This window comes from Malaclemys terrapin, chromosome 2, assembly GCF_027887155.1.
Source record: "Malaclemys terrapin pileata isolate rMalTer1 chromosome 2, rMalTer1.hap1, whole genome shotgun sequence".
Taxonomy (NCBI): Eukaryota; Metazoa; Chordata; order Testudines; family Emydidae; genus Malaclemys; species Malaclemys terrapin.
The window spans coordinates 224,799,362-224,942,061 of NC_071506.1; the positions used below are offsets into that span (position 1 = coordinate 224,799,362).

Genomic DNA, 142,700 nt, shown 5'->3' on the forward strand with positions numbered 1-142,700 from the left:
AGATTATTGTGTTCCAAGTCAACTACTTTTGCTGGCCTAAGGCCATTTAAATTTGTGACTCATCCTTCACCCGCTGAACTCAATGGGAGTTTTGCATTCGATTTAGTGGGCGCGGGATCGGGCCTACTGTGAGTTTGCGCGCGCCTTTATGTTTAGCACTCTGTACAGTGTAAGTATATTAACACAGAATGCAATATAATGCATTGTTATTTAATTATATGGTGATAACATTAAAAGGCCCCATCTGGGTGAGTCCCAAAGTGTGCAAGGACATAAGTAGACAAGGTCCCTCCCGCAAAGTGCATACAAACTAAGTTCAGACAAGTCAGGCCGTAAGAGGAAGAAACAAAATAGAAGTTGCCTTATATTATAATTTGCTTGTTAATTCAGTGCCGACTGTTATTCAGTTTGTTGACAAACACCTGGGAGTTTCAAATGCAGAAGCTAATTCCATACACCCTCTACAAAATACAGATTAAATAACCTCTCACAAGTACTATAAACGGTTATATATTTATAGCAATTTTTTTCATTTAATAGCCACCAAGAGAGATATGTAATGTCTCATCTAATAAAGGAGACGTAAAAGACAATAAGCTATGGAAAAATAAAATTTAAAAGAGATTAAAGTATTCATTCAGAAATGCATGCTATTCAACACTATGAACTTGTTTTGTCTTATATTATGTTCACAGTAAATATATATTTCAACTTTAGGACCTTTATTTAATATCTTATTATACTATGAACATAAAGACATTAGTGCCTGCATTTAAACTGAACAAAGCTATGCTGCTTGGCACATAATGTATTAACTCCACGTGTAAAATACCTTATAATACATTTATTTAGGGCCTTTTCTTGCTCTATTAGTTATATACTGATCACGTATAATAAAATTTAGTTAATATGTCTAGATGGTGAAATATAAAACTAATTCTAATGTATGGATTAATATCTTGGTCTAATTTAATTTTATTCTGGGAAATGGTTGATGTATAATTAATCATTTGAAGCATTCCTAACAATAAACGAGGATACTCAAAATATCTGTAAGAAGATACCAACATATTTTCTGTAATCTATTTGTCTTGATAATGACAATAAATGTGCAGATAAGGTAACAGCACTTTTGAAACCATCTCCTCTCATTATTTTTATAGGATCATGTTCAAGTGCAGCGTAATATTACACCAGCAGCGCACAGATTAGAAATGTATCGTTAGTGAAACTATTTAAATTCTCATTACAGAAGTGTCTCCTTATGTAGATCCTCTTAAATTTGCTCATTAAACAGCAGACTTGAATAACGTCTCCTTGTTGAAAAATAAATGTGTTTAATGAGTCAAAATGAAAATATCAGGAGAAAAGGACCTGTAGTAAAGAACAACTGACCGTGAGGTTATAAGTAACACATTTACCGTCAACTGGATATTAAATATCCTCTTTTGGGGAGGGGAGCTCGTATTGTCAATGCCCATTTTGTACTCTGTGTGTACTTTCAAAACTCATACAATTAATAATATTAAAGCTCTGTGCCTGTTGCTATTGGATGCCAGTTCTTACTTAATACCAATACAATCTAATATCAGAGGTTTTTATTGCAACAGTGTTAGGTTTTCATTCGACCTGGCTGCTCAGGAAACTCTACATACTGGACAAAGGGGAAAGGGCGGTCCATACAGTCAACAGCAAATCGCAGAACTTGAAAGAGTCCTTGAAGACCGGTTTCTGACACCTGAAGTAAGACAAAATAACCCTGTTAAACTTGGACTCACCAAGCGATAGGTAATAGATACGGGTGCGCAGAAAACTCAGTGCACCTTATTACGGTACAGGTGTATTTACGAGCAATTCTCATTGCTGAAATACAGTAGCACTGAGGGTATTCGTAGGGATAAGCTACCACACAGAAATGTAAAGAATAACTGGTATATAGCAGCCAGCAATAATTGGCCCAGCTCTGCCCTCAGATCTGCAAACACGGCTCCCTTTGGGCCAAGTCCTGCAACCCGTGATTTCAATAGAAGCTTTGGCAGCATAATAAATTACGGATTTTAGCCCACTGATTTCAATCAGTGTTGAACCAAGTGCATTTGAGAGCACAATGGGCCCTGTGGGCCCTGCTCCAGCTACCACTGAAATAAATAGCAAAATCCCCATTGACTTAAACGGGAGAAAGATCGTAGACAATTTGGTGCTTATTTCACTAGGAGGGTGGTGAAACACTGGAATGCGTTACCTAGGGAGGTGGTGGAGTCTCCTTCCTTGGAGGTTTTTAAGGCCCGGCTTGACAAACTGGCTGGGATGATTTAGCTGGGAATTGGTCCTGCTTTGAGCAGGGGGTTGGATTAGATGACCTCTTGAGGTCCCTTCCAATTCTGATATTCTATGATTCTATGATTCAATCACATTAAATTCAGGAGCTATTCACTATAAATAAGTATTATCAGCTCTATATTAATAGAAATTGTGACAATACAATGCGTTGTTTATGAGAACCACAAATTAAGCATCAGCCAGACTGGGAAATGAATTGCACACAGCACCCATGTTCACCATATCAAAGGTTAAATATAAACTCTGATTGTTTGAGGGCACATTTACATGATGGGATTATTACTCAATCATATACTTCTCTCACCACAAAACATAAGGGCTGTGACTCTCTTGCCAGATCAGAGCCTTGAGTAAAATTTACAGGTTTAACGGGATTCATCGTGTTTATAGCAACATAAGACATCGACTACTGTATCAGGTAGCTTGTATCTGTAGCTTTGTGGGAGGACTTAGACAACTTTCACTCCGTTCACTTTAGTGATCCATATTTCTTTGAGGATACGGTTTAAAAATGCCGTGAGATTATCACAACCCATGTGCACTATAATCTAGCCAGAGTTCAAGAAAGGAAAGAAAAGGAGTTCAGTTGAGCAGTACAGCAATGATAGGTAAACTCTATTCCTTTGCTCAACATTTTGACCCCTAAAATCACCTCTGAAGAGGGAATAAAAAAGTACAATAGGATAATGTGTTCAAAGAGCTGGCTCGCAAAAATGTCCAATATTTCATGTATGATTTTTCTCTTTTCCCCCTCTAGATGTTGTATACAACCCTTTTGCCTCCAATTATCTCAATGTTTTCATAGGTGAAGATTTGGTTTCAGAATTAGCTCCAATAAGTAAAGAAACTGCTTCTCTTTCAGGCAGGAGGAAAGTCCACCCCGGTTACTGACCAATGCTAATAGGACGTTATATAAATGGCACGCTATTAAAGGAATGTTATAGCGATAAAAGTTTTGTGATAAATATTTATCCTGCATTCTTAAAGTCTTTATATTCAAACTCCTCTTCTCGTTCTTTTAAAATGGAAATAAATGGCACAACGGGCCTGCAACTAGGGAAGAACTCCTTAGGAGAAAGGTTGAGGGATACATTTAATTGTAATCAGCTACAATGTAGTATGTAATCATGTGATAGCAATTAATACAGTACAAGCTCCCAGCAGAAGTGGAAAGTATAAGCAACTGGAGCTCAGTACACTCTGGTTTTATTTAGTTTGCCAAAACTGTGACCAGCTAGTAGATAAGATATAAAGTGATTTACACCCCAAATGTTAGATTATGAACGCCAATGGCTATCAGAACAATTATAGAAGAGATTAGCACTTGATTAGCATATAGCTATCTACTGCTAATACTTGTTCATGGTGGATCTTTTTAACAGAAAGATGTAATTGGCCAGATAAATCTACTTTCCACTTTCACACTATACAGTCTGGCATCTTTATCATGATTTACTTTAAAAAAAAGTTCATTGTTTTCCTTGTGGAAACGGGCTGAACAGGTTATGGAGGAATCTGTCTTAGTTTACATGGCAAGGCAAAATTAATTGAAACTGTAGGTGGGACTTATCATTGCATACCATCAGTCCGAACTACTGCTTATGGAAAGCTTTCAAACGTATGTTTCTGTTTATCAATGTATTTTACACTACAGATTAATAAAATGTTTTCCATTACTATCAAAAGATTTCTGTGGGTGTAATCCACCAAATATAAACAAAAAATAATCCGGATCTCTCTGGAGCTACGGTGCATGAAAAAATTACAGAAAAATGAGAAAGTGACAATAAGGAACATGGCATTCACACGAACAAAAACTGCTGGGTCCCCCTAGCCTCTCTTTGAATAATATTTCCAGCATATTTTCTAATATTCCTTCAGAGAAATCAGCGAGAGTATGATTCTGATCACTTACGTTAATAAATATTAGACATGAAACAATGTCCAACATTGTGTATGAAAGAAAACTGTTCCCTAGTTTTGAATGCACCTTATTTATCTGAGACGGTAGTTTTAAGCATGAATGGATTGATAGATATATACAAATATGTAATGCATTCCGAGGGAGTTTTATCATATTCATATTGAAGAGAAATGTACCTATATTTGTTAATGCCTTAACAGTTTTTTCAGGAAGTTTTATTCCTCCCCTTTGCATGTTCTTTTTACAATTCTTCTTATTTTGCAATTATCTCAGAACCCCCAGCACGCAGTGGGAGGGAGAGAGTTAAGATGTCCTGCAAATGCTGCTCGTAAAGCTGCTTAGTTACATTAGAAACACATGAATATCCTGAAATACAAAGTGTCTTTAAAACTAACTGAGCAATGTTTATCTTAATACTGAATGCGAAGAAATTATGGAAGCAGCCAGCGTTGACAGCCCTCCTCCAAATTAATGTTATGGCAGGTAAATTTCATTTGCTCATGAAAATCAAATTCGATTAAAGATCTGCTCCTACTATCATTTTACCCTTGTGTCTTCCAAGACTTCTGGTCTCTTAAAGACTGAGACAATTATTAGTTACTAACATCATCCTATACCCACAAAGTTCTTTTAGCTTGTTTAGAAGGATTTAACAGTGACTAACCGATATTTTTGGGTTAACACCCACACGTTTTCCCTTAAGATTATTAATTAGCTCTATTAAAAGGGTGGGAAATAATATTGGATTTCCGTTTAATGCGTATAGTTTCAGATTGTTTGTGGAGCGATTCTCTGGATTTTATTATGTAATAAGAAATAAAAGTATTTGTAAGTGGCCGTACCTGCGGCACTGTTGATGTCTATGTGCTACCACACAAAGGAACTCTTCTAAGGAAGCTCTTTTCCATTTGGTTTCTAGGAATTCTGTGCCTATAAATTCCCTGTTTGCAAAACATGACCTTTAGTTGAAGGTACTGTGTGTGACTTCAAGAGAAGCTGTGAGAATTTTTTAAAAGTTACCATATTTCCATTTTAGTAGCATATTTACAGTTTATTAATAATTTTTGGTGTAAGGCCAAAATCCTGCAGTCTTTACTCAGGCAAAACTCATTGGCTTCAGTGAAAGTCTTGCCTGTATGAGCAATATAGGATGTGGCCCTGGCTAGTGACAAGGGGCAAATTCCGCTTTAATTTACATCTGCGAGTTGGTGGCGTCAATCCCGATTTACCCCGGTGTAACCGAGAGAAGACTAGATCTTCAATGAGTATTCGGCATAGCTGAAATAGAATACTGTTGCCTATAGAGATGAGGCAATGCATCTGTTCACTAGATGGATACAATTTCTGATCAATAAAAACTGTATGGGATTGAAAAAGTTCAGTGCATTATAAAATGCTATTCGTGACTATAGTGCTCACCCTTGTGCCCCCCGTAGAATTAATACTCATTTCAGAGGAAACTTCTTAGCAGATTTATTTATTTCCAAAATTATAAAACACTGTGGAGGTTCGCCATCAAATTTCAGGAGAATACTGATACTTTACCTCTTGTTAGTATATTTTTGACTTTGCCTGATGTTAAAGGGACAATAGTTAGTAGAAGCTTTTGATTAGTCCTTCCGTTGAATATATAGGTGCATGTAAATGACCATATTACGTTTCCAATGATTGTTGTACAGGATGGTCAAATCAAATCAACTGATTAAGGTAATAATTTAATAATTTTTGGTGGAATCAGTTGATACATCCAAATATGTTGTTTTGGGACACCAAAAGGTATTCAGTTAGCATTAGAGAATAGTTTATATATAAGCCTGGAAATAAATGTAAACATATTATTATACCCAGTGTTCATTACAAAGTCCACTATTTTCGAATACCATTTGTTCTGCTCGATATCTCACAGCCTTCAGACTGAACAATTTATAGTTTTACTGTTTAGTTGCAGGTACTCATTAAAACATAAATGAATTCTATTCATATAGGATGAGAATGCAAATTCTTTAAAATATAGCTGGAAATTGCTGACATCGTCCTCCTTTCTCAATGTCAATACCCCGATAAACCTGAGTGTTAGCAAAACAATTAGGTAACCAGAACAAACAGGAAAGTTCCTTTTTAGCCCGTGAATATTTTTTGATTGAGCATATACAATTGAGATGCTATTTTGAGGATTTTGAGAAGAAAAGGGGAGGGTATTATTAAATATGACTTTCAGCCGTGTCATTGCAAATAAAAGATGGGTGCAATTATTTCATTGGGCTTATCAGCCATGATATGCATGCCCACATTTCCAGCCTACAATTTGTGTGTGTGTGTGATCATTTTAATTTAATCTCCCTTCTCCCCTTTGCACAGAGAGTTGGAACAACGCCAAGTGGGTAAACAAAAACAGCATACCGGATGCCCCCACCCTTCTTGTACAGTTTGCATCATGTCTCAAAGCTACAATTTCAAATGGCTTCTCTATAACTGTAGAAAGAGACTTGAAAACCAGAGGCAGATAGGCGGGAAAAGCTTTAAAATTGAGCGAAAGAAGAAGACGGGGGGAAGTGAGACGCTAGCTAGGGAGATTAGTGTTCTCATGGCTGCTCCTTTTTAACAAATCAGACAGGGTCTTCAAGCTTTGAATGACAGTTCTCACATTGGCTAGACTACAACTTTCAACTTGACCTTGGCCTCTAGCCGTGTCTAACCCGTATGTAAAACAGTACCGTGTTTTATTATTTTTTCCTCTCGTTGCAATGCGTTTTTAAGAATGAGATAAAGAAATCAGGGGAAACAAATCTACACAAATAATGTCAGCTAAGCAATTTTTTGGGACTCCACAGGTTTCAAAGCTGTAGCCTGAATGAAAGGAAAAAATGCTGGGGAATAAATATTTGCATTTGGTCATCAAAAGGAATGCGGAAAAGATCTTACGGAATAAAATGGGAACTATTTATTGGCTACAATTGATAGAAATCGCTTAAATATTGTTAAATAACCAGACAAACGACAACAGTCCCATTCCATGCACCCAATACATACCACTCTGTGTCGGCCTTTGAAAATAGATAATCACCAAAGTGATAGTTAAACTAGCTAGCAGATCTGTTCTTTGCATTGTTCAAGGAAAAAGCAGCCCCAAAACAATGCATATTTTATAACGCTATGCTTGTAGCAAAGCATTGAAAACAATGCTGCAACGTCAATGGTTAGCACAATAGCTAATAATAGATCGCGCTATCAGGCATGCAACAATGAAACATGCAGCTAAAAATTTAGTTTTCAATCTATGAGCATCTTTGTTATTTTTGTCCATATACGTAAATTCGAAACATATTATTTTGATATTGCGGCATTGTATTTAATTCAACTGTATATTTATAGTTCATTCACTCACTGAATAACAGTCCGACTAAGGGTTTATATATTAATATTTACTGTATAGCTATGTGCAGACACAGTACAAAATTTTGTTAGAAAATAAAGTGTTTTTCATTAAAAAGAAAGCGCAATTCATTTTCTAAGCATTACTTACTTTTAACATTGGCACGACAAAAACAAGCTTTAGCATAGCAACTTTTTTCCAACAAAAAGAGGATTGTGGCCAGTGATGCACAATCTATAATCCTCGGTAATATCTTGCAGTCAGAGAAGATTCAGTTAGAATGGTAGGCCCCAGGTTTTATCATTAGAATACGAAATAATATACTCAGGTTAATACTAAGATTTGGTTAACCCTTTCTCTCTCAAAAGCCATGATGCAGATCTGTATTTCTTGATCTATTTATTCTAATCCTACTTCTGATGTTTTTCTCCCCCGAAAAGAAAATCGAAATTAATTATAAACAACAACAACAACAACAACAGTGTAATCGAGTTTAAACGGGCAGGAAGAAAATGTGTGACATCAGACTTGTCTTCAAATATTGTATCTATTCTGATGCTATTGAAAAGGAGAGTGTGGCCCTTAAAACATTTTCTTTTAAAGATTTAGAAACCAATATTATGTCACCGTCAGGTTAGACCACACCTGTATGCATTTAAGATGTGGAACTGAAAGATTAAAAACAAAAACCCACCAGCGGACTGATCGGCAAATAGTTGAAATTCAGAGGGCTTTGAATTTCAGTGATATTGCAAATAGCATGGAGATCATACTGAAATTATTTCACAGAATGGACTAGGGGAAAATCACGCCTGGGGGGTGGGAGGATACCTGTTCTTCTTTGCAAGCCTTTTATTCCCCCCTGATCATGCACACTTGTGAGTGGAAAGGGGCAGCCCCGGATCTGTGCCGCCCGCTGCTGGAATTCCAGCCCCTGCACGATTATTACATTATTTAATTATCTTCATTTTATTCCTCAGATGTTTATCAGCTGCTTTGCATATCACGTGGGGCCGGTCGGGCCAATGGGCTCTCGCCTGGCGCGACACTGGCGCGTCAGCTCTGGTCAAGTCTCCGAGATTTAGTATCTCTTTTTTCAGTCTTTGGGGCTTTTAAAAAAGAGCCACTAGTCTCAATGCTGATCGGGCTATGACAGCCTCCGTGCTCCTCCATCCCCGCTGGATCGAGCCCGTCATGTTCCTCTACGACAACAGCCTGGAGGAGATCAATAAGAACATGGAAGGTTTTCATGCAGGCAGCAACTTTGCGGCAGCGGCGGCGGCCAACCAGTGCCGGAATCTGATGGCTCATCCCGCATCCCTGGCCGCCCCCAGCACGGCTGCCTACACGTCGAGCGAAGCGCCAGCCTCTGGCATGGCTGAGCCAGCTGTCAAACAGTGCAGCCCCTGCTCGGCGGCCGTGCAGAGCTCCTCCGGGGCCGCCCTGCCCTATGGCTACTTTGGCAGCGGCTACTACCCCTGCCGCATGACCCATCACAACGGCATCAAGTCCTGCGCGCAGCCCGGCTCCACTTTTGCGGACAAATATATGGACACCTCGGTCTCGGGCGAAGAGTTCACTTCCCGGGCTAAGGAACTGGCTTTCTACCAGGGCTATGCCGCTGGCCCCTACCAACCCGTGCCGAGTTACTTGGATATGCCTGTGGTGCCCACAATTGGAGGTCCTGGAGAGCCCAGGCATGAGCCCTTACTCCCCATGGAGAGTTATCAGCCTTGGGCAATCACCAGTGGGTGGAATGGGCAAATGTACTGCCCCAAAGATCAAACCCAGCCACCCCACCTCTGGAAATCCACTCTCCCGGGTAATGCACCTGCATGGCTTGTGTCCTCCTGCAATCTTTTTACTGTCGCCACTATTAACCTTAGAACTAGTTAGTAGTAGTATTGTGCGCTTGCTGTTGTTTTTGCTGCTGCTGCTGCTGCTTTGTGTTTGGTGCTATAGTTTTTTAAACATTCAAGCTAACCCCTCCTCCCCCATCCCCTCACACACATATACTTATACGAGTTCTGGTGGTATTAATATGATCAGGAGTGACTTTGCTCCAGAATTCAAGATATGCCTGCTTGAATTACTAATGGCATTAAAAGGGGAAATAGCTGGAAAAGTCTGCTAAAAAAGGTATTATGCATTCACGCTTAACAAGAATGTTCCGTAAATAGTGCAGCTTGCACACTTCATAAATTATTGAAACAGTGTATAATTTTTCCTAAAGTCCCTTCAGGACATGTGTGTGTGTGTGTGTGTGTGTGTGTATGTATGTATGTGTGTGTGTGTGAGAGAGAGAGAGAGAATCAAGACTTTTGCAGTTAAATGCTGTTTACTATAGAAAAAAAATTCATATCATTAACGGTCGCTTAGTGGCCCAGCCTGTTGAGCATGGTAGAGTTAAAGTTCGCTGTAGATTTAACCTCTGTGCAATTTGAAGATGTCCTAATCATTAATAATTTTATAATGCCTACATACATGGTTTTTCTGTTCCAGACGTCGTTTCGCATCCCTCAGATGCGAGCTCGTACAGACGTGGGAGAAAGAAACGAGTGCCTTATACAAAGGTTCAATTAAAAGAACTCGAAAGGGAATATGCTACAAATAAATTCATTACCAAGGACAAACGAAGACGGATATCGGCAACTACAAATCTGTCAGAGAGACAGGTCACAATCTGGTTCCAAAACAGGAGGGTCAAAGAGAAAAAAGTTATCAACAAATTGAAGACTACCAGTTAATGGATTAAAATGGAGAAGCAGCAGTTCACAGGTTTCAGAACTATTTTTGTCCAGATTAAAATAAATAATAATAATTAAAAAAGACAATGAACCTCTTATTTCATAACAAGAGATCTGTATCTTTGGAATTATAGCATTTTAAAAAAATATTACTGTAGGAAATGGTTAAGACTGACTGTTCCCCCGAAATCCAGACCAGACAGTTTAAATGATAAACTATAGAGCCCAAATGCCCACCTCTCAAATGCTCAGTTTCAATTAAGATACACGTTTTACTGAGAATCTTGTAAGTATTTCTGTGACCTTAGTATTCTAGAACACTATTAATGGTTATAATCTGAAAGCTGGTTCAAATAAGAAGTTCGATGTAAACATATTTTTTCTTCCATTGCAATCCAAACTGCATGTTGAATTACTGCTCAGGTAAATCATAGTGAAAATATACAATTACTGTATGTTTAAGAAATGCATTTTATGTATGAAAAGAAGGTACTGAATAAGGATTTCAGAGGCATCAGTAATGACGGAAGCTCTGTGGAGCAAATTAAAAACAATGCAAACTATTGGGGATAGAAAGGCTAATACTTGTTTGGAAATAGCTTTCTTTGAGTTATTTTTCAATAGCTGGTTTTTTTAGCATTCGAGCTGTTTCCTGCAAACAGTCTGACAGATATTTTCTAAAAGAACTCTACACATATTACACCTCAAATGGTCTTCAAGAATTGTTAAATAGGTAAACCCCAGTAAATTGTAAAACGTTTAACTCTTGGGTGGATACAAATACGTGAATGTTGGCATTTTGTTATAATAAAAAAGTCCTTTCTGGGAAAAAAATATCAGCGAACTCCAAACTGAAAAATACATGTTGTGTTCCCAGAAATATTTTGATTTCTATGTTCTATATTTTGATCTATAAGTAATTAGTCATTTACCTTGTTTATTGTCTGTTCTGAGGCAACATTAAGAAGTTGAGGGATTCATTTTACAGCACCTTTTAAATCCAAACAGTTATTTCAACCAGCACATTATTTTTGTTTTTATTCACTATAAGATGCTATCTTGTAAATAATAATAAAAAAATCAGCGCACTGTGAAAATGTATTTGTGCACCCTTATTTTTTACATTTCTATTGAAAATGAAAATTCAAGACGTGTAGATAGATCTAGTAGTATTAATACTGTTAATAAAATAGTCACTGTAACAAAACCTGAAAGAAATACTCTTTATTTTTCCATATTTACGTGCATTCCGTGAAAAATAATGTATCTATCTTGTAAAAACGTTCTCTTCGATCACTTAAATAGTTCATATATTTTCCTGTAAATTATTTAGCTGGGGTGGGGACTCTTGATAACTAGCTTTACTAAACTATAAATGTTTCAGTCAGGTTAAAGAGTCAGGTATTTTGAATGGGGGTGGGGGGAGGAATGACATCAGTGTAGTGCCGGAGCCCCTGAATGAAAATGAAAAACAGTTGTTAGAAGACCCACAAATGCAGAGATGGCAGTATTTAAGGTTTATTGCTAGGACTGAATATGTCTACGCGGGAAGGTTTTGGTATTTGTTGAAGTGACAGGACTAGGAAGGCCTTAAACCTTGACCTTGACGAAAAAAGACAATTTGTGACCTTGACTTTTGACAGCTCATGAATAGTCGTCTCTAGGATTAGTAGATCAAGGGCGCCACCTCGCGTTTCCAACTCGTCTTTGTAGCGAGAGAGCTCCAGTGGAACGAAGGCTGGTCACCTGGCTCTTATTTTACATGCCTTACCTCTTTTTTGTCCAGATGGGACACACATATATAGATCATGCGTAAGAAAGAAAGTAGAACATATAATGTTGTATATGATATTTTACTTCATATCTATATTTATCGAGCTATATTATAGACTGAACCGTCGTGAAAATCAGTTTTCATCTAATCTGAGTCTAGAAGGCCATAATTTCTATTAAGAAGCTGCATACCAGCCTTTGATTCTTGTGTATGTCTTTGCCAGTTGACAAGACTTGTGATATTCAAAGAAATGGTCTTCAATAACTTTTTTTTCCTGTCTCCTAAGGTGGTCTGCTATCCTAATTAGAATTATTGGGAAACCTTTACGGCAAATAAAAGTATCCTATACCGTGCTAACTATAGACTTCTAGGATTACAGTTCAGAAATTCAAAGGAATCTACCTCTTTATAGGTCAAAATAGAGGCCTTTCTGGAGCTTAGCTCTACAAGTCTGATTTAACGCAAACCTTGGATAAGTATACAGGTCAGAAATGTCTTTTTTCCAGGAACTTCTTGTGTCTGAGAGATTTCACTTAATACGTTTTGATATTTCAGAATACCAGCTGACTTTCTAAGAACGCAAACTTGTGTAGAAAACGTGCAGGATTTTATTTTGGTTTTTCTCGCAGGTTCCTCTAGTGTGTTAGGGGAGTGAATTTTTGTATTTTTGAAATGGTTTAAGGTTAAATCACCCAACAATCCAGTAACAAAATTAGTATTTACTACGGTCACTTGTATCTCTTCAAAAGTCAGCCACTGTTACGTCACACTCAGTAAAAATATGTTAAACTACATTTCTCTGGACTGCTAAGAAAATCATTGAGAATAAAATCAATCAGTATTTCAATTACAATGTCTTATATTGACTTCTTCTTTTTTTTTTAAATAACTACATAAGAAATGAAGTGAAAGTGTTCTGTCGCTAAGGGTGGGGAGAACAGGCCGAAAAGAAGAACCTGTCATTACAAAGTATCAAAGAGGTTCACTTATAATTTGCTCAAGCGGAATTATTAAAGGTCTCGGACACTTATACTGCTGTTGTAATCCATTCGTTCGGAAGCACAGATTCGGATTGTGCAAAATTCTAATCATTTTCTGAGACGGGCTGTGGGCCCTTAACGCCGACTGGACTAAAAGGGAGTTAAGCGAGCTCAGCATCTTGTTGCATTGGGCTCTTAGGGAGATATTCTGCAGTCCTATTGATGTCCATGTGAGTTTTGCCTGAATAAGAACTGCAGGAGAGGGTGTCTATTGATGGGGGCCGGGGGTAGGAGAGAATAAACATCTACTGATGCATCAATCGAATGAAACTCTATACATTTTCCTAATAAACCGTGGAATGCTTATGCTTCTATACTGAAGAAAGAAAGAGAGTAATCAGAATGGCATACTATTGCATTTTGCAGGGGAACATCTGAAAGCCCAGTTCTGCTCAGTTACACCAGAGTATTTCCGGAGTAATGCCATTCACCTTCACAGGAGCTCTTCAGCTTTTCACTGGTGTAGCTGAGAGCAGAATCTCACTCGAAAGCTTAGTTGAGACATAGTTTTTAATTTGTTTTTGTAGCATTCTAAGATGTAGTGAAAGGAAATGTAATTCACTATATTCTGGAATTAGTTACAATTCTGAATTCGACAGTTTCAGTGTCTAACACTTTTGATCACCGAAAATATATATGAATGTAGTAAATAAACGGTAATTATATATCTATATCTATATCTATATCTAGTAAATTATATGTATATAAGTATGTTTGCATATATGTATATACACGCATTATGCACTATATATATAGTTAGCGTTTATTTACTACATTCATATATATTTTCGGTGATCAAAAGTGTTAGCTTAGATACTGAATTTGTCGAATCCAGAATATATGTATATTGGCATAGATGCAAAATGTGTCTGCACATTTTCTCGGTTTCGTTATTTATAATCGTTAGTTTGACTGAAGAAATACAGATACAAACACACGCATTTACACTCGTATGTACTCTGTATGTATATAACATACTTCAAATTACATATAATATACACGTAATTTATATTTGTATTGCACAATTCAAGTTGCATATAATTTGCACTTACATATATTATACTAACAAATAGCAAACTCTTCCAAAAGCAATAGCAGTTACATAATACTCAAGAGTAATTGTTTAAAAATGTGAATAGGTTTAATAAAATCACTTTAAAACCATTTCTAGTAACTCTTTATCAGAACTAATGAATGAAAATTTTGTTCAGATAGACTACCTATCAACTAAATCCCCGTGCTGAAACTGGGTTCCTGGATTTAAATTTCCACTGGTGTCTATATATTTTTACAGTGTACGTATTTTATAGTGTAAAAAGTGTGCAATTTCAATTGTGATGCTTACAAGGAGCAACAAAACATTTTGGACCTGACCTTGCTCTCATTGAAATGCATTGCAAGTTCCCATTGACTTCAAAGGAAATAGGATAAGGTCCTCTTTCCTAACAAATAAAGGTTCCTCTCCTGCTTCCGTTTAAGTATAGAAAAATCCCACTGACTTCAGCAGGAGTGGGATTAGGCCCAAGGCGCAGACGTATAACAATAATTCAAACCAGGGTCTAGCTCTCGTCTAGTCTTATTCAGTTAATGGGAATACACCAACACCTAAAAATGGAAGGTTCGGGCCTTATTAAGAATTGTTATCACAGTAAGCATATTTAGCAATATTTAGTATCATCTGAAGAGATGAGGTTTTTTACCCACGAAAGCTTATGCCCAAATAAATCTGTTAGTCTTTACGGTGCCACCGGACTCCTTGTTCTTTTTTAAGGCACATTACGTCCCCCATTAACTGTCCGGCAAACCACCTCCTGATTTAGGCTTCGACTGTACAAAACATACATGGGAAAGTTAATAGCTTTAGTCAGGTGAGTTCTATTGATCTTGCTGGGATTATTCACTCGAGTAAAATTATTTATTTACGTAGGGGGATGCAGAATTGGGCCAATAACTGACCTCACGTACGGATTTAGCTTCATCTGTTGGTAATTGTTTTACTTATCAATGCGTCAACTGATTTAATAACAAATTAAGAATTAGCTGTGCTTACTGATTTATTAATTGAAGAATTCTTTAAAATTGACAGCGCTATGAAATGTAGGGAGAGGGAAATTCGCTGTACTTTACTTAATATCGAATAATCTGTCAGCAAACATGAAGAGGAATAGGTTAATGGCATGATTTTAAGACACTTCACTGATTAAGTTTTCTTCTTTTTAATTGCGAAACATATGGCCGCTTTAATTTCGAATATCTATCTATCTATCTATCTATCTATCTATCTATCTATCTATCTAGTCTTCTTGTGTACACATAAACACACCTATATATGCATGTGCGTGGGTGTATGTTATTTATTACCTTAATTTACCATCCAAAAGCTGTTGGCATATACATTTTCAAATACAAATTGCTGTTGTATTAGATATTCCCGTCTCAGCAATCTGACGCCAACGTTCTAAAATATGTCCGTAATATGTGTTTTATAGGTAAATACATCACCAACGAAAATAATTAACAAACGCGATACACTACTTCACAAAGTACTCCCATGCACATTGGTCTGAGAAAAACATTATTTATATTCTCAACACTACCAGGAATATATTCAAATGAGGGGGGGAGTTATTGTATCTGTAATGTTTGATAGTGTTATGCACTTTCAGCATTTTATTTGCATACATTTAAAATAACCCAAAATAGCCTGAGAGGGTTGTTGTTGTTATTAATGTATTGTTTATTATTTATTATTATTATTTTAAAATCAGAGCAAATAAAAGACACCTAGAGGTTCTAACTTTTCCCCCCAGATCCCTGGAAAATGCTGTATATAGAAAAAAATGAAGGCAAGCTAATGCTTTATATTTAGAGCATTTATGGCAACAGTAATGTCAAGGTAATATTTCTGTCTCAGTGCAAAATGAAAAACATAATTAAAGATAAAAAGATTAGCGCAGCCTCATATTTTGCAATTCTTGCAGGATTCAGCAACATAAACCTTAATTCCAAGTGTCTGAATATGTTGATTTATAATCTTCTAATGTCTGACGTCCTTAGAACATTGGATTTAGAATTCTCATAGACTAGAAATGTTTTATGATATTTGATGAGGACGGAAGAGTAAAACAAATGTTTTGTATTTTTTCCACAGCAAGAGAATAAGATGGCATTTAATCTATCTCCGCCTTTAACTCCTGGCAGCAACAAAGGTGGTTTGCAACGGGAAATAAAACTTGACAGCAGCATATTTCCTAAAAGGGATTAGTTTAACGGCAAAACTATGTCTCTTTCCTCTTTCTTAAAAATACTTCCGTTTAAAATTACTGGATTTCTAAGAAATCATTTCGAAAGAAACCAACTGTGGTGCTTAAAATTGTAATGAATGGGATATAGAATTATGTCACGCTTCTATGGAAATGACTTTATTTTTTTCATGTCTGAACAAACGGTAAGTATCTAGACCGCCAAACTATAAATTTAAGTTTACAAAATGTTGCTGTCTTAAGTAAAATACACATTTCAGTGCCTGTGTAGGCAGCGTTAGCAATGAAATAAAAACAGTGCTTAATACGAAAAAGATATGCTATAAAAAGGCGGTTTGTTGTCATTCGGAACTTTTAAATGAACTTAAAATGAACTTAAAATGATGATTTGAAGAGATGTCCTTAAAGATTTTCTTGTGGCTGAAGAGCAGAAAAAATATGAAGGATAGTCGTTTTCTTTCCCAAATTATACTTGTTCTCAAATAAACTACGGACCATGTTGACTGCTGACATTACAATTATTTTCTGACGGGACAGTTCCCGCAAAATGTGGGATTGGCTTGGGTGTTTTAGCCTATTGTTGCTTATTTTCTTGGAAGCCTCCTATTCTTTCCTTGCTAATTGCCCCTTTTGTAGGGATTTGGCTCATTAACTGCAGCTACGAAATGCAAATGTTCATTAACGCTCTGAGAAAACGCCCTAGTGAAAATATGGCGTGCTGAAATGCAATGGTCTTTGCCGCTCCTAGATCTGATTTCTGATTAAAGATCCCCTAAGAGAGCATCTTCCCTTCCCCCCTCTCCTCCTGCAGCGTGAAAGAAAGCGCCCTCCTCTACGTAGTAAAAGGTCAAGTCCTACAACGCACAATCCACGGTCATTACTGTACTGTGACCCACGGTGTATTGGAGAGGGAACGTCAGTGTGTCCAGTGATCAAAAACTCTTGGATTTTTCCTCTAGGGCGATGGGAATACACGGAATTATACTGCAGTTAGCCTACTGCAATTACCTTGTTGTATTAGAATTTCAGTCGGAAATTTTAGCAGGACTGAGAAAAGAAATGCTTAGCATGATGCATTTTCCAAGTAGGCTAGGCTGAAGTCTGTGAGAAAGCTTATGCACCTTAGCGGCTCAGTTTCTTTGCGTGCCTGGGTGCGATAAAAAACCTTTAGGTTCCAGAAGAAATACTTTTGTGGACCAGGTGTATTGTATGTATAGGAAAGCCACTACTGAGTGGGTGTCTGGAGTGCTATCAAGCGAGGCGCGGGATCCTAGCTATTAGTCTCCGGTTTTTGATGTTTGCACAAGGGAAGAAGATTTCGGACACTGGGGTAAGATTTAAATGTTTTTCCTCGATCTTGCTCAATGGTTTCCTTCTCCCTGCTGCTGATGTTGAATTCAAAACAGTGTGGGACCGGTGATTTGTAAAGCAATGTCATTTGGAAGGCCTTTGCGGCGGTTTTTCAGCCCACTCCTCCTCCTCTTCCCCTGCTTAACCTTCCAATCTAGCTCTCTCCCATGATATAAAAAAGAAGTACAGATTTTGCTTCAGAAGTTTGGGGGAATGAGTGCGGCTAATGGTGACGATCAAGCCATTTATAAAAGTATTAATTCTGATGCTCGCTTGGGGGCAAGGCTCCAACTTGCCAAAAGATGCTACCGTACGGAGCACAACATAGGTGGAAACAACAAAAGGGTTTTAGCATTAAAGAAAGATGAAAGGTGCTGGGAGTGTCAAACCCAAGATTAGAGGGTGCATGTAGTGACGGTGCTGGATAATTGGATTTGTATTTGTCTGTTTCTCTAAGAGTTTGCTCAACTGTAATTGAAAAGAATCGGTTGAGTTTCTTTCCGAGTAATTTTTTTCTCATTGTTTGCCTCTTTTTGTTATTATTTAATCTTGCAAGAGAATTAAGGAGACGGGAAAAACCTACAAGAATAAAGCCATCCATGGACGAATTTCCTTAATGCTCCCTTAGGATGGTTATTTAACCTGCCTGTTTTGGCCATATGTGGAATATCCGAAAACAAATTTCCACAGGATTTTAATCATTTAAATTTAAATGAATCCGAAGTTAATTTTAATCACCTTGATTCAAACTCCCCAAGCATAGTTTGATTTGTTTAGTATATCAGAAATTCGCCGCTCTACCCAGCCTCGGTTAAAAATAATCGGAAGGCACAGTATTTTAGGCCAGTCTGTTCTTAACCTTCGGGATGCCGCTGGGTAGACATAAAAATCAATAGTTCTTAATACAAAGAAGGCTTGGATTGCTTTCAGCCGTAGCTAATGGTTGGCATATGTCTAAATATAAACAGCTTTAACAAAATAAAAATACCACATTGAATAAACAGGAAAAACAGGAAAAAGGGAACGACTAGAGATCCACATCTCAGCTCTGCTTGTTTTGTTGGAATTTGAGAAGTTTACATACGTGCATGGTATAAAATGTATTGTTGTGTTGCTAAATAGTTTCATTTATGTCTACATTGATGTTTGAACCATTGCTAGACATGGGCCAGGAAAAGGAAATTGACAATATGATGGACATATTAGGATTTGTGGGGAAAATATTTATATAAGCACCCTTGTATTTTATTTGCATAGCTAAAATACAGTACACAAAAGAAAGAAGACCTTACAGAACAATATAAAACGTGTGTGGTAAAGCTATTACATTTTACAATCCACAACTTGTGTTTTACAAATATAAGATTTAAAAAGTTACATAAGTACAGGTTACCTTTATTATAATATAGTTCTTAGAGTCCATCAGAATATGTTAATGTTCGAAGTCGTTGGTTTGACAGGCTCAGTATAATGATACTTCCTGTACCCGCCCCCTGAAACAATCCTTGATGAAGAAATGTCTTTAGGTCGGTGTGTTTCACAATTCTTGAGTAGGGCTCTCCTATACAGTTAGCAGGGTGGCATAGTAGAATCTAATTTTTTTTATTATTTTTTTTTTTTGGTGAGTGGACAAAATATTTTTTAAAAACCCCTTATCTATCGCTGTTAAAATTCAACATGCATTAGCGAAAACACTGAGTATTACACAATCGGATTTAGCTGAGAATCCAAGTGATCGACTTTTTTTTTAGGATGCGCAGTGAAATGCGGATCTCAGCCCCCAGGAATAACCAAAATAAAAAGAGTTTGTCTCGCCTTAGCGACATTTTATTGCCTATAACTTCAAAATCTTAACACTAAGAGCATATTATATATACCACAGGAATTGAACTTCGTTGTTGTAACCCTGAATTTCAATATAACAAAATAACCTTCTGTAGGAAGCAATATAATCAGATTTTTCTCCCAGCATGTATTTCATTGATTAACATACCTAAGGTCAAGTTCAAGGCATCACCTGTAGCAATACTTCTAAATATATGTGGGCATTGGAATGTTCTGGCGGGGTTGTTTCTGTTGTTCAGATAAACAGCATCGGAGTTCCCAGACGGCGCATCAATTGTGTAAGCAAATGGTTGTGGGTCAAATCTCTGTGGACTTTGCACCAGGAGATCACGAGTCTGTACATTTTATGTAAGGATAGAGGTATAGTCTTATTGTTTTATAACTAGGTTTCTTGAAATAAATCTTGGAGATTAATGATTAATTCCACATAAAATACATCTGCATGAAAGGTGATTGGAACCTGTTTACTACAGGTGACGTTAATTATCCTAGTCATCTGTGGAGATGAATATGGGTGGAACTCAGTTAAAAGTGTCTGGCTTTCTATATCAAAGGATAACAAGCGAAGAATTTTGCTTTCGCAGACACTTTAGAGCAACTGGTTTAGACACCCATCCCCTGCAGCCCACATTTGTCAGAAGTCTCTTGCACCTGTATGTGGATACATGGAAATAAATTAGTTATTGTATGTTTTCATGTATTGGAAAAATATAGCTGCACAATCAAGTAGAGAAAGGAAGATATTTATGGTACCCTCGACAGTCAAACAATTTCAGAAACACCTAGACGTCCAATATAACACCTCCTTATGCCCACCTTATTTTTGACCCTGCCTCGATTCTCTTACAGATGGTACACAAAAATACCATGACATTGTAGGCAAATATATACTCTGGGTCTCGACGCTTTCCAGAAAAACACGTTTTCGGAAACAGAATAATGAGAGAAAGACTCAGCACTTAAAACGGTGCTTGTGGTATGTTATAAATAATATCTAATATTTTGGTTAAAAAGAACAGGAAAATAACATTTGAAAGAGATTATTCTATTTAGCAGAATAAATTCCTTGTTAAAAAGAGAAACACCTCTGTGTTTATATTTGTTACAATTATCGGAATGTTGCCTTACTTTCAGTAACAGCTATTCGATATCGAGCATCATTCTAAGTGAATATGAGATATTCTTGTTAAATGCTAAAATCGTGTAGCTTTATTAATATCGTCATAAGTCTTATTTAAGTATTAAAAGAGACCACGATAAAGGAAAATCATTATTCCAAACATTGTAACTTTAACATACAACATTTTCAATGCTAATAAAATCATGTACAATCTCCAATTTGGTAAGTAAAATTGTTTTAAAAAGCTTATTCGTCAGAATTAATTTAAGGCCGTTAAATATACCAAGACTTCAGTTGAACTGTGACTCAATTTTGCTTTCTCTTTATAGATAAATTTGCACCTCCATAATATGACTACAATTACGTAGCGCCTGGTTTTGAATAATAAAGAGACTATTCCATATCATAATTTTGGAAATGCATCTTGCTCTTTTGATAAATCCCTACTAGCTGTAATAGCAGAGGTATTAGTGTCTGAAATCCATTATCAAAATATTGTTACAATTTTTTTTCTTAAAATGTTAAAGAAATGTGTTTAGGTGAAAAATTATATTTTGGTTATTACCGTATAGCTCAGTAGTATAGTGGTCAAAAAGGAAAAGAGAAAAATAGCTGAGTAGAGAACTAGTAAGTCTTAAATAATGTTTAATCCAAACAATCGTCAGGAAATTTAAACAATTACATTTAAGACAATTTTTTTCAAAGTGTTGCGACCTTATAGGCAATTTTCATTAGAAAGAAACAAGTTATGAGGTTTTCGTTGGCCAAAATATGTTGTGTATTTCCTAATATTGCCCTACTATAATAACTGCATGTATATAGAAAGAAAAGCATAAAATACCCATATGCTGTAACAATTAATTAGTTCATAATTTTGGAGACATCAAAATTCTATCAAAAAGCATGCTTATTGAAAATATGCTAATTTTCAAAAATCAATAAAGGTGTAATATTTTAGTTAACTCGTTTTGCATATAAATTACACTTAGTATACACTTCTACTGTGAAACACAGGTATTCACCCTAATATTTAATATAAATTATAGTGCGATTTGTTTTTACGAAAACCCCCACAAATATAATACAAAATGGCAAGATTTTACACATTATAGAACTAGACCTTTTAAAGATACCCTATATTGTTTTTAAAAGTTCCTTCCGCACACCAGATATATACAAACTCTGGACGTGACATCCTAGCTTTGTTTATATCGCTCCAAAGTATGGATTAATTTTTCTTCGCTTTGTATAGGTAGAGATGGCCCAATCTGCTCATAAAGTGTATTCACCTATTAGAGATATTTGCGTCCATTGTAAAATGTATCTAGAATGTCATGCAGCGCAGTTGCAAAGCACATAACATGATTATACACATTGCCCTTCCTCAGCCAGACGAAATAGTTGTAAAAGAGGACTGAATGCATTTTGCTTCTCAAAATGAAATGCCTTCTTTTGTTTTTGCTGTTCTCACTGAGATTAGCAGGGGCAATGCACGGTGCTATTTGCTTTCTAAACGCGGAAGTCCCAATGACTGTATTAAAAGAGCAATTCAAAATTAGACAAAATAATAAACAGTATAATTTTGTTTAAAACAGCAACGTAAGAGCAGTCTTACTGCAATTACCCAGACATTCCGGGGCTTTAAGCGTACATTATGTCTGTTTCACTTAGCAGCAAATAAAGCAGAGAACTAACTCTGCCTTGGGTGTCTGCTTATTCTTACACTAGCTGCACCCTTACATCTTTTCAATAATCGTTTCTAATTGTTCTACAGATGTAATCATTTGTCAGGAGGCATTTTGTTTTCTCCTGTGTTAAAGCATGTTCTAACAGACTAAGTACCCTACTTCTCTGGGAAAATACATAGCAAACCATCAAAACTAAGCATGTATATTCCGCATAGGCTGTGCAGTGTCCTTTAATATAATGTTAGCTGGACTTGCATTATTAATTGCGTTCTTGCCTTCATCCCATCATGATTTCCCTTTGTTTCAAATAGGCATACATGAAAACAGCAAGTCAGAGCCTTTAACTGTACGACAGAAATGGAATGTAAATAGGAGCAGGAAATAGCCACATACAAACCTTTTTTCAGAACTGCAGCCCGTTCTATCCCCAAGGTTTGAGATTTATTTAATTAAGAGGGGACTGCAGCGATTCCAAGTAGGTGGTGTCTCCCGATTAACCGTTGGTCAGCTCTGTCATGTCTGTTCTCACACAAGCTGAAGTTGACTGCCAAAAGTGCAATAAAACCGCAGGTCAGTCTAGAACTGTTTTCGGTTCTCCTAGACGCGCCGTGTTCAATTATAGCCTTAAAAGCCCTAATACAAGTGCAAGAATTTGTTTGCCATCACACAGAGGCGGGGCGAACCTCTGCAATGGTGGCGCCTTTGTTATCTCAAAGTCGCTGAAATCCTTTATACATTCCTTTTGTCTGGAAGGGGGAAATAGATTTTAATATTGAGAATTGAAAGGGAGGGAGGAGGGAGATGAACTGTACTCAGAGAGCAAAAGAGTCTTAAAAAAAAAAAAAAAGCCTAAAGAGGAAACTAAATAAAGGCAAAAGTGTAGAATTAAGGAAGAAGTCTAAGCATGGATGCTGCAGAGTTCTTCTGCGGCTTAAAAACATTTTTACAATCCCCAAACGACAATGGAGTCTTCAGGTAGCACTTTGATGACATGCATATCTCTTACTTCCATCCACTTTCTGGCAAATATGTCAAGCTTGAAGATTAATTAATAATTTCAAGTTCAGCTCACAAACACTGAGGGAGCATAAAAGTTCTTGCAGCACACCAAAATAAAGAGTTCATTAAAGGGATATGTCCAGAGCATTTGATTTGTGATTCGTAACCCTTGTAAAATAAAAAAGGCATATAAACATTAATGCTAATAAATTAGTTTACTCCACTACAAAGTAATTACTTGATAATGTTGATATTTACAGCTTGAATTCAAATGTAATAGTTAACTATAATTTAGCGAAAATACATAATGGGAATATTTAGTCAGTGCACAACATGATAAGATTTGTTATTAAGTCAGTTACGATAAGCTAAGCAATAAATAAACAAATCGATGTTGACATTTAAATACCGAAGATCTCCAAAATTTACAATAGAACTTTCCCCTGATATATAAATACTTCCACTACATCGTGGACGTAGAAAAAATCAAAATGTTGTTATTTTAATATTTTTAGTTTTCCTTCCATTGCTCGCCCAGGTCTACAGGAACAGAGATGGTGAAATATTTCCAATTTCTTAATTACACCAACTTCACAATAGTCGTTTGTGGCCTTAGTGTAATTCTGTTTTACTGTTTTGATTAAAATGAGCCAGAACCTGAATATTTCTTTTCTGATATCGATAGGAAAAATGTTTTTTTTTTCAACAGCTTAAGGTTGTTCATGCCTCAAAAGGTGCTGGCTTATTTCTCTGTTTTCTTTGGCAAAGATCATTCGATGGGATGTGCATTTTTGTTGGCAGGGACATACTTTTTAGTCTCTGCCCTGTACAATCCGCTTTCCACATCATCCCTTTCATGCAACACTAGTAAAAGCTTCACTACGATTTTAAAATAGGTCTATCTAGATCTCAACGTCCAGCGATGGTCTGAAGAAAAAATAAAAGTATCTGGGTGCTGGAAGTTTGTTTCTACGGGGTAATAGGATATAAAAATATTTTTAACAAGGCTTCTGGCAATTAAACATAGAATATTTGTGAAATCGGAATAGCCCAACATCTTTTGGTTTCCCAGGTCTTTAGCAGCACTGTTTAGGCAAAGAGATCAGATGCCCTCTTTACGCAGTGGTCTGGAATTTAAAGGACTTCCTAACATTGCAAATAAAGAAGGCAACGCTTTGGAGAAAAAGCAAAAAGAGAACCTTCATGATGGGAATAAAATGTTATTAAATATCTCTAGCAAAACTTGGATAAAATCGGACAGGGTATTTGAGGTTAATATGTTAAAAAGGAAAGGAAGACACTAAGCGCTTCGGAAGTGAAAATGAATGCAAGTATGTAATCTATTCACCATGAAAATCAGTACAGACTTGACCCTGGCACATTCTTCCAAGCAAAACCCTGCAGGGCGACTATCTTCTGCACAAACCAAAATATACCGACCGATTGCTTTGGGAGCATTCGATGCTAGAAATCAGATCGCAGGAAAAAACAATAATTTAATTTCTCTTGATTTTTTTTGCAAATACTGTATACAAATAAAAAAAAATCTCACCTAACATGTGGGAATTGCTAATTCTTTCTATTCCACAGCGACCTGGTGCAATTGGTCAAACTGATAAGTAGGAAAAAGTGTCATGCGTCTTTTTGTCCTCTAAGGGTACACAAGGCAAGCATGAGTTATATTTTAGATTACGTGCTTTTGGTGAGAATACCAAAGTGACGATCTGTTGCTTCCCTTGAGATGGCTACAAAGAAAAAAGGGCCCATACTTGCAGCTTGTCAATTTCAACATTTGGTCACATGACCAGCACCTCCCTGCTAAGGATGGGGATAGATTTCCACGTCAGCTTACGTCTCCAAATTTCTTACTTCACGGATCTGCTTCAAAGAGGCAGCTGCATTAGAGAATCATGTTAAGCTCAGCTAATGCGGAGAACCCGAGGTAGCCTAATGATGGATTTTGATGAGCGTGTTCCTTGTTCCTCTAACATGTATTTGCCAAGTTGTACTTACTACGTCTCGGGTCCTGATTTCTCCAGCCTCCCTTCTTTTTTGCCCCAGACCCCGTCTTCTCGCCCTATGACATACTCCTACTCTTCCAACCTACCCCAGGTCCAACCTGTGAGAGAAGTTACCTTCAGGGAGTATGCCATTGACCCCTCCAGTAAATGGCACCCCAGGAACAATCTACCCCACTGCTACTCAGCAGAGGAGATCATGCACAGAGACTGCCTGCCTGCCACCAACACGGCTAGCATGGGCGAGATGTTCGGCAAAAACACAGCAAACGTCTACCACCCCACCACCAACGTCTCGTCCAATTTCTATAGCACGGTGGGGAGGAACGGGGTCCTGCCCCAGGCTTTCGACCAGTTTTTCGAGACGGCGTATGGCACCACGGAAAACCTGTCCTCAGCGGACTATTCGGGAGACAAGAATGGCGAGAAAATGCCTCCGACAGCTACTGCAACTTCAAGTTCGGAAGGCGGCTGCAGCAGAGAGGCGGCGGCAGCAGCAGCAGCAGAGGAGAAGGAGAGGCGGAGGAGGACAGAGAGCAGCAGCCCGGAGTCATCTTCCGGCAACAATGAGGAGAAATCCAGCAGCTCCAGTACGTATAAAGGCAGCGTCCAAGCGCTTTATGAAAGGGAGTTTGAAATCTAGCGCACCACCGCTGTTAAATTTTTATATGCTGTTTTATAAGCATATAAGGTTTATGAAGGGCCTTTAGATTTCCCCCAACAAAACTTTGTTATAAAAGGCAAGATCACGTGTTTAGTGCTGAAATTGGCCGTGAAATACCCACCGGCCAATGGATGCCTTTAAAAAAAATCGTTCTCCTTCCTTTTTTTTTTTTTTAAATAATAATAAAGGAGGGCTCTGTGGTCAAACTCTCGAAAATATAATAACGTTCGTTTGTGCCTGTAAAGTCACCAAAAAGGGATCCTGACTCCTTTGATATCAAGGTAATCCAGTGATTTTATAAAAGCCATGTGTTGCACCAGAAGTCTAGTTAGGGGCTGAATTCAAAGCCATCACCATTTTAACGATTGCACTAGCATAGTGTTTAGCAGATAAAGTAGCCGCCTGAACTGTAGCAATATATTAAAAGAAACAAATTAACCCAAAGCTGGCCTTTTTGTCTAAAGGAAGCCATTTTACTCAGGCATTATGGCAATTACGTATTGCCTTCTGTCCAACAGTCTGTTACTTACAATTGTTATTCAATCTGTCAAAGTCTGATTTTTATATGTGTTTTTTAAAAGGCAAAGCAAGTAAACAACTTTGAAAAATACCTCTACAGTGGCCTGTTCCAGAAAAGGAAGGTTTTTTTTTTTTTAAAAAAGAGATAAGACCAATATTTAATTTAAAGAGTTTTTGAACCTTGAAAAGCTTCCAAACAGAACTACTCTGTGTAGTGAACTTTAAGCCTATTGTGGCAAATTGAGAGACGGCATTGCTATTATAACTATATACCTGCATTTTAAAAAAACAGCGGAGTCAATCAGAATGCAATGATTTAATAGCAGCCTTAGACGCAGTGCCATTTCCACTGATTAAAAAGAAAGCGGGGGGAGGGGGAACACATTCATGGAAATGTAAAGCCGGTATCTGTGGACAGAATAAAAATCAATTGTAATGGTCTGGAGAAAGATTGGGGTTGCAAATGTGTTTACTAACCCTGATAACATAATGTCAGCTGAAGTGAACCAGGTGATTAAAACAGAAATGTCTATGTGCAGCTGTTTGTTTAGTCTGTCACACCACGGTACCAAGCATCGCATATAGCTTTTGAAAAGTGCAGGCACAAACAATGAGGCAGGTACTCTAATACTTGTTCTGTATTATGCCTGTCCACCTTGCCGAAGTGACACGTTGTTTGCCATCATTGCTTTTTCACATGAAGAAATGTGGGCTCTGCGTTTTCTGTACCCTTTCCCCATAGAAAGCTCGATAAGGTAAAGAGCTAGCCTGTAGAATAGGACCTAACCGTTATACCCATGGAGTAGGCAAAACACTTTATAGATTTGCCCCTTGACTGAGCTTTTCCCAGTACCGAGTTTCAAACACTTCTGCCTTTTTTCATTCCACAGGTGGACAACGTACCCGTAAAAAGAGATGTCCATACACCAAATATCAGATTAGAGAATTAGAAAGAGAATTCTTCTTCAGTGTCTATATAAACAAAGAGAAACGCCTCCAGCTTTCCCGAATGCTCAATTTGACCGACCGTCAAGTAAAAATATGGTTTCAAAACAGAAGAATGAAAGAAAAAAAAATTAACAGGGACCGATTACAATATTACTCAGCTAATCCACTACTTTAAAACTCATGGCATTTTTCAAAATGAGATTAAATTCAGATTTCGCCCTTGACAAGGTCAAGCCACAGGGTTACATTTAAGAAGGAGGTGTGTAACTGACGGGACTATGAGACCTATGATTTTACATACATGTAAATCAACTCTGGACTTTTAATTTTTTAATTTTTGATATTTACGTATCAACTGGAATTGATTTGATGCTGACCCACATGGCATCTAGCGCCAACAGGCCAGCCACAATCTTTGTTCTGAGTGCAAAATTCATACCTCTTACCTTTACAGACACTTCCGCTCGTTCTGTTCTGGTTTCAATAATTAAAAGTGGGAAGTGAACCTTTGCCTATTCACTGTTTAACTATTGTTGATCTTGTTCCCTTGTTTTACTGTGGAATGTGTGTGTCGAGTTTACGTGCTGAGGACCACTGCAAAACAAAGCTTCGCAAAATAATATTTTTTTCCTTCGGAAGAGAATGTCTCTGTTAGAGCAGAGCTCCATGACTAATTGATTTAATTAAAAATAAATACATATTCCTTTACAAGGTCAACCAAGAAAGTTATAGTACAGACGAAGCGATGGATATAATCGTGTTTTATTGGGTCCGGGGGGGGGGGGTGATATGAAAGACTTGATTATTTACTTTAAAAATATGTCAGGCATAAATTTGTCATATATCGTAAAGAAACAATCACTGAAAATAAAATGTTGAGCAGTTGTCATATTAGCTCTCGATTTATTTATAACAACTGTCTATACCTTGCCATCCTTTTACAAACTAATCATGATCCCACATTTAAACGTTTAAAAGATTGCAAAATGAATTCCAAAGTTTTAAAAGAAAAAAATAAATAGAAAACTAATCTTCTGGCTTCTGGCTCACAAACTTTCTTCAGGAAATACCTGTGGAGAACGAGAGTTTGGTAAATACCACACAACACTTAAATGTAACTTGGATTTGTACAATGCACTAACATTTGAATCACCAAACTAATTTAATCTTCTATTTCTTTAGAAGGTTGCTTGTAAGGAATTTATTCAGAAGCCGAACAATGTAAATATGGTAATTTTGTTTTCATATGTTGTTGTCTACTTTAAATGTCATGAGCTCTACTTCGTCCCTCAGGCGACATATACAAAGAACGGATAGTTGTTTGAAGTTATTTTAAACATATACATATATATATATATATATATAAATATATATATTGTCCTGCAGGAACCAAAGCGAGAAAAATGCAATTTAAAAAAATATTTAAAATTCTATATCAGTTTACAAAGGATACGATATTCTATCGTTAAGGTAATTTGCTGTTGAGAGTACGTGAATGTATATTTCATACAGGAACAGTGTTTTACAAGACTTGTAAATAAAAAAACATTACCTATTTTGTTTTAATACATTTTTTACATAATTTTTTCCTTTGGGGTGAGAGGGTGCCTTTTCTTCTCTACATGAGCAACAAATTGTTGATAATTATTTTTGAACAATCAGCTTACCAAATGGATGTAATTTCTTTTTACACAGTTCACAAAATGCAATATCTTTGTATTACATCACTGTTTTCAATATCTATCATCTATATGTATATACAGTTTTCTTTTAATACGCGAAAGTATTTGGTTGCATGTATACAATGAAACAGTGCACAAGGAAATAAAAAAATGGAAAATTTATATTTTTATTCTGGTGTTACATTACTGTGTATTGTTTTATCTAATCTAAATTTTACAATCAAAATCTACTGTGCAAGTTACTCGCCTATTTTTTCTAATCCTTCACTATCTTCCAAAGCACAATGTTCACACTGGTGAATAAACATTCAGACCAAAGCTCATTTAGATCTAAATTTCAATGGATTAAAAAGAGGAAAAATAATGCTTTTAGTAATTCACTGTAAATATCACACCTTTGTTCTCAGCTGTAAAATACACACAAGACGATAACTTGTTATGTTCTAGGAATTAAAAATATATTTTTTATTTCAGACCACACGTGTCTGGACGAACCATTTTAAAATTATTTTTAGTATCAGTTATGTTTGGGAATATTTTATCACCATAACCCTAAAGAGAATTTTAAAATGAGCTGACGTGTGTGTAAAGGAGTGAGAACATTGTTTTCTTCGAAAAGTCTTCCATGTGTGAGAGTGGTGGAACTGGGCTGTATGAAATTGTCCTTGATCTCGAAGAGGGGAAAAACAAAAGTTGGGAAAACAATGTCTAGATGAGACTGTGGTATGGAGAATGGCATTTTAATCTCAAATTCTTGTCCTAATCTTAATCAGGAAAAGGAAGTGCATACTGTTTTTGAATTGTTTACTGGCTTTGAACTTCTGTATTGCATTGGACATCACCCATAACCTTGAGGTGAAGGGCTAAATGGCTCTGGACCTGTGGTTGACAACCCCCACCCAGTCAGAAACGTCTCGTCAAAGGAAATGTTTTAAAAAATGAGAAAAGTAGTTTGCTTGTTTGTTTGTTTGTTTGTTTGTCTAGAATGCCACAATGGTATGCAAGTTTTAAAAGAGATGGATGGAAAGATACACACAGAGAGAGACAGAGAAATAGATGAATGGCAGTGAGTGTTTAGCAAGAAGCTTCCTTTCCTAGTTAAAAATTAACTGGTATTCATGGCTACTCCTGGAGGTAGTTGAGCCATGGCGTTTCTCTGGTTGGGATTTGATTTCCTAACCCAATAAAAACACATCCTCTGTGTTGCTGTGACAATGTGATTATAAAAAGTGTCCATGACTTGTTCATTTGCATATATGGAATGCCCTGCTATAAACTAAGCAGAGGGTCTACAGCAATTTCTTAGATATAGAAATTAGATCTGAATAACACTTGTCTGGTCACATTCTCTAGCATCCTTTTATGAGAATAGTGAATCTGAATTCGTTAGTCAGTCACTGTTCCTCAGGTGCTCGATTGCCACAAGATGGCGTGCTTCAGATCAATGTCAAAGCCGCAGCGGGAGAAGAGAACCCCTAGAAAAAAAATCTTGGCCTTTGTTCACTTTACATTCTAGCAGCAGCACGTTAAATTATTGCACTTTCTATGCTACGGTTGGCAAAAGTAGCTTCAGTGGATTGCTTACTTGACACATGAAGTTAAACATTTCGCAAGGCATTCCTGAAAAATTTAATCCCGATTGACTTTGGTTTAGAAAAAGCATGAAGGTAAGTGCTTAGATCTGCCATATGTACAGAAATTAAAATGGAATGGGTTGTTATCAAACTAGTTCTTGGAAAGTTTGCATGAGCTTTATTTGTTTTGTTTCAGTTAAGCATTTTGGAGGAGAATTATAGAGAGGGGAACTATTCCAAAAAGTTGGTTATTAAACTTAATACATGAAAGAATATTTAAGAGACTTTTTAAGTTTTAGTTGATTATTTTTCTTTTACTTAATAAAGTTTTGGCTAACAGTATGGAAAAATCCACGTTATGAGGATTTTTTTTTTCAGAAGAATACTGTAGATTTCTTCCAATTATACAAATCGTTGCACTGGAAATATGATGAAACTTGACATTTATGTGTAGAACGCTAAGGGTCTTCAGTCAAATAGAGCTATGATAACATACACTGAAAATGACAGGTAATTTTGATGTTCTTATTGGACTTGAACCGTAGTTTGCGTATTGGTCAAAATTTTAATGGAATGGCTAGGACAATATTTGTTTAAAAACGTCACTATTCTGAGGCAAACTTTACTCTTTTCTTAGTTGCAGCTGGAAATAGATGTTGGTAAACGTATAGTTAAAGTCACTTGCACAAGGAATAAAATATTTGATTGCGTATTAAGTGAGTGTTTGAATAAGACTAACTTTAAAATATTCATTATCTATCTATCGCAGATAGAACACTGTTGCAGACGGATATAGGTCAAATATACCCATTTTTTAAGGCGTGAGTTGGGATGTAGTTGCTAACGTATCTTCAACGTGTAATTTAGCAGCTACTGTACTTCTGGTTATTCCTCCTGTTTCTTCAGTTCCAGGCTTCATTATAAATTCTGCATTTGAAAAATGTGTGGATTTGTGAATTCACTAGTTTAGCCGCATATTTTAATACACAGGGTCCTATAGTCTGAGTACTTTGCTTTTAAATATCAGATTCAAATACAGTTAATTTAAACTTTGCTTCCTGATTGTAATACTATGCCATCGTCAAAAGAGACTAATGAAACTAGTATGCAATATTTTGCACGAAAAGATCATTTAAAACATGTTCAGAGAAATGTTGAGTGAATTGTTAAAAACCCACATGCAATCATTATGAAGTATATTTTAGATCATTATCAGAATCTATGTATTAAGAAAATATATTACATTAAAAGTACAAGAATGTTGATCTTTTTTCACTTCCGCGGATAGGCGTCAATACTTAAAAAGGCACCTCAAAATAAAGCGGGAGGAATACCGAAAGCCCTTTTAGTAAATTCTATTTTACACCAGTCAGATTAGGCTTAGCATATTTGATCAAATATTTTCCTTGTTGTTCCCTTCCCCCATCCAGTACTCAAATGAATAAATCAAAGAGACCCCAGCAGTAGTTAAAGCGCCCTCTGGTTACAAATTGTTTACTGATGGTCTTGGTCATAGGACAATATTAAAAAAAAACAAGCTTGCTTCTTACAATAACTGTTTATTATTTCACATGGTTTGGAATAGCGTGTTTTGGAGGAAAGAGTCTAAAAAAAATTCAGTATTTACTTTGCGTTAATTATTCATGGACACAATTCTATTTTGCGTGCTAATGATACCACTTCCTATACTAAGGGGAGGTTTTTCATAATGTTTTGTCACACCCTTTTCATCTAATGGTCTAAAATTGCAATTTGAGGCCAATATCTATCTAACCATCTAGCTAGCTCTCAAGCTGCCTCCACCTCGAAAAGGGATACTTATATTTTACATCAAAACTGTATTTAAAGAGAAGGTAGTCACAAAAAAGACAGTAGCTGTATAACTTGAAATGTTTAATATTACTGTCTGTCCTAAATCTACATTAAAAGACAGATCTCTACGTCTGTACCTTATTAAGGGCTACATAGACGTTAGAAAGCACTAGAAGCGGTCTCACAGAGGTTAGTGATTAGGTAAATCCTTAAAAATGGTTCTGGTGTATTTTTTTTATACTGTATAGTAATCATAGGGGTATATACTTCGGAAAGGGCTCATCAGAGTTATGTGCAAAATACATTGCTAATCAAAATTAGTAAAACGGCACACAAAATATAAAATATATTCAGAAGATAGAAAGGCCTTCAGACGGCTGGAATACAAATTAAATTGCAACCTCAATTTCAAAAAGGATAACCTGCTAAAACATCCCAAGGTTCATTTTGTCCCTTATAGCGTGAAACAATTTCTAGTAAAGATAAAAATTGGTGAGCTAGTCATTTATCACCTTTCTTGGCGTAGACACGGTTTCTAAGCCTCCTGATTGAAAGCCGCCTTCTTTGGATCAAATCCAGAAAGAAAAGTAAATCTGGCACACATACACGGTCCTGACAACTGACAGTTCTAATATTAAATAAGTATTCATTGACTGCATTAGTTTTTTGAGATTTATACAATGTAATCTACCTCTATATACTCATATAGGCGGCGTACACACGCCCATGACAAACTTCAGGAGGGTTTACATTTTAGTATATTGCAATTTGCCCACGTCAGAAACAAAAGCATATTTTAATTAGCATACAAAATAGCATCAGCCGATTAACAGTGTTGTACCTTTTGTTTTGTCTAGGAAATAAGGAAGAGATAAATCATTATTTAGCTTGATGCATTTTAAAATTTCGAACCAGAGTTTGCATGAGGGTGAGCTGTCCTTTTTAATTTATTTCTTTTCGTTTTTAATTTTTAGTCTAACCAATAAAAGAGTTTAACGACTCTATTAATACATCCATTACACTTTTCTTATATTGGTAAAGTTTTATTTTAATCTTGTTGTCTGTGTATGCCATTAATTTAGATTCTCCACCAAATAACACTTTTACTTGCTTAAATGCTTTTTAAACTGTACTTGCTCATTTGTATTTACCTCCAGATGGTGTTGCTTATATAAGCAGAATTTAGAAGAAACTCTTTCTCCTCCTTGGAATAGACAATATTATTCAAAATTTCTTTAAAGTCGGGGTTAATCTTCAAGAGACACATTGTTAAGTGTTTAAAATGTAGTAGCTACACACGCTGCATGCCAAATTAGTTTAGTTTATCCAAAATTGGCCATTATCTTTTATAGTTAAGAATCAAGTGAACATTATTAGTTTTACTTCACTGGGTTTGATGATGTTAGTTACTATTTGCCTTGGCCTTGTTAGCGATTAAAGAAAGCACAGATAATACACAGCCGAGTTGAGTTCATGATCTAGACTAAGTGCTTTGACCATCAAAGCAACACTGTTCATTACTATAAACAAAACAATAAAGGGCATAGATTTCTGTTTCCTGTTGCAAGTTATAGGTGAATACCTATCCTTTGGGTTAAAGTAATCAGCATTACTAATGCTAAAAATCAATCCCTCTGTGGCAGATCTTTTGCTACAAAGGATAAAAGAAAGTATTGAGTTAAAACCTGTTTTCTTTCTTTGATTAGTCTGTGTCCTGTATTTCATCTCCCTGATTTCTTTGCTTTAGCATTTTTTAAAAAGGCAAATCCAATTATTTTTATAAAATTTGCAATCGTTTTATTTAGGCTGACAAGGATTTTACATACTTTTTCTATGATCCTTTTTCACTTTAATACAAAATTAATTTTAATTTAAAAAACTAGCTGGTTATTTTAAAAAAACAGTTTTGGAAGGATTTCAAGCGTTACTCTTCTATTAGTGTAGTTTCTAGATTTGCAATCCATTTCTATATAATTTGGCAAATACAGAATAAACACGCCGCAAGAGCAGACTTCCCCGGTGTAAATTTTATACCTGATTTGGGTAGAGAAATGTATTTGGAACGTGGAACTAAGGGTCACATTTCATTTTATTTAGATCTGTATTTATAACGCTAAGCCTATTGATAATAACCTTCTTGTATACTAGCCAATAAACTGGTTCCTTATATGGTATTAATTTTGTTAGCAGTGATATGGCCCTCACAGGAATCTGATAAGGGTTTGTCTATCACACATTAACACATTGTGGGGTAAGTCGAGTTTGGGAAATACACACAATATTACAGCAGGAAAAGAAAAAAGTAGAGGGATTCCGATAGGCTGTTTGATGTCCCCAGATCACTGCATTCGACCATTACGTCCTACTTGGCAGTCGTATGTAAGCAATGGTATAATGCTCATTAGATAACATTTGAAAAATAAGCAGCATTTCCATAAAGATTTTATGGGCACTGCAAAGTTGTAACAACCTCTACCAGCTCACAGCGTTTCCAGCTGACAGGGAAAGAACCTTGGGAGGGCCCCTTCAGCTTAATTTGCCCATGGAAACTAACATTTGTGTCCCGCTGTTTTCTGTACGTTTCAAAATAACTTGTCTAGGGGAATGTCAAAATGTGGAAAGGAATTTCCTCGTTGTAGGCAAACACTAAAATATTAAACCACGTGAGGCTCGACAGATCAATAGATCGAGGGGAAATGTACAGAGTACAGTTGACACTGTTATTCTTGTAATATTCTCCTAGATGCTTTGAACGCCAAGGGTACGCGCTGCAGGAGTGTATGGCTGAACGCCTGCCTGTTCTGACTGACACAGTCAAGCGCGGTCAGAAAGGAAGCCAAATGACCACTTTAACTGTTTCCTTGGCATTCTTATTGGTTACGGCTGGCTTTATGGCAGAGCTGGGTGCCAGAATGAGGCGAGCATTAAGATTTAATGAGCAATATTTATTTTTCAAACGGTTATTTGTACTCATCGGGAAGCCAAAGACAACCGATCCTTTGCTTCTAGGATCTGAGGATCAGCTTTGTGTTTTAAACAGAAGACCCATATGCTAAGCGGGCATGTGTCACCGAATGCTTTAAAAATATTTAAAAATCCCACGCAGCTATAGACCCTGCACAAAAGACCATGTTTTCTCCAAGTCCGTTGTATGATTTTAAAATAGCATAAATGAGAGATGATATAAGTGAACCATCATCCAGCTATTTCATTACAAAGTCTATCCAACGCTCCGTCTGCATGCCTGTCTGTCTGCGCTCTGCCTAGGAGCTCCGCTACAATTACACATTGACTGTACAGCATTGTCTAATATCCCAGGATTAGTTGTTTTAGGATTTTACTGAGGAAATGGACGGTACATTTTAACAGATTCACAGTGAATGATTCAAATGAGAAAATGTAAAACATAAGTACCTATATATAAACACGTAGGGAGGGTGGTATCATGTGGGAATCCATTTTCACTGTTTAGATTTGGATTCTTTCTGTGACTTCTATCTTTTCATTTGAAATGTTAACCAGATTTAGGGACAAATCCAAGGTGAACCATAGTATTAGAAGATGCAATCACAATATTCTGCCACAATGGAATTAGTTATTAATTGATTCTTCAGTACTCTAGCCAACAACTATTCATCTCTAGTACATTTCAGACTAGTTTACAGTAATTCACATTTGGTGGTGATATTAGTCTGGGAATAGCTAATTTCTTAATAATTTAAGGCTACAGAAGCCAGAATCCTTTATAGCGTCAAATGGTGCGTGATAAATAATAACAATTTTTTAAAAAGTAGGCAATCAAATAAAATGTCACAGACCCCAGCCGTAAAAACAGAGGATTCCTGGCTTTATTAATATCATCACAAACACATGCTGTGCAACGAGTCGAGCACGCCTTACTTCCGGAAAGCACAACTGTAGGAAAAGAAGTGATAATAAAAGGTTTATTTATATCCCGCTTCATCCTAGGTAATAATAAACATCAGACTGCTCTGCTACTTTATAGCAGTGAATGTGATAATAGAAGAGTATAACGTATGCTAACACTAAAATAAGGTAGGAAATTGTTTTATACTTTTCAGCGTGCATCTGTATCTCCGCATACACGTATACCCTATATCTACCTATAGATATCGATATGGGTAGATTTAGCTGTGCGTCTATATGGAAATAGATATTACACATTAATATACATATATATTCTAAATACAGAGGTCGACCTGAGACCAGCTCTCTGTATACGAAACCAAACTGGGAGGGGTTGCTGGTAGGGCTTGGGTTTCCATTGGCTGTAAGCATTTGCCGTGGTGCGGGGGTATCTCTAATCATATTCAGCATGTTTTGCACAAGAAATGTCAGCCAGAAAGGGCTATCGGCTCCCTTCGCCAAATTATTCCACAACAATGTCATGCTCAGAGAGCCCGGCTGCAAACTCTTTTTTGGTAGACTCCTTGATCAGCTCAGGCAGAGGGGAAGGAGGAGGAGGAGGCGGAGGAGGAGGAGGCGGCGGCTACTATCCCAACAGTAGTGTCTTTTTGCCACAGGCATCCGATTTGTCGTATGGGTTGCAAAGCTGCGGACTTTTCCCAGTTTTGAGCAAACGCAATGAAGGTGCTGCTCAAAGCATGGTCCCCACTTCTCATCCCTACATGTCAGGGATGGAGGTCTGGCTAGAGCCCCCAAGATCCTGTCGCCTGGAAGAGCCTGAAACCCAGCAGGCTACCTCCTGCTCTTTTGCTCAAAACATTAAAGAGGAGAACTCTTACTGCCTCTATGATTCAGACAAATGTCCTAAAGGTGCAGCTGCCACAGATCTATCTACTTTTCCAAGGCTAAACGCTGAGGTCTGTCCCATGAACAACGCTAGTGGGGTTCCTGTCCCAGGCTACTTCCGCTTGTCTCAAGCTTATGGCACTTCCAAGAGCTACAATGCTGGGCAAGTTGTTGCTTCCCAGTTCACACCGCAGCCCCAAGTTCGTTTTGATGCGGCTCCATCTTTGCCTTCAGTCCCAACAGAAGCGGGGAGGACAGAGACCGAGGAGGCTTCCCCCAACACCTTGGCTTGCGTCTCCCAGAGGGAGGAAGACGCCCAGGCTTCGTCTTCGACCGCAGAAGAACTCTCCCCAGCTCCGTCAGAAAGCAGCAAACACTCTCCTGAGAAAGAACCCATAGGTAAGCAAATAAAAGCCGTGTGAGGATGATAGTTACATCACAAATGGAAAGGAGGATTCGAGCAGCCTGCAGAGCTGGCAAGAAGCGCCGCTCAGACTGACCTTCTGAACTTTTTAATATTTGGGCGTGGGGATGTAGTAAAAAATAATGTCCATCCTATAGTTTAAATGTTAAAGCCTCCGCTCTGGGCAAACCTTAACCTGCATGCGGTTTAAACATATAGAAAAACAGAGATCCATCTTCCCAGTTGATGTGAGGGTGCCTAAGAGATAACATAGATGTTTGTAAAGCATCCAAAATAAGCAATAGGCAGTGCCAATAAATAAACCCATTAACGGGGTAAGTTATATTTTACGATCCAGAATGCTTTTCAAAATAACTGGCGCGTTGAAATGTTCTTTCTATGAACTGCTATCAAATTAGACTGATGAATGCTCCACGAATATCCTTCAGTGTCTTCAATAGATAACAGGGCTGTTATTATTTATTATTGTGATCCCATAGGCAAAAATAAAACCCTAGTGGGCGATATTGTCAGACTTTTAAGTTGCTGATCATTTTACAATTGATTTTTTTAGATATAATACAGTTGCTCTATTAAACAAAAAAGGAAAACCAAAACCATCACCCACTCCACTAACAGACCAATATCTAAATAATAGCAACAAACACCTACAAAGGGACCTTAGTTTGTTTTTAAAACTGGGTAGAAGCTTCCTACTTAAGCGGGAAATAAGGCGAAATAGCTCATCTTGTCTTCCATCTGCAAAGCTCGCTTATAAAGTTTAAATCCGCAGTTTTTCCTGACGCAGTTTTGAAAAGAATAAACTGAACTGCAACACAAGGGTTGGGCGGGGGAGCCATTTAAAAAGCCACTTCCATTAAATTAACTGACCACTGACGTATCTCTATCACTGTAGGAGCCAACCATTCTTTTCATTAGGAAAATGGAAACACAGACGTTCAGTTTTAATGATCTCTCCGGGCTTTTGGGGGCTAGATTTTTAAAGGAAACGTCGACTACTCTAAACAAGAGGCTGAGGTGCCCGCAAGGACTCCCTAATTTAGAACTGTGACCAGGGGGCGCAACTTGAGGAACCCCTTTGCCTCTGTCATCTGGTAATGTCCCTTTTTTACTTTCTTAAAACTAGGCAATTCAAAAGGAGAAAATGCAGCAAACTGGCTAACCGCAAAAAGTGGCAGAAAGAAACGATGCCCCTATACCAAGCACCAAACTCTCGAGCTGGAAAAGGAGTTTCTATTCAATATGTACCTGACTCGTGAGCGTCGCCTAGAGATCAGCCGCACAGTCCACCTAACAGACAGACAAGTTAAAATCTGGTTTCAGAACCGCAGAATGAAACTGAAGAAAATGAACAGAGAGAATAGAATTCGGGAGCTCACAGCCAACTTTAATTTTTCTTGATAAACCTATAAGCACATTTTTTATGGTTTAAAGAGCCAGTATCATTTTCCTAGGCTTTAGTAATCTGCACCTGTATGGATTAAGGATTTTAGACATTCTCAGTATGTCCATAACTTCTTTATAGCTATTTCTGGGGGGGGGAAAGCCATAATGATGCATAAAATTCCGTGTGTGCCGCCCTTGTTCCATTACAATTCCCTTGATGTTATTTGCTTCTTTAACTTTGAAACAGAGACATATGATTTCAAGAGCTGCAAATATATTTTTTTCCTCTTGAAAAAGTAAGCAAACCCGGTTAAAGGCGCGTTACACTTTTAAACGATAAAAGGTATATGTGGACCGTGTGTAGCTTAATAATGAATAATTGAAGCCTTGCCATAGTTCTATGTAATGGGAGCTCAACTTTTCCCCCTCCAAATGGCAGGAGTTCCAATAATTAAATGCAGGCATGCTTTAAAAGAAGGGCTTCAGGGGAACTGGTGTTAGCCTCTGTTTTCTTTTCCTTTTCCTTTAACATAACAACCAATATCTGAAGCTTTAAAATTGGCCAGGAAAATGAAACCTTTTCTCTTTAAGGATATAAAAGATCTCGTGTTGCTTATGGACTAAATTATTACACTTACCTCTGAATTTCACCCACTCTGTCTGGTTGTAGATATTGACCATAATGTAGTTTTGCTTAAATATGTGGAATTAGTGGATTTTTGTCTATACATGACGTTACCGCTGGTAACGCATGACAAGCACACAACAATCCCCCCCGTCTTGAGAAAAAAATAGTCCCTTTTGCTAGCTAAGTTCATTGAACATCAGAAGGACTTGCTGAGCCAAAGAGCGAGGGAGAATGTGTCCGTCTATCCTTTATACTGTGAAGTTACATGCATAAAAAAGGTCAAACGTGTAGGTGCAAAAAGAAATAAAGAAGGGGAAAATATAAATACAGATATGTATAAATGTCTATTATTATAAAAATGACGATACTGGTTTAAGCAAATGCATTCTATCATTATTATAAATGTTAGTTCTAGCTCTATCTAGTACTTACCTTAAATCGGAATAAATTAATATTGTAATGCTGCTGTGCGTGAAAAGACGATGTTTATGTTCTCATAGAAGAATAAAAGACGTGGAATGAATCCTTTTAATTTTACCTCTTTTTGTGACTGTTTATCCTCAGGTTCTACTTTATGTCTTCAAGAACTTTTACAACAGGAATAGTTGCCTAAACACCCTGCAATTACTTTAGGAATCTATTTAAATATTACCTAGACGGTCGTAATTTGTCTGGGCCATATAGCAATGGTGCAGTAAGGTTTGTCGGCTTTTGTTCAGTTTTATGACTTGCTAGTATATCTGGATTGTTGCTGTCTTGGACGAGTGGTTTCAGTTGAGTGAGGAACTGCATAGACAGAGGAAGCAAATTACTATTTCTTGAGTGTAGCGTATTGATTTTTTGTTTGTTTGTTTGTTTTGGAAAAATAAAACACCTTGAAATATGCTGATGTTTTTGACTCCAAAGGATGGTGAAAAACCTAGCTTTAGCAGATGGCTCAGAAGAAAATCATAAAGGTGAGCACATGTAAATGAGGGTATTAAGGTCTTGTTCTCCTTATCAAACTGGTCCTAGCCACTTTTACACATCAGTATCCTCTGCCTTTCTACCTGTCTGCATGTTGTCAGGCTTATTTAATATGCTTTTTCTTTCCTTGCTGCATGTCTAAGTATTAAAGAGTTTTGCACTAGGGGGAAACAAAATATAGGGCCTGAATAACGGCTACAGCTAATTCTTTCTTTCGGGGGGAGGGGCGGCGGAGATAGACTTAACCCGGGCTTATGGCGAGTCTTTAGCTTTTTATGATGTACCATTACCGCGCACGGCTTTTCTTCACTTTTTCATGTGCATGGAGAATTAGAAGAAAAACTCACAAGAGAATACCCCCCCCCACACACACACACATTTTAAAAAATCCTAGTCAGATTGGAGTCGGTGAGCGGTGTAGGCTGTGGGGGAGCGAGGGGAGGTGGAATGTTTTGGTCACATTTCTGGTTTTATTTTTATAGCGGGATCCTTGCGTAAGGAACACGGCTATGGGGAGCGTAATAATTAGAGCGCTGAGAACTGTTCTGTAGTTTAGGTAGTTTCATGTTGTTGGGGCTCCACCTTTCTCTCTGCAGCACGAAACTGCCTTAATTACTTCAGTTGAAATCATCACCAGGTATGATAGTGCGAGTTGGTTTACTACCGAAGAAATCTTACAGCTGAAGCTATCTGTAGGCGTCAAGTCCCAATGCCATTGTTTCCTATCAGCAACGAAGGTTCATTCACTTCCCAATAAACGTTGCAGCCAAGGGGGAAATCTTGGGGAACTCTTCAAGGTTAGCTAGTTCTTGAGTAAGCCTGCTTGCTTATGGAATTTTTAAATATATCTTGTCGTCTCCATTCAAGGTCAGGTGCGCTTTACATTCTGCTCAGCAATTGTTCTGTTTTTGTTGTTGTTGTTTTTGCTGGATTTTTTAAATGCGTTACTATTCAATTGCGTGCCAATATTCATACACTCTGTCATCCTGAGTCCTTGCAATGTAGCGTCAATATAAGTAAGCAAAGGTAGCGACTGCAACCAGACCAGAGACGGAATCTCATTTTTTAAAAAGATATTTTATGTCATTGTGTCACCTTTTTTTTGCCTGCACACTGTTGTGTTATTTCGTGTCCATCTCAGCCTTGAGTGTACCTAAAATCTAAGTCTGCTTCTACATATGTCCAGGGATTAATCATATATTACACAAAAGGACTTTACCGGAGGTGAAGGGGTAACCAGAAGTGATTTAAAATCGGCCAAAACCCATTTCCCTATAGCTCACAAGGCCTCGGTTACGATCATTATTACAGTGTGTCCAGGCGCCGACATTCCATTGAGGCTGAATGAGCAACAGCGACCTCACTGGGCCTTGTGCAGGGGATCTAGGGCTGCCGGCTATTGTGTACATAGACCAAACAGAAATAGAAGCTGCAGCCCTTGTTTAGATCACAGGCACAACATTTATCCTTAACGTACATGATCAAGATTTCTTCTGGCTGCAAGGACTTGGGAAGTATTTTAAAATTGAATATAATTTTTGATCATTCGTTTTTAAACTTTTCAGGGCTCATATAGGCTACAGTGAATAACATAGTTTGGAAACGGGATTTTCACGGATTATGTAGATGTGTTATAATAAATTCTCATAGGAAGAGATGCATTTACAAAGAAAGAGTCAAACCTTTCAATTGCAGACATATGACTCTGAGTGTATATGTCTGTATACACACTGTATGTATGACGATGTATACTTATGTGTTTGTGTGTGTATATCTATCTATCTAAGTTATAGCGTGTGTACATAGGCTTGCCTCTGCTTTATTTAAAATTTTCAGTGTATAATTCTAATTTCATGAGCACTTATCTCAAGTTCTATACAAATTTCCATTTTAAAATTTCTGGAACTAGTTAGTTTTCAATGGAAATAAGTTCTTTAAGAGGCGATCCAGCAATTCCCATTCAATCAAGACTGAACATTCCTACAGACTATTTATCCAAATGCCAAAGCCTATATGCAAGCTCTATAGTGCATTAATAGATAAATTGCATTTACTATTTTCCTTCAGTTAAAAATAGCAATATCCTTTCTGTTACATTGGGTTTAAAAATCGAATCTAAATTTCAGCTTTAGAGTTCTGATTATACAGGTATGGAGGACAGAACCTTTTTTTAAATTACTACAGATGAACTGTTTCTCTTCTAAATACCCCGAGATACCATATAGACGGACCAATTTTATATTATTTTTTCCTGGTGGTGACTATCTAACTGTCTACGTGATTATGTTTCTTATAGTTTAAAATTATTTGTGATGCAAACTATATCAAATTAATAATTTCAATACCCTGATTATCAGAATTTAAAATTGATTTAAAAAAAACTCGCCATAAAAGGGGAAAAAAGAAAGGAGAACATATTGAGTGTGTTAGTCAGAAACCTGCCTGAAAATAACGTTATTTATTATGTATTATTATTTTAACTCTAGGTGTCTTTCAGTCTCCTAATGCTCCTTTAATCCTGCAGCAAGCAATTTTCGGAATACATAGGGTGTTTAAGAATCTGCCGTATTATTTTACATTCTGTCTATGTATATAAGTGTGAGCAATCAAAAATGAAACACGCTGCAGCTTCAGTACCCAAATTCTAACACAAACATCCAGGACTCCTGGAGTTAAGATTATTTTTCTTACTGGAAAAAGGAAGTTCTGCAATCACATTTCACCCCAGTTGATTCAATAATAAATACAAATGACGTGGAGTTCCGTCTTTCAGTAATAGACATAGACTTGTTTTTCTATTGCGGTATGTCAGTACATTCATGAAAAAAAAAGCTATAATGAGTACATAGAACGTTATTTGCATTAAAAATGTTGTAAAAGAACAGATTGCCATTCGCTTGGGCAATCTCTAGGGTTGTGTTTTTTTTTTTTTTTTTTTTTTTTAGGTTTTCTGACTAATGTATTAAATAATAGTTTCATATAGCTTTTGTGATTTCAAATCAGGATAGAAACTGTTGTTAAAAATTACATCTCTGTAAGCTTTCTGGTGTAGTTGTTGGGAAAAGTTGAAAAGAAACAAAAACAGAGCGCGCGAGAGAGACCAAATAGTGATGTAAAACTAATGAGAAACATATTTTTGCATGCAGAATATTCACACATGAATTTAATTATTACGCAGTTGCTCTGCCGTTTGCTGGTCTCTATGCTGAATAATATTTTTCAAATGCAGTTGACAGAGATGTTTTCCCCCTCCCATTGGTCTCTTTTTCCTTGCAACAACAGGAAATAAGCAGCACACACATAAACAGAAGAAGATAATTAAATCAATTGTCATACTTTCAAATGTTTCAGCCATTAGTTTAATTCATAACACTGGACTTGATCTGGGAGCCTTATCACTTTTTTTTGGTATAGGACTGTAACCCTCCGCTTAGTTTTGATGCTGTAGTCTGTGCACAGAAGTCAAAGAACGTGCCAGCAAATACCTAGATTTGCACATAAATTTGATTAATCAGAATGTGATACAACATAATGCAAGTGCCCTTTTTACAGTACAGCTGAGAAAAAGGGTGCCTTTCGGCGATGAGGAAGAGAATGTTTTTCCCCCTGCTGCTTTGGTGCATATTTAAGAATTAATCGTCTTGATAAACACTCCTCCCCCTCCTCCCCTTTCTCCTCTCTTCCTCTCTTGTTCTGGTTTAGCTCCGTTCTAGATATAATATTAGCTACATTTCAGAAAGGCAGGTCTAAAAAGCTCTTCTGTGCAAACAGACGTAAAAGTGGAAATAAATTCAAACAGCTGAAATACATTCAAACAATTTGGTGGAGAAATCAACCACTGTATTTGTTCTATTAAAGTCGATTTTACTTCACTCGCTTTAATTATACTTTTCCTGTGATAATTGTGTGTGTGTGTGTGTGTGTGTGTGTGTCTGAGGTGTTTTAATATAATGTAATTGGCAATGTTCCAGGAGTGCATATTCGTTCAAATTTCCTTTCACACCTTCTATTAAAAGATAGTTTCGAAATCCGGTAAATTTACAAGGAACACAGTGTTTATAGTATAATTCAAATGCATCGATTAATTCTTGTGTAGCTGGTTAAATGAATTTTTTGGAGATTCTTATTGTGGTTTTGAATCTGGTGCATTCGGGATTTCGAACTGGAGTTTGTTGTCTTTAAATGTGAAAAAACAGTTGTTCAGAAAAGTCCAAGATCCAAGACTAGTTAGTGGTGTCTATACAAATACAAATTTAAATATCGATTTAAAATATTTCTATATTCCTCCTCTGGTCTGTGTGGTAAGGAGCTACTCTGTAGATTAGTTTCGGTAAGAAACTGTGATGAATTTGACTTTTCATTGCCAGCTCCAGTTAGCTCGGAACTAAACGGAACAGTATTATTTACAGTTAGTTCCCAAACTAAACACAATAGTATAATTTAACCTTTCCAAGCTCTCGTAAATTTTTACTGCTGTGAAACACAGCGATGCAAATGAATATGCTCATAGTTACTGACTTAATAACATGCCTGTGGCTCCTGAAACAATAACTCCTTATGAAATATAATAAATATATATTTAAATACAGTATACCGCAACTGCTATTTTGCTTTTTTATTACTTCAATTACTGTATAATTTTATGTGAAGGTCTCCGATCACAAGGTTTTTGCTGGGAACACGAACCACTGATGGGATGATTAATTATGATATAAAATAGTCCGTTTAAAAAGGGTAATAATACAAAATCTGATCTTTTAATCTCAGTTGGCCACAATTAAAACAAACTTTATAGTATAACTCAAATATCCCTTTGCATAAAAACATATGGCTTTGCTATAAAAATTATGACTGGAAAACACTGACCCATTAATAGCCTGCGGAGTGATTTATACTTTATTGTTCTGCTACCCTGCCATGTGACTCCGGCAACCAATGGGCTGACAGGCAGCCTTCAACTTATTAGGTGACTGTACTTCTTGCAAGGACCAAGTTGTTACATGAAATCTGCAGTTTCATAATTTCAGCAGGTCCTGCTCTGTGTTTGTTGAATGGCAATGTCGACTTCAGGGACGCTCAGCAATTATTATGTGGACTCTTTCATAATTCACGAGAGTGAAGACCTGGTGCAGTCCAGATATGCCTCTGCTCCACTGGCACCGCCAACGAGACAGCCAGCCCTGAGCGAGCACCCTGAATTCACCCCATGCAGTTTTCAGTCGAAAACTTCAGTCTTTAGCACTTCCTGGAACCCCGTTCACCCTCCGAGCGCTAATAATGTGCCCACTGTGTACCATCCATATGTGCATCATCAGGCACCAATGGCAGCGCCTGACGGCAGGTACATGCGTTCGTGGCTCGAGCCTATGCCGGGCTCATTGTCTTTCCCTGGGTTACCTTCCAGCAGGCATTACGGCATTAAACCTGAACCGCTGTCGGCCAGAAGGGGTGACTGTACCACGTTTGACACGCACACGTTGTCTCTGTCTGATTATGCTTGTGGTTCTCCTCCAGCTGATAGGGATAAGCAACCCAGCGAAGGTGCGTTCTCTGAAAATAATGGAGAAAATGAGACAAACGGAGAAAAACCACAGATTGATCCAAGTAAGTGCAACTGCAAGGGTAATGGACTTCAGGTCTCTGAGCAGGCTGCAGGGAGGTTAGCATCTTGGGCTAACTAAATGACTAGCAGTTGCCGTTGCTCGGGTGTAGTTCGATCTTAAAGGAAACCGTGCATGTCTAAACTCTTAAAACGTGAATTAGAATGCCTTAACGTCCAGGCACAACTCGGCCAGGCGTGGTTTCCCCGTGTACGTACTTTTGGGAAATCCTTGGGAAGCATTGGCTTCTTTTGTCACGACTATCTTGCAAGAAACAGCCCAGGGTAGTTACTGTAAGGTTGAAAACAGAAACCTCTTCATTTACTTCATTTTCTTGCTGTAAATCTAACGGAACAATAGGCTCAATGTTAATGCACAAAATAATGCGTATGCAAATAAGGCGAATAAGCAACCGAGGCTTAATTGAGCCAGCTGTATAGTGACTCGCTATCTCCTTGAAACCTTACAGTGGTGACACGGGAGAAGATCAGAATTAAAAACTGAAACGTTTTCCCGGTGACATTCTAAGCCCAATAGTCCTCCCTGGGCGGTGAGGAGGAGGTGGGACAGTCTATTTTAAAATCACATTCTATAAACAATATCAAGGCGAGAGTAGGCGGGGGCTGGGCTTTTACCGCGTGCGATTCTATGTGACCTCTCCATGTGTCTGTATTTTGATTCCATTGTGCCTAACCATCCTGTATGTCTGCTGAAATGAAAGGAATGTCGTAAACCCTAATATCAGGCTACCTACGCTTTTAAAGTCAGGGCACCAAACTGTGGTGCGACGTGGCTTCCTCCCTCCCCTGAACTTCTCCTGCTCTTTTATTGTAGATAATCCAGCTGCAAATTGGCTGCACGCAAGATCCACTCGGAAAAAGCGCTGTCCGTACACCAAGCACCAAACGCTGGAACTGGAAAAGGAGTTTTTGTTCAATATGTATCTCACTAGGGACCGTAGATACGAAGTGGCGAGACTCCTTAATTTAACTGAGAGACAAGTGAAAATCTGGTTTCAGAACAGGAGGATGAAAATGAAGAAAATCAACAAAGACCGAGCAAAGGATGAATAATGAGGAAACACAGGTTACTTTTTTTTTTAAAGAAAATCCTCCCTCCCCCCGCTCCAACCCCACCACACAATGCAACTGTGCCCAGGCCTCGTTTTTTTGTCATGGCAAATTCTAATCGTTAATGTACCTTGTAACAGTAGCATTGAAATATCCGTTTGCCAGTGCTACTGCGGAGGTACCGTAATACTTTTAATTTTATAATAGGAAAGAAAAGGGGGGCATTAGCTCGGAGGCTGTTTATGGGCTTGTATAATTCTACCTGTTCTTCACTTACAAAGAAACAAAACAAAACAAAAAAAACTACCTTTTTGTAATGCACAACTATTTACGGACTGTAGAGTTTAGACTACGTAGTTAATTTAATTTGCCCTTTGCGCGGCAGAGAGAGGTCTGCTGTAATACTTGAACACTGTGTTTTATTGTGGTAATTATGTTTGTGACTCAACTTATGTGCTTGGGTGCTGTACCAGATGTGATTGTGAAAGCTAGAATTCAATTTGAACTCAGGTTGTTTATTATAAAAGTTGCATAGAGTATAGCTCTGTAGTGTAATAAGTCTTTTCTGTATAACTAGACAGTAAACCTTTGATTGTAATATCTATCTACCCCCAACCTATATATAGAGATATCTATATATATATACCAATTTAAACAAACAAAAATAATCATAAAAAAATCGCCGGGGTATCTAAGAATTATGGTTCTCAAACTATTACCAAGCAGGTCATTTTAGTATGAAAAGTTGATATATATAGTACTGTCTTTGTCAGCTGTATATATAATCTATATATTAAGGAAAAAGTAAATAATCAGACTAGCTTAAATATTGTTTTTGCACCAGTAAGCAGTTATCAGATTTCGGAGCTATACATATATGTGAAAAGGGTAACTACCTATGGTTTACGTTTTAATTTTAATCAAATAATTTGAAGCTTATTGTAATGAAGTTTAATTTTATTGATAATAAATTATACACTATAAAAAGCTACATTTGGTTATTGTAGATTTGTATCAAATATAAAAATCTGGGAAGTTATGTTTATGCAGAACATACACTGTATATTTTGCAATAGTTACCTCATGGCCTACTGACCAAATTGTTGTGTTGAAATGATATTTAACTTTTTGCCAAATAAAATATATTGATTCTTTTATGTTTTGTGATGTTTTAACATTATTAAGAAGGCGCTCATCTGTACAACCCAACATAAAAACCAGTAGAAACTGCATGGTTAGAACAATTGTGGTAGGAATAGAAATGTATTTGATCCAGGTTAAATGCACAGCTATATGAGTGCAAAACCTGAATAATAATATATACTAATTTTCTTTGTTTAACCTACAGAGTGCATAAAAACACCCAGATACAATTATGTAATCCAGTGTTTAGAAACATATTCAGGAAACCCTTTAAATACTATGGAGTGCATGCTTTGGAGTTAACGTGTTTGAATAATTTTTTTTTTAAAAGAACAAGACGGAAATAGTCAAAACTTTTTAGAGGGACAACAATGTAAATAGATTAGACATCTTAATTTTAGTTGGCACAGTAAATTACCCCATTATAAAATGGGCATAGCTAAACTGGCTGCAAAAGGTTTGAGAAACCCTCGCTTTGCCAATATATTAATTTTATCCCCTTCCATATATAATGTAATTTGCAAAATATGTCATTTAAAAGAAATTTGCAATCAGTTATTTTTCTTCTCCTTTATTTGCATCTGCAATTTTTCCTCTGAAGTGGCTTATGACACGTAAAATAAGCACATTGCGTTTTACTATCTCTAAGGGTAAAGGTTTACAGACAAGAAATGATATTATTATTTATGAAGTCTACTTTGGTCGCTGTTTTAGTCCAACTGAGAAAATGTGCCTCGCAACAAGCTAATGCAACGAAGCCAAATACATGAAAGAAGGTTTATTAAAGAAAGTTTATTTTGGGTGAAAGTTATTTTTTTTCCAGCTGAGCAACAAAACCAAATAGCAGAGATCGTGAGCCAGCTAAAGTTATCCCTGCTTTAGGCCGACATCTTACCGCCCAAAGAAGGAATCTTCCAAAATACGATCCAGAATACACGTCTGCTCAAGACCAAGCAAACCATATTTGTAAATAGGTAGAACAAATGCTTTGTGAGTGTATTATTTTTAAGACAAAAAGTAGCCAGAACATTTATAGTCACAATTCTTGGCAGAAGATGTTGCTAGGAAAATTCAGAGCTATACAATGCAATAAAAGAAAATGACTGCTGTAACCGTTTATGGGGTGTAAAACGCTGCAGGGTTAAACACAAAATTTAGGGCGCTCGCAAGAAGCTTACAGAGGTGCAAAAGTGCGGAAGGAAAATCTTTCAGCCTCACTTCTTCTTCTTCTTCTTTTTTTTTAAAGAAATCTCTGGTAAGTTTTGACGGGTTATAATTAGTAAACGGGAAATAGTTTTGTTGCACACTCACACACAAAAAAAGACCCTAATTGATCCCTGTTCCAGTGTTTTGGGATGTTCGGGACGCCCTCTGTTGTTGCAGACAGAGGAAACTTCAAAGAATCAGCATTAAGGGTGTGTAATAAATGACGGGTCTGCAAACTGTCTGGAATTCGGCTCTTAATGAGTTTACAACTGTCCAGCCACAATTAAGATTTTCTCCCAAAGCCTTTTCATTTGTTTTGTCTGGCTGTTTTAGATAAAGCGGGGGTGCGGAAATAACTACCTTTTATTAGCCTTCCTCTTCTGAAATCTAAGCTCGAAGGCGAACGTTTATCTTTAATGTATTTGTGACCGGAACATTTTGTATACTTGCTACTCTTTTGCCGAGCAGATTATTGAAGTATTCGCTGTCGGAGACGTAAACTGTTAGCAAACTGAAACGTTCTTGCATCATTTATTATTTGCAATGTCCCAAATAGAACAGCAGATGGCAGTATTATTCCATGAAAACATTCACAAACCCGCCATGAAGCATACTGCGAGAGCACTTGAAAGCTCCTAAAATGTCGACTTTCTAGGAGAATAACTGGATTTGAAACAACTGATCTGATGTTAACCAAGGCCAACAGTTCTTACTCTGGGCTTATTATGAATGGTGCTTCATTGAAAAATAATATAGTTAGTATTAGACTTGCTGTGTTGCTTATCTTAAACGCAGTAATTGAAAAGGTAAAGTTTCAGTCTCCGATTTTATCAGACGATTTATTTATTTTTAATTATTAAAGCATTAAGGCATTTCTAATTAGTTAACATAAACCGCTGACGCCTTTATACACTATTCAATTCCCTTTTCACCTTTCCTTTTTTCAAAAATATTAGCCATTTTATCATTAACCCATTAATGTACATGCAAACTATTCTGATTTCATTCAGGGCTCATGAGCGCTTTAATATTTCGGAGAAGCGGGGATTGAAAAAGTATTAACATAATGATTCGAATGTCATGTAGCGTTCTGTGGACGGCGGTGGTGTTTTTCATAATCAAGTCGATAACGCGATTTCACAATACGTGGGCTTTGTATGGGGAACGAACAAAGAGTCAAACTAACTCCCAAATTCCCAAATTGGGTCTGATGAAGTGGGCATTCACCCACGAAAGCTTATGCTCTAATACTTCTGTTAGTCTTAAAGGTGCCACAGGACTCTCTGTTGCTTTTTACAGATTCAGACTAACACGGCTACCCCTCTGATACTTAATTCCCAAATGGAACTCTTCTTACTGAACATACGACCTAACCGCGTTCATTGAAGAAACGGCAAGGTTGCAAACTTTAATTTGAAAATTATTTACTGGCAACTGAAATTCTTCAACAGCTGTCTTTGATACAGTTAAAACATTGCTTGGGTTCCTAGCAATTTCAGCTCTGTGGGACCCGTTTAATTATATCATACAGATGCTAACCGTCCGATGAGATGTCTCTACACATTCATTCTTAAATTCTCGTGCCTCTTATTTTTATTTCCCTCGTTAATGTTAGTATTTATCCGTTTTGGTTTTGTTGACTGCGTTGTTCTTCGCTAACTGCTTTCAGGGCGCAGTTTAGTGGAATTATGTTATCTTTTGTCAAATCAGTCGTGAAAACGAGAGAAAAACTCACCGAAAGAGAAATAAAGAAAGGAACCCTCTAAACATGGTCGAAGATATTAGTGTTATATCTTTCAAGTTAAAGAAAACAAAGAAAACGAACCGCGCCCTAGGAGTCATCTTACTTAATTATTTTGATATATCTGATTAATATTTCTTTAAATTAAAGGCAATTTCTTGAAACCAATTCTCAGAATGAGCAAGGGATGTGGGGATTATGTTATTTTTTCCACATCACTTTAAGTATGTTAGTATTTTTAGGGTAAAATATAATTGAAATAGGACCATCGCTTTCTCAGGTTTCTAATAAGCCTATTCATATCGAATGTCTGCATATATTCGTATTTTAAAATAATTATTTGATTAATTATTTTTCTTGAGCAGTAAAATTATACTGAAATGAACACGTGCTTATGTATTTCAAAGTAAGTAATAATTTGGCACGTATGTCCTATTATCATATTGGATAAATTATAGTGGTAACATATTTTGAAACAACGGAGTAGTATCCAGGGTCACAGTTACATCAAAATATTGCTTAACACACAACTGATAATCAGGCAGTGTTCCCAGGTTGCGTATAATTTCTGCGCACCATTTTATCACTACCTTTTCCATTCTGGGGAAAGCTCAGAAGGCAATAAGACATAGTCCGGGTCTTTATTAGTAAAAAGGAAATAAATTCTAAGTTTGTTTTAAAACATAGGAGGCTATTGTGATAGCTGAAAGCTTGCGATTTACTTGTCCACTATGTTTTTCTTGAATGTAATCATTCACTAAAATGTAAAAGTTGCAATTTCAGAAATATGCTAAAGCACTATCCAGTGTAGTATAGAATGCAGAAGATTGACATGTTTTAGAGTCTATTCCAGAGGTAGTATTTTAAGGAGGCTTTTGTCGAATAGGTGCGGGGAAAACACTTTCCTGGGACTCCTGATGTGTCTTATTCAGTGCGAACTTGGTGTGAAATATTAATATTGTTTACAAGGGGTGACATTGGAAAGATGAAAGGAAAACAATCAAAGGTGGCGGTATCCATGTTTAATATCCTGATTACTTTTAAATATGTTTTAAGAAGCGAGACACCCTTAAATGTTCTTTTTAAGGCTCCTCTATAAACTCCTGTCTTGCATTATCAATACCCAAGTCTAGACATTGGTTATGTTTGCTGTTTCTTTCTTCTTGCATCTTGGTATGTTGTCACCAGAGGAGCAATTTATTGGTCTAATGCCGTCTAATTCAGTCTCTTTGATCTTCTTAGTAGTCTTCTTGGTTGCTTCGCATTCGTTTAACTTCATGGGCCTTTATTTCTTTCCAGAAAGTCAGTTGGGATTGTGATCCTTCGTTTTTTGTAACTAACTGTAATGCTGGGTAATATTTCTGAAACAAAATAAAGAGGAAGCTGTTTATTCAGATGCTGGCTTTAGATTGCGAATAATAACCTGGTTTGTACATGTTTAGCTGTTGACAAATATCTAGATGTAGTCACAACGTTTGCATATTCTTAACCACAAATATCTAGATGACTTCGCTTTAGTCAATTTCACTTGTTTTTCTCCGTACCCTACATGGGATTGTTGCAATATTCGCATATAAATAGTCCTCAAGCGTTCTTTTTTCCTTAGGTTTCCAAAATGTGAACTCTAGGGTCCGTGCGAAATATCGCCAAGAACAATTTTAACTGGTGAGAAGTTCTTTGTACACAGGGCATTAAACTCTATAATTTAAAGGAGAATTTCCGGGGCAATTCCATTGTGCTTCTTCCAGTTTATGATGTGCAATAAGGCAGGGCAGTAAAAGCTGTCTTTACCAGGACTCCCTGTCTGAGAGAAGGAAACCCATTTTATGATCCGTTTAAAGGAAGGGTACGGTGCAGCATCCTCAATGGAAAGTCATTCTTATTGTTGGAAAGCGGAGTGTTTAGAAAATGAGGAACGTTACCCGTGATCTAAATGTAATGTTGCTGTCTCCGTCTTCGAATAGTAAGGTATGTACATTAAAAGGCAAAGAAGGCATCAAACAATTAGTTAAGATCTGAAGCCCTACATGTGTGACTCCAGGACTTATCGTTTTTTAAAAGGTGTTCAGACGAGAGGTATCCTCTTTTTGCTTCAAGGGAACGGGGAAAAGCGGAATTATTCTGCTATTAGACGTAATGAATCCGTCAGAAATACAGTCGTAACAATACAGATTTAGCAACTGAGTATTATAAATAAAAAACGTGATCGATATATTAATTCACCTTTTAAATCGGAAGAGATGGACTAAGTTTCACACGCAAGGTTCGGTAATGTATGCGAGCCAAGGAGTATTAATATTCTTTCAGAACGGTTAGCTTCGTCCTTTGAGACATACTGGTTTGCAAAAGAGTTAAAAGCGGATTTCTGGAGCAACCCCATCCTGATCCATCTAGCCGAAAGCGATTAGCAGAATGTAATATAGCAATATCGTAATACATCTGTTAGCAAAATAGGGAACGCAATATATACTTATTTCACTACTGCAGAAAAATAATGCATGCGTGAGTAACAGAATTATTTAAACTTGTGTGTATGTGTGTGTGAGAGAGACACATGGTTTCAGTTTACTGCGGAGGTTTTTAATGTGCAAGATGTGCTTTCCCCCCAAACACTAACTATTGATCAGCTGAGCACTGTAGCTTTTATTAAATAGAAAACCCTCCTATTCATATTATAATATAGTCCAATGCTATGCGATCTCCACTTGGATAAAAAAAAACATAAAAGAAGAAAAAAAGACAGAAAATGAGGAGTAAACTGAGAGGCAGGAGCAATATGTGCGCAGCCATACCTTGTTTTTCTAAACCAATACAGCTCTAGAATAGAGAGATCTGCGTCGCACAACGTGCGGTTTAAGTTTCATAATACAACCAAATAAATCTCTGTTTATTTTACTTACTATACTTTATAGGGATCTTACAAAAGATCATCTACCATGTGGCACCCTTAACCAAAAGCCCCCTTGTCTTTAATTTGTTAGACATATATTTGATCCTCTTCCCCTTCCATTATAGGATATTGTGAGACACCCTGATCCATACCACCTGTGATGCAGGAGGAGATTGGAGGATGGGGTCATATGACTGGTCACGTGCTGGAGGCAGCTCAGTCCAAAAGAAAATGGGGTTTGGTGTAAATCTGGGGGTGTAATGTTATCATATATCACGCTACCTCGTAAAACCGACACTGAAGCCTACCGGACAACAAATCACAAGTCAAAATTATGAGTTCTTCGTATTATGTGAACGCTCTTTTTAGCAAATATACGACGGGGGCTTCTCTTTTCCAAAATGCAGAGCCTACTTCTTGCTCCTTTGCAACCAACTCTCAGAGAAGCGGCTATGGACCAGGGGCTAGTGCTTTCACCTCCTCCATGCCTGGCTTGTACAATGTGAACAGTACCATATATCAAAACCCGTTCTCTTCCGGATACAGCCTGGGCTCAGATGCCTACAACCTGCATTGTTCCTCTTTTGATCAGAACATTCCCGTCCTCTGCAATGATCTAACCAAATCCAGCTGTGAGAAAGCGGAGGAAAGCAACCTGCACAGCCAGGCTGAGGCTAATTTCCGGATATACCCCTGGATGAGGTCTTCAGGTATGGGGAATGGAGAGGGCAAAGCTATGGCAGCCAGGCAAATGTGTAGCCGAAATTACTGTCAGCACAGCCTTTATGGTTTTAATTATAGCAGAGGCGCCATTGCGTAGAAAGCCCGTGGCATTGTATGTAAATGAGTATCATAAAACTTTTTATTGCTCAATTAATGGGTTCTATCCTCGTAAATTTATTTAAGTCAATTTGCTATGGAATTTTAGTATTACGTTTATTTGTGCGGGTTGATGTAGAAATATGGAGAGCTGGCTATGTACTCTGGGAGCCCACACGGGTAAGTGTTCCCCACCCCCACCCTCACCCCAACAAAATGTACAAAAATCATATGTGGCGGAAAACGCAGAGGAAAGAGAAAAAGAGGGGCTCTAAAAAAGGGAGGAGAGACTGTTTCAGAGGGGCAGGGGTGCTCTAGCTCACTGTTAATGTGAAATGTGTCATCTGCCTTTTCTGGGGATCAGGGTCTGTATACGTGCGTAAAAAGGAAAGAGATCTGGAAAATGTGAGCTCCGTTCTTGAGTCTAATGCTAGTATGTGTCTATAATCTGATTAAAAAAGACCCTGGGATAAATAAATAAATAAACCGAAGTTTCAGACCCTGCTTTTCTTTTCCTTTGTGAAACACAAAAGTCTGGAGGACGCTGGAGAAACAGAGCCGATTGTAAGGTTCATCCTTTAGGAAGTAAAATGTTTTTGTCTTTAATGTTTTCTCTCCACTTTGGTATATTTCAGAGAACTTAATTTGCCATGTTTGAGCTGGGCATGCTGTCTGAGAGAAATACCTTTGTTAGGGGCGGGGGAATAAAGGAAGAGGATTTACTCCAGTTGCTTGGATGGCTGTTTGTAAATACCAACTTTCCATCGAACTGATTATCTTCAGGTTTCTGGCTAACTTCTGTGCCTGTTTGCCTGCTTTCAGGTCCAGATAGGAAGCGGGGTCGGCAGACGTACACCCGCTACCAGACCCTGGAGCTGGAGAAAGAATTCCACTTTAACCGCTATCTGACTCGCAGGCGGAGAATAGAGATCGCCCATGCTCTGTGCCTAACTGAAAGGCAGATCAAAATCTGGTTCCAAAACAGGAGGATGAAATGGAAGAAAGAGCATAAAGAAGAGAGCTCCAGCACTCCAGCGGCCAACGAGAACACGTCAGCAACAGCGTCTGTGGAGAAAGTGGAAGAAGAGGAGGAAGAAGACGAGTAAAGCTCCCATTTGACGAAGCAATCTCTAGTATTATGTATGCACGTGACAGTTGTAAAAGCTCTCTTTAAAAAAAGACTTACTGTTTTATTTTAAAAATTCTGTTCCCTTTACTGAACATCTTGAAACCGAGCATTTTCAAACATTAAAAGATCCCCTGATTTGTCTTCCAGTCCCCACCTCCCCAAACCTCGCACATTTCCTGTCCAACTTATTTGGAATCTCTCATAAGATCATCCTAATCATTTTATTTTCGTTTGCCCAAATCTTGGTGTGTTTTGTATGGTTACATTTGCGTGAGAGAACTGCTACTTGCACATGCAGAAAAACGTTAACGTCCAGCATAACTACCTGACTCAATTAGTCCCAATCAGTTGTTAAGGGGTAAGTGCATTAGGGTCACATAAAAAAACTACCTAATTTTGAATAAATAGTTCTGCACTTCCTGTTTCCTTTTGTTTCAAAGGATCACAACAAACAGGCAACATTAAACAGCAAGTGAAAAAAATCCTGTAAAAATAATGAAACAGAAACCACTACATCCTACAACAATTATTTGTACTACCTATTTTCCAGACTACCTATTTCTCGCTCCGCCTACCTATCTTCTAAACTATACTGTATTTTATTAATCAAAAGAAGATAACATACTAATGTGAATTGCAGAATGCTTTTAGAAACTTAAGTGTAGTCCTTTGAAAAGCAGGCATCAATAGCTTTGGTATATAATTTGGTACCGAAAATGCTGAATATATTTAAATTGAAAAAATAATATATTTATTCCAACGCAATTATAAATGAAAACCATATGCTGCAATATATCTTTCTTCTCAATCCTTTACTATTCCGAGTGAAGACGAAAACACATACTAATATTGTACAAAGCGCTTTAATATCTTCTGTTGGCTTCTACCTTTTGAAGTACATTGTTATAGGCCGTTTTGTTTTCTAAGCTCATCCTACTTAATATAGCGGAAAATGTTCTTTAAAAAGTGAATTAAGACGACTAGGTTAGCGCCTCTCAAAAATCTTTTTGTCCTGATTTCAGAATGTGTTAATATGTAATACCGTGAATTTTCCTACAATAGAAAATACTGTATATTTAAACGAAATTTTGTCATTTATATTGTCTTGAAATCATTTGTAAGATCACGTCATAAACTGGGAAGTCTGTAATTAAATTGGTAACTTTGTAGCATGGTGTATTGTTAAGAACTCTGTATAAATCCTTCATGAAGGTTTGGCTAAAGTTTATTCATAAATTGTATGTTACAATGTGTCTCGATGTGTTCATTGTGAACATTTGGATATGCCGTGTAAGTATTGGCAGTTGAGAAAAAATGTAAGTGAGCTCTCTTTGGAAGTGATACCGTGTTCAAATATCTCCCACGATAAATGTTTTATGTTACACAGGAAATAAATATGCTTGTTGACAATTAATTGTGTTTCTTTATTAGGGAACAGTTCAAAAGAAGCATAAAATTTACAAGGCCAAATAAAGAATTTAGATCAAATATATCATTTTTATCCGCAATCAAAAAAAATTAATAGGTGATGAATTGTTAGGAATCAGTCAATTTCTCTATCTAGATTTTTCACCTGAGTTGATTAATTAAGCAGAGATCATTCCTTAAACAAGAAGCTCCTAGGTGCTTCAGTGAAATTTTTAAAATCACAGTAGACATAAAACCTGCCTATACCCAGGCGGAAATCCGCGTTAGCGGAATAATATTTGATTATAGACGCAAACTGCAGTGCGAAAGTTCAAAATGATGAAGATCAAGTCAGGTGTGTGTCTGCGTGTCAATCATATTAGGGCAATAGGAAATATGTAAAATCAAGACAAATAACCTAACCGAACCGTCTATATTTAAAAATATTCTCCCTGCCCATTATTACAACACCTAAAGCAGATCCCGTATTTTAATATGGAATTTAAAAAGATCATGCATTAAATTGTCTTCAGAGGGCAAGAAAAATATAGATATAATGATACCATCATCTGCAGAGTAGTTCCCTAGCTCTGCTGTGTTCAGTTACTGGTAAATGCACTAATTGCAATTTTAATAAAATTAGAACAAACTCTAGGTCTTTTAAAACTCCAGGGCTGCCTCACTGGTAAGATGGCGCCTCTCTAAGACCTGCCTCTTCTTAGTGATGAGGAAAAGGCCATAAATCCGTTGTTGTTTATGAAAATTTACAACTTTGCAATACAACTTTATGAGTTGCTCGGTTTTTCCATTGGTCGCTGTCGGTCATGTGGATGGTAACCGTGAACATGAACTTTTTTATAATTTCCCTTGCGAGAATAGAGCTGCATTCTTTTGCTCAGCTCTGTCCTGCTTCGGATCTCTCTGGCTTTCAATCCCCCATTTCATTTGTTCTTTGTAAGGCAATAGTGAACAAAGTGTATGGAGGTTCAGCATAAGCAGCCGCCTAGAACACAGATCCTGGATGGCAATTTCCAATTCCTCCGCTGGAAGGTGTGGCATATTGGATTCAAAGCACTGGAGTGGCAGATTTTCAACTTGCAACCTGGCTAATTTCCTGCTTCTTCTGGCACCAAAAGGAGGGCGATTCGTCTCCTGTGCAGCCAAAGCGACAGCTGTCAAAGTAGCAGGGGCTCCTGCGAGCCAGAACCTAAAGGTGAGAAACGTATATAACACTACCATAAGCAGGGTAACATTATTTTAATACCCATATATACCTATATGGGACCCATCTATATATAATAGATATAGTAGACATGAATTTATACCAATTGAAGGATTATCAGTCGAATATTTAGCTTATTTATATTTAATCAGTGCATGCAAAAATACAAGCATTTGTTATGAGCAAGGCTGAGGCGTAATTTTAATAAAGGTATTTTAAAAAGATTTACTATCACATTCAGATTTGTATTATTATTATATTAGAATTCAAATTTACAAAATAATTTCGAGTTTCTTTGCCCAAGAAAATGCATTATTTTTGTTTCCCAGCATTAGCAAATTAATTTGTGTTAATTGCAATTTAGAATTTAAAAAAAAAATACACTTACAATTTCAGAAAGAGACCAATCGGCATAATATCTTCTCATTCCGTAAAATTTCCAGGAGAGAGAAAGGATATTTCTGTAACAGCAGAATAGAGGAAATATGTGCATAGGTTGCTTTATCAAATGAATACTTGTATACAGTATAACTGTGTCACGTCATGTGTTGATCGGAGCTTGAACAATATTACAGACATTTTTCTAAATACGTAGTTTATGGATGAATATCCAAGGCTCGATTTTAAGCAATCAGTCCTACATCAGATTCTGAAATGAAGCTTTTTCGATGTCAATTGAAGAAAATACGAGGTACTGTGTCAATTTAATTATGATTTTGAAAAAATGGAACACGGGTTGTGTGTGGGGGGGGGACGGGACGGAAATAGATCTGGACATGGATTATTTTAGTAAGGTATTGGCATCATAACGTGTCTTTCACCGAGCTGGCGTTGCTTCCTATGTTTGTGTTCTGGAAACCGCGGCATTGGTTCAGGGTTCTGCTTCTGTAATATCTTTATATTCATTACAGTAATTAAGAATGAGCTGTGAGTGCTTTAGATGTTAACACCGGTGTTGTTTGTGTTCTCCGGGCTGATAAAGAATTACATTTGCATTGCATTGCAGTATCTGCTTGACTGCAACTGCAGTGAGTGTCGGATTATTTATGGCGGTGCGATAGACTCTCAGTGCTGCCACTGTGTGGCGGAAACCAGGCGATCCAAAGGCAGCAGCAAGTAAAAGGCTAATTGTCTGCAATCCTCTTGGAGAAATCCTAAAAATTCGGCCTACCTAGGGAAACCATTCAAACGCCACCACGCATGGGCTATTTCTACAGGGCTGGGTTTTTTATATATGTATTTTTAAAACTTTGATGTTTGTCGAATGTAAAATGTCCCTGTGCGAATTGGTTTGATGGGATAAGATTGAGGCTGCCCGGTGAGGTTACTAATACGAGTTCAATCTAAACAATGGTTTGGATTGCAAGAACTGTTTGGATTATAGGCTATTAGTTAAAGGTTGCTTTCTATTGCGCCTTTGAACATGAGAAGGATTTATAAGTGGATTTAGATAGTATGTGAAGGAGGGAGGGTTAAGCTCAAGAGGGTAACTGCCCCTGCACCTGTACTCTAGCGTTGTTTGAGTTATGGAGTCTGTTGACTGAAAGAATGAAAGAAAAAATAACCCGCGTCTTGTTAAAGTGCTAATCACGGTTTTTTCAACTGTGTGCTGACATCTTTTCATAATTTAAAAAAAATGGGAGGAGCAGGACTACTTACTTTATTACAGTTGCAGAAGTGCAGTGGGGAGCTTTTCAATATTCACTTTTCGAAGATAGGTTTAATTGCAGCTTTATATAAACACTTATCTGGCTGGGAACGCTCACGGTAAAAGCTTTATGGTGGCAGGTTTTTTTATTTTTGTTTTTTTGAATAATGAATGTAACTGAAATCACGATTGCCATGCAAATTGTTTAGCTGTTACTACAAATGCTGTAACCATAACAAATGTGTACTTTCATTTATTCTGAGGTTTAGTCCCGCGGAAGCAACTGAGAAATGTTTTCATTTGTTATGCTGAGACATTAGAGATTTTGACTTTGGCTAAAACAAGAACCGCAAATTAAGACTCCTGGGCAAATCATTTCCCTCCCAATCCCTTAAACAAAGATAATATCAATCTGAAACGGACATAATAAAACTTAAATATGTATAAACCTCTCATTTTTTTCGCGATGAATCCAGTGCGTCTTCAAAGAAAAAACCTTCTGACCACAACTTTTTTAAAAGAAGTATGGACGTTGGATTTTTGTATTCACCGAATCTTAATTTTCATGGCACGTTTCCGGTCTAGCCTCTGCTGAAAAATTTCACATTTTTAAAAACCTCATTTGTATTCATCATTTCCCCCCACACATAGTACAAATTCTTCAGGACAGGGATTCTTTTGAGTAGCTACACATAATGTTTAGCTGTTATCTCAATGCATATAATTTTTAGTCTAACAGATGTGTATATAGATTAGAGTCGGAGAAGAGAATAGGGGTAAAAATAAAAATGGAAGGTAATCAACATCTCAGTGTGAAAGTCCAACGGAGAACGCTAACAATACCAACTATTGTGGAGAGATGTTTTAACTCACTACTGTTTTATAGGTACCGTAATCATCCTCCGGAAATGAGACACGGAACCTTCCAACAACAACAAAACTCACGTTTCCAAAGCTCGTTTAGGTGCTATAGGAAACAGAGTTAGTACAAACTCCAGCACGTTTAAAAATCGGCTGTTCAGTCTGTGGTCATAGTCACGTATTATGAGTAAACACAGTTTGGAAGGAATAATCTCCTTGTTATTTTTAGGAACTGCTGGAGTAGGCTGAATTAAAAGCCATTCTGTGCATTTCATCAGCACTGCTACTGCTTCTGCCCTGGGCCAAGAATTGTATGACCGTTCTGGGGTAACTGCCAAGTAGAACAGTACACGTTAAGACGTTTGTTAAAACATCAGTGAACACAAACGATTAGAAACAACAGCGAAACCATTTTGCCTCTGCACACACGTTACCGTGGCTATTTTCATTAGGTATAATTCTACCGCTACAAATTTAAAATCGTCGTTTCAGATACAGCAAAATGAACTTTTTGGATGTAAAGAAAACAAACATGTGTAACTTTCTCTGAACACATCTTTTCCGGGAGCTCTGGAAACCTGTTCCAACCTCTGCCAGTGACTCCCTTTGAAAGACACATCTAAATAAATAAATAAATAAATAAACAAACAAACAAACCTAGGAGGCCACCATTTCCTGTCCGAGCCATAATCTCCACTTTCATTATCTGAGTGTTCATTAATGCACGCGATTCCCTTCAATAAACAACGGAGAATATGGCTCAATCCGAACACAAAGGCTGGATTCTGAACTGGGGCGAAGAAGATGCTTGGTGCTCAAGCTCGGGAGGGAAATATTCTTTGGGGGCTTTCAGTATATTTAGTTGAATAAAATTATTTTCTTTGCACGGTTAAGAAAACAGATATTTGTTTACAAAGTCGGCCAGCTCAGATGCCATCGCTGATTCATTCCCCTTCCACAGATTTTAATTGCTCCAAAGTTTTCAGTTCTAACATCAATCATTCTCTACCTTTCATATAGGAATATAGAAAGGACTGGGGTAGTCCAACCCCCCGGGGTGGGGAGCGAGGGGGAGGGGAGTTCGCTGTGTGATGATTTGCATATCTTCCAGAGTGGAGATCCTAACTTTGGAGAGCTGCCCCTTTTTTTCCAGCTGCCACGGGGCACTGCCCCGGGGGCGCTCGCGGCCGCCGCTTGCCGCACTCTTTTACGCTTTGCAGTTTATTTTTTTACAGTAACACCCTCTCGTCCTTCCCCTCCTCCCAACATGTCCCACCTCCCACGTTCCCTCAGCCACGTTAAAGGTGGTGTGTGTGTGCGTGTTGCCATCCATCTGTCGGGTGTGCAGGCTCGGGGTTGTTTGTAACTTTGCTGGCTCGGTCGCTGCGGGTCCCAGGGGAGCGGGCTCCACGTTGCTCTCCCATTGGCCGCCGAGCCGTCAGCTGGTGCTATTTGCTGCTGTCGCTTTTGGCGCTCGGCCATCCAGAAACAAACCAGTTCGATGACTACTAATAGTTATAGCCAGATGTACTAATACACAACAAATCACAGTCCTGGAGAGGGGAGAGCAAATGAGTTCCTATTTTGTGAATCCCACTTTCCCTGGGAGCCTGCCTAATGGCCAGGACTCTTTCCTCGGGCAAATCCCCCTTTATCCAGCTGGCTATGATGCTCTGAGGCATTTCCCAGCTTCTTATGGGGCAACAAGCCTGCAGGACAAGACCTACACCTCACCTTGTTTTTACCAACAGTCCAACACGGTCATTACTTGCAATCGGGCATCCTATGAGTATGGAGCCTCGTGTTTTTATTCTGACAAGGACATAAGTAGCGCCTCTCCCTCCGGCAGTGGCAAGCAGAGGGGACACGGGGACTATCTGCACTTTTCTCCTGATCAACCATACAAATCCGACAGTGTGCAAAGCAAAATTTTAAATGAGGAAGGCAGCGACCGGAAGTACACGAGCCCTGTTTATCCCTGGATGCAGCGGATGAACTCCTGCGCTGGTAAGTCATTTGAATGCAATAAAGAGAGAGAGAGAGAGAGAGAGAGAGAAGTTTCTTTGAGAAAGACTTTCAGAAAGGGCGTCCAAACTGTCGGAGAGGAATGACTCCTGCGAGGTAATGTGTAACACGAAACCTTTCCAGGTTATTCCAGCCCTGGCACATTGGCAGCTTTAAAGCAGTTTAGGAACAATCTGCTCCAAACTTGGCTGACTTGGTGCAGTTCCTTAGTAATAACTGAAAAATAGGCATTCACAAATTGCTAATAACCATCCCTCCTCGAAGAAACCTCTTCGCTCCTTCAGTGTCAAAGACTGATGTAAGGAACATGCTCCCTGTACTGTCTACCCCCATTTATTTGTAGGACCCTCCCAAGCCCATTAGTATACAAATATTGGTTATCGAAAGCACGTTTTCGGACAATGTGTGCACATTTACAAATCACCTCGAATTTTGTCTCACTTAAAGTGAAGTTTACACAACAGGACTGTTTGGGATGGGAGCAAATGGCACTTGTTTGAATAAGCACACTGCCTTGTTTACTTCAACTGTTCCAAAAAATAAAATCTCCCCTTACCTTCCCCCGGGTTATCTCTTGAAAGGTAGGATTATGACTTATATTTATTTGAAAAGTTTAACTTTGAAAGACATTTCTTATTTTGAAGAGCCCTTTTGCATTTGAATGCACCATATCCAGGAGCAAATGCCAGGGGCTGTTCTAGGAACTTTAGTTGCTTCTCTGAGCTTTAATTATGATCATACTTAATTATAGTTCTGCTATAGTTATAGTAACTATTATAGTTGTATACATACGCACACATATTTGTATATCTCACACACAAGTATGTATATATAAAAGTTTTAAATATTTCTCGTTCATTGGGTAAATGCTTTTCCCAATACATATCTGTGTATCAGAATTATACCTTCAAATCTGATAATGATGCTCTTCATCATTTAGAAATGTTTAATCAAGAAAACTTCTGAATATCAGAGTAGACACCCCTTATGTGATTGCCTCTGCAAGAGGAGGCGCAATGCAACTGACCACTATTTCTTAAGTTGAAATCATTGGGCCTTGTTCAATGCGACAATTTTGTCTTTACTTTTACAGGTACAGTGTATGGAACACATGGGAGACGGGGGAGGCAAACTTACACCAGATACCAAACGCTAGAGTTAGAAAAGGAATTTCATTTTAACAGATACTTAACCAGAAGACGACGGATTGAGATTGCAAACGCTCTCTGCCTTACTGAACGACAAATTAAAATATGGTTTCAAAACAGGCGAATGAAATGGAAAAAGGAAAACAAACTCATACATTCCACACAGCCCAGCGGCGAAGAAACAGAGGAAAAGTCAGGGGAGTAGAATAATGCTTAATAAAAGTTTCCAGGCCTTTTCCTTTTTAGCATTTTTTTCTTGTGTTCCTTCTGCTACTAAAATCCTATAGGTTTTTCACAGTCTGTTGACTCCCAAAGGCTTGATTAAAATATATACATTTTCAATCAACTGTGAATTTATTTAAAAATAGAAATATTTGATTTAGAGCTATGTAGTGTATCTGGTCACCTTTTCAAAGCCTAGATAGCCTTGCTTAAAGTAATTCAGAAAAAAACCTAGATTATAATTATAAATATTTTAAATTGAGCATCTATGTCTGTATGAATGTCTCTGATACGACCGTATGGCTGTAGGCAACAGATAAGTGAGTAGATTTTTGTAATTGGAAACGTTCATATTGTGGAGTGACGCCTGATTTAGAAAATCCTGGTTTGATGTCTTTACTAATCCCGGGCGTCTTGTTCTACTGTGTTTGGGATTTTAGGGTCTCTAGAAAAAAAGTTTTACACGTGTATAAGAGATTTAATTAGCACAGAGAAGGTAACGGCATTTTTAAAAAATCGATTTACAAATCCTGACTATTAACTTCCATTAAAATCGAAGATGAATCGCAGGGAGATTTTAAAATGCCCAGAGCTGATTCCACTAAATTGAACAAAATCTGCGCCAGTATTAAAGAAAAAACTATGCGTTAAACTTTACAACGGGGAAAGAAAAGGTTCTGAGGCGGGCAGATTTCTGCGGCTCCTGATGTGGCGCTGATAGTAAAGAAAGCTTTCCTTGAGCAACGAGGGGGTTTTAATCATGCAGTACGATTGTGCTAGTTTCAAAAAATTAAAACTCAGTGGTCTGTAATGTTAAATCGTGGCTCTTCTTTCTATCTTTATTTACTTTCGAAATTCCTAGCACAGAAGACTAAATAGATAATAGATAGAAACTAGCTTCTAAATTGATTCCAAATAGAGTTCTCTTTCACTGAGTAAAATACATGCAGTCAAAATATTTACTAATAGATACGTATATGTGTGTGTGAATGTGCGTACAGTACACACAAAGACCCCTTTATTCGGAAGGAGAAGCAATTTGGGCTACCGCTCTGAATAGTCCCAAATCGCGAAAATATTAATGTCAAATGACCGCCACAACATTATATTTATCTGAGAAAAAGACGCCCACCATAAAATTATATAGAATTTGACCCCAGTTGGAAAACTACTATACAATATTTATTTTTAATAGGTACCTGCCTTTTAAAATCGGCAGTACAGCTTTTCTTAAGCGCCTGCAAAACAGGACTATAATTGTTGCCAGTGTGTGAGGATTTATATTTTTCAATAGGTTTAAATAAGCATCACTTTAAAAAGAGATCGAAGTTATTTCTGTATTTAAAAATCTATAGCAGAACAGAAGAGGAAGGAATTAAAGAATAAAAGAAAGCTATTGAAAATAAAAGCAAATGTTTTCCCCAAACTCCTGCATTATTGCTGGTTTTGTGATTTGCAGCAGATAGCCCGTTACAATTGGTACATACTAATGGAACTGTGAGAGAAATGCAATAATTTTGCTATAATGGGCTGTAACCTCGAGTCGACCCCAGCCCTGCAGACCCTGGCTGGAAGCGTGAAGATCTAACTAGTCTCCAGAGGGTGGCGCAAGAGTCCGACTGACAATCAGGAGCTGGAAGCGGGAGCGCGCCTTGGGCGCGCGCACCAACCCTCCAGCATCCACCCAACTCCCCCATTAGTGCACGAGTTTACCTCTAGAGGTCATCAGGCAGGATTTACGACTGGACAACAAAAGCACGTGATTTGAAGTCGTACCCCATATTTGGGTGCCTACGTAGGAGGGAACCAAGTACATGTCCCAGTCATTTCCATAATTCATCATAAATTGTGCAAGGGTGCTATAGACGCACAAAACGACCAAGAGCCACAAATCAAGCACACATATCAAAAAACAAATGAGCTCTTATTTTGTAAACTCATTTTGCGGTCGCTATCCAAATGGCCCGGACTACCAGTTACATAATTATGGAGATCATAGTTCCGTGAGCGAGCAATACAGGGATTCAGCGAGCATGCATTCCAGCAGGTACGGGTACGGCTACAATGGCATGGATCTCAGCGTTGGGCGCTCAGCTTCCAACCACTTTGGTGCCAATGAAAGATCTCGCAATTACCCAGCCACTACCACCTCTGCGTCGACAGAGCCCAGGTATAACCAACCTGCAACGTCTTCACATTCGCCTCCACCTGACCCTCTGCCCTGTACCGCCGTGGCCACTTCGCCTGTCAGCGACAGTCATCACGGGGTGAAAAACTCCATAGCTAACTCTACCAGCACTTCGTCCAATTCCAGCAGCAGCACTCACATAAGCAGAGAGGGGGTTGGCACGTCGTCTGGCACTGAGGATGACACCCCAGCAAGCAGCGACCAGGCAAGTGCCCAGAATGACCAAAGCACAACTCAGCCTTCACAGCCCCAGATCTACCCCTGGATGCGAAAACTGCACATAAGTCATGGTAAAGCGTACCCTGCTTTTCTTTAAAGAGGCTTTAATGTAAAATGCGTGGTGGCTGGGTGGATGTGAGTGTGCAGCCTGATCAGACCCCTGTGCTTGCACGGTGGGGAACGACAGTTTCGTAGGCACGTTAAAAATGTAAATGTAGCAACTCTAACTCAACAAAGTCTGCACAACTCGGGGAGCAGAGATGTATCTGAAGTGGGAAAATGTGAATAGTGCTTGTCACGGTGTGTAATTTATTATGAGGACTGTCCCGCGGAACAGCGTTACTAATTATATATAAAAAAGAGTTTAGCAAAACAGTGAATGAGGGTGGGAGTTTGCACTGGTAGGAAGTCAGAAAAAATCCTAAGGGTGAGGACCGGGGGGCATGGGAAGGCTATGTGGTTGCCTTCTGCTCTGTAATTATATATATCTATATATACCTGCCATGCCCCTTCTAATTATGAAACAGGAATGATTTTGTTAGTTACAAAGCATTCTAAAACTAAATCTCGTGACAGATCTGAATGCCCTTGCTTTGCTCTCCTATCTCTGAAATCCAATCTAGCCTCAGATCCACAATGCATTGATCAGCTTAGCTCAGGATTCTGTTGGTTTACTCTTCTAAAAATGTCTACAGAAAAGGGGATACTTGTTGAGCATTTACCTAAAACAAAAACAGGACCAAGAATAACAGTACTACTGATGCTCTGGGCTGCTTTAGAAAATACAGGAGCAGGTCGCTGGGAGAGACTAAATCATTCACTTTTCTGTTACAGACAACATAGGGGGACCAGAAGGAAAAAGGGCTCGGACTGCTTATACCCGATATCAAACCCTGGAGCTGGAAAAAGAATTTCACTTCAATAGATACCTGACCCGCAGAAGAAGGATTGAAATAGCACATGCTCTTTGCCTCTCAGAGAGACAAATAAAGATCTGGTTCCAAAACAGGAGAATGAAATGGAAAAAGGATAATAAGCTGAAAAGCATGAGCATGGCAGCTGCAGGAGGGGCTTTTCGTCCTTAAGAAATTGATCAATTAAAAAGTACTGAGCAGTATTAGTTGACCCTGCGCATAATGTCAGTACTAAGTTGACTTTCTAAAACTTCCTTGTGTTACTTCTGTGAAGAAACCTTGTTCTTGTCGCCCTAATTCATCTTTTAATCATGAGCCTGTTTCTTACCATTATATCGCGTGTATAAGTAGATCTGCTTCCCCTACATTTCTTTGTCTTGGATGGCTTTGTCTTGAAAATTTAGATGTTTTAACTTATTTATATGAAGCGAGCTGTGTTACTTGAAGTAACTGTAAAAAAGAGAGAGAATCCCCCTCCTTTAGTACAAATGTTATGTGTTGCACTCAATTTGCTTAACTGTGCATGTGTGTTTAAGTGTTAATAACTGTATAGCTCCAAGCTGTTAAAATATTTTTATTCAAACTACCTATATAATTCTTGTGTAATTAATGCTGTTGTAGAGGTGAAATGATGAGATACAACTGAACTTGTCCTACGTGTAGTGAATAGTGAATCTGTGACGAAAACTGTGATTCCAAGCAGTATGTCCTTGCTGTGCCTTTGTATGACTCTTTGCACGAACTCCTAGAAGTGGCTCTTATTAAGCGCAGCATCAGTAATGTATGTTTTTGTGAACAAAGTTACAAATATAGTCAAAGTCTGGCTGTTTGAGCAAACTGTGATCAGCTTTTTTTTTTTTTTTTTTTTTTTGTATTTGTTTTTTTTTTAAAAACTGACTGGAAACAAACAGACAAAAATAAATAAATAAACTTTCTATTGTAAGTTTTCGTGATCTGATTTCGAAGCTGTACTTCCTGATTTGCTGATTTTTTTTCTTAAACAGTGCAGATTTTTGTAACATTTTACCTGGGTAGGACCTTATGCTACACTTTGCAAATGATACAAGTGCAATTATCCGACACCAATCCTTTTAATTGAAAGTTTGACCATAAGTTCCTCCTTAATGGTTTCTCGTTAGGTCGAAAGCTGCATTGCAGAACCACAATCAACACTCTCTGTGGGTGAATAAACTGGTAGCTGGTTGGTGATTGTTGAAAAACATGTGCTTTGTTAAAATACACTCCCAACCCCAGAGCGTGTTTACCTTGCTATATAATTACTCGTGTGGTTTAATTAAGTATATTTGCAGGACAGCCACATCAGAGATCTTTGCGTCTATAAGCAACACCCTATAGCCACCTTCCCGCTTTTCACCCTTTAAAGATATTTGTTTTTTTCTCTACAATTAGTTTTCTATAAATGTAATGTTACTTACCCCATCAGAGCTTGAATGGTTAACTCTTCAGAGCTTCTAAGAGCAACTAGAGATTTGCACATTTACTGACTGGTTACACTGATGCCTTCCCTTAAAAGTTATAAAACAGTAAACTTTATAAGCCCCAGTTCCGGCTATATGACATTTGGGTGCCAAATGAATAGGGTTTTGTCTATGAATTAGATCGTAAAATCATCCATAGCACAGACAGATAGGCTCACTGGCTATAAAAAGTCACGTGGTGCCATTAAAGTAAGTTTTATGGTTTTGGGGAGTTGACATCCAACATTATATACCACATAACATATAATCTCGCTGACGCTGGACTTCATTTGACTCTTTTGCAGGCTACGTGTGCCTCCTGGTCATTCAAATTGTCAGTTTTAGGTACAGAAGTATCCAAATCACAAGTTCTCAGTGTTCTATGAAAAATGGCTCCTTACAAGTCAAGGTAAGTTTTATGCACAAGTTCCTTAAAGTTTATTTGTACAGTGGAGAACTGGACTCTTTCTGGCTCGATCCTTCCAGGACTGTCACATTGAATTCAGAAATGCAGAATAATCTACTATGGATACAGGTTTCGTTGAAAAGTTTTCCCCTCTCTGATTCTAACATTCAGCAGCTAGCTCTATATTTTTAACAATCAAATCAAAGTAAACCACAATAAGCGTTTTTGGCAGAGATGGATTTTGAGGCCTAACTTTAATTACTTTGACTACTGCAGAAGATAATTACTTCCTTTGCTCCATAGACTTTCCAGTTTGGAAAGGTTTTGTTTAGCAAAGAGTAGATACTGCAGCGAATTTTTTAAAGGGAATTACATGGGTTGATATTATTTGAGAAGTGTCTTATAGAGGCATGATAACCTGTAGGTGTGCCGATGTGGTTGTAATCTTTGGATTGGAAAATATTTTGCACACCAAAGCAAGCATTAAAATGGCATAGATTGAGTTTTCGTGTTTAGGATTCCTCTTTACTGCTCTGTGTTATATAGATAGCTATATCTATATGACTGTGCATCCATATGTGTATACGTGGTATGTGCGGTCACTCATAGCCACTTACAACTTTGTTATATCTTTTTCCAGAGACAGTATACATTTTTTGTATTTCTGCTGTTTTTTTCTAAGGAAACACATTGACTGTAACTTGTAACGTTAATACAAGCTACTACAAGTCACAATGCTGTAAATTATGAAATACAGACCAGGTTATAGACAATTGTAAATAACCCCGTCTCTATATAGCTACAGATATTATTGGCTAGCAATTGTGAGGTAGGCCCCAGCTGCGTGTTTACTTCAACATTCTTTTTATTTAAGTAGACTATTCTCACCAGAGTGTGATTACTCAGCAGTAAACTTTATGGCCGGATTTAACTTTAGTCTTTGAATTTTCAGGGGCTGAATGAAAGGGCGAAAGAAACTTTCACTTTCTCTCCGTCTCTCCTTCTTTGTAGAACTAGAGCCAGATCCTGAAAATACTTACTCACAAGATCATTGCTTAGGTGAGTAGTCTCACTGAACCCATTAGGACTATTGGGGTGATGACTACTCTGTTGAGTAAAGGTTTGAAGGATTAAGCCCAGAGACTGTAAATACAAATTTTGACATCTATCTATCTATCTATCTATCTATCTATCTATCTATCTATCTAATTTTTGGTCATTTTGGAGTACACCAGACTCAACAGAGTTCTCTAAAACTGCAGTGCAATGATGTTATTTTTCCTGACATGTCATAAATTCGAGATTAAAGAAGAACGGAGTTGTTTGTCACTTGATGATTTCTGGCTTTATTTTGTTAGATTCCTTTCTCTTTGAGTATTGTTAATTTTCGTAATATACGATAGCTGAAACTATTATTAAAATGGCAGAAAGGTGTTAGAATTCAGGAGAATTATGAAGATTATTATTTGCACCTTTATAACATAATACCTCCGCAAGGTCTAAGAATGAAATAGAAAATTCATTCTACCTTTGTTTTAATTTTTTCAAATAATCAAGGGCACACATTGATAAAACATTATCATATATTCATGGTTAACCCCTAGAGCTACTCCAAAAGTTATGGTAGGTTTACAAACTTTTAATATTTTGAGTTCATTCCCAACATAAGATAAAAAGTTTTAGATACTTTTGTGTTTTAGTATCTTTCTATGAAGATAATGACATTTGCTTATCATTCCTATAATAAAATGGAAAATAGGTAGACTTTAAAAGTGCATTCTTTATTGCACTTTATAGCCAAAGTACAATCTAGAATAATTCCCATAACAAACAGCTGGCAGTTTCATGGTACACAAATATAACAGATTCAATATTAGGAATACAGCAAAGTTATATTTAATAGGAATACATTTAATTATATGTCATAATACCCAGGCAGTGTTTAATGGCAAAAATCATACATAGACTAGTTTATAAGTTTTGACTTCTTTCATATATTGGTGGTTTTCTGAAGAAAAAGCTCTTATTTGTGCTATTTCATAGATTAAAACTAAAGATAATCGTTTGAATATCTCAATTTCTTAGCTCCATTGTGAGAACTGGATATTCCTCATAGGGCAAATGTACTTAAATTCTTTTTAAGGGACCTTAATGTCATCTGAGGTTGTGAATTGTCAGTGAAGGAAGTAAATAATTTGCTACCAACATGAAATTCTTTGAATTTTAGCTTCTTAAGCATGCTATATATGAGATACAGTGTGGACATGTTTGGGTATTGTGAAAATATCCCAATATTTACAGATACATTCTGTAAGGAACTACGAGACTCACTCTTGAGACACAAAATAAAGTTGATTGAAAAATTACTACAACTGTGAAGTATTTCTAGCCTTGAATCACCCTCTCAAAGTTATGACAGCTTGAATCCTCTTAAAACAGAAATGCGTTAAGATTTTATAATCCAGACTGGAACGGAAAACTCAGATACCTTCAAAACGCAAAACTCCAAAAACCTTTCACAGATCCTAACTGTCTTCTGAGGGGAAGTGGCTGGTTCCTTCGTAGAGAATGATCATTTGGAATCAAGATTTAGTTCTTTTCTGTGCATATTATTTTTCTACGGTATTTTTGGACTCAGTGCACCTGAGTTTATTTTACTGAAATCATCGCAAGTGGTGGTCTACTTGGTATTAAAATACAATTTACTAACTTCTCTGAAAGAAATACGTTAGTGTAGTGTGTCGTGTCTCAGCATAAGGCCAATTAAAGTTTAGGCAACCCGTTTGTGCGTATACCTAGTAATTTATAAGTCTTGACTTTCACTAAACTATAACATGTCTTGTGAAAGGCAAATAATTTTAGGTTGATAGATTTGTCTGAGCCCTACACACGTACTAATTATTAAACATAGCGAAATTACTATTCTCCCATTTCCTTACATTTAGTAAGGGTGTGTCTGTAGAAGGGTGAGAATACAAATGTTTTCTGTCTGCTCTATGGGAAATTGACTGTAACAGATTCATATGGGCTGATCATGATTTTCGATTTCAAATCATACGTACTGAAGGAATGTATTTTCCCGTCACAGCTAGTACAGATATAATAAATTAAATATAAATACACCTTCTGACCAAGATAAGAAATCTCTTTCCCCCTTATCTTTTTCTCTCTTTTAGGCTTCAGATAGACACAATTCAGTGTCTGAGTTTTTATGAATAGTACAAAGATATGACTCCTACAGTAGCCTGCTTATATTTGAAAGTATTCTCCTTTATAAATGAAAGCATCCTCGCTAATATTTCTGAGGAAAACAAACACTCATATACCATCTTAGTCATATGTATATATAGCTGCATATGTACACCATACCACATAAGACATACAGAATGTACAAGATTTGCAAAGGTTTCCCTTTACAGTGCACATACGGAATCTGTCCTATATCCAAAAAAATGTCTTTTCAATAATAATATTTGTTATGAAGGTTATTGGGTAATTATTGCAATTTTGTGAAACAGTCCTTGCTTGAGGTGAAGTCTGTCTCTGGATAACAAATGGCAGCCCTTGCAGTTCACTGCCAGGTTAAGTAAATGCAGAAAAGATAAATCTGCACACCCTAGGAATCACCAGCAGAGCTCGCTTTAGACCAAGTTCACAGTCAACTCGTTTGCCTAGACAAGGCTTCACAAACAATTAGAGTTTCTTTATTTTTAAATAAAGGCGAAATGACTAAGTACTTAGCAACATATAGCTACATCTTTTCCCCAGTGCTATACAGTACATTCTTTCCGACTCCATGTCCAGAACTTACCAGACTTTCACCTGCAATTGTAACCATATAGCGTCTTTCAGTTAATCTAGTTCCTCCAACGCTGGCGAAAGAGTTTGCAAACTGATTTAACAGCACTTTACAATGGTGAGCATTTTTTTTAAAAATCCAGTTTTCTCAAAACAAACAAACAACAACAAAAACCCCAACAATAACAACAACACAAAAAAAACCCCACACTTAAAAAGCAGGGGGGAAACAGCAGAACCATTGAAACAAACAGTCCAAGTCTCTTGCTCCTAGAGCTGCATAGCTTTTGTATATCTTTGTGGTTAGGGCGTTACAACTGCAGGTCAAAAAGTTGAGGGTCAAAAGTTTACGTTTTGCACCACTCTTAGTCATCCGCCCAGACAGAGTTTGATGTCAATGTTATAGTCGAGATCTTGACTATCAGCACAAAAGATAAAATAGCTTTGAGTTAAGCGTGTATCACAATATGGACTCCAGGTGAACTCTAGTGGTTGAATGACCTCAATTACCGAGGAAAGGATAGAAAATTCCTCTTTTCAAGAGTAATACATGTTGTATTTCATCTTGAATTATCAGCCACATTTGAGTCTGAATATCTCTGGCTCAGATGCACCAGGTAAACATGAATGTTACTCTAGAACACCAAAACGCGTTCATAGCTGTATTCTTCAATACCATGGTCAGGTAACAAAATGTTTCACACTCCTTAATATAATAGCCTCCTTTAGAGGCTTAATGTAAAGACTTTTCACTTTTCAAAATGTCAGGAACTTAAGACACTAGCAGATCTATTAACATCTGTATCGATCCTAGCAGCGTCTTGTTTTTCCTATAATTTCTGTAGTGAGCACTAAACTGTACTTAATAAGGACATATTGTAGGTAATACTTTCAGGTTATATTTTTAGTCCGAAGGTGAAAATCTAAAATTCAGAATTACGGGGCGATTTGTGATACTAACAGAAATTATTCTGCAAAAAAAACCTGACGGCGCTATACAGTTCCATAATTTCAGGGCTATCAAAGCTTTCTGGAATTACTCTCAGACATAATTTGATAGTTAAACAAGTATCAAGGTATTTTTAAGATGATTTTTTTGGGGTAAAGAGCACTTCCCAAATTGTTGAGAATTGTTCTTGTCTTTAAGACTGTGACAGTGTTGAAGATTTAGCTCTGAAGTTAAGTATGTCAATAAAAAGCAACACACAGTATTACACAGAGAAATTGGGAAGGTAATTATAAACCAAATATACAGTGTAGCACATAAATACAGGTCGAAATTATATTGAAGCAGTGTTTTGTTTAAGAGGGAAAGTTTATCCAAAATATTCAGATGTAAAAGGTCTGGGGAATAGGGGTGGGGGGTTATAATGAGGAATTCAGTTGGGAAAAAGTACCTCTTCTATATCCATGTTTAGCTGAATTAAGAACAAACAGGCATGGATTATACGATATTCCTAGTTATTTGGATACAAATTAATTATTTGTCAGTGATACTGGTGGATCATTGCAGAAAGCAGGAGTTGTTGAAAATAAATTGTGAGCTGTTTGATTTTAAATCATTGAGAGATATTATTGGAGAGTATGCCTACATCGCTTGTATATGACAGCGGTGTGGAAATATATAAATATCATTACACACCGTGTATACATTGTTCATCAAATACTGCTGTTGCCAACTTGTAATAAGATAGTCAGATTGCATATTTTGGTTTAAAAAGAATGTTTCCCCCACTTGAGATATTATAGATTACTTTATACTGTTAGATCATTTGTTTGTTGAGAAAAGAAAAGTCTTGGTAGTAACCTGAAATATATAACCATTTATATATATTGTTAACGAGTGCTACGTAGATTGTTTCCAAGAATAACAAGTCTTTGATACTCCCTGACCGAAAAGCTGTTAGTATAACTAAATTACACAAAATGAGGGAACTGAAATCTAGTTTCTTACTTACCAAAACAATTATTTTGATGCAAATTCATGTATTCAACATAGTTTAAAATAAAAATATCAATGAAAATATTTTCAGAGTTCAACTGCAACTTCAATAAATATTGACTTATCTCAATTATTGTTTAAATGATTCATTTTTTAAAAGGGAAACAGTGCAGTTATTAATTTGAGATGAACGATTCCTTGCCTTTGTACGTTCATTCTTTGAATGCAGTACACACTGGTCTCTGGTGTAGAGTGTCTGGTCAAAAGACCATTCATTTAAAATTCTAACACAAATCACATTTTGTGTGTGTTTATTTAACCATGCCGGTATAGAGCAAGCAAATCACTCCAAACATCCAGTTGTTAGAACATATTCAGTGCCAGTGAAGTAATCGCTTTATAAAATAATGAACTTGGGGGCCAAAATTCAACCATTGCCCCAATCTTGACAATTTAAAGCAACCGTTTCGCATGTTAGTTTCAAAGTTAACAAATGTTAAACTGCTTAACTGTCTTGCGGGCTTTTATGATTCCCAAAGAAGAAAGGAGAGATACAGTCGATACATTCCATAACGTTTACATTTTCCCGCTATTTTTTCTTAATTTTCCCTTAGAAGTAGTGACCTGGGCAAAGCACCCTGCTATCTAAAAGACACTGTTATAGACCTTTTAGAAAAACTAAGTCCAAGGCCGAGGTGAACTTCAGGTCACCGCGTCTAACAAATATGAAAATGTCGGCTGGTGAAGGGCACGCCTTGTTGTTTAACAAAGACTGTCAATGTGTAAGATTAATAAGAAACAAAATGCACACGGTGTCACTTTTCGGTCACTTTGAAACTTGGGACAGGGTTGCATTCAAGAGGGAAAGCTGGGGCTAAATATATTCAAAATGGTTCAAATCAGATTCAAACCAGGCTGCTCGCGAGTCTCCCTCTGTCCACCCTCTCTGGTGCATGGACACGTTAAAAAGTGTAATTTTATTATTATTTTTTAATTCTTTGGTTGTAAAACTATTTTATCCGCACGCATGGAAGTCAGCAGATGTGCTTGTATGTTTCACAAGAACTCTTTTAGACTGTTTGGGTATGCATGAGATTGGAGCCTGTTGGTGCATGAAGATTAGATATCGCACTATCAACTTCGTTTCAGTGAATTCCCAATCTCGTCTATCGCAAGATTCAGCTGGTAAACTTTGGGTCCTATGTTAATCGTTTAAGCGTGTGAAATATGGTCTTATTTCTTAAATAAAAAATAAAGTTTTTTTGTTTTGTTTGTTTGTTTGTTTGTTTGTTTTTAACGCTGGGATGGTGCTACAAGTTGGGTAACGGGAAATATCCGAGGATGGTTCTGAGATTGTTTATTACATCCATAAATCTTGCAGTAAAATGTCGAAATGGCCGTGTGTAAGATAACACTTGGTGGTCTTGGCTGGGTTCTTGTTTATGATAACAAAACCACAAAGACAAGGAACAGGCCTTTGGAGATCCTGCATAAGCACATCTTCACAGGCTGCTAGAACCACAGGAAAAACATGCTTCATCTGAGCAGCTGAGGTCACCTTGTAGATTTACAATCGCATGCAAAATTGTATTATTTTCTGTTTCACTGAGAAACGCAGCTACACAGTAGAAAGAAGTACAGTTGAACAAGTATACTTTGAAGTCTAATCACGGTAAATATTATTAATCAGAACCCGGGAAGCTCTCCGAATACAAAACTCAGCATTCAAAATAAGGTACCAGCTTTCGTTGTATTTTACTGAGGTTTTGAAGTATGGTAGTTACTAGAGTATTCTGGCCATCATAACTAAGGAGCTCCCTTATATTAGGAGGATAATATTTAGGGTAACCCAATTTAATGCAATTATGCGCGCCTACGCATATTTGTATGCATGAATCTGTGTATGAATGTACAGCTGTGCGCCGAAAACAACGTACTGTGGGTCTCTAGCAATCTCATCTTCTTGCCACACTGTAAGCGTTAGCTTTATTATTTTAATAGATATTTGGGTTTCGTCGAAAAATAGTCCCCAACAATCTAGTCCTTCCTGTGCATACTGCAATTTGTTGTGTTGAATAGTTGTGGATGTTAGACGCCTATGGCGTGTGTAACCATATTTTCTTCTACATACGAGGTAAATAGAGAAAGATATTTTTCACACCAGTTAAAGAGTTGCATAGACGTTCAGTAGGAAATGAGTTGAACAAGTATACTTTGAAGTCTAATCACGGTAAATATTATGTGCTTTAACTCTCTTTGCAAATTAGACATTAGATATTAGCAAAAATGAGTAATTGTTTATGTAAGTATCACAGTATGTTGGAAATGTTCAAAGATACACCAGATGGTCTGCAATATATGTATATGTTTATAATATAAATTAATGCAGTATACGTGTGTCAGTATCTAGTTAGACCTAACATATATTAAATTATAATTTTATATTTATATAATGTTATCTATTGAACTGCAAAAGACAACAATCTGAATTTAAGCAATGATAGCTACTATGAGGAAAAAGATCTAAATTGTATTAACATTTTGCTTTATATATTCAGTTAGATGCATTTTCCTATTTTCGAAGGTGAGACTATCCATTCAGGAACAATGCTCCTGCAGAGGGTGGCAAATATTTGTATTCGATTTTCTATAAACCAGCCAACCAACAAAAATATAAAATAAATTCTAAAAAGTTCAGTATTAACTCCAAACATACAACACCAGATGGAATTCATAAGGTAATCTATTATTTTAAAATAATGGTGTAATTAGTTTAACTATCAAATTTCAATTATCTAAGGTCAGGCGGTTGCCTCTTTTCCTTCCTGAGCTGCAAATATTGTTAGCAGACTAATTTTTAGCAATTTAGAAGTCATAGAGTTTTTTCTGCATTCTAATTTCAGTATTGTAAGCTACTTTCTGAAAGATGTCAGTGAATTCTCCTATAATAAAAACCCCAAACCAAATCAAACCTAAACCAAAACACACAAAAACCCAAAACGTAAATTTGTAGTTTGGGAAATGCTCTCACTGGGAGAGAAATATTCCCAGTTAGTCCTTTCATTTTATTGAACATTTTCTTTCTTTCTTTCTTTCTTTCTTTCTTTCTTTCTTTCTTTCTTCGCTAACTATATCGTTAATGGCACACAGCACCGCTAATTAATCTATTTGGCTCTTCCTCCCTTTCATATCAACTTCTGAATCTAGTTATATGTTATCACAGCTCGCAATCTACAAAGGGATAAAAGATTCTCTAATAACTAAATTATCATACAATAACAACGTTTAAAAGCGCTGGGGACAGATCATAGAGAAACAAATACTGATTTGCAATTAGTTGGCCTCTATTTCACAGGATCTAGCAGTCTCATTTCCACTTTGATATATAATGTATGCCCAATCCTAAATCAAGTGATTTTGAAATGGAGAATTGTAAACTATTGTCATTGTATCAGAGGGGTAGCCGTGTTAGTCTGGATCTGTAAAAAGCAACAAAGAATCCTGTGGCACCTTAAAGACTAACAGATGTATTGGAACATAAGCTTTCGTGGGTGAAAACCCACTTTGTGAGACGCATGCCACTGTCATTGTATTTAATGTATTATGCAATGTTAATTTCTTTTTCTGTATGCTACATTTTAGTTTCTCGTTGATTTCTGACCCGCCCCCCATCTTTCCTCCCCTCTCCTTCTTCTCCGCCCCCCCCTCCAAAAAAATGCTAGAGAAATAAAATATTTGTGCCCAGGATGAATTTACGACTGGTAGCGCCGAATTTAGGTCTCTCTCCGTTCCACAGGGAAGAGGGGGAAATAATTGGCCACAATAAGCAGCAATCACAGTGTAGCAAAGCTCAAACTCGCGTGGCTTTGAGCAAAATCTTGTTCTCCTGTTTTAAGAGTCCGAGGCCACCCATTTGAGAGGTATCTGGTCGAACTGCGAGTTTAGGGAAGGTGGTTGGTGCGATGGATACTAGGATGCGCCTCGGATTTCGCTCCCCTTTCTGGCTGCGCAGTTTTTTACCATTGCTGGGACCTCTCTCCCCAGCACCGTAAGAGACGGTTTGGGCTGCTCCTGCTGCTGCCCTGGGCTCCCCCGGCACTCACCATCTTTCCATTTCCTGATCCGGGTTCCGCAAACAGCGCAGCAATTGGCCCTGCCGGTCAGGTGGTGATGTGTGTGTGTGTGTATGTGTGTGTTGTGCGCTCGGGTTGGGGGGGGGGGGGAGGCCCAAACTTTGGCAGCCGGCACTTGACAGCGGCGAGAGGAGGAGGGGGAGGGAGGGAGGAAGGGCGGGGGAGGGGGGAGAGGGGGGAGGGGCTTCGCGGAGCCCAGAAAAACGACAACGCGAGAAAAATTAGTATTTTTGCACTTCAACAAATTAATGACCATGAGTTCGTTTTTGATAAACTCCAACTACATCGAGCCCAAATTCCCGCCCTGCGAGGAGTATTCGCAGCACAGCAGCGCCAGCAGCAGCAGCAGCACCTACCACCACCACCAGCAGCAGCCGCACCTGCACCAGCACCCAGCGCACCCGGGCCAGTCTCTCCCCGACTACTACCAGCGGCCCAGCAGAGACCCTGGATACCAGCCACCACCGCCACCTCCTCCTCCTCCTCCCGAGGCGCTCTACCCCGCGCAGCCACCCGGCTACTCCGAGGCGCCCTACAGCTACAGCAGCACCAGCGCCACCCCGGGCCAGGAGCAGCCACCTCCGGGTGCCTCTCCTCCACCGCCTCCTCCACCGAAGGGGCACCATGTCCAGTCCCAGCCCCTGCTCCAAAGCCACGTCCTGCAGCACCAGCGCCACTGCGAAGCGGCCCCCGTCGCAGGGGCCGGGGCCGTGGCCAGCCCAGGGTGCCCCCTCCTGCCTGACAAGAGCCTGCCTGGCCTCAAAGGCAAAGAGCCCGTGGTCTACCCCTGGATGAAGAAGATCCATGTGAGCACTGGTGAGTGGGACTGCCTGGGGAGGAGGAAGTGGAGGAGGAGGAGGAGGAGGAGAGGACGCTGAAAGTGCTGCAGGGTTGGGTTGGGTTTTTATGTGTGCGCGTTTCCTAATACAAACGTGAGAAACCTTTTGTATCCGGGGTCCTTTATCGAGAGATTTACGAGACGCCAAACCGTTAGGGCAGTAATTATAGCCCCCATAAATTTAATTGCCCTGCCAATGGCTCTGGGCCATGTGTCTTTGAAGCTTTTCTTCCACCCAAATGCCCATCACCATTTTTTATTGCTCTTCAATTGTTTCCTATTGTCAATAGCCTGTGAAACATTTTCTTGCAGTTATGTCTCTGATTTGAACCTGGTGTCAAGTTATTATATAATGATTATGTTCAATTGCTTTTTTGTGTGTGTGTGTGTGTTCAGTCAATCCCAATTACACTGGAGGGGAACCCAAGAGGTCTCGAACTGCCTACACCAGACAACAAGTCTTAGAGCTGGAGAAGGAGTTCCATTTTAACCGTTACCTGACCAGGAGGCGACGCATTGAGATAGCACATACACTTTGTCTCTCGGAGCGCCAGGTCAAGATTTGGTTTCAGAACAGGAGGATGAAATGGAAGAAAGATCACAAACTGCCTAACACTAAGATGCGCTCCTCAAATCCATCTACTGCTAGTCAGCAAGCCAAAGCACAGACACAGGGCCACCACCATCAACTCGATGGGTCAACACCCAACTCATCAGCCCTTTAATGATTTTTATATTTGTTTTTTTCAGTTGCCTATTTTTGTTGTTGACCATTTGGACCAAAACAACTGTATACAGAATCAGAAGAAATGTGCCCTGTACAGGGTACATGTTGAAACCAAAACATGGACAAATTGTCTACACTGTACAGACATAATGGTTCCATTCCCATCATTCTTTCGTATTTATGAAAATACGCTGTACTTTCCGTGTCACAGAGCGCTGGATGCTGTAATGGATGAATTCTGTACCCAAGAAGGACTCTTTTGTACATAACACTTTAAAAATAAAATACAGTTAAAATAATAATTCGTGAAACAATTGTGTAAGACATTGACTTGAGTTGTGTTGTTTGGTGCAATGTTCGTGGATTCTCCAGTATACGCAGACAGAAGAAACCAAATTTTATGTCATGGAGATTTTATAAAAACTGTCCCATTACAGTCTGACAGGCAATGTTTAATGTAACAAGAGTTATTTAATTGTTTTTAAGCGTAGCCACTGCTGTAGTTGTGATATAATCGTTTTCCCCATGTCTCCTATTGCAGTTATTTAAAAATATTAAAGGCTGTTGCTGTCTTCATATCTGGCACGTCTAACTGTTTCGGTCTGTGTACAATTTGTGAATTTTGGTGTGATGTATATATTGCCAATACTGGTAATAAAGAATACTCTGTACAAAAAAAAATAAATTAAAGGCTTCAAACACAAGGTCATGTAATGCTGTTTCCTAAACATTATGCTTTGCTGATCATTTGCCTTCAAATTTAGTTAAAGAGATGCTCATTTTAGTTGCCTGCCTTCACAAAAAATAGTGCCTGCTTGAACAAGTATATGTATTATTTATTGCCTAGATGACTTGTGGCCTGTAGCAACCTTGCCAGAGGTTCAGTCTGTCTATTCATTTACATGTATATGGCTATTCCCACCCTATGCACAGAGAAATAGAGCTTTCACACTGAGTCAATGAACTGAAGTGAACTAATTTACTTTAGTAGAACTAAGACAGCTAACCATGATACACTTTAAAAATATCTGGCCAGTCATTATTTATTCGTTCACTTGGTATTTATTGTGAATTCACTATGAAGAATTAAGGGGCTGTATGGGTGATAAAAGTTTCTTTATTTCAAAGGCATCTATTTTGAAAAGTGTTTGGTGTAAACAGAAAGCCTTAATAATTAAATGAAATCTGGTAAAACCCAGAGGTTTAATCTGGTAAATGTTCAGAATGATTCTGAAAAACAGTATTCAGGTGTTTCAAACTCATAGTAACCTTCTAATTGTCAAGGATGTTAAGAAATATACCAAAGGTGGAATTATTACAATAAAATGTATACAATTGATAAGGATTTTCATATCACTTTCTCGAAAGTATCATTGACATTGAAACGTATTAACTGAGCAGAAGAACTTGTAGGCGGAAACTCTACCACTGTTTTTCTGCCAGAAAAAGATTAAAGGCCACATTTTATTCGCCATACTCACGAAAGTATGTCCAGGTACTAAACTGGAGTCGACGAGTCTTCTCACGTGAGTAAGGCGAGCAAGATTTAGTTCCTTTTTTTAAATATATCACAATTCACTCAGTAAGAAAGCACATTGGCACAACAATATCGTGAGCATCACTGCCTGTCCCAGGAACACATACCATTTCAATGAAAAATTTAACATGTCACTGGAAGAGTATATTCAGCATCAAAGCTATGGCAGTTGTAAATACGTTTAGCAAACAGTGTTGTCTCACATTGAACAACTAACCACCCTGAAAAGTATGTTTCCGTTACCATGCTGCTGTTTACTAAATCCTAAAACGTTTTCCATGTTAGCTGCCCCAATATAAAAGAAACTGAATATATCTGAAAGTGGGGTAACTGCTGGTATCTCTGACTCTCTGCAACGTACAGCTCTTTGTTTTGTTTATTGTGTGGAACATTTCCCCCCAATTTATTTTAAAACCAAATTAGCAGAAATGATCAAAATCCCAAATCAAACGTTTTAATTGAGAATAATTTATTACTGAAGACTATGCCTATAAACCCATTTTCCCTTCGTAAAACTAAATGAAAACACGCGCTGAAAATAGCAATTTTACTGAGTATCATTAATCACCTCCTACAATAAATACTTCTTTGTAATTCAACAGCCGTTCTGAAAGGCATTCTCTTGGAAAAAGTCTGTGAAGACGCAAAGGATTTTCCTGGAAAAAAAATGTGGTCATGTATAAAGACACAGCATCTTGGCTGTCTGCTAAAAAAATGTATACTGTTTTGGTGGAGAATCAGCCCCGGACTGCAAAATATCACATGGCAGATTATCATCATTTAAGGTAAATTTTCATTTGTTCCCCACCCCCTTTTTAAAGCTGCATAGTGTTTGATATGTGAGTGTTACTATGCTTCTCGTGTGATATAATCAGTGTTACAATCACTTAGAAAATTAAATCGCAGACTTTAAACTCTGGCATTGTCCAGCCTTTGCTAGGGCAACCAGAAGAGTTCACTGAAAGGACAAATTTTCTATCCCATTAATTGTTTTTTTAGAGAAGCAGACTGACCCTTCAAACCCTTGACCTTTAAAGACAGTATCCTTTTAAATCCAGCTCTTGGACCTAAATGTCTCTCTTTGGCTGGCTGTCTCTCTCTCTCACACACACACGTATTTATCTGCTCTCGCCACAAAGGAAAGCGGCACAAAATGCTAAAGGTGGAAGTTTGTCAATATTTCAAATAAAGACAAAATCAGGTCTGAGTCACTTTAATTGTCACAGTTAGAGCCAAGCCGTTAACCTCCGCCCCTTCCCACCAAGAAAAATGGTAGTTTTTCAAGGTCTCCCTTCCAGTTTCTACTGCAATCTCTAATATACCTGGTGTTTTATTACAAGAGGAACTCATCTGTGACAAGCAGCGCGCAGTATTTAATAACTATAACCATTCTCCATTGAATGTTTAGCCAGGGCTCTGACATTTTTTGGTATACTCTGCGCCCTATGGACTGCTTCTTGGGTTTTGTAAATGGGTGGGGGATGGGTGGTGGAGGAAGGAAGGTGGAGGTCTTGACAAGCTTGTCAGGAGACTCCATCTTTCTTTTCCCCTCCTTAGCCCGAGCCTCCATCCCAACCCTGAAGTCTGATCATGCGCCCGATCCTGCATTCCCTTACTCACGAGTCACGCCAACAGCGCTTACTCATTCCAGTAGACCCACTGAAACCAACAGACTACTGGCGCCAGGAAAGCTTGGCAGCATCGCTGCGTTAGCATCTCTACTTTAGGACACTCTATGATACCATTCCATGACAGCCACGACATGAATCGACTTGAAGAGTAATAAACAAAAAGATTGGGGGTTCTTTCCGTGATTTTTTTGAAGTACATATATCCGGATTTCTCTTTTGTATTCATTCTCCACCCTATTGCGGAATTTGTGAGATTGTTGAAAACAGTACTCCAATACAGCTACAATTATATGCATCCTTTCAGATGTGTTGCTGTTGTATGAGAAATATGATATTCGATACGTATATCATTAATAGAACACAAAGTATTAAGAGCTTGAGTCTTATTTTTGTTTTAACCCCAGTTACTGCACTAGAAGGTGTTACATTCACTCCATTGTAGACACACTGGGACTGATTCTGACATAGTATATACTACTTTACACCAATGTAGTTCCATTGAGTTCACTATTGTCACTAATGTAAACGAGACCTGAATGAGGCCCAGTGGTTCAAATGAACGCCTGGGTTAATATCTCTGAAGTCAAATGAATTATGCAAGGCATTCATTTAGCCCACTAAGTGTGTATTTTCTAAGTACAGAAAGGAAACCTCTCTTTTAACTCTTTATTATACTTTTCCACGAGATGTGCAAATGGCAGAGCAAAAGTATTCTTCCCAGACCTCCTATACCACATGAATATTGATAAACCGTGGTGAGCCAATTCTTTGTCAGTTTTAAAGGCATCATAAGGGCTAATATATTTGGTATCAGTATTGTTATCATATTATCATGTGTAATAACTGTTAGAAGAGGGATGGACTATAATTATGCATGTTAACACAGTCTGCTGTAGACAATAAAAATCCGAAATCAAATGGCTAATTTAAAGCTAAGGTCTATAGAACGCCTGATCTCACAATAGCAGACAAGCACATGTTATTAATGTTCAAATGATCTCCCAAGAAACTGAAAAGCTGTCAAAACCAACAGAGATTATGGGACCTAAATAAGCAAAACAGAAACCCTGCACAAGTAGATAAAGGTGTTGCGTCTTTTCTTGTGTAGATATTGAAATTTTAATCTTTAAGGTCACGTGACTCATTAAATAATTAATGCAGATAGTCAGGAATGGATCTGTGGCCGTCAGTTCTCACTAGGAGTGATTCTCTCTGAAGTGAAACTCAACTTCCTATTTGAGTTTTTTAAAAAGCCCCGATTTGTCTTGAAAGATTCTAAACTTCTTAAGAAAGCAGTAGGGACTATGTTGGTAAGTATTTAGTGTATATTTATAGCTTGATGACTGTAATTGTTTGTGCTAACTTTGTTAAAGTCTGCTGAGTATTTACTTAGCAAGTTTAATATTTAGAAATGTTAAATCTTTGTTTTAGCTGCTTTGTGGTCACATTATGGCTTTTTGTGATTAAGTGTTACCGAGTCAAACACATTTGATAATGTTCTAATTCACACTGTGGAAGGCTGGATACCACAGTGCAGGAAGACTGCTTTGTTCAATTTTCCTGGCATTAATAAATCACCGGCTTCTAATGCAGGGCCAAAAAAGCAATGGAAAGGCAGCAAGCATTGTAAAGGAAAAGTCATGGGCAAATTTCTCTATGACTCATTAGTCTGAACGATTTATGTACGAAGTTAAAGTGCCGCAATGAATATTAGAATTTGGGATAACAACAAATTAAAAAAAAAAGTCATAACGTTTGTAAAGTGCTTTATTGCTACTTAGCAACTCTTTCAAGAAGAAGTATAGTTTAAAGGACTGTGGCAGTATAAAATATTGTGGTGTAACTTAATAGCTCCAAAATAAATAGCAGAAAGTCGTTGGCACCATTTTCAGATGCACATTCCATATTTTAAAGGGTGGGTGGGTGGGTGGGTTAAATCCAATCAAGACATTCGGATCAATTTTATTGTAGTTGATAACATGATTATTGATTATGGATCAAAATGGTTAAAGAACGAGTTTTAACATAAAATACAAGTATTCTATGCCCCCACTGTATATTTGGAATGATGTGAATATCAGAGCTAAGAAAACAGCAGGCAACCGAATTAAAGCTGGAGATAGCTATCTGAAAAAATTAACTTTCAATTTGTTTATAGATGTTATCAGTGAGCCCTCTAAATTTATGAGAGGGAAATAAACAGCCCAGTAAGCTATTATTGCATTATTTTCTATAGACTGTAATTCTACACCAAATTTCAAATTATTATAGTAATTATGGAGCTACTAAATTAGCAAAGCAAAAATCTCTTCTCCAAAAGTTCTCCCAAGACAGACGTAATATTTTCCAAGGCTCAGATGACATTCTTCCAAGAAATCGTGTTAGTTAGCTATTAGCATTTACATTTGCTGGCAATCTTAAGATACAATACATAGGATTTTATTAGGAATAATGAATGCATGGAGTACGTTATTATATCTGATAAATACCTTAGTAAATGTGATCCAAAAATATTTGAAGAGTATGATTATTGGCTTCTTGGGGTCTGTAATATTATAAGACCGACAAAAAATTACAATATCGAAGTGCTAAATGTTTCTGCTTCGTCTTTTTCTTTTTCCACAACAGCTTTTATTAAAGAGTTGAAGGGTTCGATCCTGCTCTCATTGAAGTCAACGGCAGAACTCTCATAGAATTTAATGGGAATAGATTCGGGCTGGAATCCTTAAGTATTTGAATAAAAATCCTAGTATACCGTATCTTACATTTAAACTGGAACCTCTTCCTTGATTTATTCAACAGAGATGAACATCACTAGTTGTGTTTAATGTCTGCTCTTGATTAAATGATCCTAAACAAAGGTTTCCCAGAGGAAAATAAAGCATACATTCATGTAACAAGAGTTTGGAATGACAATATTTCCAAACACTTGGAGACAGAAGGCATAGCAGTCTACCACAAAAGGCATGTTCAGATACCAGTGTTCTTTACTGTTGTATAAAATAATCTTTTACACATTACACTAATCAATGGATTCCCTTCAGTAGTTCTATGCACATCCACGACTTTTGTCTTTTAAAAGAATTAAGCAAACCAAATACTTTTTGTATGAATAAATATCTTCCTTTCTGATTCTCATTTAGGCATTGCTTGTTGCTTATTTACAGAACTCCAGTGCACCGAAAAAGACGATTTACTGAGCGATAACAGCAAGAAACAATTCAGTCCACTATTAGAAATTTTAGGAGGTAAGGACTTCGGGAAAAAAAATCTGTTGTGGGATAGTTTTGTGTAGAGTTCATATTTCCTAGTGCTTGCATATGGGGGGGAGGGGGATGCTGTTACAATGAGATTTTATTGTGATAAATATTTAACCTAGTTGGAATTTTCCGGATTGAATCCATTCATCTTCTATGGCTGGTGAATGCGAGTGTCTCGACAGACAAAGAAATATATGGAACAGAATTAATAGCAGTCCTCATAGAGGCATTCGAAACAGGAAAGATGCAAAGTAATTTAAAGAGCGAAAGAGGTTGGTAATTTCTTTGTCCATTCTTAGTTCCTTCCAAAATCGAAGTCTCAAAGCAAGAGACAGGTAGTTGAAGCAGTTTTAGTGTTGGGTGGCTTTCGCAGTTTTTTTGTTTGGTTCCCTTGAGTAGTTTTGCAATGACTCCTGTGTGGTTTGGAATTAGGAACATAAAAATAAATGTTCTTTGATTTTAGAAACTCTGGCTTTTGCTTCAGAAAATACACCAGAGGAGCATAGGTTTTATGTATTTTATGTATATTTGGACTTCTCTGCATTGTGTGCATGTTTCTTTCGTGATTCAGTTGTTTTTTAAACAAAGAAATGTAATGCTCTTTATGGTGACTATATTATTCTGGCAGTGGTAGAAGAGAAAGGATTATATAGAACTATTTCAAATCCTTGCCAGATTTACCTGCTTATGTTTTATGCTGATACATAATTAGTGTAGTTTACTACCTTTTAAAGGCGGCCATAAATTATAGGGCTACAAGGGCTGCTTGTGTTGATTTAATAGCCTGTTGAAATCCTTCCTACAAACAGACACGGCAAATATCCATTCATTCCCATTTTAAGAAAAGAAAAAAGAAAGCATTATTTAATAGAATAATAATTTTATCCCGCCTGCCCCACATATATACCCTTGTCCAGAAATAATTGTGATTTGTAAATTAACCATATATTCTCAAGTTCCACTCAATTTCAGTAAAAATGTCTTTAAATAGGTTGTATCGTTTTAAAATATACTCTTTCTTTTAACCTGAAAAGGAATTGTCAAAATTCAGTTGAACTAACTTTATCAGTAACAAATACATATTTCTAGGTAAACAACTTTGCCCTGTGAATTTCAACTGGGAGAGAACGGAAATAAAAAATCTATATCAAATAGTGTTTCCATTTCTTCATTCACATAAGGGGATAGTCTTACCTTTTAACTAGTGACATAAGCATAACAATGAAAGGTAGACAGATAGCAAGAATATTTCGATTTATGTAGCCACTTAAAAGGACTATTAATACTAATATTTGCATTCAAATCTATCACAAAGGGACTCTCTTTATTAGCACATATTTTAAAACAGCTGTTTGTTGATATTGCTGCTTGGAATCTCAACGCAAAGACATGTGCACAAAGCATAAAAAAATCAATAGTAAATCTTCGGAGAAACGTAAGGTTTTCAGCTCTTAAAACAAACTTTTCAGGGCTCCAAATCATTGAGGTAATAAAACAAAGTTGAGTCTCCAGGAACAAAGCAATATGTTGGATGGCAAGGCAAACCAAACCTCTGCTACTTTCAAGTCCATTTGAATTTGTGTTTGAAAACTCAAAATCTTGATACTTGACCAAAGAAAATGAATTCCAGAACCGTTGAAAGGGAATTATTTTCAGCTGCGGTCCAGGACCCGGTAAAGTTAGAAAGTCTCCCCGTTCTTCTAAAGCACATCCTGAAGAAGTAATTCATACATCAAGAAGTTACTTTACTTTATAATTATCCACTACATACAATAAGTTAATTGTTAAACTGTAGTTTTAACATTAGCTTGATCATTAATTCTAATAAAGATGTTCATAGAAATAGGTTTTTGAAGCCAATAGTCATAGCTCGCGTTAAGGCATTTAAGTTTAAGATGTACCTCTGACTTATGATTGTGATTTATTGCGTTTGTAGTTTCTATTTGCTCAGGACTGCAAGTTCTAACGCCATCTTTCTGCTTTTGATGCAAAGCAGTCGATAACTTTTTACAACAGACCCAAGGAAGACTTGCTGTGCTTTTTCAGCATCTGCTCCATTATCCATTACTTCCAGTTGCATTGTTGCATAAACACTTTTTTATGTGTTTCTTTTATGGAATCTAAAATCACTTTATTTAAAATAGCCATGAATCCATCCCTAGTAAATTTCACTATTGGTTTAAATGTAGTACTCTACTATACAGTTAAAATAGTGTTAGAGTTCTGGAGTTGCATTTGCTATGTGTGTCTAAGATGCTATATTTTCCAGGATTTTTAAAATTCAAGGTTCTTAGCGAGGATAATATATAAATGTTCTGCTGCTGTCAAAGTCACTTCCACTACAAATATTGCAAATTCTTCTTCTGTTTTAATGTCACGCTGACTTTGTTGGAATGTCTACTAATCTATACTATTACTGGTGGTTTAAATTCCAATAACCGTTTATGTTCCACTTTACAATCAAAGCGAGATTATTATATACAGTTTGACCATAAAGTCTGTAGACGATAAAATTAATCTTTTTATACAGTCTTATTATCGCCAATCAAGTATTGGTGAAGTGATAAAAGAATATAAAAAGTAAACTAAAAGTTTTCTGTAAAAATGCTAGAGTGGGGAAAGGTTTGAGGCAAATGATATATTGTAAAATGCACAATGGTGGTAAGAAATTCAGAGTGTAAAAGTCACCACAGTGGCACAGTAGCACAATACAAGTGTGAAATATGTTATTTACCCCAACTATCTTTATAAGAGCTCTTTGAATTTGTGATTTCTTTTGTCTGTGGTAGGATTGTGTAAATAGGAAAAACTAAGTTTTAGAGGGAAGACTTCATTCAGGTTAGAAAATTGTTCATTTCATAGGTTAACTCAGGGGACGTATATGAGGGCTGTTTCTTTTTTTCCTGGACAGTTAGATCATTTTGTTTCTAAATTTTTCATCGTTAGAAGCCTATAATTTTGTGCATCACTCAAATAGTTGTATAGGAAATGCGTAAGCGCAGGTTTAACAGGAAGGTCCCAGAAGATTTTGCAAAATTCAGATCCTCCACACAGAAGCCAGGCGCATTCTTCATAGGGTGTTACAACGACAAAAATCAACCACATTATTAGAGGAGACTCTTTTTGCCTTTGTCAGGTAATTGCAGGTCTTTTTAGTTTCTATAGCTGCCCTGTTGTAAAGTGTGGGTGTTAAGCAAGCGCCATACAATAGCAATATAGAGAAGCCTGTAGGGAAGATTGGTAATCAGAGTAGTCATTAAGGAGGTCCTTATTGAAATAGTAGTATCAAGAGTTGACTTTATTATTGGATTGCAAAACACACCATTATTAAATGTAGATCAGTGTGGCGGTTTTGTTTGGGAAATGCCAGTTAATTAGGTTTAGTATAAAAGTTCATTGTAATCACATAATATGAAAATAATTTCTCTTACCTTGCATGTGATTTTGTGTAAAGAAATATTAAGTGTGGGGAAAAAAATAACCATCTCCGGCTCCTGATTTTTTTCTTTAAATTCTTCTTAATGTATTTGGTTAAGGCTTTAAAAATCAGAGGATTGCGCTTAGAAACCTTGTTCCTTCAATGAGTCCCTATTTCAAATAAAAGGATTTAAGTTGACGTATGACCACGTGAGCACATAATACAGCGCATTATTGTGGCATTTGGAGTGGAGACCCGGGCTGGCTTCGTCTGTGATTACGCTTTTCCAGTTTCTGTTCAGAGCAAGCACTGCTTTCTATTATTTTTTCCCTCCCTCTCCTCTGCAAGAGCTTTCCATTTCGGTTGCAGCTTTCGTTCCTTATGGAAAGGTTATTGTCGAGCTGATAGGACGAAATGCTTCGTTAAAAAGGATGGATTTTATTTTAAGGTATTTCCGTTGATTGTTCATTTATGTGGTGAGTTATTGCTGGTCGAGGCAAAGGTCAGTAGAAAAGGCTTAAGGGTGTGCGTGGATCCAAATCAAGCTTCGTTTCCCCCTTTGTTTCAATTTGCTGAGGAAAATATTCAAGTATCTCTTCGCAGCAAAGAAACCAGAGAGTTTCTTTCCCCCCCCCCCCCCTAGAGATTCTGTGTTTCTTTTATGGGGATCTCCCTCTGTTAAATCTCTTTTAAAGCTACATTACTGTTGTCTTTTACGATCAAGTGGAGACTGGGAGAATCTTATTTTTCTTGTAATACATACATATCTGTGTATACAAGAGTATTTCAGGAGATTGAGAAACACCCATGGAATGGAGTCGGGGTTCGATTTGTGGCTGTTGTTATTGTTTTGTTTGCTGTGTGCTTCTTTTGCCGATTCCGGCTCCGAAAATCGATGAGTATGCAATTGTGCTGCCATTTTATTTATGATGCTTAGTGGTACTTTGTTTACCATGCGAGCAGGGCTGGATTAGCTCTCTACCATATCGAGGTTAACAATTCCAGTTGAGAAGGGATTGCCTTTCTTTCTTTAGTGAAACCAAACCTGGATTTAGCTAAGAATTATCTGGCTATGAACAAATGTCCATCCACCGATTCTAACAATAAATCAGCCTCTGGAAATTTGTTTTACTCTGAATAAGGGATCTGGAAAGCGAGGGTGGAGGGGACAATCTCCTTTCTGTAAGGATTTACGTGATCACTAAATTTCCTATCTCTACCACTATGTCGTAACCTGCGCTATATAACTACATATATTGTGTAGGGGGAAATGCACCTCAAATAACCCAAAAATGAAGGGATTCCTTGTGTTCTACAAGGGGACAAATGTTATATAAAATTACATCCACCAGTGAGTTCCAGCTTTGGGAAAGGTCAGAGTGCTGAGGTTTGATTTATGTTTCCAGTGAGTTGGGGCAGCGTGCTCGCCTAGATACGGCTGTGTCATTTTGTCCCAAATTACTGGGCAGTTGTAATTACTCAATTTATGAGCGGGTCATGGAAAAAAAATCGAACTATTAGAAACAAAACGTTCTTTGCTGAAACACAAAGGCAGAGTTTAATTTAGAACGACTCGCGGCCATTCTGCACGGTTCCAGAAAGCGGAAATGTAGAATTTGGGTTTAGCTGCCAACAGATACACTCCGAATAGAACTGACCCAAAGAAATGCCAGTTCCCCCACACATAACGAAGCATGTTCCTCTTTATTAGCCATAGTGTTTTTCTTACGCAATTAAAGCAGGGCTATTTCACTCCCAACAGTGTGTTTAAAGCTAAAGCAGGTCAAACCATATTTTAAACGGGCCAAAAACGCGTCGTGAAAATAAAATGTAAGCTTTAATTGCAGACGTATTGCTTGTCATCGTTTCTGATGATTTACGACCCAATTCTGGTGCATTTTTGACCCAGTTAAAACACTCATAAATAAAAAAAAGTCCCAATATAAAACGTGGGAGACCAAGAACAGTTGTGTAGATGGATATTTCGAAAGCCTTTCTGCTTGTGTAAATAATCAGAGTGTTGAGTAAATACAAAATGAAGTGTCAATTGCGATTTTATGGTGTTCGATAACACACACGGTAATGCAGATTAAACAGGCTTGTTTGCAATATTTGATAATGCACTCATTTTCTAAGGCAACTCACATCCTTGCTCATCAGTGTAATTACTTTAATGTACATTTTATCAGTAATTTCTTCAATTCTCTCCTTTCCCCAATTTGAAGACGGTAGAATATTCTTCCCACCAATTATTTCCCCCTAAAATATGCCGAAATTATAAATCGTTTATAATCTTAGGCGTTTCTGCCAGAACGGACCCAATAAAGATTTATATTAGCTATTTTACACCGAGACTGACAACATTTCCGTGAGTGGAGAGAACTCCGATACAATGTAAACTGTCCAGAAATACATTACATTTCAACTTTCAAATATTTAACCAAATATAGAGGAAATTCTTCCCTCAAATTAAACCCTTGCAGTCCCATTGGCTTCTGTGGGGTATTAGGGAAGGAGGGAATTTCGGCCCTCTGTTAGTGAAAGATACATGCATTTATCTTTGTATAACATTCAGTGCTAATATGCGCATTTTTTATGTGTTACATCAAATTCAAATCCAGTCATACAAAGAAAAATCACCTGCGCACCTTAAAATTACATCTTTGCGTAGCGAGAAAGACAGGACCTGTCTAGAGTTATTGCAAAGTAACTTTCTTTTCTTATACAGTAAAATGTATCAAGAAAAAATATACCGCAGTAGCTCAATAAACCATTTAATTTCTTGAATTAAAATACCTTAACAATTCCCACGATTTAGAACAAAGAATCTTCCCCTTATTCCTCCCCCTTCCAAAACAAAATACATATTTCAGTCCAAACTTTAAACGCGCTAATATTAAAACACCGAATAGTCCCGAAGTATCCTGAAGAGCTCCCCAAATCGGCACTGTTTCCTGAGTCCGGAGGTTTTTGAAGATGTATAAGTAACCATCTTCCAGTTTCCCCTGTTTGCTCTAGGAGTGTTCTGTAGGGGTTCTGTAGGGGTCTCTTTGATTGCATCTTGCAATTTTAGCTGGAAACAGGGAGAAAGACAAATCAGCAGTTTCAGAAAAAAAGTGTGGGGTTGATTATTGACTAAAGAAGCTTTTCTTCAAATGCAACATTCAAGGGGCTGTTTGAAGCAAAATGCATACGAGTGAGTTTTTGCCTCTTCTCCCCTCCTACGCTGCCCGACTTCCCCTTTCATGTTGTGCCATCGCAATATGCCATAAGGAGCAAGTGTTTTCTGTTTTAGTGCTCTGTTTACAGCTTTGGTGCATGAAGCCATAAATCTTGTATAGCCATAAATGACAAAAACCATTGGTATGCATAAGAGGCCACCCTGGCCTTATAGTGCTTTTTATTTGTCGTTTGCTTTGTTTTTGCTTTAAGGTGACACTGTGCTCCCTTGCGGTTTTAAGCATAGTATTTATATTTTTAACACCTTAATTAACGAAGAAACGACAAATTTACACCTCGTAATTATTCTAAATCTCCACTAAATGTGTTTCACCCAAACCGGCTCCTTTATGCGGGGTTATAGTCTTAAACTTGATTCGAACTGTAATGTGACCGAAAGGAATTCCATGGTTGTTGCTGACGCGCGTATATTTCTGTTGTCAAATTTGGGTTATTTTTTTTTAAAGCACTGAAGCTCAAAACATAAACCCTCCAGATACACCCCAGCAATCTATACAGATAGGTGTGCCAACAGAGGCATAGTGTGTGTGTCAAATGTATGTGTGTGCATACGTGAAAGTATATACACGCACATATGGGTGGATATCTCTATAGGTATATCTATGTGTATGTATGCGTAGATCTATATCTGCACATAGGTGAATATATCAGTATGTGCATATATGTGTGGATATCTATATGGGTGTGTGTGCATGTGTACATCTCTATTTGCGTGTGTATATGTTTAATTACTAACTATAATTATTTCATTCGTTCCACTAAAAGCATTGCCCAGAGCACAGATCTGATAGGAGTTGCTTGGATGAAAGACATAAACCACAGATTAATTATTATTGTTATTATTATTACTGACTAGGTCTCCCATAACTTTCAGCATTCGTGAGCTCGTGTAGAGAATATTCCATATCTACCAAAAACCGATTCACACAAAAAACTGGTCAGAGTGACCCTTTGTGAGCGCCGTTTGTCTTCATTAGCATAATTTTCCTGGACTTTAGTGACGCCTCGGTGCGGGGGGAGCTGCACTCCTTCACTCCCCTCTCTCCTCTCACTCCTTCATTCCTTCTCTGCAACCCCCACCCTGCCCCGGACTTCCCGAGGCGGCTGCGTTTTTTTCCCCTCACCAGACGTCTTTTGCGTGTAATATTCATAAGAAACATACCCATTTTCTGTGGCACTACATGAGGGAAGCCCTGAGACTTGATAGCTCTTATCTTTGGGACCCGCTTGCTGCCTTAGGGGCTGAGCAGGGAGAGGGAGGGGGTCCGAGCCGAACCAGCAATCCCTTGCGAGTCCTGAGCAGTGAGTGCTCCTCCAGTCTTGGCTGGTGGGTTCCTGGTGTAGATGACTTGAGCCTGTGCCCATCCTGGAGCCGAAGGGACTTGGCTGGGGGAAAGTCCTGCTCCCTGGGTTGTGTGTCGCCGAGCCTCCAAAGAGCATGTTGGCTTCCGCCTCAGTCGTCAGAAGTTAAGGTAAGCAGGCCACAAATACGCTGCTATCAGTTGTGAATGGCGGAGTTTATGTCCCAGTGATTTATGACCATAGACTTAAATCTCGGTTCAAGAAGAGTTCACAAGCGGGAGCTTCCTCCCAGGCAGTGACTGATACCCTTACACTTCGCATGCAGGCAGTTTCTCCCTCTTCCCTGAACTTTTCTTTATCTGTCAGGAAATCTTTAGGGGCTGCCTGCTTTTCTCTCCTGGATCAGAGTTCGGGCTGGGGGGGAGCGGGGTTGGAAGGAAGGAATTTTGTTAGATGTATCAGGGAGGGGGAAATAATGGAGAAATGGGGAACAAGTGGGGGATCTGCCCTAGTAAGGCAACTTTCCTCTGTGTCTTCTTTACCTTTCAGAGAGCTTGTTAAAGTGGCACTTGTTTAACGCGCAAATATTGATCTTGTCGGCGGAAGGGCCACTCCAAGTTTTTGGGGCCCAATTTTGCTTTCACTCCCATGCGACCCCATTGAAGTCAGTGGGGTCGCCCGGGTATAACTGAGAACAGAGTCAGGCCCTTTGTCTTCAATGTGTAAAAGAGAAACATTTCTGCCAGCCCAGGCACCAGTTTCAGTGACAAACTTTTGTCCTCCCCTGGTTTTAGTATCTCTGGCACTTTTAAAACAAGATAAATGGCCATGTTGTACCCACAGCTTCCCAGTTTTCCATAACTTTGCAGAAGCTGCTTAACTCTGGAAACCAAAACCTGAGTTGCTCTGTCTGCAACTAGATTTACCAGAACCTAAAATATTTCTCTCTCAAAATCAAGTTGCTTTTTATTTTTGTTTTAGCTCCTTGCAGAGCTCTGGAAATATTCTCCACCAGACTTTCTACTCAGCATTTCCCCCCTGTAACAAACTTTTAAATGTCAAAAATAAAGTGAAGCATTTTAAATGGGCGACCATAACACTAAGATCACCATTATTTAATTAATGTATTGTTTTCCTGAGACTGAGTCCCATTTCTCTGTATGTTTCAAGGGAACCAAATGAAACCTACTTTAGGGCCTAAGAATCAGGCACAGTAACTGGGGGGGGGGGGTAGAGAGTTGGTTGTGCTTTATAATTGAAGAACTGGAAATTAATAAATCGATATGTATATGCTTTTCAGTATATGTTTTACAGATCTTGACCAGCTTATTAATTCAATAACATCCATGGGTCTTAATTAATAAAATATCAAATGGTAATGCCTTTTTGGGGTTTATTAAATTAACTAGTCTATCATAAAAGAAAGGGACCGTTCCTTTCTAAGTAACTTGTATCACTTGAAATACATATATTTGTAATTATTGGTGTACATTGTGTAACACTTTCTCCCCAAAGGCTCATGTGGTTTTAGGTGCCTTGGAAAAAAATCAAGCAACATGAGAGTGTAGAGCACTATTTTTGACCTGGTGTAGCTGTTTGTCAGCAACTGGGAGGTGGGTGGGAGGTAGAGAAAAGGATTTTAATTTCTGAAAATAATATGTGTGTAAGACTTCCGAGATTGGAGATAACATTCAGATCTCCTTTCCCATTACTAAGGACACATCTTTAACTGGTTATTCTCAGGCAGGTAAACAGCATGAGTTAACAAAAAAGATTCGCACGGGCTATAGGAGCATTTTATGGTTTGTGTGTCCATCCCCTCTCTCTAGCCAAATGACCCTCATACATCAAATTACATAGCAGTTTCAAAGACAGAACCTATTATCGTTAAGTTGGAAGGAAAGTTCAAGCCGTGGTCATGGAGATGAACGCTGGTTTTTCAGGTTCCTGGTGTTTTTTCCAATCCATCATGTTTTAACAGGTAGAATTTGGTAGTTTCCATGAAAAGAAGTAGCTCCAAAATAACTATAAAAAGTGTCTTGATTCCTTACGAACTTTTGATTATAATCGTCATTCCTAGAGAACAACATTCCATTTCTGGGATGTTTTTTTTTAAAGTGAAAGACATAAGAAATGGAAATTCCAAACAGGCCGATTCTACCAGGCTCACTTGAGAGAAAACTCCCAAGGGACAACTGGACAACAGTCCCCAAATTATTTACTTTGATGGCTTTGTAAAACTGTTTGGTCCTCATTGCCAAATCTGTGTCCAAGTTTAAAAATTCACTGCAGTTAAAACTGATTTATGTGCATGAGGTGGGTTTGGTATTAAATATCGAAATTAGTACCGGCTTAATCTGCAAGTACTGCTTCTTCCATTTAATGTGTGTCAGCTTATATTGTTTTTGTCAAGTATTTTATAGACAAACAAAATATGCATTAGACTGTGTGCGTGTGGATCTTCTTGAATGGAAAGGCTTGACATAGTTTTTTTCTTTCCCACTTAGTGTGTGTGTGTGTGTGTGTGTGTGTGAAATTAAAAAGTCTTATCCAAACTCTAACCACAATATAAATATTAAAAATAAGATGGCAGTGGTTACTGTGAAGTACAGGAGAAAGGTTTATTACTCTCCTACAGCAGTGAAAGTGAATGAGAGAACCACTCCCTTAGTGTAACATACGTTTTCCTTGACCACCCTTATCTGGAAGCGTTGTATTTAAATAACTCCTTGTGTGATAAATGATAAAACACAATTCACGGTGTTATAAACCCTAGAAAACCCTTCTACTGGTGCAGTAAACCACATATTTGTAGCTGCCAGTAAATTCAGGCAGCTTTTATATCGAAATTCTCTTAGCCTAAGGCCAAGTCATGCTGCTAAATATTGCTGACCACTTTTTCTTTTATGGCTTTCATGTCACTTAGCTATTGAAAGTAAGATGGATTTGTACTATTTCTTCACTCTAGTGTGCTTTCGCTACACCCTAGGTCTACCAGGAGAGGCCATTGGAGGAAGAACGTCACGTGACAGAGGGGTGCCAATGTTATTCTTTAAGGGTGTCAAGACCCTGTCAGTTTGTGAAATAAATATTGGGAAACAACGAAATGCAAAAAGCGACCTACTACGACAGCTCTGCAATCTATGGTGGCTACCCCTACCAAGGAGCAAATGGTTTCACTTATAATGCTAGTCAGCAGCAATATCCTCCATCTTCATCACTTGTGGAAACTGAATATCATCGACCAGCTTGCTCTTTACAGTCACCTGGCAGTTCTGTGTCCCACCATAAAGCCAATGAAATCAATGAGAGTTGCATGAGGACCATCACTAGCCAACCCATTCAGCCCCCAGTTATTTCAGAGCAGCAACAGCAACAGCCTCCAGCCCAGCAGGCACCAGCTCCACCGCCACCCTCTGTCTCACCACCTCAAAATGCCAGCAGCAATTCTGCCCCAACTAACACTACCAAGAGCCCAGTTATTAACTCACCCACCATGTCCAAACAAATATTCCCATGGATGAAAGAGTCTCGACAAAATACAAAGCAGAAAAACAGCAGCTCCAGTTCAGGTATGAAATGTATTTACATTATAAGTGACTTACTTAGCCTCACAGGCCAAATTGTGGGATCAGGTATTTGTAGTTTGTCCTAGACATGTCATCTTTTAAAAAAATATTGTGCTAGTAATCTTATTTCTAATATAACCTTTTAACCATGTATCTTCTAGAAAGTATTTTAGATTGCGTTAAAGTGACTTTTGTAAAATGTTAAACTTAGCCTTGCAAATTATTTCTAAGTTATTTAGTTTCCAGGCACTTCTATTTTCTAGTGTCTACGGTTGATATAACATTTACCTTTTGGTCTGTAACATTACATTCCACAGGTTATGTTCCCTCTTCTATTAAATGATGTCAATATATAGAGGCCTAGGCCTCTAGCCAGAGGCACATCCTGAATATTTTGTTGGCATAGTGCTATTAGAATAATAAGACAGTGACCTAGCCCTGCTGAAGTGTAACTGGAATAAAATAGCTCATTATCATCTGCAGTCAGGATCAATGCTTTACTTATATTCAGAACCTATTCTTATTTTAGCAGACTGATTGGCAAAGTTACAAGTCTGGTAAACAAAGATCAGTTATGAGTAAAATAAAGTTAGGTCCATAAAAATACTACTGGGGGATTATAGTGTATATCAACACTATTATTACACAAGTACACCTAAAATCGATAACATAAGCTTCTGTTCCCAGATATTTTGTTTATATTTACCACTTCCTACATTTCCTGTGTATTGTGGAAGTAGATTCCGAAACTTTAGCAAATTTTTCTTTCATGTATTTCTTATGGTTTGATAATATTATCATTTACAACGTTGTATATCAAGTATTATTTTATTCATAAAAGCAATGTGTTTATATATATGTATACATATTACATATATATTTATATTTATGTTTATATTTACATGTATATGTTTATATTTATATTTTTGTTTGTATATATGGGAGATGCGCACATGAGTGTGAATGTGCACACACACACAGAGTTCATGTGTGTATGATGAGATTTTCAGACCATTCTGGAGGATTCCATTGATGGAAATATCTAAATCCTCTGGATTGCTTTGAGGAAACCAACAATAATATATAAAATATAATCAGATTTTTGCATTAAAGAGTTCATAAGACTCATTTTTTAAAAACCTTTTCTTCTTGTATAAGGATTATTTCAGGTAAACTACAATATTTAGTGTTGTGTTTAATTGAGGCAGTTATAGTCATATAGTGACACTTCAAAGGTGAAGGAAAATAATGGTGAATCGTTCAATGCTTTTAGCCTGGCATATTTTAGTTATAGAAAGAAATATGTATGTTTCACTAGGATATTTGTATACCAGAGAGCTGGGATCTACAGACACTAATCCTAGCCATGGCTTCTATTGTTTCTGGTTACTGTGTTCAGGTTCCACCATGCTGATTGTATTCTTTGTGTGATTTACATAGGTGAGAGCTGTGCTGGTGATAAAAGCCCTCCAGGGCAAGCCTCCTCTAAAAGAGCACGTACAGCTTATACAAGTGCCCAGCTGGTAGAACTGGAAAAGGAGTTCCACTTCAATAGATACCTTTGCAGGCCAAGAAGGGTAGAAATGGCTAATTTGCTCAATCTCACAGAAAGACAAATCAAAATATGGTTTCAGAACCGCAGAATGAAATATAAAAAGGATCAAAAGGGAAAGGGCATGATGACCTCTTCAGGAGGACAGTCCCCAAGCAGAAGTCCTGTGCCTCCAGCTCCTGGGGGGTATTTAAACTCTATGCATTCTTTAGTAAACAGTGTTCCCTATGAGCCCCAGTCGCCTCCATCATTTAACAAGCCTCATCAAAATGCCTATGGCATCCCTGCATCATATCCAGCTCCTCTCAATAATTGCCCGCCTCCTCAAAAGAGATACACGGGGACAGCAGCGGTTACTCCTGAATATGATACTCATCCTCTTCAAGGCAACAGTTATGGAAATCCACATATACAGGGAAGCCCCGTCTATGTGGGGGGCAACTATGTGGACACCATGACCAATTCTGGGCCTTCCATCTTTGGTCTAACTCATCTCCCTCATCCTTCCTCTGCCAACATGGACTACAGTGGGACTGGGCCAATGGGCAACAATCACCACCATGGACCTTGTGATCCACACCCAACATACACAGACCTTACTTCTCACCATCCTTCTCAGGGAAGAATTCAGGAAGCGCCCAAACTCACCCATCTGTAACAGACATGAGTTACTAAGTGGAATGAAGTCCCCAACTTTTTTAAAGTACTTTCCACCCTCCCATCTCCCTCTATTTTTTTGTTTTTGTTTTGTTTGGTTTGGTAAAGCGTTCTATAGTTTATGTGACGTAGCAATATTTGTTGCTTGAATTGCTCTATAGTTTCAATAGTGGATATTTATCTTCTTGAACTGTAGCCTTGTGTCTCGCTTTGGGAGTATACATAGGCTTTATACTTTACTTCTACACTTTTATCAAAACAGGGTATATGAACAAATTTTCTATAACAATAATTCTGAAATGTGAATTTGTTCGTACATGATTGATCCCACGGGGAAGCAATTTTTTATTGCACTTCTTTTAACTAGCGAGAAAGAAATCAAAGGCGCTTGAACAGGGGCTCCCTGGACAATTATTAATACGTGTTAAGTCTTTCAATGTGTGTATGCTGGTGAACATTCAGATTAATTTATATTTTTTTTGAAAACATTGAATAATCTAAGTGTTTAAAATTTTATTTATCCCCATCTGTTCATATTTATATATATATATATAAAATTTTGTACCCTGAATATTCAGGAGGTATTTACCTGGCCGTATGTTAGATGGCATATTGGCATAAGTAGGAAATATCATTTGAAAGGAAACTATTACTCCTTTATTTAAAAATATAATAATGCAATAAATTCTGAAAAAAAATGGATCACAAATTGAATAATTTATGCTTGTAACATCCAGCTAAATGGAAAATGTGTAAACCTGAAAAGACTAGATTTGTTTTGAAAGTTATACATTCCTTGCTGCTCACATTCTGAAAAAAATAAAGTTTTTATTCTGAATAATAAAGAGTTAAGAAACGATTATTTGTTAAAAAAGACCCAAGCCATGTGATCATTAAGTGAACAGATACACACACACGTATCCGATACCCACGTAACCTCCAGCCCCTTCTATTTTCCTTATCAAGGTTTTAAAACCTGCAGTGAATTGGCAAATCCCAATATGTCTTATGAGCTGTGACAGTTTCAGCGTTGAAAATACCAAGGATGCAAACGATCCGCCTTTTGTGTCCATAACGTTAGGTGCTGAGCTGCAGGCATGCTTACAGGCACTGCTATGGGGAGGATATTTTTGTCTGAATAATATTTATTTGGGTCAGAAACAAAACCACGTTTATTTCGCAAACAACACTGCTCTACATAAAGCTCAGGTGCCCGCGCCGAACAGAGTGATTCCCGAGACAGTGCTCGTAAGGGTAAGCTGGTCCTTGCTCTAGGAATGTTGGATTTCGCCATGTTGGGCTCTATTTTTCCCCTGCAGGAACCCACTTCACCAACAGCCGTCCGTATGGAAAAGGCTCTTCTCGCCTCTGCACTGGAGGGACCTTTGGAAAGCTGGGAGCTTTCTACTCCCACACTTTTCCTCCCAGGGTCAAACCAGACAATTCATCGACTGTTACATTGTGCTGGGAGGAGGGGGAAATTAAATAAAGCAGAGAGAGCGAAGAATAAAAATAAGATCATGTACATGGATATTTTGAAGGCACAAATTAAAAATAAAATGTAATAGTGAGAAATACAGTTCATCACCCCACTAGAGAAGAAACCAGAATAAACCAGCTGTTTAGGGTTGTTTACACTTTTTGGAAGCAAAGCTAGTTCAGGCTCATAAACAGGATTACAATATAGTTCGGAATATTTTCTTCTCTATATGTTGCTTCCTATTCGTCTATGATTTAAAAAAAAATGACCCGATTTTGTGTTTTTTCATTTTTGTTAATCTGACTTCCCACCCGACTTCACCTCCTCCCTTTTCTGGCCCCGGTGGGGGAGGGGAGACAAGAGCGCTCTAGCTTTCGGTTAAAAAATGCAATATTGTAAAATACTTACTCTTTGCACGGCTTTCGATAATAAATTAGCAAGCTAGTCACATGCAAGGCTATTCCGATAGGAATCTGTATTAACTGGAAACCAGAGAAGCAAATTAACATACTAAAATAAGATTTTTCTTTCATAATACTATGTGACCTTATTTTTAAAATTCAGGCTATAAATCAGGGTGAACCTTAATAGACTCGGGTGAAATATACTCATGTATATATAGAGAGACATAAACATATGCCATGTATATATTAACCCATGTTTTTCAGTATCTGTACCTTTTAATGCACAGGAAAAATGTCGCCATTTTGGTCTCACTCTAAAATATTATTAATCGTGAGTCTTTATCTTGTTCTGAGAATCATCCTTGCTTGAAGTTTGTTGAAAATATTATAATGTATCCATGAATCTATATATAGGTGTTCTGCAAAAATATATATAACATTTCAATCAAAGAAAGCGATTTTGTATATATTTATTTTGTATACATATACAGTATATATATATATATATACCTCAACTGAAGAAGAGGTTGCTTAGAATCTGTCTGATATTTTTCATTGAATCATAATATATATTCAAAACTGACCTAGGATAGAACATTAATCTGAAGAGGAAGAAAATATATTTTGGCAATTGATAAATCCAGAAAGGATTATTTTGGAAATGTTTCTGTTTTATTTAAACAACTCTTGCTTTAGGCAGGTTAAATAAAATCAAAGGAAATGTCAGAATCTATGAATTCTTCATGTGTTGCTTCTTTTAGCACAGATAATTAAATTTATAAAAATATTAGAAAGAATTTGGCTCTCTACTCCCCTCCCTCTCATTCCAAATATATATATGAGCGCAATTTCCCCTACTCTTTCCAGAAAAAATATATCATAATCTTGTTTGTTTTAATTTTTAGATCTCTATAGTGGATTTTTTTTTTAAATCTATTGATTAACACATAATTATAAAGGCAGAGTAATAGATTTTTTACAAGTATGTTACGTTCATTGTCCGAAGAGAAAAACCTTTTGTTCCAGGTGGTTTTTGTATTACACCGACCACAAGAAAATAAATAGAATAAATAAATAAACAAATAAATGCGCAGGATACCTACACCCACACGGTTTTTACTTACAAAGCCTCGTTACACTCCAAATCTCCCTCTTTCTCTCCCTTTATTGCTTTTTTCATCCTACTGTTAATTCCAATATTTGAAAGGAAAAATAACCCCCAGCACTAAGCCAAATAGAAACGTACTGTTCCCACAATACTGAGAATAACCCTGTAACAGTACATTTTTAAAAGGAGCCCTTTTCCTTGTTTACTTGCGTTTCTTGCTCTCCTTCTTTGCTCGGTCACATTTGATCTTGGAAAGAGCAAGAAGGTTTAAATGTGTTCTTAAGGGCCAGTAGCTGTCAAACCTTTTGGCGGACAAGATTGATCACGCGCAGGCATCACCAGAGCTTTGTTTGGAGTAAAAGCAAGAAAATTAAACCCCCAGCATTTTCCAACAGCATCTATATTTATAAGGCATCCCTTCTGAGGTATTAAATGACAAGTCTTGTTCTATATTTTATTTAAACAACCTAACAAAACAACCCCCCTTTAAAATGCCCCAACCCCATTCCTCCTCCCGAGCCTTTCCCAGATATACTTCATCTTGTGGATTTATTAGCTTCAAACCGAAGGATTTTGGTCAACCTCGGATAGAGTGGAGGTCTAATGATCAGTTTGTTATTTGAACCGCTTACAAAGATTCTGGCGATTCCTTTCAATGCAATTCCGAAACAGAGCAGCTATTGCCAGCGCGAGGCTGATTTGGCTTCCTTAGACCATTAAAAAAAAAAAAAAAAAAAAAAAAAAAAAGCACAACAGTGATGTTTTTCATCTTGAATATAAAAAGCTACACGAAACAGATATGTCCTGTGTGCTGTGGAAAATAAAATTTCGGATTTGTTCATTGTGTTGAATAATAATAATAATAAATAATAAATAATAAATGTAGCCATTAGCATCATATTTTTACCACTCTTCTCGATTTGATTGGAAAGATTGTTTCAAAACATCAGCGTTCAGTAGTTTAATAGCTTTGTAAGTGGTAAATCAAAACGATTGTAAACAAAGCAAATGCTTTTAGATCATGTACAGTTATTCAACTTCGAATCCTTGCAGCATTTTCCACTGACGTATTAATATTTATATACATATCTGACACTACCTTCCAATATATTTCCCTGCAACTGAACATACTCACCAGACCCAGTCTACTACGGTTATTAAGCAAAACATGTCAGCAGACGCGAGCACTAGATTGCTTAGAATATTTACAGTATCTATATCTATATCTATATCTATATCTATAGATAGATATATTATGGTCCACTTCTGTGAAGTCAACTGCAGTGAAAAGTCATGACCATAAAGCTGTTTCTATGTTATTCTTCCCATAGGAGCAAGGCTGCAGCGGAAAATCCTGCTAAACAATGGGCTCAGAGATCGGCGCCCAATTGTTCTCCATACTGTATATACTCTCTCCCCCCAAAGCAAAAGTGTCATAGAGATGCCAATTCGGGAGCAGTAAACTAGTTTAGGGGAAGTGCTATTCCCCAGGAAAAAAGCAGGACTCTCTGCCAGTAACTCCTGCCTGGGTGAAACTTCTTATGTGTCTGAGATGTGGGGGCCCTAGGTGTCAAAACTTTGAAGATTAATGGATTACTTTGTTAATGACTCAAAGCGTCAGATTGAGGTGCTTAAATGATTTGCGAGGTGCAAAGCGTTTTCCTGACAGTCCCAAACAATGAGATGAGTGTGCGGGAGGAGACAAGAGGGGCAGCAGTCTGCAGGACAAGCAACCACACACACACACAAGCACACGCACACACATACACACACGCACGCACAGATCATTTCAGATTAGGACGCAAAGCCGATAGATACAGATATATAATTTCCCCCCTAAAAAGTGTAAATAAAGCCTTTCTGGCCCCCAATGAGGCGTTCCTTCCCGACTTTTTTGGATCAATCAAACAGACAGTGGCTTCTTTTGATTAAAGCCCAAATTGTCATTGGGCAGAGGCAATCATGTGACAGCCAATTCGGTCCAATTTCAACCTTGTCTCCATGAATTCAATAGTTTAATAGTAGCACGGTCCCCATACGGCTGTAATCAGTGAATTAGAAAAAAAACACCCCACCAGCGATCTTCTATGATATATTTTTTTCTTCTCTCTCTCCTTTTTCCTGGGCCTTTCCCCCCTCCCCCCCAAAAACCCTCAATAAGAGGGAACTTTTTCTCCAAGGGGGCTGCGAGTTGAAGGCCATGAATTTCGAATTTGAGCGAGAGATTGGTTTTATCAATAGTCAGCCATCGCTTGCTGAGTGCCTGACATCTTTTCCCCCTGTCGGTGATACATTTCAAAGTTCATCAATCAAGAACTCGACGCTTTCACACTCGACACTGATTCCTCCTCCTTTTGAGCAGACCATCCCCAGCCTGAACCCAGGCAGCCACCCTCGCCACACCAGCAGCAGCCGTCCCAAGCAGAGCCCCAATGTCAGCAGCAGCAGCCCGGTGCCAGCCGGCGCCTTGCAGCCTCCGGAGTACCCCTGGATGAAAGAGAAAAAAGCCTCCAAGAAAACTACCCTCCCGCTTGCTTCGGCCTCAGCCTCAGCCACTGGACCAGCCTGCCTAAGCCACAAAGGTCAGTTCAAAGACTTTCCCCTAGAGCTAACCCTTTTCCTTGGATTGTTGCTTTCCCAACTTCACTGGAAATGATTTGGAGGAGGAGGAGGACATAAACTGGTGGGCTCCACAGTGTTATTAAAACCCCAAACTTTCCCTAACTTGTTTAATGTGGGATGATTTATCTGAGTTGGAGCTGACCTCCTCTTGTCTTGCTGTCCTAGAGTTAGGATATTTGACAGTAATGAAGAGTGATAGATTGCTCCTGCTCAGCTAAGCAGCTGATGCATTAATTATAAATTGTAGTATGGCTAATATAAAGTTTGCTCTGGTAGGTTTGGGAGCTAGATGCAATAATTTTATTGAGGTGGAAGGGTGTCCACAGTATCGGGAGCAGAGGAGTGCAACACAATGGATTTACTGCAGCCAAGGGCGGCCATTTTGTTGCAGTTGATATTTTATGCTATATATATATATATATATCTACACACACATATATCTTTCCCCTCGCTGAGGTGGAATGTGCTGGGATGCTAAAATTCATACTGTGCATTTATCTGTTTTTACAGAGTCTCATGAAATCCCCGAAAGTGGTAACGGTGGATCTAGGAGGCTGAGGACGGCTTATACCAACACCCAGCTTTTGGAGCTAGAAAAAGAATTTCATTTCAACAAGTATCTCTGTAGACCAAGGAGGGTAGAGATCGCAGCTTTGCTGGATTTGACTGAGAGACAAGTAAAAGTCTGGTTCCAGAACAGAAGGATGAAGCACAAGAGACAGACCCAGTGTAAGGAGAACCAAAACAGTGAGGGGAAATTTAAGAATCTAGAGGACAGCGAGAAAGCAGAAGAGGAGGAGGAGAAATCGCTCTTTGAGCAAACTCTCAATAATGTCTCAGGCGCTCTTTTGGAAAGGGAAGGTTACACTTTTCAACAAAATGCACTATCTCAACAGCAGGCTCAGAATGTACACAATGGAGAGTCCCAAAGTTTCCCAGTTTCGCCTTTAACAAGCAATGAGAAAAATCTGAAACATTTTCAGCATCAGTCACCCACTGTTCAAAACTGCCTATCAACAATGGCCCAGAACTGTGCAGCTGGCCTGAACAATGACAGTCCTGAGGCCCTAGATGTCCCTTCTTTACAGGACTTTAACGTTTTCTCCACAGATTCCTGCCTACAGCTTTCAGATGCAGTTTCACCCAGTTTGCCAGGATCTCTGGACAGTCCTGTAGATATTTCTGCTGACAGTTTTGACTTTTTTACAGACACACTCACTACAATTGACTTGCAGCATCTGAATTATTGAGAAATTAAAGACGTCCTGTCGCCAAGGGTTATGGCTTGTTTCAAATTACTTTCTTTTATTTTTCTTTTCCTGGTCAGTATTTTCTGTTTATTAATTCCCTTTACTGTGTTCCAGAGCCATTTTTACTGTTTCTTATGAAGTTTTAGTTGTGTTCAGTTTAACCTAGCCACATTCTAGGTCCCTCTATTAAAGCAATATATGAGGCCTGTAAGAAAGTGATCATATAGAATTGTATCTTCACTTTCTTTTTATTTTTGTATTACATTAGGATGCGTTGTCATAAGTATTTTTGGTAGAATAAATTCTTGTTTGCTACAAGTAACTTTCTTCTCTCTCTCTAGACTCAGACCATAACGGGTATTCCCCCCCCCCCTTTATTTAACATCAGAAATAAAATTAAGACATTCTGGTCACAATCTCACTCCTTTTGGTAATTTAATATATTTATTAGAGAGAAAAAATCACATTTAAATTCTTTATTGCAAAGGTTCTCATAAGTCAAATCAAAGTACCCGATGATTCTCACAAACAAATATAACTAAAACACCCACAGAGTTCACATAAAGATTTCTTCCTTTTAATGTACACATCAAACGTTATTCTATGTGTGAATACAAGTCTTGCATTTTCTAAACTGTGACAAACACCATATATATGCAGCTTTGCGGTTACAGACAAAATAGAATCTATTGTAAATGGGGAACGTGCCTGCTATAGAAACTGGCTCATTTCAAGCATCGTATTTTTCTATAACTCAACGCTTAGGTGTCCAGCAAGTCGTTTTCTGAAACACTTCTTTAAAAATACAAATGCTAACAAAGTACGCCTTGGATTAGCTCCCATGTGCTGAAAGGTCCCAAGAAAATAAATCTAAAAAAGAGAGGAAATAAAAAAAATGTTATTATGTGTAAAAATACATTTAGGACGGACTTAAGTTCTTAGAGCCATTCTTTCAGAGATTTCTGCGGGGGTCCCATAACAAAAAAATCCCTTTCGTTTTAAACCGGTTTGCGATGCCAAGGGTTGATCATTAAAACTGGAAGCTAATGGTTAACATGTTTAAATTTCAATGGAGCCCACTGTCCAAAATGTGTTTCTTCCTCAATTACAGCAGTAAAGAAGCACATTAAAAATTGCAGCTAATTTGGTAAGAATATTATCGATATTAATCACCCAGTTCAGAAGGTGAGCGTTTTTTATTCTTCTAAAACCAAGCAACAGATGCTAGCAGGCAGTTTTGCTGCCCACATATCCGTCGACCCTTGATTTTGAGTATTCCGGAATATTTCTGAAACACAGTGAATGGATTCATTTGTCTCAAGTAGTTTGTTTCCATTTCATTTGAGGTGTGTTGTTTCTCTGATCCGCAACACGTTGTGGAGCTGAGATGCGTGGGCAATAGCTGGAAGGGGTTGGATGCAATTCTTCCTAAACTCATAAATCACACTCTTTCTATGAATGAGAATGTCATCAAAGAGATCAATGGCAGGAACACATGCACAAATAAAAATCCTCTTACGCATTTGCCGAAGCCGGGGATCCCCGTCTAAAACCATTAAGTTCGAAGGCGTTTAGTCATAATTCATTTTTATTGCTCGTTTAAAACAACAGATTGGCTAAGCTGCGGATGCCGCAAAAACCTCGGCCCTGCTTCTTTTCTTTCGCTGCTTCAGCACTTTCGCTTTGGTCAGAGGACAGTTTCGTCGAGTATTTTAACGCATGTTACAGGGTTCCAATGGGATTTAATTGTTGATATATGATTGGCTTTTAGATATTTATATATGATGTATATACAGAGTGATGTCATAGCATCTTAAATGAACAGAATTGTTTAGTAAAAGACCAGTAAACGTCTCTCAGGATATATTTAAAATCAATATCTGCGAATCTATCTGAGATAGAATTTCTCTAAGAAACTCATTGTAACCCCTAAATCTTGAGTGTGTGTGTGTGTGGGGGGGCGAGACACATAGCGTATTATTTGGGGAATGTCCCAAGAATGTGCATCAGGCAGCAGAAATGCTTCAAAGGCTTGAATTGCTGGAGATGCAAACTCGACTTTCTGCAAACCACGATGGACCGAAGCAACAAAGGAGGCAGGGTGGGGGCTAGCAGAAAGGTTTGACTTTTAAAATAGCACAGCTCTGAATTTTGTGTGCATTTGCGACCGTGTCCGATGGCAACTTTTCTCGTTGGGGGGATGAAGAGGTATTTACCCGTGATGTGTCCCCGTCCCATTATGTTGCACTGAGGCTCTGTAATGGCAGCAGAATTCGAGGCATTAGAGGAGAGACAATGTAACAAAAGACGCGGATTTCTTCAAAACAATAGTACAGAAATGAAGGGAAACAATTTAAAGGAAGCAGAGGAGCTGTTATTTGGCGAAAATTACGGGTAAATATATAGAGAGGAATTCTATGTGCAGATAGATTTGCAGATATGTTGATTTTAAATAGAGAGAAGTTTGCTGTTCTTTTAGTAAACAATTCTGTTCTTTTAATGTGATGGTATAACATCAACGATGTTTATAAATAAATTATACATATACGGTATACTAAACAGTTTTGTTAATCGTTAAAGTAGTGAAAAAAAAACACCCTGGAAAAAAGCCATCTCTTTTATAGTAAACAGATACACCAGCCTGTGTTTGCACCTGATTTATACAGCACTTATCACAACTGATTGACAAGAATTAAATAAGACAATACTGCAGCCAAAAAAGGTTGAGCATCGTTCCATATATGCTTGCTGCACTTCCCACTCCCACGGATTTTAAGAAATCGAAAGTTTTCAAACGGCTGTTATCTAGGCATGTTTGTAAACTGTAAAATAGAAGGACAAATCTTTTTATGGATACACTTGGGACGGGGGAACATATATTCGTTTTTCGGTGGCGTCAGGGGGGGGCTGTGGAGGTGAAATGGATACATGGGTGGCCTAATAGGAGCCTCGAACACTTTTGGTGGCTTATCACTTGGAAGAGGATGTTGCACTTAGTATGTGTGGGTGGCTGGAGGGAGGGGGCTGGAGAGTCAAGGCGGAAATAGCCCTTTATATTTTAAAATACAAACAACAATCAATCGGGCATGGTGACAATGCAAAATCTGCCAAAGTTGAAGTGCATCTGCATAAATCCACACACTGTTCGCCAGGCTGAAAAAGACAAGAATAAAACTATTTCCGAAGTTCTGTGGCTGGCTGCACATGTTTGACTAGCTCTGTAACTGCCTGTATCCGTCTGAATAGATAAGGTGAATGGGAAATCAATGGCAAATACCAACTATCATCCATGCTGTTCTATACATCAGTTCTATTTTCCTTGTCTGGAACAAGAGAAAGTTTTAGTAAATTCTGAGATAGCTCACACAGGCTGTGTGTGTGTATGGGGGGGACACCTCTGCCAGCAGCCATCTGTTTACTCTCCCCTCTACTCTCTGTATACTCTGTGGTGGAGTACGCAGCCACCAAGTGACAAAGAGAATTAATTGGAGTTAGGGACTGCAGTGGCCCCTCACCTCCTTCTCTCTCCCCCCACCCCCTTACCCCTGGGCATGTCATCCGGTGCTTGGGTGTGTTTATCGTTAGGAACTGTTCCTAGATCTCACGCATTGTGTGTGTGTGTGTGTGTTGTGTGTGTGGCACGGGAGCCGCGGGACCCCAGCAGATGGATTGCAGAACCTGGAAAAGCTTCCTGCCTGCCCCCCCCCCACCCGTTTGCAATCGTCATCCATCTTCCTGCCCCCTCTTTAGTCCTCCCTCCCCAGCCCCGAAACCGACTGAGCTCACGTAACCTCTGGTTAGCTGGGCAGAGCCTCAAATAGGGGCCGCTGCAGCAGCGCTCCGGCCGCTCCGCGCCCCATGCCTGGGCGCGGTGGCAGAAGCCGGGCGAGCCCGCCTGCCTGCAGCACAATGGGGTTAAATTACAAAAGCGCCTCATTTCCATGCTAATAACATCGGCGCGATGGGGACGGAGATGGACAAGCCCCTTTAACTCTTGGCTGGTCGAGCGCGGGGCTCTGCGGAGGCTCCCGGAAAGGGGACACCCAGGCGTGTTCTCCCCACCCCACCCCCCCCGCCGCATGCCTCCAGCCCCCAAATGCTGCGCGGGGCTCCCTTTTGCACAGCCCGCTTGCCCGTCCAGTTGGGTCCCGCACAAGGATCAGCCAGCCGGGGGGCAGGGGGGACGGGCTGTCCTGACCGCACCAGCAAGAGCGGTGCACTCTCGAGCCATCCGTAAAGGAGATTCACCCCGGAGCGGTGCTGATAGTGGCAGAAATCCTCCCAAGCGCGCTGCGGGGAAGGGAGCGGCCACTAACTGCTCTGCGAGCAGAAAGCGTGGGAGCGCCCGTCTTACCTGGGTTCCTCCAGCTGGGTCTCCGAGCCCTGTAATCCATGCAGCAGGAGCACCCCCCCTCCACCCCCCTCCAGAGGCGCCTCCGCGTCAGCTGCTGCAGGCTGAGCGCCTGGGCTCACACTGTCTCTCTGGCCCCGGCTCTGAAGCCCCAATCCACTGGCTAAGGGGGAGGGGGGACGGGGGGGGGGGCGAGAGGAGGTGGTGGTGGCTCCGCGTCACCTTGATGGAGGAGCGCTCGGAATTTAAATGCCACTGGAACGGTGATCCATCACCAGCAGGAGCAGGGAAATTTTAGCAGGAGGCTCAGCCATTGGCTGCCGCCCTCACGTGTCCCCCTCTCACTGTACATTCATATCATTTTTCTCCTGGCCCCATGGAGGAAGTGAGAAAGTTGGCACGGTCACCCAGGACTCCGAAGACCCGGTCACTCGGTGATAAATGGACACGGCGAGGATGAGTTCCTTCCTCGATTACCCCATCCTCAGCGGAGAGTCCGGGGCATGCTCTTCCCGAGCCTATCCTCCCCCAGATCATGGGATTACAACTTTCCAGTCCTGTGCGGTCACTGCCAGTAACTGCAACGGGGACGATCGCTTTATGGTTGGTAGGGGGGTCCAGATAAGTCCCCATCACCACCACCATCACCACCACCAGACCGGTGCCTACCAGCATCACAACAACCTGGGCATGTCCTACTCGCACTCTAGCTGTAGCCCGGGATATGGCACCCAGAACTTCAGCGCGGGTTACAGTCACTACGCACTAAATCAGGAAGCAGATGTAAGTGGAGGGTATCCCCCATGCACCCCGGCCGTTTACTCTGGAACTATCTCATCTTCCATGGTCCAGCATCACCACTCCCACCAAGGTTATGCTGGGGGCACGGTGGGTCCCGCTCAGTACATTCACCCCCCATACGGACAAGAGCAGCAGAATCTGACTCTAGCGAGTTATAGTACCTTATCCCCTCTCCATGCCAGCCACCAAGAAGCTTGTCGCTCTCCTTCTGCAGAGACCTCGCCTCCAGCACAAACCTTTGACTGGATGAAAGTTAAAAGAAACCCGCCTAAAACAGGTTAGTCGTGATTTCAGAGCAGGGGGCTGTTTCTTTCCTCTTCCACTTTCTTTAATAAAACAAAACGAACCCAAATCATGCTGACTTCTTACCTATAGTGTACAGGTGCCTTGTTTTTTTATAGGTAAGGAGATCTGAGACCTCTGAGTATGGACAGATTCATCAATCTGATATAATGGCAGTTCCATGCTGGTTTTTCTGTGGTAATATTTCTTGTAATTTGTAAACAACTTATCAAGTTTCCTTTGATACACACTAGTGGCAGACTTTATGTTAGCACCTCACACTCCATCACTCACTGTCCCTCTTTTTAAGAAGTTCTTGTTCCATATCGTTTTACCTCTGTGTACATATTGATTATGTCACCTATATATCACTTATTTAACGTTTCATATACTTTTGCAGGGAAAGCTGGAGAGTACGGATACGTAGGTCAGCCCAACACCGTTAGAACCAATTTTACCACTAAGCAGCTCACAGAACTGGAGAAAGAATTCCATTTCAACAAGTACTTGACAAGGGCCAGGAGGGTGGAGATAGCTGCTTCACTGCAACTTAATGAAACACAGGTGAAGATCTGGTTCCAGAACCGTAGGATGAAGCAGAAGAAAAGAGAGAAAGAGGGGTTGCTACCTATTTCCCCTGCTACCCCGACAGGAAGTGAAGAAAAAACAGAGGAATCATCAGAAAAGTCCAGTTCATCCCCATGTACCCCTTCACCAGCTTCATCGACCTCAGACACTCTAACTACCTCAAATTGAAATATTTCTGCCCCCCCACTGTTTTAGATATATGACTCCCACTCTAAAACCACATTTTTTAGCAAAGCTTTATTGATTTACAGTATATTTTAATATTTAGGTCATCTTTACATCAATCAACTTGTTTCAAGTGAATTTGGTTTTAGAAGGCTCCCCCAGCTGTTTAGTCTATGCAGAACTAAACAATTTAGTGGTTTCCATAATCAGGTTTCTGATGACCACTTATTCAAAATTCATATTTTTTAAAATTCCAGCTAGCGCTGCAATTTGCGGCAGAAGATCTGTTGGCACAGCTAAGAGTTTCTCTCGGTAGAATAAAATTGCAAGGACGTTTCTATATTTTTCCTTACATAAAGACAGGATATATGGAGTACATAACCTCATGAAGAGATGCACTATTGAAAGTGTTTACACGAATTATAGACCTTTCATCCTTTAATTTAATGTATTCTTTTTCGTGTGTATGAGTTTGCTGGTTGTAAATACTTGTCCAAGAGATTTATCTTTTTACAGATTTTTTAGAAATGATGTCTAGATTATCAGATTAAATAGGGTAGGTACATTCTCAAAGTTGATTCAATTTTATATTGTTAAAAGTGATGATCATATCAGCCAAATTTGTTAATGTCAATCAGATACCTCAAATAATAGCACCATTTCTTTTAATGAGATAGAAGAAAAAAGCTTCAATTGCACTAGGTTTTGTAAACTTTGCTTAGTGTGCTCCCACCCCACCTCCCCCCATCTGTGCTGGATTATATTGGACCTAAGGGTATATTATCCCAAAGACCTGACCTACTTTTCATATTAATCCTTCCTTAGACTTGATGTCTTTTCGACCAAATCGTAAATGTGATGAATGGCCAAATGAATGTATATTTTATGTGATTCGTGTATGGAACTTTGCATGACGCACAGTGCTTTGATGTACGTAAGGTACACTGAGTTTTATCAGTTGTCATTTGTGAGCAAACCATCTTCCTGATTTTCTGTACAATCATTAAAGGTTCTGAGATTCTGTAAATGATGAATCCAGAGCAAAATTTACGGGTCCTAAAATGTCTGTAATAAATATATTCACCTTTCAGGTATACTTGGTTTGGGTACTTTTTTTGTGCCGTTGTTGATCATACTTAGCTCAACATTTCAGTTTCTTCATTTTCACTGATGTGGCCTTTGATATGCTACTTAATAAAAAGTAATTTCTCCTAATCATTATTGTGCTGAGGTCAGAACTCTGTGGTTCCTTTCAACCGTGCCACATCACACAAGCCTGAATCCTTTTTCATGTTTCACCAATAGTATCTTTAGAAAATATAAGAAAACTCCCCTCTCTGTTGCAGCACGAGGGAATTTATGAACTAGATCTATTTTTGAAACGCAAATACTAGCACTTCCTGGTTCAAGTGCTAACCTTTTCACCTCGAACTGAACGTTGACATATCTATAAACAGAGCACTCTTCAAAAGCAAGAAACTGTCTTCAGCCAGTCTTTCTTCACATCGTAGGCCAATAGTTAAGAGAGTCACATTTCATTATCCCTAGTATAAAGTTGACCCAAGAAATGCAGCTTCATTCTCCCTCCTCTTTACATTGCCAGTGACATCTTTAGGACGTTAACAACCGGAAAGTTGAGTGCTTCTTCTTCACGGAGATGGAACTCTAATGCTACACATTTGCCCCTTATTTCAAAGAGTATTTCGCCCCCAGGTGATACACACAACTTGTTCTTGCCAAAGAGCACAGTAATCTACACCGATTGGATGTTTTCGCTGTGCGTAAAACAAGTTCTTTCAGGTAAATTTTAGGAAATCCTGAAATACTTCGATTCAGGTTAATTCAGTTTGCAGATTAAAAGAAAGCTCCCCCCTCTTTTTATTGACTGTATTTCAGGGCTGAGTACAGACATGCTCAGCTAGACATGTGAGGTATAAAACTGATGTTAGCTTTTGAATTTCAGCCCAAACAAATAACATCTTATTCCTTCCCTGCACATCTGTAGGCAAGTTTTACAAAGGCTGGGCTGCCCATAAAGCGGCTGACTCTGCTTGGAGGCTCTATAGAGCGTCAACGAAATTTTCTTCACTTCAGTGTCAAAAAAGACAAGCCTTGATTTGCAGGCGCGTCGGCCATATCAAGAGCAAAGAGATCTGCAATAGCACAGGGCTGTCTCCAAAGGCTCCTGTGAATGCAGCAGAACTTCAAAGCAGAGGCAGATATTTCTTTCATTTCCCCGCCTGGCTTATACTTTACCTTTTGTTTATTAGTGTAAGGCCACAAAGTAAAACAGATGGCTCTCTTCCCGATCCTTTAATGTGTTAAAGTGCCATTTGCATACCAATGAGGTGATTTCAATATCGAAAACTGTATCCAAACATGTTGGAATTTGGTTCTGCAACCTGGCTCCCCGGTGATGGCTTAATGGAACAGAAAGCATAGCAAAACGTTCTACACTAAATGTAGCAGTTCCTGCTTGTCACTGCGTAAATCTGCAGGCAAGCGATTCATTTCCAAAGAACCCTTTACCTTTCCTCAACGAAAACCTGGGTATCTTTTTGCTGCCCAAATAGATTACATGAAAGGGACCTAACACGTTCTGCTTCAAAGTCTTGTCTTGGGTTTCGCTACAACAAATCGTTGATAAAGAAAAATGGAATAAAAATCTGTAGACTTCCGACGCCTGATTTTTGTAACTGAAAGTAAAGAGGGCGACATAAAATAATGTTAATAATAAAAGCATTATTTGACTTGACAAGGAGGTTCATTTTCTTTTAAATCTCTTACAATTCGTTTGTTTTTACTATAGTCATTTTTTTAAGCGTCCAAATGTCAAACGAAGTTTAGCATCTTTCTATAATACCGGCGTTCACCTTTAAAGTTTACTTTTGGAGGCTGTTGAGATGCTTTGGTGTTTTCCTCTGGGGCTATCAGATTGAAACAGATCAATATTTACTCAGTCTGAAAGGGTTGTTGAAAAGGCAGCTAACAACAAACTGCTTAGCTGCTCACCCCTGTTTAATCTCAGGTTCACCGAAAGTTCAAGCAGAAATGAATTCAGTGATGGGTCACTTTAGAATGAGTCCCAGTGGTTTATCTCAGTGCTCTGGTAAAGGCAACAATTACAGATTCAGCCTCTCTCTACGACAGCGGCAAATTTCCGATTATTCCTTTTGCTAAGCGATGTTTTCTAAAAACTTAAAACATTTTATTCTCTTTTGCTGAGACTTTGCTTCCCTCCCGCCTTCTGTTTCGCTCTCTCCGTCAATTATCCGTACTGTTTGGTAAAACCACGAATAGCTATTAAAATAGATTGGCACAGATTCTTAAAATAAACCCTTTAAAAGATATAATCAATTTAAAAAAAGGTCTTTCAGAGACTGCCTTTCAGGGAAAGCACTGCACAAGATTGAATGGGAGAACATTTGTGTTTCCATAATAGAACCAGGATCTTAATATCTATCTAGAGCTATCTATAGGGAAGCGTGCAGGAGGAATTTTCAGAATTAATTTACACATTAATTTGTCTAAACCGTGTGTTTTTATTCTCTTCTGGTCCACCATTTACCAAAAAAAGAGTTAAAAAAACATAGATCCAGGAGGAAAGTGGTGGACGTTGCGGCTAATTGCAGCAACTCTTTAGAGGTCAAAGTTCACGTAATCACTGCATAAATGCATACTTAATAGGAATTTATTAGCCCTTTTCTAATGGCAGCTCACGTTTTGGATGTAGTCTTGAGAGCGTTTCCATGAGCATATTGGTTCTCAGGAATTATCGCTCATAAACTCGGGAAATTGACATGTTGATTTCGTTTGAGATATACGTCTTATAAATAATATATTTATATTACGAAACAGATGCACAGCGTAAGTAACACTTATTCAGGAGCTAACACTATGGCAGCGGGGGATAGATAGATGTTAATCAGAGAATTTCATTATTTGGGTTTTATAAAAAAAACGTATTCATATTTTTTCGAAAATAGCTCTATTGTATTAACTTAGAAATTGGCTAGACATGGCCTAAATAAACTGATAAATAAATGGAGCAAATACAGAAATAATTAAATGTATAATAATTGAATAAATAATAATATAATGTATCATAACATTAACATGAAGCATTTCTTTCTTTCTTTCTTTGGAAAGCACACGTTCTATATCTTTCCCGGCATGTTACTTGACTAGTTTTCACTGTTTAGATTCCTCTTTTATGGCATATGTGCCATAAAAAATTTCGGGCCACAGCGAGTTACTCTTCTTTCAAGCGGAGAACGCCTGTTACAGTCAAGAGAGCTTTGCAATAAAATAAACTAAAAATAACGAGCCAAAATCAAATCAAATCAATGTGCCTCTTTGTGCTTAAGAATTTCGGGGTAAAACCGGTTTATTTTGATCACGTGAGTAGTCCTATTTGCCACATAATTTTAAAGGGATTACGGGCATGAGTCATATGAACAGAATTTGGCCCGAATAAAGGATCTGCGCTATTTTTATAGGTTAGTGACACATTTGAAGCATTTACTACACATACATAGTGTTTCAATTATTATTTTACAAACTATCTTTGATCCCTTTTGGATTTCCTTGCAAGTGCATATCTCAATTTTGGAAAGGTAATCAGGATTATTGATTATTAGAAGAGTTCAGCTGGCAATCAACCTTTACCATAATAAAATCAAGATCCATGGACATACCATTTCTTTCGCAGGAGTTCAGATTAAAATATGAAATTAATACACTGTATAAAACTACCTAGCCAAAGTTCAAGAAAAACAGCATCCCGGACAGATGGCAAACAAATGACACGAAGGAAATCCGTATGGCTTTGCATGCATATGATAGGCAGTGTGGTCCAACGGGAACTTTGGGTGCTAGAAAAATATAGCACCATGTAGCATAATTCTTGCAACAGTTGTACCATGATTCTGGGTGGAGATCGGAACACATTATGTTATCAGAACTCGAGACTTATGTCTTAAAACTTCCCTCGCCTTCTTTACTATTCGGGCTTCCTTAGCAACCTGTGTTGTCAGTAGTTTAACTAGCTAAGCTTTTCTTCACATATCTGTCTTAAATTAAAACATATCCTGGGCTTCCACTTCCTAGGCCGTTTATTCTGAATAACCTGCACGAACAAAAAGCAGAACTTCATCATTGGGGTTTTAAAAAATGAATAAAAGTAACAAAAAACTGCTTTGAAGGACTACTTTGTGAGCATATTTTAAAACGGTCGTTGGAACGTACAGCTGGCTTTAATTTTGATCACACAAAATGTCATGTATAACGAAATTTCGTTTTGTAATCACAGTAATAATTAGCGGACTTAATGATTTAAGGCGCTGGGCTGCAGCCATTGTAGTCAATGAGATTTTCACCTTTTACTTTAACTGGGACCGGATGGCGTGTTAACCCGAGATGTTTCAGAAAAGGTTATTTTAAAGTACTATGTTAAGGCGTGTTTTTAAAGTGTAATGTATAAATGTGTTTAAAATATGTATAAATCAATAAATGTAGTGTAGCATTTGAGTTCCAACTATTCATATAATATCTGTTTTTATTTTAAAATATTATTCAGACTAAGGCATGTTTTAAATCTATGTTTAATCATATCTTTAATTGTTTTATTACAAGTTACTCTTTTATGTACTCCTCGTGTTATTTTTGTTGTGAGAATTCCAACCAGGAACACGCCTTTACAAACATTAACAACTATGAAGGTAGCGAAAAGTTTTTAAGACCATACACTAATCTGTTTTTCTTTCAAGTTTATTTGCCTACAGTGCCTTTTTTCCCCATCTAAGTTTAATAAAACCTCACAAACCTAGAATGGTTGTAAACCATTGCACACCTATGTAAACTTTCAGCTTGGTTTATGGTGCCCATTGTTTAATGTAAATATTACCCGGCCGATATTAGACTCTGATTCTGCAAGGATTCTGCACGGAAAAAAAGTGAAAACGGGCAGCAGCCGAGCAAGATATGCAGGGTGGCGTCCACAGTAAAACATGACTGGAGCGGGTATGCAGCAAGGGCCCGATCCTGCGCCCATTAAAGCTAATGGAAATTTTCGATTACATTCAGTGGGAGCAGATTCGGAGCCATCGGACTCCAGCTGTTACTACGCAAACTCTTGAGAAAACACAGACCCCTCTGCAGTGAGCTGCTCAATCATTGCCTGAAGGTAGTTCTTGCCTGTAGGAAACCTTTGACAGTCTAGCTTTATAGTCACTCCTAGAGTAGACTCCTACTGCAGACACACGTTTGCATTGATTTCATAGGGCCGAATCCTGCTGCCCCGACTCAGGGAGCCAATGGGATTTCTGCCGGAGTGAAGACTCCAGGCGTTGGCCCACAGTGGTGGAGGAAAGGGCTCAACCACACAATCCCCGTAGCGACCATTTAAAAACAAAACGAATGAGGAAGCATCTCCTAAGTGGTTCATCATTTCAGTCTTCAGAGCCGAAGCCGAAATGGGCTATAAAGACCCACCTTCTAATGCTGAGAGGTTAAGTGTATTGTAGTCTCGGTTTTGTCTTTATATCTTTAGAGGCCACTGTGTGATGGCATTTAGAGGTCCTTTCTAAGCAGCTGTTTTCCCTAAGGCTCTGTGCCAATTCATTAAATGGGGGAGGGGGGAAAGGTAGGGGACTTATTTTAAAATGCAGGTCCGTAGTCAAGAGCGAGCGGAAGTTAGGGGCCCGATCCTGCTATTTACATTAATCATGGGAGTTTCGCTATGAACTTCAGTGTGAGCAGGATCAGGCCCTTGTATTTGAAGTTTAATGATCGAAGCTCAAGAGGGGATAGAATTAAGGACAAGCCATACTTTATGGATGATACTGCTCAGATACTATGGTGATTAGGGCCATATGGGGCATGGGGGAAACAGGGTTCACATCAGCGTCCATTGGTGGCTTCATGATTGCTATTCACCCAGAAACTCTGCTTTCCCCCAAATGGTAGCTACAAAGCCAAGGCAGATTAATGGAGTATCCAAAGTGATCACTTCTGATCTCCTTTGTCTATTAATAAACCCATCACCCCAAACCGGATAACCCTCCTTTTCTTTCTGTCAACGCTGCTGAAGTCAACAATATACACTGGAGAAGAGGGATTGGACATGCCATCAGGGTCCTGCAAAGGGGCGGACCTTTTGGGGTTACTTGGTGACAGATTTTGACATTTACAGCGAGCTTAGTAAACAGAAAATTGGACTGGACTTTTTCATAGCCCATATGTTTTTCATCATTCCTCTTCCAGCTAAGACCAAAGAAAGAAGCTTCCCTCTTTGGACTGAACATCTTCTCTCATCTTCAACAGTCAGTCAGCTCTGGTGACATGGAATAAAGAGCAGAGAAAATACAAGGAAACCAGGTTCTTCTTAAACTGGGGCAAAGGATGGAGGGTGGGGGTTACTTCCTCCTGGACACCCACAGGCATCAAGCTGCAAACTAGGTTTATGTAAATTCTGAAAAAAATACTTCTGGAAAAATCATGTTAAATAAATAGAATACATCAGGAAAGATTCTCAGAGAATTAACCATGGGCTTGGCTCAAAAGATTTTCTGATTAAAAGGAATCTGGTTGTGGCTCCAGGAAGGGGATAATTTATAAGACTGGGGAGGGAATTCTTACCTGGCTTTCACTGCAAGTCAGAAATATGAATGAGCCAAAGCTTTTCCTACAATGGCACCCTTTCATCAGGGTTATTTATTTTTAATAGGAATAAAATCCAGTCCTAATCCAGGATTAGTTTCTCAGCAGTTGTAAAATACTCTTTTGGGCACATGCAAAAATGGTGGGAAATGATTCTCTTCAGCCCTATTAGTCCATCCTGACAATGGTCCATCTTGAGAACAAATCCCAGCAGATTTGACCTGGAATGTCAGAAAACCCAAGGTTCACCCATGTATCTGGGAACAGATCCATTGTAAAATAAAATATACAGGTTAAGGCAGTGTTGAGTTCCCCATTCTGGTCCTAGAAATGGGGTAAAAACTAATTGTAACTAGAACCCAAAAGGTGATCCTGTCTGAGATGCATGTTATAAAACATCACTTCAAGCAATGCAACATTAGCCTGAACAATGTGCTTAGATACAGAAGTGGTTGTTGCAGGTAAATGAGGCACCCTGGGGGCAATACATGTAGTTTTGTAATTTATTAGCTGTATATATTTTGTGTGTGTGTGTGTAATTTTTTTTTATTTCAGTCAGTGCTGTAAGAGCATGCAACAATCCTGGAAATGCAGATCAACACAGAAAGGGGCAGTGAGTCTCTATACATAGGTCTGCAGTGGGATGAATAATACAATACCTAAGACCTTGTCTATACTAGAAAGTTGCACCCCTTTAACTAAAATTGGTTTTAAATCTTAACAAGTTCAGTCCCTTCATGTAGATTCATTTAAATTGATTTAAATCTTGCTAATATCAATTTAGCTTGCAGATCAAAAGGTTTAGATGCAATTACATCTTTGTATTGTGCCCACAACCACTGTAGATCACACTCAAATATGAGCCTATGGTTGCAAAATTGGCCAGCTTCCCATTGCCAGTGGGAGTTGGCCTGCCTATGGACTACAGGACTGCAGCAGAGAACTACACTAGTAGGAATAATAACCTATGACTAAGGGCAAATTCCTTCCTTTACATCACATCTTTAAACCTTTCTCTTGCCATTAACTTGACTCTCTCTGTAAAGCATCTTGTGATACTATTCATGAAGAAGGTATATACAAACAATGCTATTGTACTGTGCCTTCTACTGAGTCCTATATTTACCTAGAAATTGTATGTCAGTTAGATACCAACATATACAAAACACTTTATATATATATAAGCCTTTTTTTTAAGTCTATTGTAATCTATAATGGAATCACTTCTCTTTGACTACACAGGAGTATTTTGAGAATGACCATACATTTATTAGTATATCCATATTTTGTAGACATTTAGGATTCAATCCTGCTTCCACTGAAGTCAGTAGCAAGATGCCAATGGGAGCAGGATTAGGTCCTTAAAGACTCATAAACCATGTAAAGGCTTGATCCAAAGCCAATTGAAGTCTATGGAAAGACTTCCCATTGATTTCAATGGGCTTTGGGCCAAGCCCTAAATGTGCACATACAGGTATATACTTACCAAACAAGGAGCAAAATACTCCTCTCCAATTTGCTGTGAATGTAGAGCAGGTAGGAGGGGGCAGCCCTGTCCCAATGAAATCAATGGGAGTCTTGCGGGTCATGTCTACACTTACAAGCTTACAGCAGCACAGCTGCACCAATACAGCTGTGATGCTCTAAAATCGCTCGTGTAGCCACATTATGCCGCCTAGTGTAGACACGGTCTTAGCTATTGCACCATCTTCATGGGATATCAACTGGGAGTTCTGCCAGCAAATTACGTACAGAATATGCAATCGAAGTACACACCGAATATCAGAGAGGATAATTTTCCCAAACAAGGTACGAATAGCCTGAAGTGAATATGAAAAACTTGCCTTTAAAAAGAATCGTAACTGTAGTCTTAGTATATGATCCCTTTCACTGCAACAGCAGTAGGAGTAGGCCCCATAATAACCAATCTTAACCAGGTTATAAATATAATCTATAATAGGGACCCCATCTTGCAGTCCTTACTCATTGCAGTCAGCAGGAGTTTTGTATGAGAAAGATCTACAGGCCTGGGCTCAGGAGTGACTATCTATTTTTCAGTGTGACATTTTACAAGAAGTTAAAATAATAGGTGAGAAGGAGTTACTATAAATGCAGCATTAAAAGCAACAGTGAACCCACAATATAATTGATCTCTCTTTCTGCCTCTTTCTCTCTTACTTTATAAAACTAATGTACTCTAGCAATATGAAGTTACCTACTTTGCTAATAAATCTGCTGTTTCAGGCCAATGTTTCCTTTTACATATAATTTATAGTTATATTGATTTTAAGCACTGACTCTATAGTCCCCTGCTGTTGTATTAAAAGATGAGTCCTAACTGAAAGACAAAGTGATTTTTGGCTAAAGTGCATAATAGAATGTTTTGGTTCAATCTGATGAATGATAAAATGAAAAGCTTTGAACAATATTTTAAATGTCAATTTTCAGTTAAAAAAAAGTTGTTAATGAAGCTGTGGAAAGCTGGCTTGAACCAATCAGTGCAAAAGCAGATGCTGTTTTGCTTTCTTGTCAATATTCTGGTTTGCAGCATGTATAGTAAACATTTCAGTGAATACACAAGTATGTCCAAACCTTCCAACCTGTTCCTAGATTTTTTTTGCCTTGAGGATATCTGCATATCTTCCAGGGACTTCAGTGGGAGCAGGATCAGGCCTAAAGCCCCTTCTATCTAGGTATAAAAAAATGTTTGCATGTGCTTGTGGATGTAATCAGTGCTTCTTTGTGGGCTTTGCAAGTCAGAATGGGTGAAAGCTTCCCCCAATTTTCACCTGTATTCTCTTATTTCGTTAAGTCCTTGTCTCCTCAGATAGACTGAAAAATCATCAATAGATGAATGGGAGATCGGAGACATACTGTATATTGTGTTTGAGTATATTCATGTTATATATTTCATGCCAATAAGATAAGGATGCTGTTAATTCATATGCTATCACTTTACAGAACTAAATAAAGTGATCAAGGACTCCCCCGCAATTTAAACACCTTTGAAGATCACCTTAAATGGTAAAATGTATGAAACTTCCAAGTTAAGTGTGCAGAGTATGCATCAATTCTTTTTATGATTATGAGAATGTCATATATATGTTCTTCTTTTTAATACTTAAGGCAGGCCCTTTTTTGCACTTTCCACTATCCCCTTTGAAGGAGCAATGCCAAAACCAACAGACTCAAACTCTGCCCTCTACAGACTTTAAAATATACATCTATTTTTGTTTCTATGTATTCTCCAGGGTGAGCGATAAATATCAACCCTCCAAAAATTAGACCAGATGGCACAAGCAAAATGAATAAAAGTAAACTGTGATTAGAAGCACATTAAGTAATCCAGACTTTATTGTACACTTATCATAACAAGGAGTTTGTAAGTAAGAAGATTATTATTATCATGGTCAAAAGTACATTTTCCCCCAGGCTCCCCATACTTTCTAATATTTGATATAAAGTTCTCCAGTAACTTTCAAAGAAAAACGTCCTTTAATCGCTAAGGGTCAAATCCCGGCAATCTTATTCAGCCAGAAGACCGATTGATTTTAGTGAGAAAACTGCCAGAGAAAGGACTACAGAAGTTGGTGCACAGTTATTTACTTAAGGGTCAGAGACAACCTGAGCTCAGACAGAAAAAGGGAGAAAGGAGAGAGGTCTACCAATGGCCATGTCTTGAAGAACACCCATTTGATCCCAAGGGCTGCTCAGTGTCCAAAGGAAGGCACCCTCCCCCAACCTCCCCAAGGAGCCCGGTAATATGCCCTGCAGAAATTCTATTTAGACTTCAAATAGGAAGATCAATTTAACTGGGCATATGAATAAGAATAACCATAATTAGTCACTGAATCCTTTAGGTACTCTGAAATACTTCTGCTGTTGGAAACATTACCTTTTCTTGACTCATAGCTAGGTGAATTTTGCCCATATCTCCAAGGGCCAAGAACAGTAAATGTTATGATTGCCTTCTTAGGGGAAAGGAAATAAAGAGGCTCTCCTTATATATAACCTACATTTTTCTTTTTTACAAATATTGGCATGTCCACATGTTCTCCAGCTGCCACTCAATGTGAATAAATCCTCAGCCAACTCTGAGATAATCTTTTAGGGTATGTCTACACCGCAATTAAAAACCCACAACTGGCCCATGCCAGCTGACTTGGGCTCATGGCGCTCAGGCTAAGGGGATGTATAATTGCAGTGTAGATGTTTGGGCTTGAGATGCAGCATGAGCTCTGGGATCCTCACACCTTACAGGGTCCTAGAGCCTGAGCTTGAATGTCTACACTGCAATTCAACAGCCCCGTTGTGAACCTGAGTCAGCTGGCATAGGCTAGTCGTGGGTTTTTAATGATAGTGTAGACATACCCTTAGGCACTTGTTCACTGCAATAAGATTCACCAATAGTGTCCTCTTCTCCAACCCTTATCAGCTAAGTTCTCCAGACTATCATCATAGCTAAGACTATTCATTGCTTTTGATCAATTTAGGATACCTTCTCTGGAACTTATATAGAATTTGAAATTGCTGGGTAGGCAAAGTGCTCAAATCAGGAAATAGTATTCCAAATGGGGCTTCACTAGGGCCTTTTACAACAATTTATTTTCCTTAGTCTTGTTTATAATTCCCTTTTTGATGCACCCTACTAGCCTTCTCACGTTTAATGTAACAATGCTTTCCTATTCTATTGTTAGCTTGAATCCCTTGAAACATTGTCTTATGCACATGTGGTTTGTCTATAACCCTGCATGGCTAAAGGTTGATTTTCCTTAAAAGATAACTGGGTCACTTGATGAGGTTGATAGAAAATGGAGGATTTTTTTGTTTTGGATACAAGTTTATAGGCTTTTTTCTTAAACCCTGAACAAAACAACACAAGAATTGTATGTTGTGGTTATGAATCAGGGAAGATGTGCATGCTTCCTTCCACTTCCCTGTTGGAATGCCCAAAATATTCATATTGGGAGCAGGATATTTCATTTTCTAGTACTTCTACCTGCCTTTCCAGAATGGTATCGTTTTTAACTGGAGATTGGTTCTGAGAATTTATAGTCATTAGGACAAGGCTAGAGTGTGCATTTCACTTCATTTAACACTGGCTTGCTATTTGTTTCATCTCATTCATTTCCCCCATATCATTCATTGTAGAAGTCAAAAACTCAGACTTTTGCTCCAGGGGAGTCATAGAAGCTGGTAGTTTACCTTGTCAGAAAGAATTCTTCCAATGAATGCCCAATTTTCTTCCTCCTCTCCTCTTCGTCAGCATCGCCAGTAAGTGCTACCATCTGCTTCGGTGCCTAGGTTTGCATGTAGTGAACTAGGCCAGGATTTTTAAAAAGTCCAAGACTGTTTTGATGCCTGGTCTGCCTAATGAAGATTGTTGTCTTTGCCTGGGGGTGGGGGTGGGGCTGGAGAGCACAAAGTAAAAATGCAGAAAATTCTTTGTTTTTGAGTGATCTAAGTGTTTGTTAAAAGAAGATTTTGCCATTTAAAAACAGTGTTCGCTCAGTATGCAGCCACTCTTGTCTTCTGCTAGTCTTCACCTCCCTAATATTCTTAACCTTAGACAGAAAGATGCAATATATTGTAATGCTCCTAACAGGTCTGAAGACACTATCAATTTTATATGTGATAGGTACATGCCAAAATCAGTGTAATTAACTGGAATGACAATCCTTAAATGTGTTCATGCCATTGTACTGGCAATAAAGCATGTGCATATTTACAATTAAGGCCTGTCTTTCCTCTATACCATAGAGACGCGTGACAAACATTAAGAAGTTGTATAGGCCCATGGATCTGAAAGAGGTATTTATCACAATAAAAACACCAGGTGATACATTACCCAAGTTAAAATGTCTTAGCATACAATTACTCTTTTTGCTGCATATTTTTGAGTGAATAATAATTACCTTTCCACTTCGAATGGATAGTTGCAAAATTTTAAAAATTTTCTATATTTCCAAGACAGATGAAAACCATAATGGTTTATTTACTTTATGGGAAAAGTATTTAAAACAGCTCTTGTTTTATATAGTATAGCAATTTATATTTTAAACTAATGCTGGCTGCATTGGACTTTACACAAACATATATGAGGATAAGTTTTCAGTAGTTCTACAAATCATTTCCCTGAACTGCATATAGATGTTGTAGCTACGTCTATACCGATCACTGGAAAGCATCAGCATAAGTAAGATGAAGGTGATTTAAAGTGCATTTGAGAATCAGGCAGTGAATTGACAGCCATCTTTAACCAGCATGACCCAGGAATGACCCTCAGCTCAGCTGGTTGTGAGATAGTTGGGTCTATTATGGGACAAAGGATCATATGTCTGACAGGATGCAGAGAACACATTACAAGATCACAGCTGAGTAACAGCACAAGACATAATGTACATTTATTTGATGAACAATACAAGCAAATCTTGCCAAGAAAATTGAATGTTAACTTTTTTGTTTATTTCAAATAGACCTCTTTTCTCCCCCTATTTCAAGACATTCATATTTGTTAGCTTTTTCTAGTCTAGGCCTAAAACAAGTCATCATGATGGTGGAATTTATAAAGAAGGTAAATTCATGCAGATAAATTTATGAAACATGCATACATATTTTCATTTTGTTTCCTATTTGCCAAGTAGGCTTGACCAGTTATCTGCATCTAGTAAATGTAGAATTTCTAACGGCTTTGCCTAAAACCATGTACCTAATGTTGTCAAGCATGATGGCTCTGAATGTCAGAATAAAGGTGATATCTTGACACTAGCAATACTGATTGAAATAAGAATTACAAGCCCAATCATGTGTATACTTTGGCATGTGAGTAACTTCACTCATTTGAGTGGTGCCAAGTAAATGCTTTTGGGTGGGTTTTTTTTTTTTTTAAATAGCTGTCCAGGAAGACATGGAACTGGTGTAACTTTGCATGTCAAACCTAATCTGCCCTTAGGATAATGCACTACCAGAATGATATCTGACATCACTGGTATATGTAACTCATTTCAACAAGGGGGAAAAGGCGGATTATGAATGGGGGAAGGGGTGACCTCTATGATCCTGAATACTAATACTTAGCTCATATGTAAGATTTCAAGGTACTGTACAAAGGAAGGTAACGATCTTTGTTCTCATTTTACAGATGGTGAAACTGAGGCACGGAGAGGCAAAGTGGCTTGTCCAAGGTCACACAACCTGCCAATGGCGGAGCCAAGAATAGTACCCAGGTTTCCTGACCCCTAGTCCAGCCACTTAAACTTGAACTGTGCTGTCTCTCTGCTGTGACTTTTTGAAAAAGGGAAGAGGAATGATGCTAACGCTGATCCCAAAAGCACACCACAGCACAAAGAGAGGGCCTTAAAGAATAGCCTCTGCTGCTGAATGAGGTTGTCAATAGGACTCAGATCAAACCAAAGCTGTTTCCATCAGCCCCCCAACATTGCTGATCCAAAGCCCATTGAAATCAATGGAAAAACTCCAGTTGACTTGGACTTTAGATCAAGCCCAACCCGTGTCAAAAGAAAGCATAGCTGATAATACAGTAATGGGTTTCCCCTGCCTCAAGGCGGCGTGGTTTGAGAGATGGGCTGGGGAAATGGAAATGGAAACAAAGTGTCCTTCCAGGGGTGGGGCCACCTGTTGCTAGCTCTGGGGAAGACTGGTCCTACTGCGAGCCATTGCTCTAGCAGCATTTAAGTTGGCTGGAATTTTTGACAGTGTGGTCTCACCTCATCCCTTCGGATGCCCTTGATGCTACCATTTCAAAAGTTGCCAAGAAGTCTAGCCAAAGAACGTAACTTGAATCTGCAGAATTAAATAAATAATTGTACCCCTGCCCCAAGCAGACTTTGTGGCTTGGTGAGCCTTAGAACCTAACTGGAATTTTGCGAGATAGCCAGATTGAGCAAGGTTATTTTACCAACATGGTTTTCCTAGGTTCTGGGGTTTTAATCTGCTTTTCGGGGCCTGTGCATCCCATTGCTTAATCTAAGGCAAAATCTGGCTCACAGCCTTATATAGACAGCTCACTCTTTACAGAACTACTGTGTTTTGTGACCTCTTTTAATATATTACTGTTTTATATTTGGTCTGATTGCATCCAAAAGGAAAGTGACAAGAAGTGATTCAGTATGACCTCGTTAACTTGGCTCACACCGTTAAATGGATGACCACGATTAGGAAGGCTCTGCTAAGGAAATGCTTCCATCATATTACCTGTGGATAGTATTGTAATCTTGCTATAACCTGCTGCAAAGATTTATGCACTCTGCTAACTTGCATAATACAACTGCTTTCTGTCTTCTAAATATTGACTTTTGTGCCAAAAACAACTTTATGCAACAGGAATTAATCTTCTGCTTGACTGATGTATCTTTACAGACCAGTTTGTCTTTAGGAAATAGAGCTCAAGAGAGTTTTATGATTTAGAAAAATACTTTGGAAGTGGATCTAAAATATAGCCTGAGATAAGCAAGGGCATTGTTCAGGTGGCATGGTGGTTATATTTTGCCTTCCAGTTTTTTCTTAACTGTACCATTGTTTGTAGTCTAGACTTGTGTGAAATTTTAAAGAAATTGCTAGACTCTGTACCCTAAATATTTTTTGTGTGTATCACATTTTCTATTGTAAATTATCTATAACATTATCCAAATGAGTTTAATTCACTTGATTTTCTTCATAAAAAAAATCCTGCAGCATATCCTATTAATCAAAACCTCTATAGATGTTAGAAGATATTTTTCTCAGATAGAGCATCACATAGCCAGAGAAGCAAAGCACATCCCCCATTTGCTGTGAGACACTAAATTCACAATATTGCAGGATTACAGAGCTAAAGACAATAAATAATGAATTACAGAGTAGAGGTGTTGGGTTAAAACACAGAACATTGGCTTGTCATTTCCAAGGTCCTACTCATACAATATAATGCATAAGTTAATACATTTTGTAAAGTAACTATGTTACTAGACCTAAACATGGACCTACAGTATATTGGCAGTTGTCCTGTACTGAAGTTCAGATGTTAAGAATTCTAGCTACAGATTTATTTTTTGTAAATCAATCAGTGTTACACATGCAGAGAGAAAGATTCATAAATTTCATAGGTTATAAGGTCAGAAGGGATAATCTAGTTTGACCTCCTGTATATCACAAGACATAGGAGTAAATTCCTCTTTGAACCAAAGCACATTATTTTTTAATATAAACAAAAACCTTAAACTACAGACAGTTTGCAATACATGCAAAACCATTTTTGACCTGAATAAGTATTATGTATTGTACCTACCATTTCTGTAAGTAGTCGAGTGCTTCCAAATGAGCACCAATCTCAAATCTGATCCCAGGGTGATCTGGAGGCTATTTACTTATCTGAATAACTTCTATTTTTTTTTTTTAATTAACACTGTCCCTGCCTCAGAGAGAATGAGAGAGACTCTGAATACATGACGATATGGTGTGGTATAAGGGTAAGATTTTCATAAGCACTTAGCATTGGCCTAACTATACTCCCACTAGTCTTCAGGTCTATCCAAACATCAGGAAAGAGTTGTGGTTTAATGCAATATTAACTCAGCCATGTTACATATTCTGTATATATTATAGTTGCATATTCTCATTCACACCAAATTCCCATTGACTTCAGTGAAATTTTTACCTGAATGAAGACATTAGTGAAACTCATTTGGTGAAACTCATCTCTACACACCCCTACAGTTTTGAATGGTAGCAATGATCACTTTACAAGAAAGAAAGAAAGAAAGAAAGAAAGAAAGAAAGAAAGAAAGAAAGGATTACATATTTGGAATCCCTAATCTGGTCATCGTTGTAACTCAAAAACACATATTTTTAAATGCCTGAGATATTGTACACCTGATTATAAATAAACAATTGCACAGATGCTATTTAGAGGTAATGCATGTCTACACCAGTTTATCTACTGTATCATATTCAACAAATTAATGTACACCTCTACCCCGATGTAACATGACCCGATATAACGTGAATTTGGATATAACGCAGTAAAGCAGCACTCTGGGGGGGGCTGGGCTGCGCACTCCGGTGGATCAAAGCAAGTTCAATATAACGCGGTTTCACCTATAACCAGGGGCGGCTCTAGCTTTTTTGCTGCCCCAAGCATGGCAGGCAGACCGCCTTCGGCGGCTTGGCTGCGGGAGGTCCCCAGTCCCGCGGATTCAGTGGCATGCCTGCGGGAGGTCTGCCGGTCCCGTGGCTTCAGCGTATCCGCCACCGAATTGCCGCCGAATCCACGGGACTGGCGGACCTCCCGCAGGCATGCCGCTGAAGGCGGCCTGACTGCCGCCCTCACAGAGACTAGCAGGGCACTCCCCGCAGCTTGCCGCCCCAGGCACGCGCTTGGAGCGCTGGTGCCTGGAGCCGCCGCTGCCTATAACGCAGTAAGATTTTTTGGCTCCCAAGGACAGCGTTATATTGGTGTAGAGGTGTATTTTGAGCTGCAAGAATGATTGGTGTGTGAAAAGAAATATGAACTGCGGTTAGAAACATTAAGTTATGAATTTAAATATTGTGTGACAAAAGCTATCAAGACAGATCAATTTTAGATTTAATATTAGGTCCTGGAGGCAGGGACTATCTTTTTCTGCTTTGTTTGTACAGCACCTAGCACAATGGGGGCCTGGTCCCCATGCCTATTAACAACGCTCCGGTCCATGACTGATATATGGCTACTAGGTGCTATCGCAATACAAATAAATAATAAGAAGAACCTTCTAAGTTTTGCTTTGATGGCTTAAGATAGTTCCAATGGGCAAAAACTCACACCAGAACCTATATAGTGCCATATACTGCTCTTTATCTTCAGTGAAATTTTCACTGATATCAATGCGAGCAGTTCAGGTGGATCAAGGCCTAGAACTGGTCATATATTGGGCAAAGTTGGCAACATTTGTTCAGATGAAATCTGATACTATATAATATGAAAGGTGTCACCTCTCCTCCTGGAGGTAGATAACAGTGTGGATACATCTGCTCTATGAAAGAGCAGAAAACTGACATTTTAAATTCAGTCAGAATTGAAATATTGGATGCAATATCTTATCCTTTAGAATAAAAATATTATTTTACAACTTTTGTAATGCCTTTCAGGCTAGGTTCTCAAAGTGTTTTATGAACCTTAATTAATTAAGTCTTATAACATGTTTGTAAGAGAGAAAAGTATTATCACAGAATCATAGAAATGTAGGGCTGAAAGGGAACTTGAGAGGTCATCTAGTCCAGTGGCTCTCAACCTTTCCAGACTACTGTATCCCTTTCAGGAGTCTGATTTGTCTTGTGTCCCCTCAAGTTTCACCTCACTTAAAAACTACTTGCTTACAAAAGCAGACATAAAAAATACAAAAGTGTCACAGCACACTATTACTGAAAAATTGTTTATGTTCTCATTTTTACCATATAATTATAAGGTAAATCATGACCCCCAGGTTGAGAAATACTGATATAGCATATAGAGCAGTATAACCAAGTTATTGTTTGTATGAAATTTTAGTTTGAACTGACTTTGCTAGTGCTTTTCATGTAGTCTGTTGTAAAACTAGGCAAATATCTAGATGATTTGATGCATCGCCTGGAAGACCTCTGTGCACCGCCAAGGGTACATGTATGCCTGGTTGAGAACCACTGATCTAGTCCAACCCCTTGCTCTGAGGTAGAACCAACTATACCAAGACCATTACTCACAGGTGTTTTTCTAACCTGTTCTTAAAAACCTCCAGTGATGAGGATTCCACAACCTTCCTTGGAAGCCTATTCCAGTCCTTAACTACCCTTATACACCTCTACCTCGATATAACACCATCCTCGGGAGCCAAAAAATCTTACCGTGTTATAGGTGAAACCGTGTTATATCGAACTTGTTTTGATCCACCGGAGTGCGCAGCCCCGCCCCCCCGGAGCACTGCTTTACCGCATTATATCCAAATTTGTGTTATATTGGGTCACGTTATATCGAGGTAGCGGTGTAGTTGGAAAGTTTTCCCTAATATTTAACCGTAATCTCTCTTGCTACAGATTAAGCCCATTATTTTTGGTCCTACTTCCAGTGGACAGGGAAGACAATTGATCATCGTCCTCTTTATAACAGCCCTTAAAATATTGGATGAATGTTATCAGGTCTCCCCTCCCCCAAGTCATCTTTTCTCAAGAACCTTAACCTTTTCTCTTAATCTTTCCTCCTAGGTTAGGTTTTCGAAACCTTTCATCATTGTTGTTGGTCTTTTGTGGACTCTTTCCAGTTTATCCACATCTTTCTTAATGTGTAGGTCCCAGAACTGGACACAGCACTCCAGCTGAGGCTTGACCAGTGCCTACTAGAACAGGAGAGGTGCTTCCAGTGCCTTACATATGACACTCTTGATAACATACACCGAAATGATATTTGTCTTTTTCACAATTACATCACATTTTTGACTCATATTCAATCTGTGATCCACTATAACCTACAGATCCTTTTCTGAAATTTACTGCCTAGCTAGATATTCCTCATTTTGTAGTTGTGCATTTGATTTTTCCTTCATAAGAGTAGTAATTTGCACTTGTCTTTATTACATTTTGTCTTGTTGATTTCAGAACAATCCCCCAATTTGTCAAAGACATTTTGAATTCTAATCCTGTCTTCCTTCTCAGCTTGGTGTCGTCTACAAATTTTATAACCATACCCTCCACTCCATTATACAAATCATTAATGTAAATATTGAAAAGTACCAGAGCCAGGTAAGACTCTTGAGGGACCCCACTAAATATCTGCTCCCAGTTTGACAGCGAACCATTGATAACTACTTTTTGACTATGGTCTTTCAACCCAGTTATGCACCGACCTTATAGTAATTTCATCAAGACCACGTTTCTCTAGTTTGCTTATGAAAATGTCAATTGAGGTTGTGTCAAAAGTCTTCCTAAAATCAAGGTATACAATGTTTACAGCTTCTTGCTTATCCAGTAGGCCAGTAACCCTGTCAAAGAAGGAAATTTGATTGGTTTGGCATGATTTGTTCTTAGTGCATACCTATTGGTTAGTCCTTATAATCCTATGTTCTCTAGATGCTTACAAACCAATTGTTTAATAATTTGTTCCAGTATCATTTCAGGTATGGAAGTTAGGTTGACTGGGTTATAATTCCCCAGGTCTTGTTTGTTTTCCTTTTTAAAGATAAGCAATATATTTGCCCTTTTCCTGTCCTCTGGGACTTCGACCATTGTTTATGAGTTCTCAAAGATAATCACTAATGGTTCTGAGATTGCTTCAGCTAGTTCCTTAAATAACCTAGGATGAATTTCATCAGACCCTACTGACTTGAATACATCTAAGGGTATGTCTGCACTGGCAGAATTATATTGCTGGCAGTTATATCACCGCTCAGAGAGTGCTGAAGGAAAACTACTGTTGTGTGTTCACACTGTCAGCTGCCTGCGCAATAGTGTGTTCACATTTGCGGCATTTGCCTCGGTATTCGGAGCAGTGCACTCTGGACAGCTATCCCACAGAGCATCTCTTCCTCGTCTGCCGCTAAGAGTTGTGGGAAGGTGAAGTGGGTCACGGGGCATCCTGGGTCCTGTCCCAATGTCCCATGATGCATTGCTTCACATCCCAGCAATCCCTGTGATTCCGTCCGCATTTGGCACCATCTTTCAACGGTTTGTGTACTGCGCACCCTGCCTCTTCGGTCTGCAGGAATGGATCCCGCACTGTTGATCAATGTGCTGCTTGCTCGCACTAACACATCACGAGTGGCAGTGGAGTTATTTCTTAAACTACAAAGGCAGGACGCGTTTGATATTGATCTCGCTACGTGTAGTAGCTACAACATGAGATTGTTTGTGGCATTCATGGAGGTGCTGTCTCTAACTGGCTGACCCCAGGCAAGCACACATGAGCCCGAAGACCTGCAAAATGGTGAGAAACCGCAGGAGCAGGGGAAATGTACTGTACACTGGGCATGTGGCTCTTCGGAAGAGCCAGCACTGTAGGGGTGGCCTGATTATCATTCTTGTCCCCACGTTTTCCACAGGCTGTGTTTATTATGGAAGATATCTCGCTGCTGAGGGTGAGCAGGGAATCAAGGGAGAGTCTTCTCCAAGACTATGGCTTCCGCCTTGGCCTTTATGCGGCTCGCCTGTGTGCAGCAATGGTCCCCCCTGATGATGGCAGAGTGGTGCGGGAAAGTTACCCTTAATGAGGCAAGAAACAAAGCAGGTCTGCCAAAGAACCTGCGGCAGTGGATTGCCCAGTATCTCCATGTTTTCATTTTTTGTAGGATTCTTTTTGATTTTCAAGTCATTAAAAAGCTCCGGGTAGTGTCATTTTGGCATCTTACTATTCTTCCTATCTTTCCTTCACATTGGGATAATGCTATTGCGCCTTTAATATTGTTTCCTTGAGAAATTGCCAGCTCTCCTGAACTCTTTTTTCTCTTAGATTTTCTTCCCATGAGATCTTACCTACCAGATCTCTAAGTTTGTTAATGTCTGGGTTTTTTAAACCCAGGATGAATTTCATCAGAGCCTGCTGACTTGAATACATCTAAGGGTCCGTATTCTGCTGCTCTCACTCCTTCATTTCCTTAGAATCATAACATCTATCATTTCATGGTCACTTTCATCCAAATTGCCATCAGCCTTCAGATTCACAACCAATTCCTCCTTGTTAGGACATTTTGTTTTTTGATGTATTACTTTTCAACAGATGTCTAGGTAGCTAAAGTTCCCCATTAATACCAGGTTTTGTGTTTTGGATATTTCTGTTATTTGTTCTATAAATGCCTTATCCACCTTCTCCTTCTAATCTGGTGATCTATAGTAGACCCCTACCATGATATCACTCCTGTTTTATCTCCTTTATTATACCTATTTCACACTTGGATAGTCACAGCACACATAGATAGGTTAAGTCGTCAAAGGTGCACATGCACCTGACCACCTGATTTAGGGCACACGAATACTGGTGTGTGTGTAAGCTGAGCTTTGCACAGTTGTATGCAAATGTGTTTACTCAAGACCTAATAGCTTGCAAGGCCAAAATGGACTCATGTCTGAGGTTGCACATGCCTAAGATGGCCACATGAAAAAGTGCACATGCATTGTTTAAGATCTGGCTCTAAGGGGCAAATCTAGCCCCCTGTATTGGGCTCATAGAGTTTTGTTGCTGAAACAGTGTTAATTTCACTGTTAATGCAGGAGTTTGGAGGGGGGGACTGGAGGTTGGGGCTCCGCAGAGGGTGTGCAACCCCACAGAATTCAGCTCCTTGTGAGTTCTCTGGCCTGCATGGCAAGGAAAAAGGGAAACAGCAGGCATGGCGTGTGGGACCAATGTCTGTTGATGAGCAAATACCCTGTTTCTCATCCCCGCACATTCCACTGTGGTGTGAGGGACAGAGATGTAAGGCCCCCATGTAGATTACTTTAGCCACTGGCAACTTCATGGCATCCTCTCATTTGACTCTTACCTCTCGTCCCCAGGCTTCGCCCATTCCCATGCACCTACCCAATAACTACCTTCACTATCCAGGCCAGTTACCAGGTCCAGGATTTTAGCTGAAGTGATTGTCCAAGATCACATAGTGAATCAGTGGCATAGCCCACAGGTACAGATAACTATAACAAAACTTGCAAAGAGGCCGGGCTTGATTCATCACTGTGGGTGCAGGTGTGTGCAACTTTGAACCCCTGCATCTCCTCCCATCAGATTCCATCAGTGGAGAGCAGCTTTAACTGACAGTAGAGGTTGTGCTGAATGAGCACATTTCCTGGATGCACTGGCCACATCTCCTCCCCTTCCCACTTGGAGTATGTCTACTCTGCAGAGGAGCGCATGCTTTCCAGTGTGAATAGACAGACACGTACTAGCTCTGCTTGAGCTAAGGTGCTAAAAATAGCCGTGTGGATGCAATGGCATGGGCAGCGGCTCAGGCTTGCCACCTGAATAAGCACCCAGAGTGGTCAGGCAGGTTTGTGCTTGGGTGGCTAGCTGACGCTGCTGCCCATGCTACTGTAGCCACACTGCTATTTTTAGCAGGCTAGCTTGAGCACAGCTTGCACTTGTCTGTCTACCCATGCTGGGAAGCACCTCCCCAGCAGTTGTGTAGCCATATCCTTTCTGGGAGCCACAGATTGGCTCTGTTCCTCCAGGTGAAGCTGGAAGCACCTTGTGGTGCTGTGCCCCCACTCCGCCCTGGACTTTCTAGCAGATGTTCTCTCACCAGAAAGCGCAGCCTGAGTTCCTGTGGTGAGGCAGTGAAACAAGTTTCCTAAGCTGCTCTGATCATGTACACATTCAAATCTAGAAACACGGAGACACTTGCCCTTATATTTTATGCTGGTTCGGTTTTACCTTTTTAGGAAATAATCAACAGTGTCTGAATTCATTAGCCAGACTTGCCTCTCTTTTCGAAAAGAAGTTTTTGCTGGGAAAATGACTTTGTCTGTGTTCACCATATTTGATTAAACATATATCTGGATGTAAGACAAATAATCGAATGAGTCAGTTGTATGTTGAGAAAGCTTTAGCTACCTCATGTAAAAATAAGCAGCACCATAGCCATGTACTTTCTGGTGCTGCGCTTTGTTTGATATTTTAATTACTATAAGATTAGGCAAACAATTTTCTACCTGCTGCTGCCGAGTATCCTCTGAGGACTTAGGGTCCAATCCCACAAACACAGGGGGCTACTGGAACATGTAAAGCTAGGCACATGTGAGGGTTTGCAGGCCCAACTGTAAAAATTTATCTCACAGCAGAGGACTCCTGGAGGCCTTTGGTAGCAGCTGAGCCCAGCTGTGGGGCAGCATGACTGCAAGAGAGGAGCGCAAGCTGAACAGCCACTCCTGGGTGTCTTTGCACTTTCAGGGAAGGTCTCCACTGGCTATGAGTAGATTGTTAGAAGGAGCATCAGGGAGGGCTTGGAAGGGGCCATTAGACTGATAACTATGCAGATCCGGTGACAGGGAACCTTTTCCTAGGAAGATTAGAAGGGGTGGCAAATCCAGTACACAGACTAGAATAGGAGCCTCTGAAGCCCTGGACTATCCGCTCATGGCTTGTCTATTCTATTCCTCTGTGACCCATGGTGTCTGGGGCAACCCTCACTGGAAATGCCAAGGGCAGGGCAGGCTGCCAAAGGGAGCGCAGACACTCCCAAAACTGGTGGTTAACACTGAAGTTAAACTCCCCAACCAGTCACAGACTATTTCTGATCTCCCCCACTGGTTATCAAGAAGTTAAAAAGAGAAATCACACAGGCTCCTTTATTGCATTCCAGTTCTCTGGCTCCCAATCAGCACCTAGGTCCAGTACAGTGAGAAGTTATTTTAAAAAACTCTGCTCACATATACAAAATGTTCTTCTGACCCCAAAGGCCAGCTACATTACTAGGTCAGTATAGGTTTGGATTTAACCCAAATTACCACGCTGGCAGCCAATCCTTTAGTGTCTAAAACCAAAGGTTTATTATAAAGAAAAAAGAACAAGAAGAGAGATGTTAAATGGTAAAACAGTCACGTACATACAAAGATTCAAAGTCCATACATCAGGTTCCTAGCAGTATTGGTGACTTTGCTGGCTTGAAATTCCCTCTGGAATACATCCACAGCTTGGATGGGTCATTCAGTCTTTTGTTCAGAGTGTTATAGTTTGTAGCAAAGTTCCTCGAGAGGTAAGAAGCAGGACTGAAGACAAAATGGAGAAGATGCAGCTGCCTTTTATAGTCTTTTGCCATGTGGCCTGTGCTTCTTTTGTTTCAAACACAAGCTGACCAGCACATGGCTTGGAAGCCTTAGAGTTCTGTCCATAGGCATGTCCCTGCATGCCTTGCTGAGTCATGAGGTGTATATGCCTTCTCTTAATGGGTCAGTTGTATACCTGATGGTCCTTAATGGGCCATCAAGCAGGCTAGGCAGTGCTGATGCCAAACTGTCTGGGGGTGTCACCCAGAAGCATGACACAAGTTTGAAATACAGACATACATCCATATTTATAACTCATAATACAAAGGTGATACAAACACATAAATGAGATTATAATCTCTGGTAAATAATAACATTTTTGCAGATACCTTATATGGCCTATATGGCACAACTCATTGCAATTTTACAATATTGATATTCATAATATCCTCAAGTGTCCCCCAGATTCCATACAGCATCACATCCTCCACTCCTACAGAATTCCCTGCAGAAAGTCCATTTACTCAGTCCTGGTGCAGCAATGGCTGAATTTCATCATTAATGCAGAACTGTAGGCCTTTAAAAAGAAAACGTCTGATTTTTAATTTATGCCCTCATCAAGCAATTGGCTTGGCATGGGTGGACATCTGAGGCCATGTCAAGCCCCATTGAAGCAAATGAAACTCCAACCTTGTGATGCTGATTGCTGGTTCAAGGCCTTGGACAGCTTTCATAGTTGGATATGCTGCTTATTCAATACATGAACAGACAGCATTGCCTAGTGGTTAGATCAGTGGCTTGGAAGACAGGAAACCAGGGTTCTGTTATTGACATGGCTACAGCTCTGCTGTGTAACCTTGGATAAGTCATTGTATTGCTCCATGCCTCAGTTTCCCAATTTATAAAATGGGGATAATTATCTTTACCATTGAAAAATACTTTGAGATCTATGTGGTATTGAAGAGCTAGGTATTATTATTGGTAGGAGAATAACTGCTTTAACTAATATGAAATATAAATAATTGCTTAAATATAGCTTCCATGGGACATCAGTGTTTCTGAAGGAGCTGTTCCAGATTTTAGGTAACTAATACACATTTTAAGCAAATATATACATTAAGAAAACCTGTGTACCTACCTATTTTTCTGGATACCATATCTAGGAAAATGATTGAAAAGCAAACAATGTACTTAAGTATAAAAAAGCCTGTGTAAATGAAAGCCTATCTGTATTTTACTCAGTTGTGATAAAAAGTATTATGGCCTAGATAAAAATATGATGCAACATATGTTTCATTTGGGTAAACTCTTAATCTGTTTTAAAAGCCACCTGTTATGACAGCCCTGTGTGTAGAAATGATGAAAGAAAATGATGAAAGAAGTTTGAAGGCACTGCTTTGTAAGAGGAAGGATGAGTTAACCTGGCACTTGGGAGACCCGGGTTCAGTTCCCAGTGTGATCTTCAGCAACTTACTCATGTTATATCTACACTGCAGCTGGAAGCAAGCCTCCCAGTGCCAGTCGACAGATTTGCACTAGCACGGCTCAAGCTAGTTTGCTTAAAATAGCAGTGTGGGTGTTGCAGCTGCAGCAGAGACTTGGGCTAGCCACCTAGGCTGAGATCCAGGGGACTGGGTGGGCTTGAGAGCCCAAGCCGCCACCTGAGCCACAATGTCCATGCTGTCAAGTATCAGGGGGTAGCCGTGTTAGTCTGTATCTACAAAAACAACAAGGAGTCCGGTGGCACCTTAAAGACTAACAGATTTATTTGGGCATAAGCTTTCGTGAGTAAAAACCTCACTTCTTCGGATGCAACTTAATGTCCATGCTGCTATTTTTAGTGTACTAGCTCGAGACCTACTAGTGTGAATATGTCTACATGGACTAAAAATCTTGATCCTAGTTGCAGTGTAAATGTACCCTAAGATCCAGATCCTTAAAGGTGTTGAGGCGCCCATCTGCCAGTTCAGATGCCTAAGCGGCAATTAAGTGCCACCAACATTTTCAAAGGAGCCACTCAGCTGCCACATAACTCCTGAAATGCCTAAGTCCCCAATTCATCTAAGTTTCTGCTGGTAGGCATTCACTAAGTCACCCATGAACTGAAGCTGCCTCACAGCTAATGATCTGCTCATAGGCCTAGTTCAAGCTGACGTCCTGGAAGCCCCAAAGTGCGATTCTCAAACTAGACTGGGTAATGCCTATCTTGCCAGTGGGTCCGGATCCCATAGGCATGGTCTGAGCACACCTAACACCTATTTAACTGCTAGCCCCTGAATAAGGAGGGCCAGATGCAGTCCACTGGCAGGTGTGTGTGTGTGGGAGGCCAGCAGAGTGCCACACAAGAGATGGGGAATTGTAGAGTGAGTGTGAGAGAGGTATTGAGTGTGAGCAAGAGACGGAGGGAGAGATGGTTTTGGCTGCTAGGGAATGGACTAGCTAAGTGGCTGACCTGGCTTAGGTACCTAACTCCAGAATAGCTGAATCACTGTCGATTCTCTA

At 38.6% G+C, this 142,700-nt stretch overlaps 11 protein-coding genes and 4 long non-coding RNA genes across 24 annotated transcripts; 11 read left to right on the forward strand and 4 right to left on the reverse strand.

The window, feature by feature from the left end:
- Positions 1 to 8,759: 8,759 nt before the first annotated feature.
- HOXA13 (homeobox A13) lies at positions 8,760 to 11,660 on the forward strand. The gene is made up of 2 exons (XM_054019157.1): positions 8,760 to 9,459; positions 10,140 to 11,660. The coding sequence occupies exons 1-2, from the start codon at positions 8,787 to 8,789 to the stop codon at positions 10,382 to 10,384; spliced, it is 918 nt and encodes a 305-aa protein (XP_053875132.1). The 5' UTR covers positions 8,760 to 8,786; the 3' UTR covers positions 10,385 to 11,660.
- Positions 11,661 to 17,448: 5,788 nt separating this feature from the next.
- Positions 17,449 to 29,435, forward strand: HOXA11 (homeobox A11). 3 transcript variants are annotated; one of them, XM_054017164.1, is made up of 3 exons: positions 17,449 to 17,791; positions 25,576 to 26,071; positions 27,555 to 29,435. In XM_054017164.1, the coding sequence occupies exons 1-3, from the start codon at positions 17,756 to 17,758 to the stop codon at positions 27,785 to 27,787; spliced, it is 765 nt and encodes a 254-aa protein (XP_053873139.1). In that variant the 5' UTR covers positions 17,449 to 17,755; the 3' UTR covers positions 27,788 to 29,435. The 3 variants fall into 3 exon arrangements, with proteins under 3 accessions (XP_053873139.1, XP_053873138.1, XP_053873140.1); XM_054017163.1 differs by lacking the exon at positions 17,449 to 17,791 and having other exon boundaries at positions 25,386 to 26,071; XM_054017165.1 differs by lacking the exons at positions 17,449 to 17,791; positions 27,555 to 29,435 and adding an exon at positions 26,727 to 26,844 and having other exon boundaries at positions 25,386 to 26,071.
- On the reverse strand, positions 19,040 to 25,051 carry LOC128831073 (uncharacterized). The gene is made up of 3 exons (XR_008443737.1): positions 25,016 to 25,051; positions 22,862 to 23,008; positions 19,040 to 20,307 (listed from the first exon to the last, which is right to left on the reverse strand). It is a non-coding gene; the product is annotated as an uncharacterized LOC128831073 (long non-coding RNA).
- Positions 29,436 to 36,920: 7,485 nt separating the features above from the next.
- HOXA10 (homeobox A10) lies at positions 36,921 to 40,423 on the forward strand. The gene is made up of 2 exons (XM_054018662.1): positions 36,921 to 37,852; positions 39,004 to 40,423. The coding sequence occupies exons 1-2, from the start codon at positions 37,033 to 37,035 to the stop codon at positions 39,276 to 39,278; spliced, it is 1,095 nt and encodes a 364-aa protein (XP_053874637.1). The 5' UTR covers positions 36,921 to 37,032; the 3' UTR covers positions 39,279 to 40,423.
- Positions 40,424 to 45,734: 5,311 nt separating this feature from the next.
- Positions 45,735 to 48,684, forward strand: HOXA9 (homeobox A9). Its single transcript, XM_054017050.1, has 2 exons — positions 45,735 to 46,461; positions 47,292 to 48,684. The coding sequence occupies exons 1-2, from the start codon at positions 45,909 to 45,911 to the stop codon at positions 47,528 to 47,530; spliced, it is 792 nt and encodes a 263-aa protein (XP_053873025.1). The 5' UTR covers positions 45,735 to 45,908; the 3' UTR covers positions 47,531 to 48,684.
- Positions 48,685 to 54,689: 6,005 nt separating this feature from the next.
- On the forward strand, positions 54,690 to 57,869 carry HOXA7 (homeobox A7). The gene is made up of 2 exons (XM_054020106.1): positions 54,690 to 55,217; positions 56,149 to 57,869. The coding sequence occupies exons 1-2, from the start codon at positions 54,842 to 54,844 to the stop codon at positions 56,430 to 56,432; spliced, it is 660 nt and encodes a 219-aa protein (XP_053876081.1). The 5' UTR covers positions 54,690 to 54,841; the 3' UTR covers positions 56,433 to 57,869.
- A 1,109-nt stretch (positions 57,870 to 58,978) lies between these two features.
- Positions 58,979 to 69,831, reverse strand: LOC128832591 (uncharacterized). 2 transcript variants are annotated; one of them, XR_008444010.1, is made up of 4 exons: positions 69,746 to 69,831; positions 61,182 to 61,320; positions 59,473 to 59,545; positions 58,979 to 59,069 (listed from the first exon to the last, which is right to left on the reverse strand). It is a non-coding gene; the product is annotated as an uncharacterized LOC128832591 (long non-coding RNA). The 2 variants fall into 2 exon arrangements; XR_008444009.1 differs by lacking the exon at positions 69,746 to 69,831 and having other exon boundaries at positions 61,182 to 62,010.
- Positions 58,985 to 102,636, forward strand: HOXA3 (homeobox A3). Of its 7 annotated transcripts, XM_054020098.1 has the most exons (7): positions 58,985 to 59,075; positions 70,093 to 70,196; positions 71,205 to 71,252; positions 83,771 to 83,953; positions 87,967 to 88,047; positions 99,009 to 99,591; positions 101,029 to 102,636. In XM_054020098.1, exons 6-7 carry the CDS (start codon positions 99,126 to 99,128, stop codon positions 101,796 to 101,798), a joined length of 1,236 nt encoding a protein of 411 aa, XP_053876073.1. In that variant the 5' UTR covers positions 58,985 to 59,075; positions 70,093 to 70,196; positions 71,205 to 71,252; positions 83,771 to 83,953; positions 87,967 to 88,047; positions 99,009 to 99,125; the 3' UTR covers positions 101,799 to 102,636. The 7 variants fall into 7 exon arrangements, with proteins under 7 accessions (XP_053876073.1, XP_053876072.1, XP_053876071.1 ...); XM_054020097.1 differs by lacking the exon at positions 71,205 to 71,252 and having other exon boundaries at positions 87,943 to 88,047; XM_054020096.1 differs by lacking the exon at positions 71,205 to 71,252.
- On the forward strand, positions 62,155 to 65,108 carry HOXA6 (homeobox A6). Its single transcript, XM_054020105.1, has 2 exons — positions 62,155 to 63,600; positions 64,712 to 65,108. Exons 1-2 carry the CDS (start codon positions 63,165 to 63,167, stop codon positions 64,969 to 64,971), a joined length of 696 nt encoding a protein of 231 aa, XP_053876080.1. The 5' UTR covers positions 62,155 to 63,164; the 3' UTR covers positions 64,972 to 65,108.
- Positions 66,166 to 69,189, forward strand: HOXA5 (homeobox A5). Its single transcript, XM_054020104.1, has 2 exons — positions 66,166 to 67,466; positions 68,230 to 69,189. The coding sequence occupies exons 1-2, from the start codon at positions 66,905 to 66,907 to the stop codon at positions 68,478 to 68,480; spliced, it is 813 nt and encodes a 270-aa protein (XP_053876079.1). The 5' UTR covers positions 66,166 to 66,904; the 3' UTR covers positions 68,481 to 69,189.
- HOXA4 (homeobox A4) lies at positions 80,288 to 82,335 on the forward strand. Its single transcript, XM_054020103.1, has 2 exons — positions 80,288 to 80,882; positions 81,301 to 82,335. The coding sequence occupies exons 1-2, from the start codon at positions 80,315 to 80,317 to the stop codon at positions 81,627 to 81,629; spliced, it is 897 nt and encodes a 298-aa protein (XP_053876078.1). The 5' UTR covers positions 80,288 to 80,314; the 3' UTR covers positions 81,630 to 82,335.
- Positions 92,111 to 96,189, reverse strand: LOC128832593 (uncharacterized). The gene is made up of 2 exons (XR_008444012.1): positions 95,880 to 96,189; positions 92,111 to 94,550 (listed from the first exon to the last, which is right to left on the reverse strand). It is a non-coding gene; the product is annotated as an uncharacterized LOC128832593 (long non-coding RNA).
- A 9-nt stretch (positions 102,637 to 102,645) lies between the features above and the next one.
- Positions 102,646 to 104,078, reverse strand: LOC128832592 (uncharacterized). Its single transcript, XR_008444011.1, has 3 exons — positions 103,955 to 104,078; positions 103,686 to 103,759; positions 102,646 to 103,261 (listed from the first exon to the last, which is right to left on the reverse strand). It is a non-coding gene; the product is annotated as an uncharacterized LOC128832592 (long non-coding RNA).
- Positions 104,079 to 106,853: 2,775 nt separating this feature from the next.
- Positions 106,854 to 108,986, forward strand: HOXA2 (homeobox A2). Its single transcript, XM_054020107.1, has 2 exons — positions 106,854 to 107,371; positions 107,922 to 108,986. Exons 1-2 carry the CDS (start codon positions 106,990 to 106,992, stop codon positions 108,659 to 108,661), a joined length of 1,122 nt encoding a protein of 373 aa, XP_053876082.1. The 5' UTR covers positions 106,854 to 106,989; the 3' UTR covers positions 108,662 to 108,986.
- Positions 108,987 to 113,453: 4,467 nt separating this feature from the next.
- Positions 113,454 to 115,129, forward strand: HOXA1 (homeobox A1). The gene is made up of 2 exons (XM_054018986.1): positions 113,454 to 114,090; positions 114,496 to 115,129. The coding sequence occupies exons 1-2, from the start codon at positions 113,454 to 113,456 to the stop codon at positions 114,849 to 114,851; spliced, it is 993 nt and encodes a 330-aa protein (XP_053874961.1). The 3' UTR covers positions 114,852 to 115,129.
- The last annotated feature ends 27,571 nt before the right edge of the window (positions 115,130 to 142,700 follow it).

Excerpts from the sequence above, each read along its gene's own strand:
- HOXA3 (XM_054020098.1), top strand. The coding sequence starts at position 99,126 with ATGCAAAAAGCGACCTACTACGACAGCTCTGCAATCTATGGTGGCTAC. Across the intron at positions 99,592-101,028 it reads AAACAGCAGCTCCAGTTCAG|GTGAGAGCTGTGCTGGTGAT; the intron begins GTATGAAATGTA and ends TGATTTACATAG.
- HOXA5 (XM_054020104.1), top strand. The coding sequence starts at position 66,905 with ATGAGCTCTTATTTTGTAAACTCATTTTGCGGTCGCTATCCAAATGGC. Across the intron at positions 67,467-68,229 it reads AAAACTGCACATAAGTCATG|ACAACATAGGGGGACCAGAA; the intron begins GTAAAGCGTACC and ends TTTCTGTTACAG.
- HOXA7 (XM_054020106.1), top strand. The coding sequence starts at position 54,842 with ATGAGTTCTTCGTATTATGTGAACGCTCTTTTTAGCAAATATACGACG. Across the intron at positions 55,218-56,148 it reads CCCCTGGATGAGGTCTTCAG|GTCCAGATAGGAAGCGGGGT; the intron begins GTATGGGGAATG and ends GCCTGCTTTCAG.
- HOXA1 (XM_054018986.1), top strand. The coding sequence starts at position 113,454 with ATGGACACGGCGAGGATGAGTTCCTTCCTCGATTACCCCATCCTCAGC. Across the intron at positions 114,091-114,495 it reads AAGAAACCCGCCTAAAACAG|GGAAAGCTGGAGAGTACGGA; the intron begins GTTAGTCGTGAT and ends ATACTTTTGCAG.
- HOXA10 (XM_054018662.1), top strand. The coding sequence starts at position 37,033 with ATGTCAGCCAGAAAGGGCTATCGGCTCCCTTCGCCAAATTATTCCACA. Across the intron at positions 37,853-39,003 it reads TCCTGAGAAAGAACCCATAG|GCAATTCAAAAGGAGAAAAT; the intron begins GTAAGCAAATAA and ends TCTTAAAACTAG.
- HOXA2 (XM_054020107.1), top strand. The coding sequence starts at position 106,990 with ATGAATTTCGAATTTGAGCGAGAGATTGGTTTTATCAATAGTCAGCCA. Across the intron at positions 107,372-107,921 it reads AGCCTGCCTAAGCCACAAAG|AGTCTCATGAAATCCCCGAA; the intron begins GTCAGTTCAAAG and ends CTGTTTTTACAG.
- HOXA13 (XM_054019157.1), top strand. The coding sequence starts at position 8,787 with ATGACAGCCTCCGTGCTCCTCCATCCCCGCTGGATCGAGCCCGTCATG. Across the intron at positions 9,460-10,139 it reads CTGGAAATCCACTCTCCCGG|ACGTCGTTTCGCATCCCTCA; the intron begins GTAATGCACCTG and ends TTTCTGTTCCAG.
- HOXA4 (XM_054020103.1), top strand. The coding sequence starts at position 80,315 with ATGACCATGAGTTCGTTTTTGATAAACTCCAACTACATCGAGCCCAAA. Across the intron at positions 80,883-81,300 it reads GAAGATCCATGTGAGCACTG|TCAATCCCAATTACACTGGA; the intron begins GTGAGTGGGACT and ends GTGTGTGTTCAG.
- HOXA11 (XM_054017163.1), top strand. The coding sequence starts at position 25,390 with ATGCGGAGAACCCGAGGTAGCCTAATGATGGATTTTGATGAGCGTGTT. Across the intron at positions 26,072-27,554 it reads GGAGAAATCCAGCAGCTCCA|GTGGACAACGTACCCGTAAA; the intron begins GTACGTATAAAG and ends TTCATTCCACAG.
- HOXA9 (XM_054017050.1), top strand. The coding sequence starts at position 45,909 with ATGGCAATGTCGACTTCAGGGACGCTCAGCAATTATTATGTGGACTCT. Across the intron at positions 46,462-47,291 it reads AAAACCACAGATTGATCCAA|ATAATCCAGCTGCAAATTGG; the intron begins GTAAGTGCAACT and ends CTTTTATTGTAG.
- HOXA6 (XM_054020105.1), top strand. The coding sequence starts at position 63,165 with ATGAGTTCCTATTTTGTGAATCCCACTTTCCCTGGGAGCCTGCCTAAT. Across the intron at positions 63,601-64,711 it reads GCGGATGAACTCCTGCGCTG|GTACAGTGTATGGAACACAT; the intron begins GTAAGTCATTTG and ends TTACTTTTACAG.